This window comes from Oryctolagus cuniculus, chromosome 16, assembly GCF_051225735.1.
Source record: "Oryctolagus cuniculus isolate XC-2025 breed Fujian yellow rabbit chromosome 16, ASM5122573v1, whole genome shotgun sequence".
NCBI classification, from domain to species: domain Eukaryota; kingdom Metazoa; phylum Chordata; class Mammalia; order Lagomorpha; family Leporidae; genus Oryctolagus; species Oryctolagus cuniculus.
The window spans coordinates 38,486,762-38,630,940 of NC_142882.1; the positions used below are offsets into that span (position 1 = coordinate 38,486,762).

General features: G+C 42.5%; 3 protein-coding genes, 1 long non-coding RNA gene and 1 pseudogene across 16 annotated transcripts; 2 read left to right on the plus strand and 3 right to left on the minus strand.

The window, feature by feature from the left end:
• Positions 1–5,508: 5,508 nt before the first annotated feature.
• LOC100338099 (uncharacterized) lies at positions 5,509–57,652 on the minus strand. Of its 11 annotated transcripts, none has more exons than XM_051834392.3 (6): positions 57,488–57,627; positions 26,924–27,045; positions 12,387–12,483; positions 10,191–10,317; positions 9,894–9,986; positions 5,509–7,881 (listed from the first exon to the last, which is right to left on the minus strand). In XM_051834392.3, exons 4-6 carry the CDS (start codon positions 10,309–10,311, stop codon positions 6,206–6,208), a joined length of 1,890 nt encoding a protein of 629 aa, XP_051690352.1. In that variant the 5' UTR covers positions 10,312–10,317; positions 12,387–12,483; positions 26,924–27,045; positions 57,488–57,627; the 3' UTR covers positions 5,509–6,205. The 11 variants fall into 11 exon arrangements, with proteins under 11 accessions (XP_051690352.1, XP_051690353.1, XP_051690351.1 ...); XM_051834393.3 differs by lacking the exon at positions 12,387–12,483 and adding an exon at positions 14,683–14,791; XM_051834391.3 differs by having other exon boundaries at positions 26,924–27,050.
• A 44-nt stretch (positions 57,653–57,696) lies between these two features.
• On the plus strand, positions 57,697–89,407 carry LOC138845843 (uncharacterized). Of its 3 annotated transcripts, none has more exons than XR_016222352.1 (5): positions 57,697–57,910; positions 85,693–85,767; positions 87,176–87,217; positions 87,759–87,914; positions 88,005–89,407. It is a non-coding gene; the product is annotated as an uncharacterized LOC138845843 (long non-coding RNA). The 3 variants fall into 3 exon arrangements; XR_011383030.2 differs by lacking the exon at positions 88,005–89,407 and adding an exon at positions 60,102–60,289 and having other exon boundaries at positions 57,719–57,910; positions 87,759–87,895; XR_011383031.2 differs by lacking the exons at positions 87,176–87,217; positions 88,005–89,407 and having other exon boundaries at positions 57,774–57,910; positions 87,759–87,897.
• Positions 89,408–91,778: 2,371 nt separating this feature from the next.
• Positions 91,779–94,226, minus strand: LOC149121682 (histo-blood group ABO system transferase 2-like). Its single transcript, XM_089315609.1, has 3 exons — positions 94,174–94,226; positions 93,833–93,967; positions 91,779–92,609 (listed from the first exon to the last, which is right to left on the minus strand). The coding sequence occupies exons 1-3, from the start codon at positions 94,224–94,226 to the stop codon at positions 91,919–91,921; spliced, it is 879 nt and encodes a 292-aa protein (XP_089171735.1). The 3' UTR covers positions 91,779–91,918.
• A 689-nt stretch (positions 94,227–94,915) lies between these two features.
• Positions 94,916–103,773, minus strand: LOC100337847 (uncharacterized). The gene is made up of 4 exons (XM_008275426.5): positions 103,656–103,773; positions 97,457–97,523; positions 96,831–96,887; positions 94,916–95,507 (listed from the first exon to the last, which is right to left on the minus strand). The coding sequence occupies exons 1-4, from the start codon at positions 103,678–103,680 to the stop codon at positions 95,057–95,059; spliced, it is 600 nt and encodes a 199-aa protein (XP_008273648.2). The 5' UTR covers positions 103,681–103,773; the 3' UTR covers positions 94,916–95,056.
• Positions 103,774–111,436: 7,663 nt separating this feature from the next.
• LOC149121683 (kinetochore protein Spc24 pseudogene) lies at positions 111,437–112,301 on the plus strand (annotated as a pseudogene).
• The last annotated feature ends 31,878 nt before the right edge of the window (positions 112,302–144,179 follow it).

The following is a 144,179-nucleotide window of genomic DNA, read 5'->3' on the forward strand; positions in this document are numbered from 1 at the left end:
CTCATACATGCTCCTATCTCAGCTCAGTTATTTTTTTTTATTTGAAAACAAAACTAAGATGACAATACCCTCAAGCAGTTCATAGCACAATGTACTCAGATCATCACAGATGATAAAAGCCCATTCAGAAAACCCGAAGTCATTTCAGAATAGGGGAGGACAGTGCTCTAGGTCAGCAACCTCACAACAATCATTGAGCAAGAGATTACAGAAACATCAGTCAACAAGCTGACTAGTATCTAACCCAGCAGAACACAGGATTTAGAGACATTAATCCCCAAAACAAAAATTCAGTGAAATTAGGGGATTCCTGACAATAACTCCCTGTAACACTAATGATTATTTATGAATAACAATATACCAATGAGCTTAAGAGGAAAGTAATTTGTTGAGGCATTAGTGATAAAAACTATTAGAATAGGAAAAAAAAAAATCTCATCTAGATTTAATAGAAATGGCTCCGAAAAGCTCAACATACAGCCCATTTTTAAACAGTGTTGACATTAAGGATTCTCATGTATTAATACTTAGGCTTGCATCAGGAAGCTGTCTGATTAATTACATTTTTAAAGATTTATTTTATTTATTTGAAAGACAGAATTACAGAGAGGGAGAGAGAGAGAGAGGTCTTCCATCCGCTGGTTCACTCCCCAGATGGCTCCAACAGCCCGAGCTGCGCCAATCTGAAGCCAGGAGCCAGGAGCTTCTTCCAGGTCTCCCATGTGGGTGCAGGGGCCCAAGGACTTGGGCCATGTTCTACTGCTTTCCCCTTTTCTAAGAGTGGCTTTTAAAAGTGCATAAGGATATAGCATTGGGGCACCAGGTAAGCTACTATGACTCCAGAATACCATATGGGTGCGGATTCAGGTTCTGCCTACTCCACTTCCAATCAACAACCCCTAATGCACCTAATAAAGCAGCACAAGGCCCAGGTCCTTGCAAATCCTTGGCCTCTGTACCCAACTGGGAAACCTGGATTGTGTTCCATGTTCCTGCCTTCAGACTGGCCCAACCCTAGCCATTGCAGTCATTTGGGGAGTGAACTAGCACATGGAAAAATTCCTGTGTGGCTCTCCCTTTCAAATAAATAACACTTTAATTTTTAAAAAGAAGTACATTAAGTGATAGATACGTTAATCTGCCTGACTTGGTAATTTCAGACTGTACATTCACTAATTAAAATTTGCCTATCAGTTAATGCAACTATTTGTCAGTTTAAAAATGCAAAGAATGGAGCAGGCATTGCGGTGTAATGGGTTGAGCCACTGATTGGAATACCTGCATCCCGTATTTCATTGCCCGTTTTAAATTCCACTATTCTGCACTTCCAATCAACTTCTTGCTAATGGTCCCAGAAAGAAGTGTCTGATGGCCAATAGAGTTGGATGCCTATCAGTCTGTGAGAGATTTTGATGGTGTTTCTGATTCCTTGCTTGAGCCTGGCCTTAACTTAGCTGTTGTGGGCATTTGAGAAGTGATACATTGAATGAAAAATCTTTCACTCACTTACCTTTCAAAGAAATGTTTTTAAAAGTTTTAAGTTCAAAGATACAGAAAGGTTAAAAGTAAAAAGATAAAAAAGATGTATAAAATATAAGAAAGATGCCTATAATGGCTGGCCATTATTAACGATTGACAGAATAGAATTTAAACAAAAGATGGTAACGGAGGGCCGGGACCGTGGCTCACTTGGCTAATCCTCCGCCTGTGGCGCCAGCACCCCGGGTTCTAGTCCCGGTTGCTCCTCTTCCAGTCCAGCTCTCTGTTGTGGCCTGGGAGGGAAGTGGATGATGGCCCAAGTGCTTGGGTCCCTGCACCCACATGGGAGACTGGGAGGAAGCACCCGGCTCCTGGCTTCGGATCAGCGCAGTGCCGGCCGTAGCAGCCATTAGGGGAGTGAACCAATGGAAGGAACAACTTTCTGTCTCTCACTATCTACATAACTCTACCTGTCAAATAAAAAAAAATGTTAACAGAGATAAATAGGGAGGTATTATAGTAAGGAAATGTCAATTGGTCAACATGTTTTATTTTATATATGTGTGTGTGTGTGTGTATATATATATGTGCATGTGTGTAAAACACATGAAAGACAAAGAAATGAGTAGATTGCTCAACAACAGTACATGAAGATGCTAATATCCAACTTAAGATAGACATAACAGCTTTAAAAATACCGAAAAGGATACAGATTTGAACATTAGACAACAAATTGATAAATATCACACCACTGAAGAAAGAATATGCACTTGATTCAAGTGTACACAAACTATACAGAGAAGACAATTTTCTAGTTTATGAGCTTGTTTGGATAAACTGAAAAGAATGGAAACCAAATACAGTTACTTTTTTTCTGATCACAATGGGTTACTACTGAAAATAAGAGGTGAGCGAGTGGCCTTATAGTTAAGATGCTGCTTGGTAGGTTCACATATTATTTTAGGAAAACTGACGGTCTGGCTCTATTCCCATTCCTGCTTCCTGCTAATGTGTATCTTGGAAGGAAGCAGGTAATGAATCAAACAGCTGGGTCTATGCAACCCATAGGAGATATTGGGTTGAGTTCATGGCTTCTAGTTTTTGCTTGCCCAGTCCTGGATGCTGTGGTTATTTGGGGAGCAAACTACCTGAGGGGTAATCTTTTTCTCCCTCTCTGGTTATCAGATAAAGAAAAAATACACATGGTTTTTGAAAGCTAAAAATCAAACCAAAAATTAAGAATTTAAAAATATTGTCGGGGGCTGACGCTGTGGCATACAAGGTTTAGCCTCTTCCTGCAGTGCCAGCATACTATATGGATGCCAGTTCAAGTCCCAGCTGCTCTGCTTCTGATCCAGCTCCCTGCCAAGGTACATGGGAAAACAGTGGAAGAAGGCCCAAGTTTTTTGACCCTGTACACACATGGGAGACTCAGAAGAAGCTCCTGGCTTCAGTCTGGCCCAACCCTAATTGTTGCAGCCATTTGGGGAATGAATTCATGGATTGAAACTCTATCTCCCTCCCTCCCTCTTCTCGCTCCATAGTTATTTCAAATAAAAAATCTTTAAAAAATTACAGAAAACAAGCAGCACACTTGCAAATAACCACTGGCTCACAGAACAAATCACAAGAGAAACTAGAAAATAGTCTTATGAAATTGAAACTGAAAACACAAGAACCCATGTATTTAAAATGAGTTACATGGAAATTAAGAGCTAAATATCTATGCTTTGAACAGAAGAAATATTTAAAATCAATAAACTATTCTCCTAGATTAGGAATGTGGAAAAATCTGGTTAAAACTATTGCTAAAACAAACCTAACAAAGGATCTGAGTGCAGAAGGATAAATGATGCTCTGGTGTTCTTTATATGCTACTGGAAAACTTGAAGCTGGGATGGTGTCATGTGGAAAGTGACCTCTTATCCAATAGTATGCCCTGATTCTGTACCCAGCCTCTACTCTCAGGGTCTTTCATGGGTCCCATTTTACTCTACTAACAAATGCAACTGATGCTGATGCAAGTTATACTGTCCTTGGAGTGCATGTAATCTCTGCTCTGAGCCCACAAAAGGGCCTACCATCATCACCAACTTGCTCTTGTCTGCACATCTTTTCTCATGCCTGCTTGGGTTTCTGGGTACCATGCTGCAGCTGCAGAGTGAAGCTGAATTTTAGTTGCTGGGAGTAACTCAGGTCAGAGAAAAACAGTGCTATGCACCCCTCAACACACAACTTTGACATCAGCAAAATCATCTCTAAATATGGAAATAACACATGGAATCAACAGAAGCTGAATCCATGATGGGTAAGGAAAGCAAGGAAGATGGAACTCCAGTCCTCTCAAGAGCAGAACAGTAATGATCAATCACTTTTTCACCCCAACAGTGTTTCCTTAATTATCTAGGGTGCACATGTTCCCAGGAATTAAAACTTTTCTGGATTATATTACAGAATAGGCTCAAACTCTGGAGACAATGTGGGAGGTTGATCTATGCCCTCACACAATAAAGTGGATAATGTCATCTCCAGGCAATCCTTTATCTTACTGAACTACTCCTGAGATTTGCAGAACTAGGAACTGTAACCCAGGGGGCTATGCTCTAGCTTGTATTCCCTGTGAGCATGAACAGTTACATCCAAATGCAAAGCTCTTGTTCTCTCCATCACTAGTCCTTTTGAAGTCACTACTCCTGACTGCCTGAAGATGACTGCTTAGATCTTTTTTTTTTTTGGACAGGCAGAGTTAGACAATGAGAGAGACAGAGAGAAATGTCTTTTTTCTGTTGGTTCACCACCACCCCCCAATGGCTGCTACAGCCAGCGCAATGCGCCGATCTGAAGCCAGGATCCAGGTGCTTTCTCCTGGTCTCCCATGCAGGTGCAGGGCCCAAGCACCTGGGCTATCCTCCACTGTCTTTCTGGGCCACAGCAGAGAGCTGGACTGAAAGAGCAGCAACCAGGACAGAATCTCGCGCCCCAACCAGGACTAGAACCTGGGGTGCTGGCGCCCCAGGTGGAGGATTAGCCAAGTGAGCTGTGGCGAAGGCCTCTGCTTTGATCTTAACTATGACTATTTTGCCTTTATTTGGGTTACATTTTCAATATAATTATTTGCCTAATTAATCTCGGATTTGATTAGCAATTGGAAGATGCTCAAAGACAAGGGCTATGGGTGGAAGGAGGTAGAAAGGATGAGTTGCAGGGCTGTCCTCTTGCTGGGAAATAGAAAATGAGCAACTAGAGCCAGCTCATCCATCACTGCATTTGCAGCCCACTGATTAATGGCCAAGTCACATGCATAAAGTGTCCATCTCAAGCAGGTATGTGTTAAGATCTCAGATGATCTTAACAGAATCCAGAAAGGACTCTGCAAATAGTGTAGAGAAGTAAACACAACTTCAAATAAAACCTTGAGAGGGAAGAAAAACAAACAAGATTATGCTAAAATAATCATGAGGCTAAAGTAATACAAGAGTATTGCATTTATATACCAATTTTCACTCATGGAGTCCTCTTGCTACATTTCAGTGAAAGTTGTTCTCCTTAGGCAAGAAGGAATTTAAAGAGGGGTAGAAAAAGGGAATCAGGCCTTAATTTTAACAAGACTTAACAAGTAACAGATACACAAGTATGGGAAAGCTCCGGAGAGTTATAACTTAAGAATTGGGGTTGTCCTTTTATAAGATGGGTGTTGTGTGTGGGTGAACATCATGAATATCCAAACAGGAAATATGGAACAGGGCCGAATACTGCCCAATTTCATGCTCAAGAAAATCTCAGAACTGTGAAAGGCAGATTCATATATTAGAATTTAGGATAAAACATGGCATTTGGTACAGGTGTATTGTAGGCCAAGGCTGCGAACATGTTGGATGTTTCTAGTCAGCACAATCCAGTAGCTACACAGAAATGGTGGGATGTTGGCAATGTGAGGTGGCAGCATGGGTGCAGCTGACATTACTCAGTTCCTAGGGCTTACCTGCCTATAATATCTGCAAATATGTCAAAAAAACAGGAGTCAGAATGTGTCAGACAAATGCAATCAACCCAGGATTTAATAACAAACAGGGGCAACTCACTACAGAAAAAAACAGTCCAAGAAAGAAAATAAATATTGGCACAGAATCAATCTCAGGAAAACAGCATGGACTTTATGCCAACAGAAAAACTCAGCTCACATCCCATATTCACTCACTAAAGAGATTTCTGAGAATGTGGACAAATCAAGACCTACACAGAGGCAAGTCTATGATTCTTATGAAAATACAGGTCACTATTTGGCATAGCATTTTAGGTGACATGCTGTGGGTCAGCCCACTGGTTTATACTAGAATAATGTGGGGAATTAACCATGGGAAGATAATAAGATAACTACAACGAGTAGCTTTGCACATCTTGAATAACTCATACCCAGTCTTTGGCACAGAGGATTTACTTCATTCTATGAACTTCCTAATACATGCTGAAGTACGATTCTACCAAATGGTTTTCCCACATACATTCTCCCTGTGAATTTTCTTTTGATTTATGAAGAGGTGAGTTTTTTTTATCACAAGGCTCTTCCAAGTTAAATTGTTAAGGTTGTTCCTCTGTGGAAATTCTGATGTATTTTTAGGTATTACTTCTGGCAAGTTTTCTACATTATATTATATCATTTCCTCTCCTGTATGAATTCTCTGATGTTTTAGTATTGCATGATATAGCTAAGAAAGGGTTTTCCACACTAACAATATTTGTAAGATTTCTTCCTTGTGTGAATTCTCTGATGTCTTATGAGGTGTGACCTTTGGCAAAAGGCTCTCCCACAATCATTACATTCATAAGGTTTCTCCCCTGTGTGAATTCTCTGATGGATAATAAAGTATGATTTTCGGGCAAAGGCTCTCCCACATTCTTTACACTTATAAGGTTTCTCACCTGTGTGAATTCTCTGATGTGTTCTGAAATATGATTTCTGGCAAAAAGCTTTTCCACATTCATTACATTTATAAGGTTTCTCCCCTGTGTGAATTCTCAGATGTGTTTTGAGGAATGATTTATCACAAAAGGCTTTCTCACACTCATTACATTTAAAGGGTTTCTCACCTGTGTGAATTCGCTGATGTGTAATGAGAACGGACTTCCGGCAAAAGGTTTTCCCACACTCATTACATTTATAACGTTTCTCCCCTTTATGCATTCTCTGACATGATTTGAAGATTGATTTATCACAAAAGGCTTTCCCACACTCATTACATTTATAAGGTTTCTCACCTGTGTGAACTTTCTGATGCCTAAAGAGGACTGATTTATAGCAAAATGCTTTTCCACACTCAATACATTCATAAATTTTCTCCCCTGTATGAATTCTCTGATGTGTAATGAGATGTGACTTCCTGCAAAAGCCTTTTTCACATTCATCACATTTATAAGGTTTCTCCCCTGTGTGAATTTTCTGATGCCTAATGAGGGCTGATTTATAACAAAATGCTTTTCGACACTCAATACATTCATAAATTTTCTCCCCTGTGTGAATTCTCTGATGTGTAATGAGATGTGACTTCCAGCAAAAGCCTTTTCCACACTCATCACATTCATAAGGTTTCTCCCTTGCATGAATTCTCTGATGTGTTATGAGATATGACTTCTGGCAAAAAGCCTTTACACATTCATAGAATTTCTCACTTATGTCATTTCTATGATTACTAGTGAGGTCAGATTCATTGCACACATAGTGTTTTCCCCTTATATGAGTTCTCTGATGAATGGTGAGGCAGGATTTACAGCTGCAAGATTTCCCAAAAGGTTTACACACATAGCCTTTGTTCCCTGTATATGTTCTTTGGTTTACCAAAAGATCTGATTTGTATATGAGAGTTTTCTCATACTCAGTAGATTCATATGGCTTCTCTCTTATGTGGTTTTGTTGATATTTACTTAGGTAGGAATTTTTATGGGAAGCTTTCTTTCCTATCTGAGTTGTGTTTTTGACAATGGCAATTGACTTATTACAGTTCTCTTCCATGCAAACCCTCTCAGATATAAAGCCTTTTCTATATCCACTGAGTTCAACTGGCTGCTGCACAGTCTGCATCTCATGACACTGATTAAGAGGCTCAGAGCACTGGAAAGAGTTCTCAGGTACATTAGGGGCATCAGATTTCCCTTCAACAACTTGAAACACATCAGGCCCACTAATGAGATGCACATTTTGAAATATGTTGCATGCTTCTGGTTTCATTCCTGAACGATTCACCTTTTTGATAATCAGCTTTGGAATATGACTTGAGCTTAAATTAAGTCTTTTTCTTAACTTGATTCTTTTGGGAGTTGATGTACTGTTGTTGGTGATGACATTTTGATTCAACTTTATATCTTGACTCTCCTGGTTGTTCCCAATCAGGTCATCATTTGGGGCAACTGAAATGAGAAAAACAATATCCATGAACCACTACAGTGTTTCTTCTGTAATATTCATGTAAAGACAATGGAGTACTTGATATCCCAGTGACATTTGATTTTAACATACCAGTAAATAATATTTATTAACTATGTGGTTTTACTCCTTAATACATTATAAATTATGCCAACAGATTTCACAATGTTCAATCATGATGTTTTACTACCTCCTCAAATGTTATGCTAAGTGTATCAGAATGGGATATGTGATCTCATGAGAGTCACAGTGTGAATCTTGGATACTCTGCATCCAATATACCTTTCTACTCATGTATTCTGGGAGGCAGCAGATGATTGCCCAAGTGCTTGGTCTCCTGTCACACATTTGAGAAACCTAGATGGAATCCCAGGGTTTTAACTTCATCCTGATTCAGCACTAACTGGTATAGGCATTTGGGGAATGGAAGTTAATAAAAATGTGTGTGGTGCCTCCATTTTCTCACTGTCACTCTGCCTTTCAAGATGAAAATATTCAAAATTTTAAAAAATGGTAAAACATTTAGTAAAAATATTTACCCATTGACTATCTGGAGTAAAACACTGAATTCTTTCCAACTGTTTGTGTTTGCTAACTTTTTCTCCGATTTTTCTTATAAAAACTGTGTTTTGTCTTTTTCTGCTGAACTTTCAGCCTTAAAGATCGAAAAGTTACATTGGATCATTTAGTTGTAGGAGCAGAAGAGGGACATACCACAGTTTAAGACAGGTTTTGAAACTAGTTATCTCATATGAAATCTTCCCAGGGGAATAGCATTGTAGATGTTTTCAAAAAGAAAAATTCCTTTTATCTCCACTCTGTGATGACAGCTTTCCACATATTTGTAAGGAAACCTGACATCTTCAGATTCTCAGAAACACCACAGGTACAGAAATGCCCTAATACACCACCCTAGGTATGTTCTCCCAACAAGATTAAGGGATTTTTTTCTGCAACCCAGGGAAAGTTCACCTTCTTTGAAAAGTTCTTTTCTAGCTATTCTCAGTACCATTGGCTTTCTCCTCTCAGTTCTTGGTATATACATTCCTGCTTAATAATTTGACTTAATAAAAGATTTTGATGTTTGGGATGAGATGTCTCAGATAATTGATTTTCCAAAGTTTCTCTTAACTTTTGTTATTCTTTAATGATAAAGAAAGAGAAGTAAGAATTCAAACTTCAAATTCCACTTACAAGCAAACCTGGGAGTTCAACATGAAGCAATGGGTTTACATGACCTTAGAAAACAGAATCTCATTATTCTTTTGGTGAGTCTAGGACCACCTACTTCCATATCCGTATGCTAGTTCCTGCTTAGATCCATGATTTCTGATGTCACAACACAGAGGCCTATTCCAGAACATCTCTTTATCATATTTTATTTATTTGAGTGATAGGGAATTATAAAGAGAAACAGAGCTCTTATCCACTGCTTCACTCCTCAACTGCTTGCAGCAGCATATCATTTTAATTATTTCAGAGTCAAAGACAGAGTGAGAGACAAAGAGGGAGCACCCAGTCATTGCTTCCGTCCTGGAATTCTTACAACAGCAAGCTCAGTGCCTGGCCCATACCAGAAGTGGGAACTCAATCTGGGCAACTAGGAAGAAACTAGTACTTATGAGCTTACCAATTAATATGTATTAAAGGAATTAATAAAGAAAAATGAAAAGCATTAAGGAAAACAGTATGAAAGTGGAGAGCAAAACAAATTAGAATCTAGAGAATGTACCTAATCTAGAAAAAAAGCCTAAGTAGAGGCGGAAAGAGATTACAATTGTTTTACATCAAACATATTCACCAGGAATAGAAGAGGCTGAGGGATAGATCTATGAGAGCCTTCCCTGGAGACTGTAAAATGCCAACATTTTGATGTATGAATCAGCACTCCTCAGGGCTCAGACTTGGAAAAAAAAAAAACCAGTGAGAAGAGTTCCTCCCAACATCTTCAAAACTCCCTCTGTCCCAGCCTACTGCCCAGTATGTACTGTCTGACCTGGCAGGCTCTGGTTTAGGTGTTCTTCTACCATCCATGGTTCTGGTCCTTGCTCCAACTTGAAGATCAAGTCAGGTTTGGTAATACAGTGCCCTATTAATGGGAAATAGCTTGGTTTAGGAGCTTTGCAGCAAAAGTGCTTATTTAAATATCTACGCTTTAGGGAGATATTCCAGTTTTTCAAGGATTTTAAATTCTATACCTACCCAAAGTTAAAGCTTATAAATACAGTGTTCATTTATTTGTCAGATGGAAATAAAACATAACAACTGGGTATCTCAGAGGAGTGTCACTTACTCAAGAACAGCAGATTGCTGTAGGTTTCCAGCATCACATTCCTGTACAGGGTTTTCTGAGCATTGGTGAGGAATTTCCACTCCTCCCAGGTGAAGTCCACAGCCAGGTCTTCAAATGACATCAACACCTGTGACAGAGCATATCAGCTGTATCATAAAACAAAAAGACTTGGTGTACATTCTAGTATGCATATCTCATAGCTATTTACATAAGGTGCAGCTAATTTTGTAATCTATATTGGCATCAGAAAGCAAAATCACAATGAAAATATTTTCCTCTATATTAATTATATAATTTCAAAACCACTACAAAAGTTTCCACTATTAGTCTGGAACTAGTCATTCTCCTAATGATTCTGAAATGAGCCTAGAGTATAATCTGTAGACCAAAGTATAAATGAAAGACTGAATCAAAATGTTATGTGAACTACAGGAGAAAAATGTTGAATATTGATGGGGGAAGCAAAGAATTTTTGAAACTATACTTTTCTGGATTACTAAGTTTCAGTTCACTGAAACACCAAAGTAGTTAGATCTTCTACATAAATGTGTTCCCATTAACATTAATCCAACACAACTAAGATACTAAAAGCACAAAAAATACAGTCCAGGTAATGGGGCTACAAATTTCATCACCTTACACAATAAATAGAAGTAGAAAAAGAGGAGAAAGAAAGTGACAGAAAAAGAGACAATGAATTCGACTTCATATTTGAAGTCTGAGTAGTCAAATATGTGGTGATGTCCAAATGACAACTGGACATTGTATATAAAACTTGGGAGAAGATTCAGGCTGCAGCACTTTACTGAAATTTGATCCCATTATAATGAATGAAAGGCTTAAAATGAAGTGAGAATACAGAAAGCATAAAATGGAGGAAAACAGAATCTGGGGAAGAAACACTCACTGATAGAGAAAAAGGATGAAATATTAGTGGTATGGGGCAACAGAGAATGAACTCTTAAAAGTTCTTCTATGCTCGGGTCAGCGCTGTGGCTCAATAGGCTAATCCTCCGCCTTGTGGCGCCGGCACACCAGGTTCTAGTCCTGGTCGGGGCACCGGATTCTGTCCCAGTTGCCCCTGTTCCAGGCCAGCTCTCTGCTATGGCCCGGGAGTGCAGTGGAGGATGGCCCAAGTCCTTGAGCCCTGCACCCCATGGGAGACCAGGAAAAGCACCTGGCTCCTGGCTTCAGATCAGTGTGATGCGCCGGCCATGGCGGCCACTGGAGGGTGAACCAACGGCAAAGGAAGACCTTTCTCTCTGTCTCTCTCTCTCACTGTCCACTCTGCCTGTCCAAAAAAAAAAAAAAAAAAATACCACACACCAGTTCTTCTATGCTCAGTAGTAAGAAATGTATTAATGAGTATATATAATGAAAAACTGTTATATCAAAAGAAACATTTTGATTCTATTTCTCATAAATATTAGAAAACACCTTGGTATGTTTCAGATTTGTGGCTCTATGAAAACTTTTACATGATCTGTGGACTAGAGAACAAAACAAAATATTCCATTTGTAAAACATTCTCTATAGATTTCTGTGGATTCTTTCTTAATGTGATAAATTTTATATAATATATACACACACACACACATATATATATATGTATATGTATATATAATATATCTTAGTGTGGTGGTGGCAAGAGGCATGGAGTCACCACACAGACCCTAGGAGTCTGGTGAAAGCAGGCCAGAGGTGAGTAGCCTGCATACTTGTTTATTTCAGTTGGTACAGCAGCCAATCTGGCCAAGGGGTGGTCTATGCCCTAACCAATCACAGCCTGTTGCCAGGCAGGCTCTGTTGCCAGCGGCCATCTTGGCATGGCCTTCTTATTCCACCACATCTCCCCCTTTATGTTTATTTTTGAACAACGGGAGGCATGATTCTTGGCCATACCATTGTTGACCCCTTTTCCATGTGGTCTCCGTACGGGGCTGTGCCTGTCTTAGGTTGTCCCCCAGGGGATTTTACCCATCGTTGACTAACCAGCACTCAAAATGGAAGACCACAGGAGTGCTTACTCAGATGGGGGTAGGAATGAGGAACAATGGTAATCAGAAATGGCATGACTACACATAGGCTGTAGGCTGTTTGAGTGGCTGAGCAGAGCTAGTTGGGTATAAAACAGTAGCAGAGGTGGCTATGGGCAGTTTCTTAGGGTAGCATGTTAGGACAGGTATGTCTGCTAACAAGGTAGGCTCTCAGTCTTGTTCAGCTGGTTCGGGTTGGCTGTCAGTTGCAGGCTCGATGTTTCTGGCTGGTACCCAAATGGGCTGTCCCGCATTCTCTGGAAAGACACAAGCATATCCACGACCCTTGGTTAGCAGAGGGTGTGGTCCCTTCCATTCTCCTGTCAGTGGGTCTTTCCACCTAACCATAGGGGCTGGGGTCTGGGATGGAAAGGATTGCCAGTGTTTGTAAGCTGGGCTGATCCTTTGGGAATCAAAAGAAAATTGATAGTGAAAAGGACCTCAGTCAAAGCAAACTGTGGGTCTAGGGGCATATGATTGTTTTTCTGTCTTTGTAAGAGATCTTTAATTGTCCTATGAGTTCTCTCAGTGATTGCCTGTCCCTGTGGGTTGTATGGGATACCTGTGGCAGACTGTATGTTCCAGGATTTCAGGAAGGAATTCAATTCCTGTGATGTATATGCTGGCCTGTTATCAGTTTTTATGGTCCAGGGGACACCAAGGACTAGCATGGCTGACTTAACCGCCTTTATCACATTACTAGCCTTTTCTCCAGATTGGGTCATTGCAAATACAGCCCCCCCCCTTTTCTTAATTTGACCAGTAGAGTTATAGATAGTAAGAGAGAGAGAGACAGAGAGAAAGGTCTTCCTTCCGTTGCTTCACTCCCTTCATGGCCGCTATGGCCGGCACTGCGCCGATCCATAGCCAGGAGCCAAGTGCTTCCTCCTGGTCTCCCACGTGGGTACAGGGCCCAAGCACTTGGGCCATCCTCCGCTGCCCTCCCGGGCCACAGCAGAGAGTTGGACTGGAAGAGGAGCAACTGGGACTAGTACCTGGTGCCCCAACTGGGACTAGAACCTGGTGTGCCGGCATCGTAGGTGGAGGATTAGCCTAATGAGCCACAGCGCCGGGCACAAATACAGCCTTTGAATAAGTATCTACCACCACATGGACAAACTTAAGTTTACCAAAGGAGTTAATGTGGGTGACACCCACTTGCCAGAGCTTATTAGGAGCAAGGCCTCACGGGTTCACTCCTGCTTGTTGCAGTGGCCCTAACAGGGCGAGGGGTGGACAATTCTTGCAAGAGTACACTAGGTGTTTGCATTGGCTCATTGTTAGCTGCGGGAAAAGCAATTTTATGTTGCTTGATGACATATGAAATTTATGATATAGAATACGGGCTTATTCTAGGTGTTCAATGGAAGCCGTGTTGCAGGAGACAAGACGATCAACCTTTTTGTTGCCTTGGAAAATAAAGCCAGGTAACCCAGTATGTGATCTTATGTGTACCAATTATTTAGCACTATATATGAGAGCTATTAATTCAAAGAAACTTATAAAATGATTGTATTTCCATACAATTTATATGTACAAGAATGAAGGAATCTCCTGATAAGAACTATAAACTAAAGGAATATAAAAATAACATACAAAGGTTATAATATAGTAGTGGTCATTTACTATAGCAGTTAGGATGTCCAAGTCCCACATTAGCGTGCCTAGGCTTGAAGCTTTGGTTCCTCTCTCAACCTTCTGCTGATGGGAGACCTTGGGAACTGGTGATGATGGGTCAAGTGGCTGCATTCTTGCCATTGAATTGTAAACTCAAGATTCTGGCTCCAGGCTTCTTCCTAGCCCAGATGCAGCCACAATAGGTACTGAGAAAGTAAACTAGTGTTTGGGAACTCTTTTTGCCTGCCAAATACATAAATAATTAAAAAAAGGACATCAAAAAGTCCAAGAAAAATGGAATTAGAATGTAAAGTTTTTGTAACAATTTTTTAAATTTATGCAGTTTTTCCATGAAGTTCAAATGACCACTTCTATGCACTTAATGGCAACCATAAGTATGTAAATAATTATAAGTCAAATAATGTTTACCTTATGGGCTTATTTAAGGGAACGAGGGAATAAAGAATTTACAGAACATTTTAGTTATGGCTTATACCAGTTAGGGTTGACAAGTTTGTCTACTGTAGTTCTTACAGAAAAATAAAACAAGAAGTAATTTGAGAATCAAGACCAGCCATATTGGACTCTACGATAATATTAAAATGAAGGTTGTGGCTATGACGGCTATTGCTGAATCCTATACAAGGATTACTCTGGCAGTAAATAAATTCTTTCAGTTTGAATGAAGTATATCTAATAATACATATTTTCAATAACAAAGAAACAACATAACTAGACAAAGTCATATGTATCAAAGTTCTCACTCCTAGCTGGAGTCATAAATATATAAATTTAAGTATACTTTTTACAATTCTACTTTCAAAAACATCCAAATTCACCTAAGTGCTGGAATACTGAGCTATCAAGTGTCCAGGTTAGGTGACAGGAAGTATGCCAATGGAGCAGCAGAGGCACGGTGGGGGCATGCTTACGAGAGTCTTGATCTAACTGCAAAACAGATAACAGAGAAGGAAGGGCTTAGAAAGCAAAAGACAGGAGCTACTGTGATGCATAATCAAGGCCTCAGCAGATTGTGTCTCATCTAAGAATTAGAGCTACTCCAAATGTTTTCTCCCATTATGGCTAGATCGTCATGAAGTGCTGCTTCCATCCTTCCTACTCTGATTTCTTCTTTCAAAAGGGAATCATAAAAAGGAAGTCTGTTCTGATTATTTCCACTCATGCTTGACTCATGCACACAGAGGAAAGGCAGAGCAGGTAACTTACTGCTTAGGCTATGGGTCTGTGCTTCAAGAGCAATAATATGGACATCATGAAAATTCCTGGTATGATTCAGAGATCCTGAATTTGAGTGCAAAATGATGGACAGATGAGACCTTAGTATTGTGTCTCTGACGATGGGATGAACTTAAGATCCATGTGGAACAAGAGAAATTCAGTATGCGGTGACCACTGCCCAGTCATCTTTCATACTGTTTCTGGGGGTAGGGTCAGAAACATGTTCAAGGAAGTGAAAACTAAATTTTCCAAACTTCATAGAAATTAGAATTCAACTGATCAAGGAATCTTGGGCTGCAAATAAGAATCTGTCCAGGAAAGATTGAATGCTTACTAAAGAAAGGTCACTGACCGTAAGATTTTGAACCACTTGGGGACCCTACCTGTGCAATTTCACTTTGGTAAAAAGAATTGAAATCCATGAATAATCTTTTCATTATATGCACCTGATGTGACCTTTATAATATTTCTATAGCATGCATCTTCTAAGCCACCTGTATATATGGATTACAATAATTTTGCACAAAAATAAACTTATTTCAACTTTTCACAATCTTTTTCAAGTACCCTCATATGTGGAACTGGAGTTTCAGAAGAAAAGGAAAATGAATAAAACACAAAATGTAGGTTTTAAAAATTTTTTTTGACAGGCAGGCAGAGTGGACAGTGAGAGAGAGAGACAGAGAGAAAGGTCTTCCTTTGCCGTTGGTTCACCCTCCAATGGCTGCCGTGGCCGGCACGATGCAGCCGGTGCGCTGCACCGATCTGAAGGCAGGAGCCAGGTGCCTCCTCCTGGTCTCCCATGGGGTGCAGGGCCCAAGCACTTGGGCCATCCTCCACTGCACTCCCGGGCCACAGCAGAGAGCTGGCCTGGAAGCGGGGCAACCGGGACAGAATCCGGCTCCCCAACGGGGACTAGAACCCGGTGTGTCGGCGCCGCAAGGCGGAGGATTAGCCTATTGAGCCACGGCACCGGCCACAAAATGTAGTTTTAGAAGTGGCTATAAGCGGCCCAATTTTGTGAAAGATCTCAGTTTATATATTTAAGAAGCACAATGACTCCCTAGGCAATACATTCAGAAAACTACTCTAGGCAAATCACAAACTGGAGTAATCCAAAGAAACGACTTTGAGAATAATGCTACAACATTGGAAAGACTGAGTTGCAATCATACATGAATGGCAGCTGACGGCTCATAAACAATGGTTAAGACATCTTCAATGTACTGAATGAAAACATTTTTCCTGGTGAAACTGTTCTAATGATGAAATGAGGGTCAGACATTAGGCTGAGTTAAACTGTTACTTGGGAAGCTCACATCCCATATCAGAAAGCCTGCCTCTGTTCCTGATTTTGCTTCATACTAACACACCCTCATCATCCTCCCTCCTGGAGGCAGACGATGGCTTAAATATGGGAGACCTAGATTGAGTTCCACACTCCTGGCTACGGCTTGGCCTGGGCCCTGTTGTGGACATTTGGGGAGTGAAATAGCAGATGGAGTATTTCTTTGAAATTCTTTTTTAAAAAATTATTTTTATTTATTTGAAAGAGTTACAGAGAGTGCATCCCAGCATGCTTCCATCCACTGGTTCACTCCCCAGATGGCCAGAGTGGCCAGAGTTGGGCTGATCCAAAGACAGAATCCAAGAGCTTCCTTTGGGTCTTCCATATGGCTACAGAAGTTAAGCACCTGAGCCATCTTCTGCTGTTTTCCCAGGCACATTAGCAGGAAGCTAGATAGGAAGAGCAGCCAGGACTCAAACTGGTGCCCATATGGAATGCCAGCACTGCAGTCAGCAGCTTAACCAGTTATGCCACAGCACCAGCTCAAATTTTGTCATATATAGTATATGAAACAATATACTACAGCTCCATTTATATTGATACATTATTCATATTGTAATTTATTAAAGCAATTAATAACAAATTGAAGAATATGATAACCACATCAACTGAAAAAATAATGCAACAAAATCGTGTATTTCTTTACCTGGGATGTCAACAATATTATAGAATGGGCAACTGGTACAACAGACTTATTTCTTCGAAAATTCAAAAACAAGATGTTGGCAGCTTTGGCTTTTCCTTAAGTATTTTTCAGTGAGAACATGGTTAACTTCCCACCATGACTTCAAATGGCTTTTTCTGTGTATTTCTCTTATAAAGACACCTGCTGGCCGGCGCCACGGCTCACTAGGCTAATCCTCTGCCTTGTGGCGCCGGCACACTGGGTTCTAGTCCCCGTCGGGGAGCCGGATTCTGTCCCGGTTGCCCCGCTTCCAGGCCAGCTCTCTGCTATGGCCAGGGAGTGCAGTGGAGGATGGCCCAAGTGCTTGGGCCCTGCACCCCATGGGAGACCAGGAGGAGGCACCTGGCTCCTGCCATCAGATCAGCGCAGTGCACTGGCCGCAGCGCGTCAGCCACGGCAGCTATTGGAGGGTGAAACAACGGCAAAGAAAGACCTTTCTCTCTCTCTCTCTCTCTCACTGTCCACTCTGCCTGTAAAAAAACAAAAAAACAAAAAAACAAAAAAAAAAACCAAACAAACAAAAAAAGACACCTGCCGAATTGGATTAAGGCCTATATCCACAGGATTTCACATAACTTTAATTACTCATTAGAACATTAGATGGTCCTTATCTCCAAATACAGGCACTTGGGGTTTAGTGTCCACATCCATGAGGGAATGGAATTTAGTCTATGAAAAAGAGCTAAACAGTCAACAGGATTCACAATGCAACATTTAAACTATTTTATGGGTGCATGCTTTTATCCTTGTGCTTCTGGTATCAGTTAAAAAGCCTGAAAGCAGGAGCACCTGGGCTTGATGCCCCGCTCTGGCTCTTGACTCTAGCTCTAGCTTCCTGTCTGGTGAATGCTGGTAGGCAGTGGGAATGGCTCAAGAGCTGAATTGAGCCAGTTCTTGATTTCAGACAGGCACAGTCCTAGTCATTACAGGCATATGGGGAGTAAGCCAGTGTATGGAAGTCCTCTCTCTATATCTGTAGCCCAATAAATAAATGGATAATTTTTAAAGAAATCATTAAAAGTATTTAAAAATCCAAAAAGAATGCAGTAAATGAGAAACAGGAGATCGGATGAAACAAACAGAAGACAAATGGCTAAATGGCAGACATAATTTTAAACGCATTATCAATTATTTAAATGTAACTGGTCTAATAATTGAGGCAGAAATGGCTATATTTGATTAAAGACTAAAATGTTATAGTATTCTATGACTGCTACAGCTGATCTACAAAGACAAACCACATTGAAAGTGAAAGGACAGAGATAGATATATTGTGCAGAGTTTGGCATACAGCCTAAAAGACACTTGCATCCCATACTGAAGTATCAATGGTTTGGCACCCAGACCTGGTTACCTGCTCCACTTTCTTGCTACTATAAACCCTACAAACTAGAAGTGATGATGTAAGTAATTGACTTCCTGGCTCCTAGCTTCAGCCAACCCTACTCCCAGATATTGCAGTTATTTGGAAAGTAAATCAGTAAATAGTACTCCTGTTTCACTGTCTCTACCTCTCAAATAATTTTATGATATATTTATATAAACATTAATCATTAAAAATCTCAAATGAATATTTAGCAGCAAGCGAAATGATCTTCAAAAAATATGATCATAGATTTTTCTTCATAAAAATGTCAGTGATAATAGTTATAAATGTTAGTATACCTAAAAGCAAATCCTTAAAGGATATGAAATAAAATCAATGATACTGAACAATAAACTTAAAAAAAAAAAACCCCACATAATGTTAGACAAGACACCTTTTATAGTAATTTCTTAAACAAACTGACAAATGTCAAATATTATGAAGGACAGTATCTTTTTTTAAAGAGTATTTATTTGAAAGGGAAAGTTAAAGACAGGTAGAGAGACAGAGATCTTCCATCTTCTGGTTCACTCCCCAAATGACTGCAATGGATAGGGTCAGGCCAGGGAGCCAGAAGCTCATCTAGGTCTCCCATACAGGTAGCAGAGATCTAAGCATGTGGGCCATCTTCCACTGCTATCTCAGAGGCACATTAGCAGGGAGCTAGATCAAAAGTAGAGAAGTACCTGAAATACAATGTATTGGAGTCAAACAGACATCTTGAGAAGCAATGATTGTTTATAGCCCTTGTCTCTTTTGTTGAAGAATAGTGCTTTTTTTCTGTTTATATTATTTGTTGAATTCTTTTACTTGGGTAGTGTTAACTATCAGTCATTAAGTGTACTAAAAAAAGATCATTGTAAAAATTAAGAGTAGAAATCCGAGAGGGAGGGGCAAGAAGGGTTGGAGCATGGGCAGGGAAGTGTCACTGTTTTCCTAAAATGGTATAAAGGAAATATATGAAACTTGTATAATTTCAATAAAACAAATACAAAAAAAAGAATAAACGAGAGAATTTGTAACATCAGATTGACAATAACTTATCTGATATAGCTTTTATATTGTACAGGCAACAAAATAAAATAGAAGAATTATATAAAATTAAAATCTTTTGTATATCAAAAGACACTGTAAACAGAGTGAAAAGGAAACCTGTTTGCTTCTTGAGAGAAAATATTTGGAAATTATTTGATATGAGGTCAATATCAAGATTATAATGTAAATAAATATGAAAATCTAAAAACTCAAAAGCAATAGAAACAGATTTAAAAATGAACAAAGAATTAAACACTTTGAGGGGCTGGCACTGTGGTATAGCAGGTAAAGCTGCCACCTGCGGTGCTGGCATCCCATATGGGTACTAGTTTAAGTCCTGGCTGCTCCACTTCCAGTCCAGCTCTCTGCTATGGTCTGGGAGCTGTAGAGGATGACCCAAGTCCTTGGGCCCCTGCACCCACATTGAAGACCTGGAAGAGGCTCCTGGCTCCTGGCTCCAGATTGGCGTAGCTCTGGCTGTTGCAGCCATTTGGGGAGTGAACCAGTGGATGGAAGACCTCTCTCTCTCTCACTCACCTCTCTCTTTCTGCCTCTCAAATAAATAAATATTTTTTAAAAAAGTACACAGTTGTAAAAAATGCCCATAAAAAAAAAAGAATTAAATACTTTGCTTTAAAGATTTATTTATTTGAGAAGGCAGAAAGAAAGAGGGAGAGAGGGATGGATCTTCCACATGCTTATTCACTCCCCAAATGGCCACAATATCCAGGACTGGGCCAGACTGAAGCCAGGAACCAGGAGCCTCTTCTAGGTCTCCCACATGAGTGCAGGGGCCCAAGCACCTGGACCATCCTCCACTTCTTTCCCATGGACATTACCAGGGAGCTAAATCAAAAGTGGAACAGCTGGGACTCAAACTGAAGCCCATATGGGCTATGGCTTTAACCTGCTGAGTCAAAATGCCAGCCCCAATTAAAGACATTTTTACAGGACCTGACACTGTGGCACCGTGGCTTAAAATGCTGCTTGGCATGGGGGCATCCCAGGAATCCCATACTGGAATATAGTTTGAGCCCTAGCTATTCAGCTTCTGACTTGTCTTCCCGATAATGTGCCTGGAAAGGCAGAATATTGCTGAAATACTTAAGTTTCTGCCAGCCATGTGGGAGACCAAGATGGACTTGCTGGCCATTGTTTTATGCCTCATTTATATTTCTCTGTCACAGTTATTTGGGGAGTGAGTCAGCAGATCCCTTTCTGTTTCTCTGTTGCTCTTTCAAATACATAAGTAAATCTGTAAAACAGACATTTCCACAAAGATATACAAATGGCTGAGTAGTGCATGAAAAGAAGTGTGACAACCACAATGGAATACCATTTACATTCACTGCAGTGTCCTTTATGAAAAAAATAAAAACAAACGCTGGCAAGGCTGGGGAAACAAACACTGAAACACTACTGCTGTCATTTTTTAAGTAATGCATCCAATATGGAAATACAGTACTGACAGGCTACATCTGGTGATAGCCCTGTCATGGCAAAGTCCAGAGGTACCACAGTTCATGATGTGGCATGAGACAAGCACCATGTAAGTGTTTCTTTGGTCTCTCTGGTTTCTTTTAAAGCCACCACTATTCAGCCATTTCTGAGGGAATCACCTAGATAGCCTCACCCAAACCTACTCACCTCCCTTAAACCCCACCTCTGAACACCATGGTTAGATTAACTTTACATTCTCATAATATTTCAAAATGGGAATTATCCACAACCAGTGATACTGAAATCATATCACCATTCAATGGGGGTATTATTAAATTTTAAAAAGAAAAACAGTGATGAATACCTAACCATGAATGAATCTTGAAGACACAATGTTCCACAAAATAAGCCAATAACCAAAAGGCACATATATTGTGGTTCCACTTACATGAAGTTGCTAGAGTAAAGAAATACACAGAGATAGAAAGTGGAGCAGTGCCTGGCAGGGTTTAGGGTAGAGGATAGGAATTTTGCATTTGATGCACAGAAAGCTGCACCTGAGGGACAGTAAGGAACTCTCTAGATGGGTGGTAGTGATAGGTGCAAAGTAACACAAATCTGCTTAATGACACAGAAATACACACATCAAAACGTCCAATGCTGGGGTTGGCATTGTGGCAGAGTGGGTAAAACCCCTGCCTGTGATGCCAGCAATCCATATGCACACTGGTTCGAGACCTAGCTGTTCTACTTCTGATGCAGTTCCTTGCTAGCATGCCTGGGAAAGCAGTGGAAGATGGCCCAAGTTGTTGGGCCCCTATACCCATTGGGAGACACAGAAGAAGCTCCAAGCTTCAGTCTGTCCCAGCTTTGGCCAATGTGGCCATCTGAGGAATAAACCAGTGGATGGAAGATATCTATCCCTGTCTCTCTCTGTAAACTCTGCCTTTAAAATAAATAAATATTTTAAAATAGTCCAGTGTTATGTTTATTATACCTCTTTCAAACATCTATTAACCAGAGTCCTCATCAACAATCACTGCTATGATTGATGAATGTATCTTTGTCGTTACTCATTTAAGTGAATATACAAAATAACATAATACAGCAATTAAAGGACTGAAAACTTAAGTTGCCTTTGGGTAAAAACATACTATTTCTTTTTAGTATAAGCTACACATAGAATCGTATACATATACATTGGCAGAAGGTATAAATTATTTACTTTTATTTGATAGACCCAGAAGAGAGACAGAGAGAGTAACAGAGAAGGACAGAGACACAGAGACAGAACTTACTCATGGCTCAAATTGGCCAGGGTTGATTCAGGCTGAATCTAGCCTCCTAAAATTCAATATGGGTCCCCCATATGGGTGTCAGGGACCCATGCACTTGAGCAATCACCTGCTGTCTCCTAGAACATGCACTTGCAGGAATCAGGAAATGGAAGCAAAGTCAGGACTCAAACCCACACCCTCCAAATGGATTCAGATAAGGCAAGTGGAACATATTTCAAAGTTGTTAGAGATTTATTTTCATTTTATTACAAAGGCAGAGAAATGGATAGAGAGGACAGAGAAAGAGATAGAGATTTTTCAAATTGTATTTTATTCCCCAAATTCCCACTTCGGCCAGAGCTGGGCCAGGTCAAAGTCAGGAGCTTGAAACTCAATTAGGTGCCCCATGTGAGTGCCATGGATTGAAGAACGTTAGCCATCATCTGCTACGTCTCAGGATTCACATTAGCAGGAAGATGGATGACAAGCACAATGTGAAGAAATGAAATCAGGCACTTTGATACAGCATGTGGGCATCCCAAGTGACAACTTTAGCTTTTTCTGCCAAATGCTTAAGACAGGTAAAAATTGTTCAAGTTGTCTTTTATTTTATGTATATCTAAATGATTTCTCCTACTGGCTGTTATGTGCCACCACATCCCAGGAGGGATCAAAGTTAATACACTATTTCAAATTTTTGAAAGGAGTGACATTTTTAACATAAAAAGGATCTGTACTTTAAATGAACAATAGATTCTCTTTTTACACACTGCATGTAGGTATTAGGATAAAGACAAAATAAGGAAACAAAGTATCACGATTTGTTTCATTTTATTTTATTTTATTTTATTTTATTTTATTTTATTTTATTTTTTGACAGGCAGAGTGGACAGTGAGAGAGAGAGACAGAGAAAGGTCTTCCTTTGCCGTTGGTTCACCCTCCAATGGCCGCCACGGCTGGTGCGCTGCCGCCGGCGCACCGCGCTGATCCGATGGCAGGAGCCAGGTACTTATCCTGGTCTCCCATGGGGTGCAGGGCCCAAGCACTCGGGCCATCCTCCACTGCACTCCCTGGCCACAGCAGAGAGCTGGCCTGGAAGAGGGGCAACCGGGACAGAATCCGGCGCCCCAACTGGGACTAGAACCTGGTGTGCCGGCACCGCAAGACGGAGGATTAGCCTAGTGAGCCGCGGTGCTGGCCAAGATTTGATACTAGATGAAATTAAGAGATGAATGAGGAGGACTAAAGGAAATCATCTCATTTTGGTAATGTAACTTTATCCAAGCATAAGGGAAGAATAAAAGTTGTGGTTTTTATTTTAGACTTATTGAGCTTGAGAAGACATTTGCAGGGGCATAAAGAAGCATTGAATGGGAAGTAGAAACTGTGGTCTAAATGCTGTAGAACAGGCCAGAACTGAAAGACACAAGAGTGTCAGACCACAGAGGGCCAGATTTGTCAAAAATTGCAAGCTGGGTTGAATCAGAAAGCATATGGAATACTGGATAAGTGATATTAAGGAGAAGAATGGAAGAATGTAGAATTCAAGGAGAAAGACAAGAAATCATAGGTAAGTTAGGGAGAGCAACAGCATTTTCAGGAGACAATCATGTACAGTTGTTTCAAATATGGTGAAGAAAAAATTAAAAGAAAGGTAGGCATTTAGCCTAGTATTTATCATGTCAGTCAGGATATCCTAATCCTACATCAGTGTGCCTCAGTTAGATCACCATCTCTGGCTCTTCATTCCAGCCATGTTGGAAGACAGTACAGATGATCCAAGCAATTGGGTTTCTGCCACTCATGTGGGAAGCTAGGACTACATTCTTGTTTCTTGGCTTTACCCTTGTCTGCTAAATATATTTGAGGATCAATCAGTGGGTAAGAGCTCTACCCTTTTTCTCATTTAGTCTCTTTTCATGCGTCCTTGTACCTCTAAAATCAGTAACTTTTTAAAATAGCCAAAAATGCAAATAAAGCAAAGGTTAGAGAATACTCAGTGGCCTTGATCACACTTTGTTATTGGCAGATGAATAACAGAATTAACATTAACTCGTGAAGCTGAAGTAAAAATGAAAAATGGAATCATTTGTCTAAGACTGTAACTTTGAATGTCTGCAGCACAACCTGTATCTACAGACTGGCAGTGAGAATTGTTTGGAGAGTTTTCAAGAACCTGCCATACACACGTTCTCACAGACTTACCCTTAAGGGTAAAGCTAAAAACTTGCCACAGGACTAAAAATCCCATTAAGCTGATGCCATCTTACTAGTTAAAGTGATCATTTTAAGTGTGTAACAGATCATACTGATAGGAGTAAAAGTCAAAGGGATCACATAAATAAGATCAACTGTTTGCTAATAACAATAGATAGAACTAAAAAGGAGAGAAGGATCCAACATGGGAAGCAGGCCCCACAGCCAACTCATAGAATGACAAAGGCACTTAATAGCAGTCTGGCCTCAGAATCAGCCCTTAAGGCATCTGGATCTGGCTAAGAAGCCCATAAGAGCATTTCAGGCATGGGAAGCAAAGACACTGTGGCAAAAAATGACTTACATGAAGGATCTCTGTGAGTGAGATCCTAGTGAAAACAGGCCATCAAAGAAGGGCATACCTATCTCTGAAGGGAGAAGAGAATTTCTACTTTGTTAATGGCCCTGTCTAAATACTTGGCAGAGTTTGTGGAATCAAAAAAGGCTTCCCATACCCCTGGCAGCTCAAGACAAGAGCCTCGGGTGATCACTGACATCATAAATAAGAGTGTCAATTGTTGGGGCTGGCACTGTGGTTAAAGCCAGCAGCAGATTAAAGCCCTGGCCTGAAGTGGCAGCATCCCATATGGGTGCCTGGTTCTAGTCCTGTGTACTCTTCTTCTGATCCAGCTCTCTGCTATGGCCTGGGATAGCAGAAGATGGCCCAAGTCCTTGGGCCCCTATACCCACATGAGAGACCTGGAAGAAGCTCCTGGCTTTGGATTGGTGTAGCTCCGGCCATTGCGGCCATCTGGGGAGTGAACCTGAGGATGGAAGACCTCTCTCTGTCTCTATCTCTCTCTGTAATTCTGTCTTTCAAATAGTAAAATAAATCTTTGAGAAAAAAAAAAAAGAGTGTCAACTATGAAATCAACAACAGGAGTCACTGTACACTTGCTCCCCATGTAGGACCTCTGTCCTTAATAAGTTGTACTATGAGAATTAATGGTAAAACTTGTCTTCAAACACTATTTTATATTTTGTATGTCTGTGTGGGTGCAAACTGTTGAAATCTTTACTTACTATACATTTGGTCTTTTGTATATAATGATTATTAAAAATAAATCTTAATGGAGAATGGGATGGGAGAGGGAGTAGGAGGTGGGACGGGAGTGGGATTGGGGGGAGGGTATGGAAGGAAGAACTTCTAAATTCCTAAAGCTGTACCTATGAAATTTTATATTTATTAAATAAAACCTTTCTTAAAAAAATAAAAGAAACTGCCATAGATTCTGTCCTCCTCATATTCTTGGTCCAATTTATGAACCCAGTAAAACCACCCAGAAGCTACTAAGAACCACACTACTGCAGAAATTCCAAAGGAATAAAATAAAATAAGAAACTTGCTGGGCCTGGTGTTGTGGTGTAATGAGTAAAGCCATTGCCTTTAATGCTGGGATCTCATATGGACAGAGGTTCATGTCCTGCCTGCTCCACTTCCAATTCCACTCCCTGCTAAGGGCCTGGGAAAAGCAGCAGAAAATGTCCCAGGTGCTTGGGCCACTGATACTCATGTGGGAGATGTGTAAAATTCCTGTCTTCATCCTGGCCCAGCCCTAGCCATAGCAATCTTCTTAGCCATAGCAATCATCTGTAGAGTGAAGCAAACAAAATCCATCTCTCTGGGGCCAGCATTGTGGCATAGTGGATAAAGGGGCTGCCTACAGTGCTGGCATTCCATGAGGGAGCCGGTTTGAGTCCAGGCTGCTCCACTTCCAGCCTAGCTCTCTGCTATGGCCTGGAAAGCAGTGGAAGATGCCATAAGTCCTTGGGCCCCTGCACCTGCATGAGAAATTCGGAGGAAGCTCCTGGCTCCTGGTTTTGGATTGGCACAGATTCAGCCGTTGTGGCCAATTGGGGAGTGAACCAGTGGATGGAAGATCTCTCTGTTTCTCTCTCTCTCTTTCTGCCTCTCCTTTTCTCTCTGCGTAATTCTGAATTTCAAATAAATAAATAAATACTAAAAAAATCAATCTCTCTGTCTTTCCCTGTTTCTGTAACTTTCAAATAAATAAACAAATCATTAAAAACAGAAAAAACCTTACAAATTTGTTTTAGCACTGCATAACTCTTACTGCTGCAAAATAGTGAGTGTTTATTTTCAGGTTGGCACTAAACCATAATCTACTACATCATCTTTAGTTCCAATAAAACCTGTTTCAGACTTTATATCCCACAAAAATTTAGCAAATTCTAGATTCTAATCTGAATCATGTAACAAATATGTGTTTTGTTAAGACATCAGAAAGACAGAGACCGATATACATTTGCCTTAGACAGCTCTAATGTCTTATAATGATGGAATCTACCTTGTTTATCTATATTCTGATGTAGAATTATGATTACTTTTACTATTCCATTTTATTTCACAAACCCATATAAAGCCTCTAAAATTCAATGTACAACAATCCAAGAAATAAACGAACAACTTACTAGAGACATATTCATTTTCTTTGTTCTTAGATCATGTAGTGATCTCTAGAAGTATAACTGGAAGAGAAGGTGAACGGAGTGGGTCATGAGAAAACTGGTCTGGCTTCATCTCCCAGGTTCCACTGTGCTAAGCAAGAACATGACAGAAATGAATGCAGAATAATGGACAAATTAGCTGTAAAAACAGAAACAATCAGACTCCCTGTGGGGAGAAACAGTTCTTGAAATACCATTCGCAATTCTATTAACTGGTAGAGATTAAACACAACTTATTAAGTTAGTGAAACAGTTATTTGCTACTTGTTTTGTAAAAAATTGTTATTGCCAAAAAATTTCACAAATGTAAGTCTAAATTATTCCAATAAATATCTGTGTAACAGAAAGAATTATCATGCTGTCATTAAAATCTACACTAAATATTCTTTGGTGGTATCATTTTCCTATTAATATAGCTATATCACATAGGACTCCATATTAATATTTTTCACTAGAACATCTTTTGTCTTTTTATACCTGAAATTTCATAAAAAATAAATCTCACAACCAGAATTTTTTCCTCATGTTTATATAGGAAAAATATAAAAATATAATATGTATTTACTGTACACCTTTCCAGTAATTGCTCCAAATGACACATCTCCCAATATCCAAGCCTTCATACTGTCTTTACCACAATAACCCTTGACTTTGTCATTTCACTTACTTTAGTCCACGGGATATCAGTAAATATGACACCTACATAATTTGAAAAGCATTTGCCTAATGGAGTTTCTCTTAGTGGAAAGCTACCTTGTGAAGAAGTCTGGACTTCTCTGTGGGGAGGCACAGGGCCTAGGCAAGAACCAGAGCAATCCACTGGACATGGGAAGCATGAATGTTTTAGTGAGGCATATTAAGTTGTGATTTAGACATAACATTAACCACATCTCTTATCAGTGCTTAGTTTGTGTCCTGGCTATTCCACACTTCCAATACAACTTCTAGCAATGCGCCTGCAAGGCAGTAAATAATGGCCCAAGTAGTTGGGTTTCTACCACCAACATGGGAGACCCAAATGGAATTCCTGTATCCTGGGTTCACTGTGGAACACCCATATAACACAACTCTACTCAGAAATCTGGGTGGTACATTAAATGCATATTTCTATTTGAAAACTTAAAATAATGGAAATGGGACACAGGATGGTATTGGTGTGGTATAGGGAAAAGATGTAAATATGCGAAGCATAGAGGATACTTAGGCTGTGAAACTATTCTCCAGGATAATATAATGTGGATTTATGACACTGAGTTTATCTACAGGAAATTATAAAGTCTATAAATTAAATGTAGGAATGGCAGGGAATTCAGGAATTACATACAGAATGTAATGAAAGCAGCTACACTATATTGTGAATGTACAAAAAAACCTCATTGAAGGTGTAAAAATGGTGCTGATTTAATTGTGAAAGTGAGTGAAGTCTGGCAAACTAAGGCAACAGCACTGTGTTCTTGTTCAAGAAGTAATTTCCCACCACACATGTGGCTTCACAATATTCATCTGTCTATGTGGTGTGTCCTAAGGTGGAACAAGTAAGTTGAGGGAGACAGATTTGTCACTGTCAGAGGGGACTTTAGATAAGCAAGGGAAGCACCCAGATAGATAAATATATTACCGGATCAGAAATGAAGACATCAGCATGAACATACATTTAGTTGAATATAAATGCATAATGTTACATATAGTCACATCTGTAAACCCATGGCCTTCACAGGCTACTACATTTTCACATTTGACATCTACTTGCTGTCAATCTAAGAGCCTGAAAATGCAGAAACTCCTGTATGAAGGGGCACAAACAGCTAGATGGATTTTCTGGTGAGCTGACTCCGTACCTTGGAGTCATCTCATGTGTTAGCATCAAACCAAGTGAGATGCAAGGGACTCATAACTGAGAAAGACACTGATATTGCTCAGAAAAATCTCAAGGGTAGAGAATCTCAGGGACCAAGGAAAAAGGCTAGAGATATCTTTTATATACAGAAGAGGCAGAGAACGGCACTAATGAAGAGTTTGCAACAGTTCTTAGATGTGCAAGCCAATTACAAATACAAGTATACACAGAGCTAATAAGCAGAATGACACAAGACCAACTTCAAGATATAAAAGCCACAATGTCCGAAATGAGTAATTTCTGGAATAGCAGTTGTGTAGATGAGACATTTCAGAAAAGATGAGTGAACATAAAAACACAACAATATAAACCAAAAAAAAATTTGGGGAGAAGACAAGACTGGAAAGGCTGGAAGGAGCAATAGTCCTTTATGTTTAGTGTCTCTAAGAAGGCCAAGTGGGTGCCTGGGGAAATTATGAACCAATTTCTAAAATCTGATGAAAACTGTAAATTCACAGACTCAAAGAGCTCACTGCACTCTAAGCATAGGATAGAAAAAAAAATTATGCCAAGACAGATCATAATTAAACTACATAAACTCACAGAAACAAAGTTAAAGTCTGAAAAGCAATGGAGAAGAACAAGATACAATAATATTTATAGAGGATCAATTAGAAGGATAACAGCAGACATGTTGTTGGTATGAATACAACTGTACGACCCTGGGAAACCTCCTTCAACTATTCAATGAAAACAGTGTTCCTATAGTATTGTTTACATGGGCAAATATCTCTCAAAACAAAAAATAGGATGTTCATATTAAGTGCTTATTGTGAACAAAACATATTAATTTGGTATGATGATAACAGAGTGACAAACAGATATAAGAGAATTTGCTGGGAAAAAAATATTCCATTACTTTTGAAAGGAAAGCTGAAAAAAATTCCCCAATATCTTGAAACAAGCAAAAACCAAGACACTTTAGAAAGTAATCTTAGGGGCTGGCTTTGTGGTAGAGCAGATAAAGCTGCCACCTGCAATGCTGGCATATCATATGGGCAGTGGTTCATGTCTTGGCTGCTCCACTTCCAATCCAGCTCCCTGCTTAGGATCTAGGAAAAGCAGATGATGGTCCAAGTGTTTGGGCCCCTGTTACCCACATGGTAGATCTGGATAAAGCTCCTGGCTCCTGGCCAGCCCTGGCCATTGCAGCTAACAGCAGAGTTAACCAGCAGCTGAAGATCTCTCTTTCCCTCTCTGTTACTCTTTCAAATAAAAATAAATAAATCTTTACCAAAAAAAAGAAACTATTAAAGAAATAATCCTAACACCAAAGGCTGTATTTTAGAAATTTATAAAATCAAAGGTTAATTTGCATTCAGTAAATTGTATAAAAATAGAGAATCTGGTGAAAAATAATTATATCTAAATTTTCAGTAAAAGAAAAAAAAACCTCAATGAATTTAAAGCAAGATTATTATATACACTAGAATAATTTTACGAGAAAGTATATGTAGAGCTACAGTTTGGAAAATTTCAGTGAATGATACTTTTGGAGCCTAAAAATCAAAACAAGTGGAGCTGGGACTGTGGCGTAGTGAAGGAAGCTGCTGCCTGCAGTGCTGGCATTCCATATGGGCACTGGTTGCAGTCCTGGCTGCTCCACTTCTGATCCAATTAGCTGCTATGGCCTGGGAAAGCAAACAGAAGATGCCTAAGTCCTTGGGGTCCCGCACCCGTGTGGGAAACCCAGGGGAAGTTCCTGGATCCTGGCTTTGGATTGGTCAGATCTGGACATTGTAGCCATTTAGAGAGTGAACCAGTGGATGGAAGACCTCTCTCTCTCTCTCTCTCCCTCTCTCCCTCTCCCTGCCCCCGCCTCCGCCTCTAACTGCATTTCAAGTAAATAATAAAAAAATAAATAAAATCAAGAAAGTTTAAAAATGTGTGACTTTGAAAGTGTAAAAGATAAAATTTACCTTGGACAGAACAGAGACACAGTATACATGAGTGTGGCTAGCACAAATTACAGAATTTTGAGTGACCTGATGACATCACACTGAAAAATAAAAAATCAAGGAAGATGGCCACAGGTTCACAGTACTAGCACTCACTTAAACCAGTAAACTCAAATGTAAAACCAAAAACAAAAAGGGATGTTCATGATATAAAATATATTGCTAATACTGTAAGTAACACGAACTTGATAGGAGTAATAGAGTAACAAGAAGATATAAAGGTAATTGGCGAAAAAGTGACCATTACAATTAAGTTTAAAATTATTTTTTAACAATGAATTTTCTTAGAGCATGAAAAAATCATTCCATTTTACACATTACAGGAAATAGCAGTAAGTATCTAGAAATAAATGATAGAAAATTTCCTACACTAATGATAAAAATTCAGGAAAGGTAAAAACATATTACCTGGAAAGGGAGAATGAATACCCTGGCCTAACAACACTCTGAAAAACCGTATACAAGAAACTTACCAGGAGAACTTATAAAAATTTGAGCAACCTGATGATCTCACAATGAAAATGCAAAGCAAGACTGCCACAGGTTCATAATATCACCACTGGCTTACTAGAATGTTAGTGATATACAAGGGTTATATTAATAGATTCAAAGACAAAACCAAAATAAAAAGTGATTCACATGTTATAAAATAGGATGTGTTGTGATTACTAGAAGAATAAATGAATATCTTCAAAGTGCCAGGATTAGCTTACACTAGATAGTGATGATACACAAAGGTGGAAGGCACACAAACAAAACAATAAGGAGATACAAATACTATGAAATATATACTTTGGTTACTGAAAAAATAAGTGATTTATTAAAAGCAACAGTGGAGTGACAAGCCAGTGTCAAACAAGGTGCTGAAAACCAGTTAATTACAATTACATTAAAAATGTAAAACAAATAAAATATTTTCCAAGAAACATAAATCAAAGATAAATTATGAAATCAAGGATATGTTTTAAAAGCAAATAAATTAGTAATTAAATATGACAAGAGATGAGTAATTTGGATGGAGCAGTACTTGTATGAAAAGAAGATATAAGAGAAATTACTGAAAAGTAGGGCACTAGAAATACACTGAAAAAAGAAAAAAAAAATCCAGGGAAGGTAAACTAATGATCTATGACTTATCACAATAATTTAAAAGGATAGATGTCTGTATCTAGAACCATTCTATTGAAACTTCCACAGTGGTAGGATCTGCATAGACTAGGGTACTGAAGATACATGCAGGTGACAGTTATAAACTCATACACAAAAAATTTAGGATGCACATGTTATCAAATCAAATATGTTGTGATAAAAAATGAATAATCATAAAGCAATAGTAAGGCAACAAGTAGATATAAAGAAATTTGTTAGAAACTATACCACTACAATTACCTTATAAAGGAAGACGAATGAAAAAATTCTATGAAGTATAAATCAAAGAGCAAACCAGTTAGCAGAAAAACCTTAAGCGAGTATCTGGAACTTTTACAATGAAATTTTATAAACTGATGGTTAAAAATGTAGTCTAATAATAATTCAGGTGAATTAATTCAGGTAAGTTAAAAATGTTACATGGAATGTGTGAATGATTGGACAGGTCTACGGTGTCTGAAAATATATGTACACGGTGGTTGTCAGCACAATTTAAAGTTGCAGGAGTTCTTGACCTCAAAGTGAAAACTCAATCCATTTGGCCACAGGTTTACCATGGTAGGATTAGCTTAATTAGACCACGATATTAAAAAAGACACACGTACAGGTAATCATAATCTCAAAGACAAGATGAAATTTTTTTTTTACAAAAAAATGGTTGTTTTTGAAACAAAAGATACTGTGGTAATTGGAATAGAAATGAGCAACTTAGTGGGGGAAATAATAGGCCAGACAGACAGACACAAGGAAAGTGGGTGAAAAACAGATTACAACACATTAAAAATGTAAATTAAAAAAAAAAACAAAAACTGAGGAAATCTTAAATTACAGATCATACCACTTATCAACCTTCAACTACTTTAACCATCAAAATTAAATGTAAATTTAGGGACTGGTGTTGTGGCATGGTTGGTAAAACTGTGACTGAGAAGCTGGGATCCCAAACGAGTGCATGTTTCAAGACCCTGCTGCTCCATATCCAATCCAGCTCCCTATTAATGTGCCTCTGAAAGCACTGGAGGATAGTTCAAGTACTCCATCCCCTGAACACAGCTCTTTATTAATATGCCATAAAAGCAGTGGAGGATGACTAAAGTGCTTGGGTCCCGAATCCATTTGAAAGACTGGAAGAAGCTCTTGACTCTTGGCTTAGAACTGGCCCAGCCCAGGCCATTGCAGCCATTTGGTGAGTGAACCACTGGATGGAAAATCTTTCTGTCTCTTTTTCAGACTTTCAAATAAATAAATGTCTTTTTTAAAAAGGTAAATTTAGAGTCCCACATAAATTCATAAAAGGTACAAAACATATTACCTGGACATGGTGAATGATTACACTGGCCTAAGTTGGCTTTGAGAAATTGTGTACTTGAAGACTGCCAGGACAACTTACAGAATTTTGAGGAAGCTGATAGCTTCACAATGTAAAAGCCAACCAAGATGCCCTCAGTTTCACAACGCAAATAATTGCTCCAACTGAGATATACAGGTATAAAGTAAAAGACAAAAAAATGCATGTGGTTACAAATATTATGAAATGAAATACAATATACTGTCAATAATGTGAGATGAATAATTTGTTACAAATGATGCCAATATAACAGCAGATAAAAGGAAAATTGTCAAAAAATAGTCCAATAAACTTACTTTAAAAAAGGAATTTTCCAGGAAATGTAAATTACAAATAAACAGAATTAAACCAAATATGTCAACTTTTAAATTCAGAAGTAAATTTACAGTCACATAGGAATTCAGAAATGAATAAAAAAGTTATCTTGAAATGGTGAATGATTAGACTGGCCCCAAACTGTATACATGAAGATTTCTGCAGTAAACACAAACATTCGAGGGTGCTGGTTACTTTTCAAAAAAAAGCCATGCAAAAATGACCAGTGCAAGCATTCAAATATTCAGAAGTGCTAATTATATATTCAAAGACAACAATAAAAAATAAAGGTTGCAAATGTTATGAAATAAAACACAGTAATCACTCTGTAGGGGCCATAACCAGATGTAAGGAAACATGCCATTTTTTGTGGCATCAAATTTAAAATGAAAAAGTAGGCTTACACTTAGTATGTCCTTTGTAAATTTTATTTTCTAATAGATATCTTTTATTTTACAAAATATCAACACTTTGTCCATCACCGCAGACAGTTTGACAAGCACTGGTCTAGCACTTGTCTAGAATGCAACATTACAGAATTATATTTACATGGTACAGAGTATAAAAATTTCATTATGGGCTCTACTCTTAAGAATGACAAGTTCATTTGTGCTGAATTTGTGCTGAAATGACAAGTTCATTCTTAAGAGTAGAGCCCATAAACTTTCTAGTTATACCCAAATTTTATTTATCAGTGAGCTTTAAGATATGCACAATACTCATTTAATTTTATATTTTCTTGTCTGTATTCAGTTATTACATTTTTCTGGGTTCTAAAGAGAGGAATTTGTATCAGCAAGTATAATTTCCTTTACTTACTAACCTGATGGTAGATGTTAATCACATCTACAAAATACTTCCACAGCAACATCAACAGCATTGTTTGACCAAACAGCTCAGTTTAGCAGCCTAGCTAAGTTGTCAATTGGAATTAAAATCTAGAACAGGATGCACAGTCCCTGGGTCATGGACACTCTTCTCTCTGATTTCCAATAGCTTCTAATTATAGGATTTAAAACTAAAATTACTTAAAGACTATGAGGTAAAATTAGGCTACATGATAAGATGATGAGAGGACAGTATTTAAGACACACAAAAATACATATAAACATTCCTAACAGAATTAAGGGTCATAATAACTACAGCTGTCATTGCTACAACTGGTCACTTCACAGTAGTATTTGTAACTACCTGCTTTCACTGCCTATTTCATGTTCCATTGGCCTCAGTAGGGATCGCAGCTGGTCATTCTTTTATCTTATGGGGAGACCCAAACCTTCATTTCTGGATATTGTAAAGAACAACATATCACTACACAGTTACTTGCCACCATGTGAGTTACACCAGATGAGTAATACCTGAACAAAGCATTGTAAATCTTTTTAAAATTCAAAGGAGAATGAGAGATAAACTCTACCAAGGTTCAAGGCTTTCATAAGTCAGTGTGCCAAGATCCAGTGAGCCAACACATGCTGGGATAGCTTCCTATAATAAAATACTCCTAGTTGGAATATTTACCAGTTGCTAAGGAAAGTTGATGACTGGTAAGCACGGTCTAATTCAAGAGGCCACATATTTTGTACTTTTCCAACCCATTTACATAGCGATAAGGAGGTCTGCCAGCATTAAAATGGACCCAAATACAATTCTGCAGCAATTATGTACTGAGGGATAAGAACTACAACTTGGATTATAAAATCAGTACGAGGAGTACAAAAAATTCATGTTGAAAAAAACTGGCCTTGACAAGAGAATAATCCAGAAGCCTTAGGGGTTCTCAGGCAAGAATATATTATCTAGAGCAATTAAATACATACCATTTGATAATAAGCTCTCTGCATGATACTGGATCCTAATACAGATGACTATGTGGCAAAGATGCATTCTGTCAGATCTACTACTGGATTTGCTTATTAGAGTGGCAATAATGTGTGACCTCTATACTGATTATTTTTTTTTAATATTTATTTATAGTTATAAGGCAGAATTATAGAGAGAAAGAAGCAGAGAGAGGGGTCTTTCAACTGCTGGTTCTCTACCCAGATGGTCTCAGCAGCTGGAGCTGCACCAATCTGAAGCCAGGAGCTTCTTCTAGGATTCCCATACAGGTGCAGGGGTCCAAAGGACCTGGGTCATCTTCTGTTTTCCCAGTCCATAGCAGAGAGCTAGATTGGAAATGGAGTAGCCGGGACCCAAACCAGTGCCCATATGGGATGCCAGCACTGCAGGCAGCGGCTTTACCCACTATGCCACAGTGCTAGCCCCTATACTGATTATTAACACTCACTAGATAGCAGCTACCAAGGCAGAGACAGTAAGCAAGATGACTGAATGACTTGGGCAGATGTCTTCAACAAGCCTGTCATCACTCATCCCACTTACTATACAATAGATACACAGATACACAGATAACAGTGACCATGGTGACAGGAAAGTGAGCATAGACTCATTAAACACAGATCCATTGACATGGACTACCACTCAAAGCTGAGCCAGGTGTTGCCACTTCTTTTAGCAATCTGACATCCAAAAGTACTGATTTACTCTCTTTCTTGAGGTGACCATCAAATACAATTGATGAAAACTTGATTAACTTTACTGGAATCAAAATAGATTCTAAATGTTTGCCTCTCCTCACTGCAGGTCTCCAATCATCACTAGTTGGGGAGTTAATGAGTTTTGATTCCCAGACATGGGATTGTATATACAATTTCCTAGGAATAAGAAACTCACTGTATGGCAAAGTAAATGAAGCAGGTAGCTAAATAATAATGAAATACACTGTTTCTAGCACATGCAGCACCACCCAGAATTTGCATCCTAATAGAACAGTAACAACATGAATTCAGATGGCACGCTGATGTGAGACTGAAAGGTGGCATCATCATGTGGGCCATTCCACATACCTCAAATAAATGGTCTTACGTGGTACTGAGGCCTCACTTTGTAGAAGGCATGGATCCAAAATGTAAGAATGGATGAAAGAGTAACTGCTCGACATCACTGCTACTTGATGTCTTTGCTCTTAGTCTTTAGAATTTTAGTTTCTGTGGTTGAGAAGTTCTTATTAACAATGAAGGAATGCTTCTGCAGGGAAGAATGTTCATTTCACTTTAAAGTACAGCTGCTGCCAAGTAGCTTGAAAGACCAACTTGGCAATGAAAGGAGACTTCATCCTCAAAAGCACTGAAGGACTCTGACCATCTAACAGGGGCAGGGGAATTTTTTTTTCTGGCAAGGGCCATCGGGATATTTATAATATCATACACAGGGCACACAAAATTATTAACTTAAAATTTAGCTGACTATTGATTTATGGAATTTTGTGTCCTGCTGTAGTTACCATGGAAGGCAGACCAAATGATTTCATGGGTGTTATGCAGGTAACAGGCTAATTATTCCCCCTATCCAATGTTAGAAATACTAACATTATAAGCATTATAAGAGCAAAAATGTGTACGTTTGGTGCTATGGTTGTGCACTGGGATGGCTCTTGCTTCCCTGATATCCAGTTGTAATGTTATGTGTACCAATATAGCATCTACTTCTTTATAAACTTTGTCAAAAAGTTCCTGGAAAATTAAATATTAGTCTATTTTGTCCAAATATTTGAAATTCATGTGCAGTTTCTATAAAATGTATCTTCATGAACTACAGCTGAAAATTCCTAATGTATCAAATTAAATTTAGTGGTGAGTTTTCATCGTTTTAATGGCTACTATAAATTATAATAGATTCATCTATACCAATCATATTTTATTGCACTGACAGACTAACATAGGAGTTGGAAATGTTTTCTGATAATATTCTTAGATTTGTAGGTCATATGATTTCTATTACAACTTATCAAACATGCTGGGTTAGTACAAAAACAAGTATGCACAGGGCCGGCGCCATGGCGCACTAGGTCAATCCTCCGGCTGCAGCACCGGCATCCCATATGGGCGCTGGGTTCTAGTCCTGGTTGCTCCTCTTCCAGTCCAGCTCTCTGTTGTGGCCTGGGATAGCAGTGGAGGATGGCCCAAGTGTTTGGGCCCCTGCACCTGTATAGGAGACCAGGAAGAAACTCCTGGATCCTGGCTTCGGATCGGCGTAGCTCTGGCCGTTGCGGCCATTTGGAGAGTGAACCAATGGAAGGAAGATCTTTCTGTCTCTCTCTCTCTCTGTAAACTCTACCTGTCAAATAAATGAATAAAAAAATCTAAAAAAAACCCAAACAAACAAAAAACAAGTATATACAAAATACAAATGAGCTGGCATGGCAGTATTTATCCCAACTGACATTAGACAATATGAATAGAATCACCTTAATACTTTAAAGTCAATCATGCACAGAGAATACCAAAGAATACTGAAGAATGAATCACTTTTTTGGAGATTTACATTGTATTCCAAATTACTATTTACCAACATGAGTTGTTTATGTGTACATTAAAAGTGGTAACAATTCATTTAATACATGTTTATTAAATGCTATATATTGGTTAGATTCTATGGTTACCACTGCAAACATCATCTTAAATGATTCTGAAGGACGATTCTAAACAATCTCACAGCTTATACTACTATAAGGGAGATGACCACGAATTTACAGTTCAATAACAGGTTATATGTTCTCTCCATAGAAATATCTAATAAAATACAATTTAAGCTAGACCATGGATCAATAAAAGATGGCTTTTAAGTAACAAAAGTTAGTTACAAAGAAGAATAATATTACTTGGCCAAAGTGAAGGACATATTACATAAAAACAAAGAAGATGGGTTAAGACTCTACAAATAAAGGAAGGGTAGTACTCTCTGAGACACTAATGGTTGGTTTATTTGAAGATGGAAGTGATTAGAAGTATTATGTTATAATCCAAATCTCAAAAGTTACATGGTGGGGCCTGCATTGTGGAGTAGCAGGTAAGGCTGTTGCTTGTGATGTTGTCATCGCATATGGGTACCAGCTCATGCCCTGGGAAAAGCAGAAGATGGCCTACGGGCTTGGGCCCCTGTCACCCACATGGCAGATCCAGATGATGCTCCTGGTAATGGCCTTGCCCAGCACTGGCTACTGCAGCCATATGGGAAGTGAACCAGGAGATGGAATGTCTCTGATTTTCCTCTCCTTCTCTCTCTCCCTCTCTCTTTGTAAATCTTTCAAAATAAATAAATCTTTAAAAAGAGTTATATGAGGAACAGTACAAATTCCAAGATATTTAAGAAGTAAAACAAATGGAATATTGCTGTTTTGTGGAAGTTATAAGGGAGAACTAAGTAGTAAGTTCAAAGATTCTAGTTTGTAAAGCAAGCTCAATGAGAACCAACTCACTAATGGTAATAAAAAAGAACTTGATGTCAGTTCAAATATTTAAGCTTAAGTAATTAAAAAAGTTCCTAGAAAATGAAATGAAAAATTAGTCTATTTTATCCAAATATTTGAAATTCAGGTGCAGTTTCTACAAAATACATTTTCATGAACTACAGCTGAAAATCCCTAATGTATCAAATTAAAAGGACACATCTGAGCAGAAGCCCGGGTTGGATACACACATTTGGTGTAGAGAGTTGAAGCCACAGGAACCAATGAATTGAATAGGATTTTCATTCCAGCCTTCAAGAAATCCAAACAGTTAATTATTTGGAGGAAGAATATTATCTTGACAAAGAGACCCAGAATAAGCAGCCAATGATAAAGGATGGATTCATGAAGCTAAGGGAAAAAGAGTTTCAAAAAGAAATATTTAACAGTGTCTGTGTCAAAGAAAACTGGATTAGGGAAGTTCCCTTAGCTCAAACAGGCACCAGAAGATGAGTGGAGGATCAGAAGCAATTTATTAATGTCAACAGGCCCAGTGGAACGACATCCCAAGACTGGGCAGCCAATCTAGGTTTCTTATGGGTTCATCAACATCAAGCCGAAGTTACTACAGCATTGGCAGGTTTGACTGTGGCCTGCTTGACTTAGAACCACCCATGAGGAACCTGAGACCACATGAACAGAGAACTGGAAGAGGGGTTTACAGAAAAACGAGATTAGGACACCTGCCCAGATATACCAACACCTATGAGGAACAGAGATTGGACACCTGCCCAGACACGTCAACACCTATGGGGAACTGAAGCAAGGATTACAGAAAATAGAGATTAGGACATCTGCCCTCTTTAGGGGTCTTATTTTTCTCCCTTGTCTCTGGTCCCAGCCTAACTTCCTCTTCTTCGTATGTTATTAAGTGTCCCAGTATGATACCAATGAATAATGTTCACAGCATGCCATGAGTTCAATAGTGATTATAACAATTATTTCAGATGGTAAACTGAACATATGTCAGATTGCATTGGATTGATTTGTGTGCGGGTATTACAATTAATGGAGACATTGAGAATAGTCAAGTCTTATGATATTTAGCTCTAAACAAGAAGAAAGAAATAACCTTGGGGTGGAAGGATTTGTTAAGTAGAAAAATTTGTTCATATGCTTATTTTGTTATGTTTTTAGTGTCAATTTGTTTAATATTGTAAAAAACCAGCAAAGGAGGTCTTCTAGTTTCAGCTTAGAAAACAGAGAATGGAAAAACATTACTTCCACTCTTGTGATAGCAACAGAAACAGTAAGATATTTCTGGACAAATAACAGATTCTCAATTTAAAAACATAAAACATTAATTAGCTAATTGTTAATTGACAAGTAAATGCTTTAATGCATGTAATAATCATGGAACGGTTATATAGCAAGCTAATTACAACTCCCCTTGAATCCAATAGGAGATGAAGTTACAAAGAAAAGAATCAATCCAAAGTTCAATGCAAAACAGACTCTCCCCTACCTCCATCCCCCAACAGAGAGATAGGAGGTAAGCTGATATAGATGTTGCCAGGTCCTGGTAAAATTTCAACATCCAACAAAGCTCAATTAATTTCAGAGTATAGTGTGATCTAGTAAGATATCACAGTCAGAAATGGCCCAGGAAAAAACCAGAATTAATTCCTCCTTACAAGATATTCTTCAGGGGTTTCCTGAGAATCCTGAAGTAAAGGACTATGTCAACTGTGGAAAAAAATATAAAGCCCTGCCTCAATACTTGTCCCCTATTCCTCTTATAAAACAGAAATCTAAAACACTTGGGGAGGTAAAACAGAATGTAAAGCTTTGGGCAAACAGGTGAAATCAGACTGTATCATGGAGGACATACTAGAAAACAAAGTAAAGAAGCTGGGTTTAGAGCTTTATCCAGGTACAGGGCAGGATCAGTGAGATGCAATTCCATCAGGATCATTGAGAAGGCCCCACCCACATGATCAGGGATTCAGTCAGTGTCAGCCTAAGACAAAAGTAATCAAAACACAGTGAATACGTTCTATGCCCTAAACCTAACCACCAGCTAAAGAATAAAATGATTAACACCAAATTTTCACCTGCAGAGGAAAATGATTGTAGAGGGACATGCTAAGGCACAGTGCAAAACGAAAGACTTACATCTGGGATTGAATGGATACTGGAGAAGACTCTCGAAAACAGATCCCACCTCTTACCACAAAGTAATACTATAAGAATGTACAAGTTGTGAGTTTTGAAGGTAGTTACAGGAAGAAGAAATAAAAAAAAAAACAAAAAAAAAAAAAACTACTTTTACTTTAGAGTAGATCAATTCAACTTCCAAAAATAAAGGTTTAACACAGAGAAAGGAAACCAATTCTACTCACATCAAGTTATTTATCTCAATCTCTCTACTGCTTTGCTTTCCATAGTAAAACTGTAAGACATGCAAAGAACTAAGAGAAGAAACCAACCAAGAACAGGAACAGACATGGACATGATACAGCATTTAAAATAATTTTAATTAATATGTCAAAATTCTGTTTTGCAAAAGATGGATAATATGCATGATCCACTAAGTCCTTAAGCAGACATAAAGAAAGCATCCAAAGAATCCAACAGAAAAGCTAGATGTGGAACACATTTAATACAGATTAAGATCGCCATTCAAAGACTAAATCAGTAGATTTTACACCACAGAGTAAAATACCACTGAACCTACTTGGTCAGACTGAAAATACGCAAACTGGAACACAAGAAAATTGTGAGGAAAACATGAACTAATAAAATAGCTTCCAACAAGCTAGGTATAAAATTAAGTGGATAAAAAATATAGAATTTTAAAACCAGAAACAGAAGATAAAAGGAGAGAAAAAAATATTTGTTGAATATCTTTTCCAAAATAATTTACAGAAAATTCTAGGAACATGTAAAGGGCAATAAAGCAAAAAACAGAATGTATTAAGATGACCAGTTACTAGATTAATATCAAAGTCAATTATATTTTAATATGCTGTCAATGAATACACACTAAGTTGCAGATACCACCTTTATGTCTGAGAAAACTCAACATTGTTAAAATGTCAATTCTCCCCAAACTGAACTAATTTACAGAACCAACACAACTCCAATTCAAACTACGCACATGTATGATTGTGAGTATAAGTATGTGTGTGTGGGGGGGTGGGTTAATAGGATGATTCTGAAACTGATATGGAAAAAACCCAAAACTCAAAGGAAAAGAAAAAAACTAATTTGTAAGTCATGTTGAATGTGGGGAAGTACATTTGATACTTGAAAGTGTAAATTTCCAGGGCAGGTGCAGTGACACAGCATGTTAAACTGTGGCCTGCAACTACAGTGTCCCATATGGACATGGGTTCGAGTTCCAGCTGCTCCACTTCCAATACAGCTACCTGCTAATGCACCTGGGAAACAGCAGAAGATGGCCCAAGTCCTTGGGTCCCTGTACTCACATGGGAGACTCAGAAGAAGCTCCTAAGTCCTGGCTTTGGCCTGGCCTAGCATGGAATGTTGTGGACATTTAGGGAGTAAACTAGTGGATAGAAGATCTCTGTCTCTCCTATTCTCTCTTTAACTCTTTCAAATAAAAAATTAAGTGCAAATTTCCTGAGAATATAGGAGTAATTGTGTTGTTCTCCATGGCTTAATAAATATTAGCATACTTAATCTTCTTTCAGACACTTACCTTAGAATTTCTAATTCTCAATTCTAGAGGCTGGGAAGTATAAGAAAAAGGCACCAGCTGGTTCTGTGTTTTGTGACAGCTCATCCTCTACCTCACAGAAGGAACTTTATGTATCCTCCTTTGGTGGGAGGGACAAGCAGCTTTCACTAAGGTTTTCTCTTAAGGGTACTAATCCTATTCATGACATCAGAATCTCAGCACCAAATTATCCTATAAAGACACAGCCTTTCCATATTGTCACACTAGGTATTAAGTTCCAACCTAACATTGAAGGCATACCTGTGTGCAGACCATCAGCAAAGAATAAAGTAAAACCTGAAGAACTACACTGCCTGAAGATAACGAAGTATGGAGTAAGACTGAGTTCCAATGTATAAGATCAGAAATTCTGATACCATTTTCACTATACTGCATCAAAGCTCTCAGTTCTATCAAGGTGACCCTCTGAATGTGTAATATTATTTACAAAACTGTAATTGTGTCCATGAGGGTATCAATTTTTAAAAATCATGCTTGTAAAGTATCATAAAATTATTTTTTAGGGACCAGTGTTGTGGCACAGTGTGTTAGGCCACAGCCTGTAACGCTGGCATCCCGAACTGGTGTTTCAGTTTGCATCCTGACTGCTCCACTTCTGTTCCTTCTCCGTGCTAACGTGCTTGTGAAAGCAGTGTGAAATGTTCCAAGTATTCAGGGCACTGCCACCCACATATGGAGTTCCTGGCTCCTGGCTTCACTGCAGTCATCTGGAGAGTGAACCAGTAACAGAAGATCTTTTCTGTTACTCTTTGAAGTAAAGAAAACATACCCTTAAGATGATTTTTGGAGAGTGATTCAGCAGATGGAAGATCTCTCTCTCTGTTTCTATAACTCTGCTTTTCAAATGAATAAATAAATCTTTAAAAAATGATTTTAAGCATGTTTTAGTTAAGCAATTTTAACTTAATATCATTCTTTTCCTGATTTCATTAATTTACTGTCTTTTCAAATTATCTCTATTGTTAGATACACAGTATAAAAAACCATTTTAAAATAGATATTTACTAAAGATATTAAAATCTCAGAGACTGGAGTACACTGTCAGGATTGCTTCCTAGGAAAAGAATGAAATACATCATTATCATTTATTGCTACACTTTGAGAGTGAAATATAACAAGATGAGAAAAGAATCCCTGAAAACCAGGGACTGAAATTGAGTACTTCATGCTCAGATTTTCCCATATGTATTATGAAAAGAGAAAATAGTTAAAGAAAAAATATTTTGGTCTATGTCTACAAAATAGCATATCAGGATATTACATTTTAATGTGAGCTGATGTTTTAAATATTAATTGGAATTAAAATGAGGTTTTAAATATTGCTAGAAGAAATACAATTCAGACATTTCAAAAATGTACAATTTATATCAATACAATGACATGATGGATGAGAAAAAAGTGAGGAAGTCCTCTTTAGTTCCTGTTGTCCTCTCTATTTGAAGGAAAAGTATTTTCAGATTTAAGAACAGAAAATGAATCCTGGGTTCTCAATAATGAAGCCCACAAACCTTGATAGTACTATGTGAGGAGATAGTTTGTCCTCCTGACTATATTAACTATGTCCTTAGTTACTGAGAGGACCTGAAAATATGAATGCCAACCAGTATCAGGTTCTTTAGAGCTATTTTGCAAATTAAAGAGGCTTAGTATCTGAATAACAAAACTAAAGTTCTAGAACTAGTTTACATTCCTTCAATCTCAACTGAATTATTCTATTTAGTTCTCCATGGGATGGTCATTATAAATAAGGCAATAATGCACTGACTTACAAAAATTTCCTCAAGGCAGTTTTGCATGTACATAACATTTTCCATGCTAATTAGTTGAGAAAGCCAGGTTAATTATTATTATTTTTAATTATTTATTTGAAAGGCAGAGTTACAGAGAGGCAGATACACACACACACACACACATATAGAGAGAGAAAGAGAGAGAGTGAGCGAGCGAGCTCTTCCATCTGATCATTCACTCCACAAACAGCTGCAATGGCTGGAGCTGTGTGATCCGAAGCCAGGTGTTAGGAGCAGCTTCCTGGTCTCCCATGTGGGTGCAGGGGCCCAAAGACTTGGGCCATCTTCTACTGCTTTTCCAGGCCATAGCAGAGAACTAGATCAGAAGTGAATCAGCCAGGACACGAACCGGTTCCCATATGGGTTGCTGGCACTGCAGGCGACAACCTCACCTGCTACGCCACAGCGACTACCCCAAGGGTAATAATTATTACGATGAAAAATTTTTCCTGCAACTATCACAGAATACTGGATTATTCCTTGGAGATCTATGACTCAATTCAAATGAAACCTTCTAGTAAATTTCAGGAAGAAGTGAATATATGGGAAGAATAGTGAGGAATGGATAGGATTAAGGGAGACCTTAAAACCAGACATTGGGTGTGGCACATACTAAAGCAGAAGAAAGAATTTTAACAGCAGGAACAAGGTTCCAAGCAATTCCTGCCCATGGCACTTTTATAGATAATAAGAGTGGTTCACAGGCCATCTCAACACACCTGCCCTACCAGGTGCCTGGGACAGGGAAGCAGGTAATGCTGCAAGGGAAAACACAGCTCTCCATCAATAAAGCAGGGAAAGTGCACTCTACTAGGGTTGATACCTAACAAACAGATGTCACTGAGCAGAAGAACAGGAATAAAATACGGAGTTGTGTGACTGATATTGTAACATCTAAAAAAGCTGATTTAGTTTTTTGTTTGCTTTGGTTTGTATTTCTATATCTAGTGATTTTCAGTGATCACACAGCAAGAGCTGTACATAAAACCAAAGCCTGAGATCACTGTAGATGAGAAAAATCACTGGAATATGCAGTGTGATTAATATTTCTGAGCTTTTGTTTATTCACTTAATAAAGTTTTCAGAAAGAAAAGTAATCTGTACTTGTTTTTCATAAGAGGTAGGTATATAAGAGAAAAAATATATAAAGACCTGGATTTTGTCAATGTGTAGGGGCCTGTCCAATTAAAATACAAATGAAAATAGACCTTTTTGGTACTCATCTCTGAAACTTGGAAAATCTGAGAATGTCAGAACTCTTCCAACTATTAACTTTCACATTTTGAGTAAAACCAATGATGTTCCAATTTGCACTTGACATGTACAGGAGATGGTGATTATCTCTCTTTTATTTAATGAATATAAATTTCCAAAGTACAGCTTATGGATTACAATGGCTCCCCCCCCCCCCATAACTTACCTCCCCTTTCCCTCTCCCTCTCCCCTTCCATTCACATCAAGACTCATTTTCAATCATCTTTATACAGAAGATCAATTTAGCATATATTAAGTAAAGATGTCAACAGTTTGTACCCACACAGAACATAAAGTGTAAAATACTGTTTGAGTACTAGTTATAGCATTAATTCACAATGTACAGTACATTTAGGACAGAGATCCTACATGAGGAGTAGTGCACAGTGACTCCTGTTGTTAACAATTTGACACTCTTGTTTGTGGCGTCAGTAATCTCCCTAGGCTCTTGTCATGAGTTGCCAAGGCTATGGAGTCCTTTTGAATTCGCCGACTCTGATATTATTTACACAAGGTCATAGTCAAAGTGGAAGTTCTCTCCTGCCTTCAGAGAAAGGTACCTCCTTCTTTGATGACCTGTTCTTTCCACTGGGATCTCCCTCAAGGGGTCTTTCATTTAGGTGTTTTTTTTTTTTTTTTTTTTCCCCAGAGTGTCTTGGCTTTCCATGCCTGAAATACTCTCATGGGCTCTTCAGCCAGATCTGAATGCCTTAAGGGCTGATTGTGAGGCCAGAGTGCTGTTTAGGACATCTGCCATTCTATGAGTCTGCTGTGTATCCCGCTTCCCATGTTGGATCATTCTCTCCTTTTTATTCTGTCAGTTAGTATTTGCAAACAGTAGTCTTGTTTATGTGATCCCTTTGACTCTTAGACCTATCATTATGATCAATTGTGAACAGAAACTGATTGCTTGAACTAGTGAGATGGCATTGGTACATGCCACCTTGATGGGATTAAATTGGAATCCCTTGGCACGTTTCTAACTCTACCATTTGGGGCAAGTCCTATTGAGCATGTCCCAAACTGTACATCTCCCTCTCTTATTCCCACTCTTATATTTAACAGGGATCACTTTTCAGTTAAATTTCAACACTTAAGAATAATTGTGTATTAATTAGAGTTCAACCAATAGTATTAAATAGAACAAAAAAATACTAAAAGGGATAAAGTATTAAGTTGTTCATAAACACTCAGGACAAGGGCTACTCAAGTCACCATTTCTAATAGTGTCCATTTCACTTCAACAGGTTTCCTTTTTGGTGCTAGGTTAGTTGTCACCGATCAGGGAGAACATATATTTGTCCCTCTGGGACTGGCTTATTTCACCCAGCATGATGTTTTCCAGATTCCTCCATTTTGTTGCAAATGACTGGATTTTGCTGTTTTTTTTTCACTGCTGTATAGTATTCTCTAGAGTACATGTCCCATAATTTCTTTATCGAGTCTACTGTTGATGGGCAATTAGGTTGATTCCAGGTCTTAGCTATTGTGAATTGAGCTGCAATAAACATTAAGGTGCAGACCGCTTTTTTGTTTGCCAATTTAATTTTCTTTGGGTAAATTCCAAGGAGTGGGATGGCTGGGTTGTATGGTAGGGTTATACATGACCTGGGATAACCTTTCTCATAGCAACAAAAAAATCAAATGCAACTGCTTCTATACTTACAATGTTTCCTAATACTCTCTATTTCAATGCCTATGAAATGGTTTCCCTTGTAATGAAAATAAGCTTTTAACTTAGTGGCTATAATTCATGCTTAAACTGCTGGGCATTTACTTTGGACAAAAGAAACAAAAGTGAAAAAAAAACTGTTAAGTAGAATTTTTAGTAAAAACATGCAACAAATAATAGCACTTTTATTACTTAACCGAAGTCTTTCTAGAGTTTTCCCATTTAGATTTTAGCATATTGCTACATACTAGATACTCATATAATTAGTTAGAATTAGAAGAAATTGCCATGCATTATAGACTTTAAGAAGTTATGAGAGGCAATTCCCCTTCCTCAACCTGCTTACTATTAATAGAAAGTGTTATTGCTTTCATCTCAGTAGCATCTAATACTCAAATACTTAGTGATAAAAAATCATACACTATAAAAACAAGGCTTATTGTACCTTTGCATGCCACACTGTGATGGACTAATAGATTGCCAAGATAATGAAAAAATGACTGATTTTAGAAGATTCCTGTATGGCATGGGAAGCCATGACACGGTGGCAAAAAACAATCTAAATGAAAGATCCTGGTGAACGAGACCCCAGCAGAAGGAACAGGCCATCAAGGAGGGAGGCGCCTTTTTCTGAAGGGAGGAAGGAACCTCCACTGTGATACGGCCTTGACTAAGCAAGTTCAGAGTTGATGAACTGAAGGGGCTTCCATAGCCTAGAAAGCTCATAGCAAGAGTCTCGGGTGATTGCTGATGTCATAAATAAGAGTGCCAATTGTTAAATCAACAATGGGAGTCACTGAGTACAGGCTTCCCATGTAGGATCTCTGTCCTTAATGTGTTTTATTATGAAACTTAAAAACAACACTACTAGTCGAACAATGCCCTATACCTTGTGTGGTTGTGTGAGTGCAGCCTGTTGAAATCCTTGCTTAGTGTGTACTAAGTTGATTTTCTGTATATGAAGGTGATTGAAAATGAAACTCGATGAAGGGCGAGATGGGCGAGGGAGTGGGAGAGGGGAGGTCCGCAGGAGGGAGGGAGGTTAGGGGGGGAGCCACAACAACACAAAAGTTGTACTTTGTACATTCACATTTATTAAATAAAAAAAAAAGAACTTATGGGGGGGGGGAAGCCATTGTAATTGATAAACTGTACTTTGGAAATTTATATTTATTAAATAAAAGTTAAAAAAAAGATTCCTGTATGTTGTAAGTAGCAGCTAGTTACCATTGTTCATTATAAAAGAATATCTGTGTTTTAATTCCTAGTTGTTGCTCTATTTCACATTATAAACACCTCCCAATGAATTCATTTATAATAATTTTTTAATATTTATTCATTTATTTGAAAGGCATAGTTGTTACAGAGAGGCACAGGTAGAGAGAGAGAAAAAAAGAAAGAGAGAGAGAGAAAGGTCTTCCATCTGCTGGTTCACTCCCCAGATGGCTGCAATGGCTGAAGCTGTGCCAATCTGAAGCCAGGAGTCAGGCCCTTCCTCAGAATCTCCCACATGGGTGCAGGGGGGCCAAGGACTTGAACCATCTTCTGCTTTCCCAGGCCACAGCAGAGCTGGATGGGAAGTGCAAAGGCTGGGACTTGAATTGGCGCCTGCCCCGCAGGCAGCAGCTTTAACCCACTACACCACTTTCTTTTTTAAAGATTTATTTATTAGAAAGAGAGTGGTAGAGAGAGAGGAGGGGAAAGCATAAGACGGAGAGGGAGTGGGAGAGTGAGTTTCCATCCACTGGTTCAATCCCTAGATGGCTGCAATGCCCAAGGCTGGGCCAGGTGGAAGCCAGGAGGCTGAAGCTTCTTCTGGGTCTCTGACGGGGAAGCAGAATGTTAAGCACTTGGGGCATCTGCCACTGCTTTGCCCAGGCTATTAGGGAGCTGGATTAGAAATGAAATAGCCAGGATAGGAACTGGTACCGACATGGGATGCCTGGTTTGCAAGAGGTGCCTTTACACACCATGCCACAATGCTAGCCTATACCTTTAACTCAGCTTTTTAAAGATTTATTATTTATTAAAAGGCAATGACAGGATCCACTGGTTCACTCCCCAAATGATCATAACAGCCAAGGTGGAGCCAGGCTGAAGTTAGAGGAGCCGAAATCACCATCATGGTCCCCTTTAATGGTGGCAGAGGAACAACCACTTGAGCCATCTTTTGCTACCTTCCCAGGGGATCATTACAGTTTTTAGAAGCAGTGACATCACCTCATGTCAGCCTGCTGATGATCTGCATGCTTTATACACTGATCCATCCCTGGTGAGAAATGAAAACTGTCAGGTTCAGCACTTCTCCCTTATACACATAGCCTCCATTTCAAAAAAAACCTACAGTGGGTTAGTTGACACCAACTGTCTTCTCTGTTTCTCTAAGCACAATATAAAAGAAGGCTATCCTGGAAATCATTCTAAATTCATACTGGTATCTTTATGGTACAGATATTATTTTTACGATAAGATATTATGCTTTTCTCTATCTAGCATATTCATTAGGACATTTTTCCATCGTGCCCCCAAAAATACAATAATACCATCAAATTAAAATTCTATATGCTGTAGTCTGGATTTATCCATTCAGTTGTCAAACAACTAGTGAGAAACCATCATAAGATAATTTGCTAAGTTCCCATGTGGGAGACTGGGAAAGCTCCTGGCTCCTAGCTTCAGCTTGGCATAGCATACTCACTGTAGCCATTTGGGGAATGAAACAATGAATGGAAGATCTCTTAATCTCTCTGTAACTCTTTTAAAAGAATAAATCTTAAAAAATACAGAAAGAAAACAGATTTCACTCACTTAATAGGTACAATTCCAAAAAGACAACTATACTTCCCTCAGTCCTGGCCCCCTGTATCAATTTTTTGCAAAGACACAATTTTAATCCACTCTACACTCAGGCTTAATTTACCACTAATAAAATTCAATAACTAAAAAGTAGGAAGACCATAGTTCTACAGGAGCATAAACCAGGGCTAAACATGGCAATCAATTCCCAAAATGTCCATTTCATTCCTATATATTTTTGTATTTTATATTAACTGCCACGTATCAGGGAAAATATTTTTTCTTTTTGAGACTGGCTTATTCCACTAAGCATAACGGTTTCCAGCTGCATCCATTTTTGTTATAAAAGACAGGATTTCATTCATTTTTATGGCTGCATAGTCTCCCATGGTGTGTGTGTGTGTGCGTGTGTGCATATATATCACCGTTTTCTTATCTAATCATTAGTTGAGGGAAATCTGGACTGATTCCATATCTTAGCTATTGTGAATTAAGTTGCAATAAACATGGGAATACAAATAACTCTTTTATATACTGACTTCATTTTGTTTGGGTAAATCCCCAAGAGTGGGATGGCCAGATCATAGGGTATATCTATTTTCAGATCTCTGAGGAACCCCCATACTATCTTCCATAATAGCTGTACTAGTTTATTTTCCCACCAACAGTGTATTAGGGTACCTCCTTTTTTCCCACATCCCCATTAGCATTTACTGTTTTATTTTATTTTTTGGATGACTGCCATTCTAACTGGGGTGAGCTGAAACCTCACTGTGGTTTTTACTTGCTTTATCCTAATGGCTAGTGATCCTGAGCATTTTTTTAAAGATTTATTTTTATTTATTTGAAAGACCGAGTTACAGGCAGAAGTAGACAAAGAGAGAGAGGTCTTCCATATGCTGGTTCACTCCCCAAATGGCCTCAACAGCCGGAGCTGAGCTGATCCTAAGCCAGGAGCCAGGAGCCTCTTCCAGGTCTCCCATAAGTGCAGGTGCCCAACGATTTGGGCCAGCCTCTGCTGCTTTCCTAGGCACATTAACAGGTAGCTGGATCAGAAATGGAGCAGTCAGAACTAGAACTGGTGCCCATATAGGATGCTGGTGCTGCAGGTCAGGGCCTTAACACATTACGTCACTGCACCCAGTCCATGAGCATTTTTTCATGCATCTGTTGGCCATTTGTACTTATAGCTTTCTAATTACCCTTTTAGTATCAACCTTTCTGAACATTACATATATGTACCTTCTTTTATTTACATCTTATTATATGGCTTATATAAATATCACTTACTTTTTAACGTTGTATATTTATATATAACATAAATGTAACACATTTTCTTGTCATATTTACCCTTGTACATTTTGTATGATTTGTTGATATTGTGAAGGGAATTATTTTCTCTGACATATTTTGAAAAGAATATGTAAGTTGTTAAAAAAAAAAAAGCATTATTTCTGGGGCCGGTGCTATGGTGCAGCAGTAAAGGCACCACCTGCAGTGCTGGCATCCCATATGGGCGACAGTTCAAGTCCTGGTTGCTCCACTTCCATTCCAGCTCTCTACTATGGCCTAGGAAAGCAGAAGATGGCCCAGGTCCCTGGGTCCTTGTACCCACGTGGGAGACCTGGAAGAAGCTCATGGGCTCCTGGCTTCAGGTGGGTGCAGCTCCGGCCAATGTGGCCAACTGGGGAGTGAACCAGGGGATGGAAGACCTCTCTCTCTGCCTCTCTTTCTCTGTGTAACTCTGACTTTCAAATAAGTAAATCTTAAAAAAAAAAAAAAGCATTATTTCTTGTATCAATCTTGATCTAAATTATTAGTTCATATTTTTGATGCTGAATTATCTTGGAATTTTAAGGCATATTTTCTCTATCTCCTCTATTCCTTTCTTTATACCTCTTTGTTCTTTTTAAAATTTATATTGCTAATTGAATGTCTGACTGCATTGTTTGAAATGAGCTTCCTTTTGTTATTTTCTTTCAGTGAGAAAGCTACTGATTATTTTATAAGCATATATGGTATATGAATTCCATTTTGAGGCTATATGCTTTATTAAATTAAAAACACTTTCTTCTATTATGAATGTTTGAGAACTTAAAGAAATGTGTTCAAAGTCGGGCCAGTGTTGTGGTCCAGAAGGTTAAATCACCACTTACAATGCCAGCATCTCTTACTGGAGAACAGCTTGAGTCCCAGTTGTTCTGATTCTGATCTAGCTCCCTGATAATGCAGCTGGGACAGCAGTGAAAGATGATCCAAGTACTTGGGCCCTTGCAATCCATGTGAGAGTCTTAGATGGAGTTCCTGGCTCCTTGCTTCTGCCTGGCCCAGCCCTGGCTGTTGTAGCCATTTGTGGAGTAAACCAGTGAATGAAGATTGGAAGATGTCTCTCCCTCTCTTTCTCTGTCTTTCAAATAAATAAATAAATCCTTTTTAACAGATACAGCCAAAGTATACCTTACCTTCTATTAAAGTGATTATTTCCCCTTTACTTGGTAATTTTGCATATTTCATTTCTAATGTTGAATATTTATTCACAGTAAAACCTTAGTTGCTCATTGTGTACTGTTCTAAGACTTTGGGGAGTATATCTGCATTTATGACTTTCACATCTATTTTAAATAAGTTGACCTATACTTGTCCTTTGTAGTGGCATCCTTGTTTGTTTTTTTAAAAGATTTATTTATTTGAAAGTCAGAGTTACACAGAGAGAAGAAGAGGCAGAGAGAGAGGTCTTCCATCCACTAGTTCACTCCCTAGTTAGCCACAACAGCCAGAGCTGCACCAATCTGAAGCCAGGAGCCAGGAGCTTCATCCGGGTCTCCCACACAAGGGCAGGGACACAAGGACTTGGGCCATATTGTACTGCTTTCCCAACCCATAGCAAAGAGTTGGATTGGAAGTGGAGCAGCCGGGTCTTGAACTGGCACCCATATGGGATGCCGGCACTGCAGGTGGTGGCTTTACCTGCTACACCACAGCACTGGCCCCTCTTTGTTTTAATTGCATACGTGGAAAAAAGAATTTCTTAAAAGGATGTATAAAATGAGTGGATAAGTTGATGGAGGAATGGGTGGATGGACACAGACAATGGAAAAGAGATGGAAAAAACTCATGTCTATATGAATGGAGGGACGTAAGAAAAGAGAGGGACATTGTATGTAAGAATAAAATGGAGAAATAGAGGGATTAGGTAGCTAGATGAATGGGGAGACTGAATGGATGTATACACAGAATGCCTGGGGAAAAAGACAAAGAAGTGAATGGATGATATAATTGCACATTCTTTCTTATGCTCTATCTTATCTAACAAAAACTCAATGTAAATTTGGAATGACACAGGGGCCTGAGTAGCGCAGATGGTCAAAGCCCTGGCCTGAAGCGCTAGTATCCCATATGGGTGCTGGTTCTAGTCCCAGCTGCTCCTCTTCCAATCTAGCTCTCTGCTATGGCCTGGGAAAGCTGTGGAGGATGGCCCAAGTCCTTGGGCCCCTGCACCCACGTAGGAGACCCGAAAGAAGCTCCTGGCTCCCAGCTTTGGATTGGCGCAGCTCTGGCCCTTGCAGCCATCTGGGGAGTGAACCAGCAGATGGAAGACCTCTCTGTCTCTACCTCTCTCTGTAACTCTTTCAAATAAATAAAATAAATCTTTTTCAAAAAATTTGAATAACACAATGTTTCTCTCTAAAAATATAAGTAAACTTCACATTTGACAAAAACAGTCTACAAAATGCAGATTGGCCCTGCCTCAGGTCAGCAGGCTCTTAATACACTCAAAATACTGATCTATGATAATGATAAAATCCTTCAAACCATGATCAGTGATAATTCTTATATTGAAAATAATCTTGAAATAATAATCTTGAAAATATCTTATATTGAAAATAATCTTGCTGATTAATTAGCATTCTTTCTTTCCTTACAGCAGCAAAACAATCAATGATATGTAAATAATTCCATATATACTACTATTCAGAGAAAATGTTATAATTTAGAATGTTGATACATTTACACTGTGAAATAAAATTATAAATAGCAATGATTATTATAGTAAGTAATCTACTTGATTCTATAAAGTTAAGATTTTTATACATTATTTTTCCTTAACAATCACATATTGGCAAGGGAAATTCAGAATCTGAGACCACATTATCTGCGTTTATGCAATCATACTGAGTCAGAATTGAAACTTGGTATTGTTTAATTGTTCAGCCTCATTTAGAGAGTTGTCTCCCCTATGTTTAGCATTCTTGGTAGTATCCGGACAGACCCTGAGTCCAGTTTTTGCAAACTATTTCCTAACTGTGTGGACCTGATGTAGTTATGTACCCACTAGGAATTTACTACCTCCTGCCTCTTCATACCCACTGGGTCCCATGTAAACATTCATTTTTTGTTTAATGAAATACCAAGTTACAAATGAAGAAATCTGGCCAAGTAGAACAAAAATGAGCTCTGAAGTCATTCAGCATATGATTCAAAATCACATATTGGATAAAAATTATTGGATAAAATTGTTATATGCTATTCAAAATATTAATTTTCCTGAGTCACACCTTCTTTGACAATACCATGAGACTGATATTTCCTATAAAGGGCTAGGTACCAAAGACAAGATTAATTTACTGTGGCTATTTTCATGTTAGGTGGCGAGAATACATTTGTTCCATTTGCCCTAGGTTTTAAATCACAAGCTGAGAATCTTTCTATGGAAGGCCAGATAGAACATATTTCAGTACTGCATACAATCTTTGTTGCAACTATGTAAGTCTAGTGTTGTGGCATGAGACAACCATAAACAACAGGTAGAGAAATGGGCATGGCTGTGTTCCAACTGCCTGCAGGTCATACTGACAATCTGTATTCTAAAGCACAACACTTGGTGCCATTAGCTGGAAATCATTGGATTCAACATTCCTTATTTTATCAATTATCCTTATAAAATGATTATTTGGGCTTTAATATACATCTTATCATTAGAAATAGAATCATAATTTGTACAAATAATTTTGTATATGCAAAATGTGGCTCCATTTCAGCCTGTGGCAGATGATGGTCTGCATTTTAAACATGTCTGAGCAGTGAGGATCATATATAGATCTTTCAACAGCTTCAATAGGGCAAGGTGGTGTCTTCTGGAACTGCACTAAACTGCCTGCCTCTCCTGCTCTTATTCTTCTGTGCTGCTACCTCATCTTCCTTGTCCCTGTGCTGAATATGGATTCTGTTTTAATGCTCCTCTTTTCCTGTCTTTATCCAACTGGTAGTGTTCATTCCAACATTTCTCTTCTGACATTGCCTAGACTGTCTCTCTTGTCAGTGTGTCCAGGACTTATAACACCTTCATAAACATCTGTGCTCTGAACAGTATTTTTTCCACTTATAAATGGGGCACCACCACTTCTGGGATTAAAAAAAAATCTCTGTTGGATCCTCATTCCACTTAGAGTAACTGAATTCCACAGCTGTACAGATGAGGCTCTGTGAGATTTAGCTACACCAATACTCTTAAATCTTGAAAGAGTGTGTTGTTTCACAACTCCAAAACACAAATATGCCCTTTCATCTACTTTGTTTTACACACCTGTCCCTGCTGGTCTACCTTCCTGAGACACCCTTTTCTTACGTAGACACTTGGCATAATTCCACCATCCTCTAAAATCTGTTATCTGTTATATTCCTGAGTTTTCCTCATAAAACCCCCCTCTCCACACTATACAAATAAGCAATGACATACAGATAACTAAATTAACATTTTGATAAGTAAAACTTAGTATTACTAGAAGAAAATATCTTTACCTCCTTGTTAAGAAAATACTTAAGACACAACAAAGCACAATTTGAAAAAAAAAATGGAGAAATAGAACTATAATAATATTAAGACTGCATATTCATGTTAAGTTACTATAAAGACAATGAAAATGAAAGCCTAAAACTAGAAGATACTTGCAACACATTTACTGGTAAAATATTAATATACATAACATACAAAGGAATATTAACACTGTAAGACAAAGGTAACCAATTTAGAGACAGAGACTGACACAGTACATGAAAAACAAGACCTAACGCACTGTTACCTCCAAAAATATTTTAAACATAAAGACACATGGACGAGATGATTTGACATCATGTTTGTCAAAGGATAATAAAGTATTAAAAAGGATAAAAAAGTACAAATAGTTGATGCCAACTTCTCCAATACTGAAAAAGAGGAAAAGCTAAGCAGAATTCCCCTTTAGTAGACATGATATAAAGCATACCAATAAAACAAAATCAAAAACAGGACTTGGTCATCTCTGGGTGCAGAGGCAGATGAGATCAGGAAGACACTTGAACTTACCAAGGTTCATTGATCCACCTGGGTGGTCAGTCCATGGGTGTTTGTATTCCTATTTCAACTTAGCCGAAGACAAAGATTTCAAGAATTCTCTTTTTTTTTTTTCCAGACACTGTCATCCCATCTACTCATGTTTAATCCAAGAAAATAAAATACTTCTTCACAAATCATGGAATTAATTCCTAACGTGGTCAGCTAAGAGCAATCAGAGGGTAGTAAGATCCACAAAGGATGTGAAAGGGGACCAGCTCGGTGAAGACACCTGCTTCATCCCCTCCATTTCTTGTGAAATTTAATTCCCGTCATCAGAAATTAAAAGGAGGGTCCTCTAAGGGGTCGTTAGGTCTCCCCTCAAGAATGGATGGGAGCATCCATTAACGGGTTATTTGGCTTGGTGTCTCCTGCACGCTCTTTCTGAGGGCGTTTGTTAAGCCCCGAACATGTTAAGCTTCAGGACTCTGCCAGCTAGAATTTACTACCTCTCAACTTTAGACCATAACTTGGATCTAAAATAAAACGGTTTTATTTCCAATATACTCAGTCCTGTGTTATTAGGCAGACTAAACACTCTTCATCTCTAGGAAAAGCTATGCTGCGAGGTCCAGGGACAGAAAACTCAGGGGATTCGGGTAATGACAGGAGAGACCGAGATCCCCGCATGAACCCTGCACATGCACTGCCGGTTCTCCTTAATGATTCTCCGGTCCTCACCGCATAACGGGGGAGACACGGGCTGCGGGCACGGGGCTGTCCAGAGGGGGCTCCGGGACCGAGCCGAAGTCGCTGCTTGCAGGGATGGGATGGGACGACTAGGGTCTACACACCTCGTGGACTGGTGGGGATCCAGCGAGGAGCTACCTCAGCAGGGAACCGGGTCTGTAAATTCCAGGGCTAACCTGGGAGGTCCGGCGCTCACTACAGTCATTTCCAGCGGATTCCCACCAGCCACACACACTCACCATTTCCTGGCTTCCAAATGGTCCCGATGTCCTCCTCGCCAGGTCCTGCGGTGAGGAAAGGCCTCAGAAACCGGAGCCGGAGCCACTGATTGCCTTGTCCCGCAGTTAGCCAAGTCAATCTGCAACAATGGCGGCTCCCCGAACGGTAATCCCGCGAGATTACGTATCGTTGCGTCCAGCGTGCCTGCTAATTGGACAGTTTCCACAGCTGCTGCGTACGTAACAAATGACGCAGCAGATCGCCATCCTTTCTGTCCCAAGAGGGCGAATTGGAATTGTACTGGGTGAACGGAGAGTAAGGGGAGAGGTTTGAGATCAGGGGCGCTCCCCTTCATGTTGGCCGCAGCTCTTGAAGTCGTTGGTTCGCGCGACCGAGTTCCTGCTGGCAAATGGTGACGGCGAGCTTGCGGTAACCCGCTGCGGGTGGGTGTTAACCACTGTCCATTCATTGGCTTCTGGACTTTATTATTTCTTCATGGTCTCTAATTTTCTGTTAGATCATTTGTATGTTTTTAAATTCTGTTTTGATTGTTGTCTGTTTACAGATACTGCAGACATAAATCAATCCTCTTTTGGTTCATTTTTCTTTTAGACATGCGCTTCCTATCCTGCCTTTTGTAGTTTCATATCATTCTCTGTTTTTGTGGTACTTAGTCATTCTGAGATTTTTTACAATGTTGTGTTTTGGCTTGAATTATGTTGGATTATTTTTACATGTAATAATGTGACTTACATATATTGTTGGTTAAAAGTAGTTCCTTAAACCTTGTGTTGCCCGCTTGTTTCCACGACTACACCTCCCAGTGCAATGCTGGAGACAGGTAGAGCGAAGCAGTTCTGTATTACTTGTGTTATTTGTTGTAAGTTTATTTTAGACAATCTCGATCAGATAAAGGTACTATTTTTAAATGTTCTGTTTTTTTAATGGCTCCATGCTGTAATTTATTAAATCTTTTAAGCATTTAATCTAAATAATCACGTTGATTTTTTCACCTATATGAATGATTTAAATGGTTTACTTGAGAACAATAGCCATTCTTACATTTTCTATCTCACTTGTTAATGCACTGTGTTTCCATGTATAGTTTGATGCATAAAATAATGTTTTGCTTACAACATTTGTAATTCTGCCTATGAAAAACATGCTCTTTAATTCATGTCCTGTTAAAGTCACAAAATTGACATAATCTGGCTTCACGAAAGAAATTTTAATAATGTGCTCCAATTTATTTTCCCAGTTCATTACCACTCTGGGTGACTGTGGGAAACTTACATATTTTTTCTTTCTAACATAGAGTGTCCTATAAATCTGGACCTGAAATTTTGCATGTGAAAATTGTTTATTGATTCATTGGTTGGATTTTTTTTTCAGAAATTGATTCAACATTTTTAGTTTATATAGCAGTTTTTCTACTTTATGTTATATGTGTATTTTGGTAACATGGTTTTCAAGGTGTGGTGAATTTTTTATCTATAGTCAAATTTTTATTCCTATATATTTCAGAAAATCCTCTTGGCATCTTATTAAAGTCTATAAACTCTTAAAAATGGTTCTCTCAATTCACAAATGGTCATTTATGATTTATTATTATTAGTTTTCCCTTTCATTTCCTTGATCACTCTCACAAGTGGTTTATTAACTTTGCTACTATTTTAAACCCCTTTTTAATCATTTCTGTAATATGTTTGCTATTACACACATTTCATTGGTGTCTGCTGATAACTGTTTTCTTGTCTTTAGTTATTTTAGGGTTTTTTTTTTCCCCTTTTTTAATTCTTGAGAAGGAATCTGAGATGGTTGATTGCCAGTCTTCTATTCTAAGGTGTTCACTAAAGGTTCTAAGATTTCTCTATGCACTCATTTTTCTGGCATCCCCTGTATTCCCTCCTGTGTTTTCCAAACCTTATACTTGCAGATCCTCTCTGTCTCCCAGTATGGCTACCCTCATATTCCTGCAGTCATCCCAGGCTTCTTGTCTCCATTCTTGTTCCTAAAACCCATGTGATCTCTCAGTTATCAACATCCCATACAACTGTGATGCATGGTTGCCTTGAATGTTCTCATTTTTAAATTCTCTTTCTGTAATCCACAACAGCTCTCAAAAGTGTCTTCTCTGTGCCTGCAGCATGTGTTGCATGAGTCTCGATGCATCCGTTGTGTCCACAGAACTCTGTTCCTTGAGTGTCTGTCCCTTGCCTGCTTCCCATGCCAGTGTCCGTGTGTCTCTAGCACATCTGTTCAGCATGTAGGATGATCCATCACATATCTGCATCACTTGTTCATGCAGTCAGTTTGTCAAGACTCCTGTGTCTCCAGCTGTTTCCTACAGAGTGACTTCACTTGTGCCCTGGAAGACTTCATTCCTTGTGTTTCCAGCTCATGGTAGGCTTTGATTGCCACTCTGCCATTTGCCTGAAACCATGGTTTCATTTAAGTCCCTTTATCCCATTGACTTGTAGTCTTCCTTTTGTCTCTGGTACCCCTATGGCTCCAGGTCTTGCCCTTTTGTTTGTGTCCTATGCCCAGTCTCATGCATATTAACCCCTCATATCACCTAAAGGGCATTCACTTATGATGACAATTACCACTGAGAGACATCTTGATTTGGCACAGGCTCTACTATGGCAGCCTGGAGACTTTGTCTTCCCAGTGGATATTGAAGCCTCAGTCATCTGAGAGACTGGCTTTTGCAAATCTCAGCACAAAGGATGTGGAGACTGAGACACCAGAACATGCCACAGGCCCCTGGATTCCACTGAGTGGGCTTTGCCTTTTGAGTGATTACAGGTGACAGGTGTAAGGTGTGTGGTCTCTGCTTACTGACCCTTTCCCCCATCCTGGCTATAGAGTCTGGTACTTAATGGCTTTTGGGAGGAGGTGGAGGGAATGGTGAGGAAATCACCTGGTCAGATATGTGGGGCAGACACCTTTCCTAGGAAACTGTGGTTTGTGATGAAGTAGGGTGGTAGGGAGGAAGACAAGCCAAAAGAGTACCTTGGGGTGTGGGAGGTTAACAGGGGAAAGTCAGGAGGGATGCTTCTGTGTGATTTATGTTGTGGTAGACAGGACCAGAGGAGAGAATGTTTTGGGAACAGGAGGTGTGTGTGTCAGCACTACTCTTTTCCCTCTTTTAAAAATAATTATTTTACAGTTATCACCTGTAGTTCACTGAGTTTCTGCCATCACTGTTGCATAGTAAATCAGATCTATTTGGGATGTTCTGACTGGTGGATGTTATAGTGTCAGCATGCAGGCATGTTCCCAGAAGCTGGAAATAGCAGATACCATGTCATGAAATCCGCTGACGCACAGTTAGATGCTGGCAAGTGTGCAGTGGCAAGGAGGTCACTGGCACGCTATTGGGCCAACAGATGACCAAGGCCAACAGCACTGGGTTAAAGTAACTAAGTCTGGGCGGTTGAAAGTAGATGATGGTTGAAAGTAATTGAAAAATCAGTGAATGTCAAAAAGCTACTTTAAAGGCCTTAGGAAAACACAGAATTTGGAACATGTGCATGTAGTGTATGGGTCTATGACCCAGGCCTGCACACAGCATCTTGGCATTTGGTCATTCACTTTAGGCCTCAAAAGCTGCCTCTGCCCCCTTGAAGTTACAAAACACAAAAGCCATGGTTGTCTGTTTTTTAGGTTTCAAAAAACAATTTAATTGAGTAATACTCTGCATGCCATAAAACTGACATGTTTTAAGTCTGTAGTTTTCTGAGTTTTGTCAAATGTATCGTGGATCTGCCAGTACAGCTGTAATATAGCAAAACACATCAGCCTACAACTGCTCATTTTCAAAATATTTGATTATTTTTAATCCACTTATTCATTGAAGAGCATCTCCCATGCAGTAGTTCACTTCCCAAAAGCCCACAGCTCCCCCAACCTGGAGCTGAAGCTGGGAGCTGGGAACTCAATCCAGGTCATGGGTGGCAGAGACTGAGTACCTGAGCCATCACCACTGTCTCCAAAGGTCTGCATTGGCAGGAAGGTGGAGTCAGGAGCCAGGGCCAGGGATTGAACTCATACACTCTGACTTAGGACTTGGGTGTTTTATCTGCAAGGCCAAACACTGCCTCCACAGAATGGCTCCTCATGCCCATCTGCACAGGCCCCTGCTCCTGGCCCTGGCAGCCTCTGGACTTCTTTCTGGTACTAGTTTTGCCTTTTTTAGAACTTCATGGAAATGGAATCAAGTGGTGCATGACCTTTTGCATGTGGCTCTTGTCACAAGGATTCATCCACCCATGTTGCATGTGTCCTGAGAGCACTCCTGCGTAAGGTTCTGTTGTGTGCATGTGTCACTGCTCATGAGTTCAGCAAGGAGTGGACAGTTGGGCTCTTCCTAGTTTTTAGCTATTATGAATAAAGCTGCTATAAATGTTTGAACACAAGTCTTTTGGAGATTTTTTTTTTTTACTTATTAAATGTCTCGAGTGGGGTTGCTGGGTTTTATATTAAGTATATATTTACCTTTAGAAGGTGCTGCCATACCACTGGTATGTTGTGTTCCATTTTTTATTTCTACTAACAATAAGTAGAGTTTTAGTAACTTCACATCCACATCAACACTTGATATTATCTGCCACTTTAGCCTTTGTAGAGTGAATGTGTAATGGAAGCTCATTTTGGTTTAATTTACATTTCCTTGCTAGCCAGTGATATACAGCATCTTCCATGTGCTTATTAGCCATTGTATATCTTATGGTTCCGGAGTCTCATACCCAAGGATTTGGTAGCTGGTATCCTTAGAGATCCTGAAGTACAAGCTTCCCCCTGTCTTACAGTGGTGAAGGGACTTGCCTGGATTATGAAAGGAAATCCTGAGGTTCCCCAGGGGTTTTTGAGGGTATCTACACATCTCTACAATGTTTTGTACATCTTTAATATTTCCAAAAATATTAAAGTTTTCAAAAAAGATTTATACTTGATTGAATGCATCCCACAACAATGAGGTTATATCTCCAAAACATTCTGAACTCCCAGCGAGCCTGGGTTGTGAAAGGGCATGGCCATCAGGATTACTTGTGTGCTGTTGGCCACACAATAGGTATGGCAGGACTTGTGACCTGGAGTTTATAAGAAGTTTATGAACTGGAGTAGCTACAGAGACACAGCTGGGATGTAGACACAGTTAGGATGTTTGTACTGCCCTGTTTTCTTGAAGATACTTGATTAGATATGAACTTTTAGAGTGGTTACAGCTAAGCCATAGTGCTTACAGCTTCTGATGTAGTGACAGAGGTGGCAGGGGAGGAGTTGTTTGAGAGTGCCCTGAAAGGGAAGGTATTCTGGCATCACTTTGACTTCATCGAATGAGTACTTGTGGCCGACTGCACGCCAGGCATGGCTCTGATGTGATAAAGACAGAAAAAATCACATCAGTGAGTGCCAAGATGGTAAAAGTCGGTGTATGTTGTATGTGTGTGGGTGTGTGTGCACAGCCTTCCATTAACGGTCAGGCAGAGCAGCAGAACCAACTGTGCACACACACAATATTAGTGTTTAACACATCATGCCCTGGTGAGATTTTCCAGCTCAGTGGGGACTGTAAGTTGCAGGTGCTTTGAATAAGGACTGCAAAGTAGATATTAGATATCAATGGTAGAGTTGAAACAAAGTGTTACTGTTTCTTTTTAAAAATATTTATTTTATTTATTTTAAAGGAAGAGTTAGAAAGAGAGAAGGGACACAAAAATCTTCTATCTTCTGGTTCACTTCTCCAATTGCCACAAAAGTCAGGGCAGGGCGAGGCAAAAGCCAGGAGCCTCTAACTCCATTTGGGTCTCCCACATGGGTGGCAGGGATCCAAGCACTTTGGCCATCTTCCACTGCTTTACAAGTCATATTAAAGTAGCTGGACTGGAAGTGGAGTGGCCAGGACTTGAATGGTATTCATTTGGGATGCTGGAATTGCAAGTGGTGGTTTAACCCACTGTGGCACAATGCTGGCCCTCAAAGTGTAAGTGTTCTGTGACCATATGTTTCTATTTCTGTGTGTACATCACTGCTGTCACCTTTTGTGTCACAATGCAGGAAGGAAATAGAAGCCACTGGCCTCACTGCTGTGCATTATAGATGAACAGAAATGGTCTCACTGGTTCAGCCTATGGGCCATGATGCTATACATTTGAGCAATTTATATTCAAATCAGAGTGTTTAACCCATTTCACTCAGAGGAGTTGGTTTGTTTTTTTTTTTTTAAGATTTATGAATTTATTTGACAGGCAGAATTAAAGAGGGAAGACAACATACATACATACAGAGAGAGTGAGAGAGAGATCTATTGATCTTTTTTCTACTGGTTCACTCCCCCAAAGGCTGCAATGGTCAGCACTGGTCCAGGTAAAAGCCAGGAGCCTGGAACTCCATCTGGCTCTCCCATGTGGGTGGCAGGGACCTAAACACTTGGGCCATTTTCTACTCTTTTCCCAGGCACATTAGCAGGGAGCTGGATTGGAAGTGGAGCAGAGGAGGCAAGACCTAAACTAGTGCCCAAAAGGGATGTTGATGCTACATGTGATAGCTTAACCCAGGGTACCACACTTCTGGCTCCCAGGAGTTGGGTTTAAAAAAATCACCAGAGGCAATTTCTGGTGCAATGGTTAAGACATCGCTTAGGACACCTCTGTCGCATATTTGAGTGTTTGGGTTCAAGTCCAGGCTCCACTCGAGATTCTGATGGCTCAAGTGTTTGGGTCCCTGCCATGAATGTGGAAGATCAAAATTAAGTTATCCTCTTCTGGCCTTGGCCTGACCCATTCCTGACTAGTGTAGGAATTTAGGGAGTGAACCAGCAAGTGGGAATGCCCTCTCTCTTAAAAAAGAACTCCACTGATAGAGTGCGTGAGCCCCCAGGGACTGTCTCTTAGCCTTTGCCATACATTCTCAGTCCTCGTTCCTCCCTATGCCACTGTCCTCTGCAGTCAGCCTGGTGCCCTACTGATGGCCCATCACTGTCGCTTTCTTCAGGAGGTAACCATACTACCTAACAGAGCCTGCCTCAAGGTTGCTGGGTACAAACTTCAGAGCAACCATGTGTGGTTCCATTCATTCCAAGTTCATGGACCTTTTGCACATCAGGCACCATGCAGGCCCCTGGCCTGGCAGAATATGTAGTCTCAGCTTTGTTTTCTAGGTTCTCTTGATGAGAAGTCCTAATTGCCCTGGAAATTTCAGTTGTGTGAAAGCTGGGATGGTTGCACAGTTATCTTGGACCACAATAGCAGTAATGTACCTGCTTAGTAAGCATTTTAGAATAGCCACAGAATTTTAACTTTTCCTACAAGATACAAATAGCTTTATTCTCTTGGTTGTCTCCTGACTTTGTAATAGAGCTTTAACCCCAACAGACTAAGAGCATAGCACAAATTAGAGCAGTTGGCTCAGAGGATGGGAAATTAGTTGAGTTGAAAATGAAGATACAAAGGTGGCATCTTGGATTGCCTTTTACTTGTATGGCCTTGGAAAATAACAAAACTTATGTGAGCCCTAGTATCCGCCACCCACCTGTGACACCTGGGCCGTGGCTGGAGTTGTTTTCTCCCCTACAGGCTCCTTTAAGCTAGGGATGCTGTCTCCTCTGCAGGGTCCCACAGACTGGGGTCACTATCTCCCCTTCAGGTTCCCATAGTTCTGGCATCTCTTACATCTCTGTTATGTGCTGTGGCTTCTCCTCATGATCCTTAGTTTCATGTTCCAGATGGGTGGGTGCTGCCAGAGGTCACAGTGATTTTCAGCCAAAAATCTTGGAAAGGAAATGAACAGGCTCCATACCATTTGGTGGCTTCTCGTCTGCCTCCACCCTATTTCTCAGGGCTCTCAGGCCCTGTGCACCAACTGTGGTCCCCACATGGACCCTTTCTCATGCAAAGCAGCCTGGTTTGTGTGTTTTAGCCCAGAGACCTTTGTGTGTAAAGTGATCCTGCATGTGCAGGCTTGGGGCTCATATCAGTCCCAACCCCTACCTGCTTACCTTCTCCTTGGCTCCTTCCCCTGGAAGGTTCAGCGTAGTCCTAAGTTTGAATGGAGCAGAATATGAAACCCAGGTCTAAAGTCAAGAGTGGCATCCCTTCCTCACCCCTTCTCTGGAGAGCCCATGGCTAAGGACCCCTTTCAGGAAGCCAGCCCAGTTAGTGTCAGACAATTGCTTTGCTGTGCTCTCTGCTGGGGAGGGAGGTGGGAGATGCTGAAGCCTTGCCTTCATTGGATGCTTTCTATGTAAATCAGCTTTCATTACTTAAAATAGTTGAGAGGAGCTGCTTGGAAGGGAGAGGATTATTTTGATTCATAATTTGGAGGTTCGTGGTTCAAGACCAAGTGGCGTCTGGAGGAGGCTGACAGTGGTGGTATGGAAGGATGATCCTGTGGTGAGCCAGGAAGCGGGGCCACAGGAGCAGCTATTCGTGTACTCTGTCTGTGGCCTTCCCCTATGAAGCTATCATGATTCCACCATGGGACTCCAGTCTAGCCACCTAGTCCCATCCAGTTATTTCCCAGATGCCCCACCTCCAGCTGCCATAGTTGGATCAAGCCTACAACCCAGTCTTATCAGCTATTGGCGTTAATCCACTGTTAGCATAAGATTGTGGAGATCAAGCATCTTCATGAGTTTGGAGTTCCAAGTCCTTTTCAATCCATAACACTTTCCAAATGTCAGGGCTTCCCAGCAGTTACCACATGAAGTAGATATTGTTCAGGGGTGTTTGAAGATGTGGGAGGGAATGCTGATGCTTGTGTCTGACATGCTTGCTGTACCAGTGGCTCTCATGCAAGCCTGGCTGGGGAAAATGGACAGGGACTGCAGGATATACTGTATAGGGTCAGGGAAGATGCCCAGCTGGTTCTGGTACACTCTTGGCCCTCTCCTGGCTCCTCTCTTCCCTTCCTCATCAGTGTACTACATGGATTTCAGGAAAATGAAAGCTCAGGGACTAAGGATGATGGACTTGGGGGTGGGCATTGTGAATGGAGGCCAGGCCATGACATCTCTAGTGTAAGCAGGATAGGGCACAAGGTCATCCACTGCTTTCAAATGCACCTGAGCCTTGTTTGCATCATCACCCTCTCTTGCATAAGAGATCTCTGCTACACACAAAGCCCGGCTCTGCTTGGGGCCTCTGGGCTGCTGTGGGGGAGGTGGAAGGGAGAGTGTCTTGCCCAATTAGCATTCACTTTCCCACTCCCCCATAGCTTGCAGATGCTTTTCATCCTCAATAAAAGTCAGGATGTAAAGCATCTCTACAAAGTGGAGTTCACTGTCATCTTCCATTCCTCTAGAACAGCAATACTGGTGAAGCCCACACTGGAGGCTAAGTATTCCTACTGATGTATCCTGAGAACAGTGCTCCCTGAATGCTTTCCTTGTGGACCTTTTTTTTTTTTAAGATTTGTTTTATTTATTTGAAAGGCAGATTCACAGAAAGAGAGAAAGAGGAGAGAGAGAGAGAGAGAGAGGTCTTCCATCTATTAGTTCACACCCCAAATGGCCACAATGACCAAGTCTGAACCATACTGAAGCCAGGAGATTCTTCAAAGTTTCCCACAGGCATGCAGGGGCCCCAGGCATGTAGGCCATCTTCTGCTGGTTTTCTGAATGCATTAGCAGGGAGCTGGCTCATTAATGGGGCAGCTGGGGCTTGAACTGGTGCCATTATGGGATGTTGGTTCTCCTGGCAGTGGCTTAACCAGCTGTGCCACAATGCTGGCCCCAGACTTGGGGTTTTCACATGAAACTTGCAGAGCATCCAGAGTTGCACATGCTCGTGGACAGCAGGTCACATTTCCATACTGGTCAGCAGTCATTCCAAACATTTGATTGTTTGCCTGGTGATCTTCTAGGCTGGGCATTTTTAGTTTCTCTCTCTCTCTCTCTTTTTTCTTTTTAAATGTGCTACTGAGACTGTCTTTGCAGAACCAACTTAGGGAAATGAAGTGGATGTGTTGCAACTGCTGGAATAGAAGGGGATGTGAGGAGCTGTGCTCAGGGAAGCTTTGCTCCCTCCTACAAGTGAGTTTCTAGAGGCCAGAGCACATGCCATGTGCACATCACAGGATGCCAGTCCTACCTTCCTGCTGTAACCTCCCCTCCGCCAAGTGCCTTTGTCTTTGGTCACTATTTCTCAGGTACCTGAGAATTCCAGTGTTTTCTAACATTGAGAGTCCTCAGCTTCTAGGGCTGCAGTTCCTGTGGCAGGCACGGCCAGATTCTCAGGATATCAGGGGCAGCATTTCAGCTGGCAGCCTGGGTCATGAGCCCCTCCTTCTTGCACAGAACTATTTCCTCTTTCCTCACAAATCGCACCTGGATGTATACTGTGTGGTACACATTTCACACAGGACCAAGAACTGTGTCTCCCATCACCATCCTGTTGCACATCTCAGGTACATGCCAGGACGGCTTTGTGTGCCACTTCCCATTCTTTGTGGAGAACATGCAACTCTGACAGTTTTGTTCTTCTTGTTGTTTTCTTTATTAATTAACATGTTGTTTTCTTTATTAATTAACATGTTTCTTTGAGATTTTTTGTGGTCAGCATAAAAAAAATTTCAGCATTTATGATGGGATGATAATAGAGAAAGGCATCAAAAAGCAGGATGTTGAACTATTTCATATTTTCCTTAGTTTAAAAAGTTTCAAAAATAAAGTGTTCATTGAGAGGTTAAAACTAGAGAAACCAAAAAACCCTCAGGCTTTCCCTGAGAGAGCAGTTGTTACTTCTTCCTATATCTTTGTAAACACACAGTTGATCTGAATAACACAACACTTACTTCTCATCTCCTTTATAGCAGTTATTTTTTTTTCTTTCATAAGTTTTGTGTGTGCACTTAACTGGTTTAATAAATAAGCCTGTGAGGCCAGCACTGTGGCATAGTAGGTAAAGCTGCCACCTACAGTGCCAGAATCCAATATGGGCACCAGTTCGTATCCCGACTGCTCCACTTCCAATCCAGCTCTCTGCTATGACCTGGGGAAGTCGTTGGACCCCTGCACCTGCATGGGAGACTGGATGAAGCCCCTGGCTCCTGGCTTCAGATCTGCCGAGTTCCAGCTGTTGCAGCCATTTGGGAAGTGAACCAGCAGATGAAAGATTGATATTTTCTCTCTCTCTCTCTCTCTGCCTCTCTCTAACTCTGCCTTTCAAATAGATAAATCAATCTTATAAGCAAGTAAATAAATAAATAAATAAAAATAAGCTTATATTTTCTGCCTCCTGAGGCAGAGTTATTTGGGGGGGGGGGGGTAAAAGAAGTGTTTCTCATTCATTTGCCTGTCCTCAAGGGTTGCCTACTTTAGGAGAGAAGCAATTATTTGCAAGTTAAATCTTGTAGGAAAGATTGCCCAGAATACTGTGCAGGACCACAAGAAGCAGCTGAGGCTGAGTAGAGATGCTTTAGGTCTGAGTTGGTCGAACTGGCCCTGTTTTGGCCTCTGAGTATGCTTCATCTGATCAGGGATAGGATATAGGGGATCCATAAGTTCCTTTTGCTTGCTTTGCATGACCAAAATGCTAGCATCAAAAATGACTCCTGAGAGTAACTTTCTTGGAAACTTTTTTCTTCCTCTTCCCCCAAACTCCACTTTGGTCTTAAATTCTTTTTATAAAAAGAATTAACCTTGCGCTGGCAATGTGGCTCACTTGGTTAATCCTCTGCCTGCAGTGCTGGCATCCCACATGGCTGCTCCTCTTCCAGTACAGCTCTCTGCTGTGGCCTGGGAAGGCAGTGGAGGATGGCCCAAGTGCTTGGCCCCTGCACCCGCATGGGTCTCAGAGCAGTGCAGTGCTGGCCATGGTGGCCATTTGAGGGATGAACAAATGGAGGGAGACTTTTCTCTCTGTCTCTCTCACTAACTCTATACCCACGTATATTTACATGTATAACTTAAAGGGTTACAAAGCAAACGAAGCCTGTGTGCAATCATGCCATTCCTGATAACCTTTATTCCTCATTCCTACCCCTATCTTAGCAAGCAATCCTGTGGTTTCTCGATTTGAGCACTAGTTAGTCAATGACGGGTAAGATCCCCTGGGGGACAACCTAAGACAGGCACAGCTGCATACGGAGACCACATGGAAACAGGGTCAACAATGGTATGGCTGAGAATCATGCCTCCCATTGCTCAAAAATAAACGAAAAGGGGGAAATGTGGTGGAATGAGAAGGCCATGCCAAGATGGCCACTGGCAAGCGAGCATCAGTTACTCAGGAATGGCTTTGAATACCACATGGCAAAGGAGCCTGCCTGGCAACAGGCTGTGATTGGATGGCTTTGAAACCCACATGGCAAACAGAGCCTGCCTGGCAACAGGCTGTGATTGGATGGCTTTGGAAACTGCCTGGCAACAGGCTGTGATTGGTTGGGGCATAGACCGCCCCTTGGCTGGTCTTGGCTATATAAGCTGTCTTACTAACTGAAATAAAAGTCTGCGGGCTGCTTGCCTCAAGCCTGCTTTTACCCGACTCCCGGGGTCTGTGTGGTGACTCCGCGCCTCTTGCTCCCACCACACTCCTCTCAGAAACGAATCCACTACAACATTGTTGAGAAATCAACTGCAACAGCCTCTCCTGCTGTGCCCTGGTCACCTGATCACTGTCAAGCCTCCTGGCTCCATACCCCGTATTGTGACTCAGAGGTCACCAGTATCCTGACTGTGGGACCACCATCTCCTTGCTTTTGTTTCAGTTTTGCCAGCAGTGTATAACTCCCAAATCACATACAGTACAGTCTATTTTGCCAATGGTTTTGACCTTTTCTGGTGTTATACTGTGTGATTTTCTGGCCTAATGATTTTGCCAAATTCCTTGGTGTTCTGGATGGGTGAGTCATTCCTTTCTGTTGGCCTGCAGTTCTCTCCTGTGTGAATCCATGGCAGTTGATCAACTCTCCATTGACAAGCATTTGGATTAGTCCAGGCATACCTTGAATGTCTCCTGTAGCACGTGTGTCTTTGATTTTCTTAGGTAATAACAGGGAAACACATTGTTCTGGGTTATCCATAAGCATGCATGTCTTCCACAGCTGTGCTTTAGCTTGGTTTTGTTTTATCCTAATTTGTGATGATACCTACTCTTCTCCTGGCCTTGCTGTATTCCCAGAAGGAGGAGGGTCCATTATTGCTCTTTGAACCAAGCCTGCAAGTCATAGTGAAATTTTGAGCTGGCCCTAAAAGGCTTCTGGAAACATTTGACACTGTCATTTATGCTTTCTGTTACTCTCTGTAAAGTCAAGTGTGTGATGAGTCAAGTTGCCATCTAAACATGTGTGAACTTTTTTTTTTTTTTTTTTTTTGGACAGGCAGAGTGAACAGTGAGAGAGAGAGAGACAGAGAGAAAGGTCTCCCTTTACTCTTGGTTCACCCTCCAATGGCCACTGCGGTTGGCATGCTATAGCTGGCGCACCGCGCTGATCCGAAGGCAGGAGCCAGGTGCTTCTCCTGGTCTCCCATGTGGGTGCAGGGCCCAAGGACTTGGGCCATCCTCCACTGTACTCCTGGGCCACAGCAGAGAGCTGGACTGGAAGAGAGGCAACCGGGACAGAATCCGGCACCCCGACCAGGACTAGAACCTGGTGTGCTGGTGCCACAGGTGGAGGATGAGCCTATTGAGCCGCGGTGCCGGCCACATGTGTGAACTTTCTTGATAAAGCTACCCTTGGGGAGATGATTGGGTGTGATTTTTCTACTATCTTTCAGAAATGTCCTTTCCTCTTAGATTGGCTTGCTGTAAATGGAGCAAAGGAAGAAGAGATGGGGCAGGAGAGTGGAGCATGCATAAGGGCACCCTGAATTGTGGTGCCTGTGCTCTGCAGGCATTTGTCTTCCAGGCAGCATCTCAGGGTTCCAAGAAGAACATCAGCCTCTTTCCCGGCTACTGACCCAAACTGAGATTTCTGGATCCTGGAATGAAACTGGCCTGAGTCAAGAGGGAAGGGCTGGGCCAGCGCTGTGGATGGCAGGTTAAGCCACATCCTGCAGCACTAGTATCCCATATGGGTGCTGGTTCATGTTACAGATGCTCCACTTCTGATCTAGCTCCCTGTGAATGTGCTTGGGAAACAGCAGAAGATGCACCCACATGGAGAACTGGAGGAAGCTACTGGCTCCTGACTTCAGTCTGGCCCAGCCCTGGCTGTTACCAGCATCCCATATGAGCGCCGGTTCAAGACCTGGCTGCTCCACTTCCTATCCAGCTCTCTGCTATGGCCTGGGAAAGCAGTAGAAGATTGCCCAAGCCCTCAGGCCTCTGCACCCATGTAGGAGACCCAGAAGAAGCTCCTGGCTCCTGGCTTCAGATGAGTGCAGCTCCATTTCACTGGGAAGTGAACCAGTGGATTGAAGACCTTTCTCTCTCTGTGTAACTCTGACTTCTGACTTTCAAGCAAAATAAATAAATCTAAAAAAAAAAAAAACCACAAAAAGGTGCTTTAGAGTGGTTTGAAATGATTATTTGTTTACCTCAGAAGTGTTTGGGTTGCCTCCCTGCTCTCTTATGTAGGTGATAAATTTGCTATATGAAACTTGATTTACATTCTACAGGTTGAAGTCAGATTCAAGCTTTTGGGCAATTTCTACTTTTGAGCTTTTGCCTATTTCTAATTTTTACACACAGTTCTAGTGAAAGTTGCATCTTTTCTCATCTCTTATCTTTGAGTAAAATGGAGGCAGGCAAATAGGTGAGTGTTGGAAATCTCAATCAAATTGGCAGACACTTATGGTTTCTGGAGACACTCACATTGTGCTTTTTGCTCTAAGGTTCTGTGTGCTGTCTGAATATTACGTACACAAGGATTTTCCTGGAGTTCAGTCTTTAACAGTCATTGTACCTTAGCCCAATCAAGTTTAAGCTTAATTGTAAACATGAGCCATAAATAAAGTGTCTTTTTGGCAGAGAAATTGCTTTTCCCTTTGCAGTTTAATTGAAAATGTCTCTGTTGACTACCACACCTTTATGCCCATCTCTATAACAGATTTGAATAACAGCAGGGATTGTGTATCCACTCCATTCCTAAGTTCAGGAAACAGTTTCCCTTCAGTAACAAAGGTGAATGGTTGCCACTGGCTGCAAATTTTACATGACCTTTATGCAGTAAAGGATCAAGCAGGTGTGTTCCACTTGCAGCATGGCAGGAAATTTTGTGCAGTCTGAGTGAGCCAAACTCCTGCACATTTTGAGTGCATCATCATCTATGTAGTGTCAGAGGTTAAAGAGCACCAGTCCAGATGGGAGAAGAATAAATCTCCTGAGTTGACTTTTCCAGGATGCTCACTGCCCAGCCTTGCGCCCTAATTATCTCCAGGTCCAAGTCAGTTTCATCATCTTTGGTTTTAGCATGTCTATGAATTCACTTCCTGCCTGCCTATGGGTTAGTCTCAGTGTAGCCCATTAGTTCAACGACACTCTCCCCTGCTTCTTCTTGGCTCAGTTGCAACATCATGGGCTGGCATCTGAGTCCTTTTTGAGGAGTGAACCAGTGGATGGAAGGACTCTTTTCTTTCTGTGTGTTTCTCCCCTCCCTCTCTGACTCTGCCTTTCAAATAAATAAGTAAATTTAAAATAGAAAAATAATAACAAAAGGTGCTCTTTCTAAATCTCTGTGTATACCCTGACACTGACTGGCTGCCTTCTTGTTTAGCACTTCCTGTGGACCCACACATAAGAAAAAGGCATGATGAAGGCCAGAGAGGCTTTCTGAGTTCTGTCACTCTAAGCCTGCTTGATTTCTTCAGAAACACGACTCCTCTCTATTTAACAAGCTTCTAAAACCTTCTAGTGTTCTGACCCCTGCCTGCTTCAGTCATCTCTTGACCTCCACGCCTCCCCACTCTGACTTGGACCCAGGTCTCCCCTTTATCTTCTACCTTCTCTTCCTCTCCAGCACTTGTACACTCGGTCCTCTGCTTAGAATATCCCTCATACTCCTCTCAACCCCAAGCTTCCACTGCTACCACACTTAAGATAGCTCAGAAGTGTCTCTTCCTCCTGAAAGCTGTTCTTGATGCTTCCTCATCTCTAGGAAGGAGAGGCACTCACCCTTGGCCTTCCTGTATTGTCCAGCCTTGTGAAGTATCCCATCAGACAGAACTCAGTGAACCCTAGTACATGCCAAAAGCTACAAGAGGTGTTGCAAGTACAGTGGTGAGCAGATGGAACAATGGCCATGCCTTTGTGGAGTTTACAATCTAGCAAAAGATAGTCCCTATGCAAACATAGATTCACCATGACAGAAACCAGAATTCCAGGACTTAATGCAGACACTTCAGTTTTCACATGTATAGCTCTGCCCCTAGATTGCAGTGTCTCCTATGGTAGCTACAGGCCATGAGTGTCAAGTGCCACATGTTAAAATAATGGATGTTTTGCACCCATACAGTACACAAAGTACTAGTAGAAAGTTTCACTGTGTTTGACTCTTTTCAGTTCTCTTATCTAAGGTCAGTAGCTAATAACTGTCTGTGCTACCCCCAGTGCCTACCTGGTAACCTGCCCTGGAACTGTGCTCCAAAGAAGCCCTTGGAATAAATGGAAGGTGTGAAGGTACTTCACATGTGGAGGGGCTTCATCCAGGTCTCCCACATGGGTGGAACAGGCCCAGGCACTTGGGCCATCATTGGCTGCCCCCACCCAGGCATGTTAGCAAGGGATTGGAAGTGTAGCAGCTGAGATATGAACTAGGGCCCATGTGGGATGCCAGTGTGGCAGATGGCAGCTTAACACACTACACCACAATGGTGGTTCCTGGCTTGCAGTATCTGAAACCAGATGCTGTGCTATGTGCAAAGGCTGAGCAGGAGCAGATTCAGAATGCAGAATTGGATGCTAATTTTTTCAAGTGTGTTTTTCAGTAAAGGTCCTTCACCTGGCATGGGGAGCTAAAACAGGAGCTCTAAAGGGCCCATTGGATATATTTCTGCTTTTGAGAGCTGCACACACACACAAAGGCTCTAATGGGTGTATAAGATGTGCATGGGACAGTTGTGCACACACAAGAGCTCAGGAGCTCAGATGGGTACATAGGGTGTGTGTGAGAGAAAGCTGTGCCCATACACAAAAGCTCTAATGGGTACATAGGATGTGCATGAAAGCTGTGCACATACAGGGGCTCTAATGGGCGTGTTGGACGGGTCTATTTATGAGAGCTAAAAACACCAACATGCAGGCAACAACACTTCAGGAACCTGGTTTCTGACTTAGCCCTGAGCAAAGATCCAGTCTGCTTGGGCAGAGCTGGCCCAGCCTGGGAATCAGGGCCTGTGTGACCAGGTGCTATGTGCTGACTGGTGAATTGAGGTGGAAAAATGATGACTTAGTGAGAGAGGCTTCAGCTATGATTTTTATGGTGATTGACTGTTTACAGTTCACCTTTCAAATTCCAAAGGAAGATCAGGAACAGTTTAACAATGACCAACAGGGAATGTCCACATCAACTTTGTAAACTGGCTATCTGGTGTCAGTACTTAGCTCCCCTTTTTTACAGAATTGTAGAAAATAATCCTTTTTAAAAACAGAATATTAGTTTTGGACTCACAGCAAAATTGGACTGAAAGTAGAGATCACTCTGCAGAAGGTTTGGAGAAATGTGTAGTGAATGACACCATTCTCTTTGTATGGTGACCTTCTATTAAGTTTAAAATTGTCAGGACTGATGCATCTGTTTCTAATGTCCAGTAAAATAACCATTGTTGCTTTGGACATAGGACCCTGGATGCTGCCACCGAGTACTGCTTTGAGAAGTGATTGAAAAGGCTGCAAGTCCAGAGCCCATTTATGGAGATTGCCATGCTCTGTGACAAGGGATAGGCAGTTGGGGCGCTTTATGATCAGAGCTCACAGTAGCTGCTGGAGTCAGGTGTCTGTGATGGGTTCTTCCTTTGCATTTCTTCAGGTAACCATTATAGCCACCTTGCAGGTGTGTCACCTCCCAGTTCACCAGTGCAAGTGAGCACCCCTTGTTCTTATATGTTGATTAATTGGGTTGGAAGGAAATTGTGCTTCAGTGCCATTGTGAAGACAGAGCTGTCATGATGTCTCTAGGCTTGATAGGTCCTGAACAAATACTGTTTATTAATGCTGCATACTCCTGTGAACTAGGTGTTTTATTGTGATTATAAAGAAAACATTTGCTGAATGCACAGTTTTGGAACCTGTGGAGAGCCCCTTGGCTGTCGCATCCCATGGTGACATAGGCAGCCAGAGGAAGACTGGGGTCCCCTGAGAGCTAATTAATCCCTTCTGAGGGCACCCCCACTGACCTCATGGTCACCCTCCAGGCCTCGCTTCTTCAAGGTCCAACCACTTAACTTTACCTTGTGGTCCAGGTTTCCAGCGTGAACCTTTGAGGGAACAGAATATAGCCGGGGTCTATAATTATTTGCTAACTATTAAATTTCTAGGTGTATCTGTTTAATCATTCAGTCTTGGAAGGAGGTGTTGTGACAGCCAGTTTCCTGAAGAGAACTTAGGAAGGACTAACCATATGTCTTGGGAAGATGTTGGGTTTGGAAAGGATTGGCGCATGTTTTCCATCACAGTTACTGAACAGGTTCTTTTTTTTTTTTCTTTTTCTTTTTTTTTTTTTTTTGACAGGCAGAGTGGACAGTGAGAGAGACAGGGAGAAATGTCTTCCTTTTGCCGTTGGTTCACCCTCCAATGGCCACCGCGGCCAGCACACCGCGCTGATCTGAAGGCAGGAGCCAGGTGCTTCTCCTGGTCTCCCATGGGGTGCAGGGCCCAAGGACTTGGGCCATCCTCCACTGCACTCCCGGGCCACAGCAGAGAGCTGGCCTGGAAGAGGGGCAACCAGAACAGAATCCAGCACCCTGACTGGGACTAGAACCTGGTATGCCAGCGCTGCTAGGCGGAGGATTAGCCTAGTGAGCCGCCACAGGTTATTATTGTGTGGTATTTTCAAGGCCACAGTGGGTTTGCCTCCCACTGAGCTGTGTGCTTCTGGCCAGGGCAGGTTTGGTCCTGCAAGGAGACTGTCGCTGGACACCTGCTGGTTCCTGTGCTTACTGGTGGGTGGAGGTACTCACTGTTTCAGTATGGTTTCCCACCAAAGGGGAAGAGATACAGACACAGAGGCTGGCCTGGCAGGCCTTGCTCATACCCAGGAAGGACCAGGAGTTGATAGGGGCAGTGGTCAGGCCCACTCACTTCACTACAGTAGGCCACAGGCAGCAACAGCCTGAGATGCCTCAGGCAGCCCATGTGCTTCAGATGCACAGGCACAGAGAGGAGCTGGTCTTCAGCCCCTGCCAACAGCACCACTGCTCAGTCCATGCCACACTGCAGCTTTGTCCCAAGGGCTTTGCGCAGTCTAGCGGGGGTCTTCAGAATGGCCCTCAAATGGCTGCTCTGTGGTGGCAGTGGTCTAAGAACAAACACAAACATTTCAGTTAATATGTTCTTTATGTCTTAGACTTTGGATGTTGCCTGGATGATTTTTTACAAAATGAAGAAATCTGTGAAAGCAATAAACATCTCTGGGCTAGGTAGGTACACACCCCTTCCCCGGGAGTTTCTGTGTGAAACACCTCACACGTGGGGTCTTAAGGCCATAATACTGATCACCTAACAAATCAGTGAGCCAGGCTGTAATCATGGGGGCGAGCTGGGAGGTTGTCTCACAGGGGTGTTTTGTTTACCCACTGCCTGACTCAGTGATGGGAGTTCATCCTCTGTCCTCCCACCATGTTGCAATCCTGTTGTCTAGGGTGTAGCCCCACACAGATTTGCTTGTCCTCCTAGCTGCTGAGGACATCAGCTGATTCTGACTCCTTCCAGTTTCTTCTCTTCCTCTCCCCTTCCCTAGTGTGGAAAGAAAATAAAACACACACAAGTGTGTCGCTCCCCCTCTTCGCGGAGGAACGACACAGGACCCTGCGCTGTTCTTTTGTCTGCTCGGCCCTCCCCGGGTTTGCTGCTGGTTCTTCCCGGGTTGGCTACCGGTGCCCCCTGCCACTTTCCCCACTTCTGCGGGGGAGTGGCACACCGCCGGCCGGCTCTCTCGGGGGCTGCTCAGATGTTATTCGGATGTTCCCTTTAGATGTTCCCCTTAGATGTTCCCCGTGCATAGTGTCTCTCTTCTCCTTTATAGTCCTCTTCCACCAATCCCAACTCTGCTACCCACACGCCGAGTACGCTGCTCTCCTCCAATCAGGAGCAGGATCAGCTCCTGCAGGTTATTGGTCGAACTGGAGGCACCTGTATAGCAGTTGTTTACTCCTCTCCCAGCACCATATTGTGGGAGAGCAGATGCATAGATAAGTCTTAATTCCAGTAACAGTCTAGTCCGAGTTGCTCCCCACACAAGTGTAATCAGCTAGTCAACGTGATATTTACTCTAGACTTATATGCACAGAAATCCTCAATGCAACCTTTGGCTTCAAGAAGACAGGCTACCTGTGCATGGCCGGTCTGCCCCTGCAGGGCCCTGCGAGTGGTGGAGGATACTTTCAAATCATTACAGGGAGAGCTTCAGAAACGTCTTGGAAAAGGGAGGTTACAAAGTAAGTTTATTTTGGTGCAAAAAATTATGTGGAAATCTACACCTTTTTTTTTCATAACTGAGCCTTTTGAATCTCACTTGTATAATTTTACTGAAAAACAGGAAAATGGCAGACCAGGGGACAAGAAGATGTTAGGAATCCCAGAGAGATTGAAACTGAGCTGATGGGTGGCAGAAGAAGAAGTGCCAGTACCTAGGAGAGACCCCCCCACCCCCACCACCAACCAAAGTGCAGGGCTTGAATGCCTGAGGGTGGCCTAGGGACTGCTCCTATGGAAGTAGTGAGACCCCTTGATGTCCTGACCAGGTCCTTTCTCCCGCTGTTCATGGAGGCGGTGATTGGAGCAGGTCAGGGAATGTCTTAGGTGGTTGTGATGTCAGGAGGACTGTGGAATAGTTTGGAAGTTCTCATTGCCCTGACCTCTTCTCAGAAAAGTATAGGCAAAACACACTCAGGTGCCTCTCTTGACCCTCTCCAGTGAGGGAATGCGGGCCACAGAAATGAAGACTCCAGCAGTAAACTCTGACTGCAAGATGCTGTTAGGGTGGAGCATTCCCATGTGTGTTTAGGCAATGGTGTAACACAAGAGATGTTCACACGCGGTGGCTTTGAAGCCACACAGTGCCACTGACTGAAGTGGAAATGAGAGATACATGCCATGCTTCAATATTGTTAGCTGCCTATTCCTCCTATGTTGATCTCAAGTTTCACCCCCAGTTCCAACCAGAAATTGACAACAGGAATCTAAAATTTACATGGAAAAGGGTCCTCTACCTCTGGTCCCTTCCTGGGTGAAATGGGGACACCACGGTTTTAGTTTGTACACTTCTGTGTTTCTTGTGCTTCCCACACATGAAGCCTTCCTCCTAGGTATCAGATGTTTGTAGAAACAGTCCTCCTGACATGGCCCTTCTGGTCTGCCTGCTGGGTCAGGGCTCAGTGGCCTGCTCCTTAGGAGGTCACTGGAGTATGCTTGGCATGCTGTGACTATGCATGCTCTAGATGTCAGGAAGTCACTAAGAAGTGGGCACTCAGTTTTGTGGACAGAGACACCAGGTTCTTACCATGTCACATAGACTTTACAAGGGGTATTATATATATTATAGAAAAGGGATATTTTATCTTCTGGTCAGAAATAAAAATTAAAAAAGTGTGACCACTGCCATGAGAGCAGGGACTTGCATGATTCCTGCATCCAGCTCAGTGGCCAGCGCTGCAGCTTTTACGCAAACAAGTGTTCCAAGGGAGGCAGTGTGCAGTGTGCAGGGCCAGCCTTTCTGAGAGTGACAGCACTTCTGTGTGATTTGCCTTTGTGGCCTGTGCTGCTGAGGGCATGCCACAAACCTTGTTCCTCCTCCTACCCCAAGATGATACCCTCAGATACAAACCCAGGGATGCTGTTTCTCTGCTTAAAACTCGGTGGTGGTTTTTTGTTGTCCACATTGAAGTGGTGGTGCTGAGTTCCATGCCAGAACCTGGGAAAGATGAGGAAGGGCTCTGGAGGCTATAAAGTGGTAGAACAATTGGGATTAACTGCATGCAGGTGAGCAGGTTTGTATTACAATAGAACTGTCCAGAGATCAGTATGTAAACAGTTCATCAGAGGAAATGTTCTTGACGTCCAGTTAATTTGCCAAGGACATGGCCACTGCCTCCCTTGCTCATCCGATCCTAGGTCCCAGGTCAGTAAGCCGCAGAAGCTGGAGGAGGTCCAGGCACCTGCCTACTTGGGCTGAGGCCCCTCATGGCCTGTTGTACTCTTCGTTGGAAAATCTTGCTGCTTCTCAGCATGCGGAATTTGAGAAGCAAATTCCTTGTTCAGCCACAGGTCTGGGATTTTCACACAGCTTTTTGGCACCCAGGCTCTGTGCTTTCTGAGGCACCTCATATCCAGCAGACTGCCCATTCACCTGACCCTGGAGGGGTCTCCTCTTTTTATCATCTTTTGCCCATATATCATATTGTGTCATATTTGAGTTATTATAAGATCATGAACCTGACCTTGTTTAAAAGCCATTGTACTAATCTGGATAGATGATAAGCATGAGTGTGGCACCCACACCTAGACTCCTGTGTGGTCCTTCCAAGCCAGCACAGGATGGGCATGTATGTAGCAGGTGCCCAGTAAATACTTGGTTGTATTGCCTGTTTCTGCTCTAAGCTCTTGGACTGTCTTCTCCGTGTAGAGGAGGCAGACCTAGAATTTTAGTTATTGCAGTGTATATATGGCAGAACATTGGTTTGCTGTGGGAAGAATTATGTTGACAGAGAACTTAAAGTGCTGCAGAGAGGAGGCCACCTGTGTTCTCAACATTGCCCTTTTACCTGTTCAATCATTTCAGAGTTGCCTCGATAACCCCAGCAGTGCTGGTGTCTGGAGAGGGGACCTTGTGAGGTCATTAGCTCCAGATGAGATCATGAGAATGGGGCCCCTGATGGCATTAGCACCCTGGAAAGTATTCAGTATTCTCTGGCTTTTTAGGACTGAGGGTGCCATCCCCTGTGCTAAAGCAGTGGCTCTGAACTTCAGAGCAGATCAGAATCCCCCTTCTGTGGGTCTTTTTTTAAAAAAGTTTTATTTAGGGCCGGCGCCGTGGCTCAATAGGCTAATCCTCCACCTTGCGGCGCCGGCACACCGGGTTCTAGTCCCGGTTGGGGCGCCGGATTCTGTCCCGGTTGCCCCTCTTCCAGGCCAGCTCTCTGCTATGGCCAGGGAGTGCAGTGGAGGATGGCCCAGGTGCTTGGGCCCTGCACCCCATGGGAGACCAGGAAAAGCACCTGGCTCCTGCCAGGATCAGCGCAGTGCGCCGGCTGCAGCGGCGGCCATTGGAGGGTGAACCAACGGCAAAGGAAGACCTTTCTCTCTCTGTCTCTCTCTCTCACTGTCCACTCTGCCTGTAAAAAAAAAAAAAAAAAAAAAAAAGTTTTATTTATTTGAAAGAGTTATGGGAGAGGGGAATGAGAGGTCTTGGTTCACTCCCCAAATGGCCACAGTGGCTGGAGCTGGGCTGATCTGAAGCCAGGAAACAGGAGCTTTTTCTAGGTCTCCCACATGGGTGCAGAGGCACAAGTACTTGGGCCATTATCCGTTGCTTTCCCAGGTGCATTAGCAGGGAGGTAGATTGGAAGTGGAGCAGCTGGAACTCAAACCGGTGCACATATGGGATGCTGGCACTGCAGATGGCAGCGTTACCCACTAGGCCACAATGCGGCCCCCATGTGGGTCTTGTTGAATAAAGCACAGACTGTTGGACTCCACCTGAGTCCTTTGTTCTGCAGGTTAGAGTACCTACTGATCAAGTTCTCAGGTGATGGAACTGCTCTGTGGGATTAGCACCTTAGAGATCCCCCTCCCACTTTAAATATTGGATGGGGCCAGAAAGGTATCAGGATGTCTCACGTATATACAAAGCACAATTTTCTTTACACAATTAAAAATATGTTTCCTCCCAATTTTCAAAAATACAGTGATGCTGCCAAATGTTTTTTAGGACATTTTCTGTGCAAGTTTGCAAAAGCAGTGAAAATGATTTGTTCAAGGGGCCAGCATTGTGGCCTGGTGGTTTAAGCTACCACCTGTGACACCAGCATCCTCTGTGGTCACTGGTTCATTTTCCTGCTGCTCTCCTTCTGATCCATCTCCCCTCTAATGGAAGAGCAGTGGAAAATGACTTAACCATATGGGACTCTGCCACGCATGTGGTAGATGAAGCTCCTGGCTCTTGACTTCACCTCAGCGCAGTACTGGCCATTGCAGCCATCTGGGGAGTGAACCAGCAGATAGAACTCTCACTCTTGCTCTCACTCTTTGTCTTGCCCTCTCTCTCTGTAACTTTCAATTAAATAAATATTTAAGAAAGAAAATTATTCATTGAGAATGTTTTTGCAATGTGTTTCCCACTCATGGTAGACCACCATCTGCCCTCTTATTTATTTTAAAATTCTTATTAGCCTGAAATTTGCCAGATTCTGTCTGAGCCCAAAGCTTTTATTTTCCCCCATCATGGAAAGGTAAAGGTTACATTTTCATATCAGTAGGAAGAAAAACCCATCCCTATAAAAAGGAAACAACACGACATTCATTTTCACTTCTCTAGAGACTGTGTCTTTAGTGCTCTCACCAAGCGTGATGTCATTACAGCACTCATCCCTGCACTCAGCACAGATTGTCACATCCTTGAAAGGAAAAGTACAAAGAAAGAAATGATTTATTTTCAGACCTTTACTATCTTCCACCAGAAATGGAAATTCTCAGTTTTGTTTCTTTACTGTTTGCAATGCTAACCAGCAAATGGTGTGCTTAAATGTGCTTAAAATTAATGCATAGAACTGTTTATTTTTTTAGATTTTTTTTATTTGAAAGGCAGAGTTAGGGACACACACACAGAGTTAGGGACACACACACACATGGATGGAGGGAGGGAGGTAGAGAGGGAGCAAGAGAGAGCCATCTTCCATCCTCTGACACACACACACACATACACAGATGGAGGGAGGGAGGGAGGGAGAGAGGGAGAGGGAGAGCAAGAGAGCAAGAGAGCGATTTTCCATCCTCTGGTTTTTGGTTCACTCTCCCAAATGGCCACAACAGCTGCAGCAAGGCCAGGCCAAAGCCAGGAATCAGGAGCTTCAGCTGGGTCTCCCAGATGGGTAACAGGGGCCCATGCTCTTGGATCAGCTTCTGCTTTCCAGGTGCATTAACAGAGAGCTGTATCAGCAGTGGTGCAGCCAGGACATGAGCTAGCAGTCATGTGGGATGTCAGCATCACAGGCAGCTTCTTAACCTACTGTGTCATAATTTTGGCCCTGAGAATTGCTTCTGTTATACATGTTGTATAGTTAGAACAGGGCGGTTCAAGAGAAATGCTTGCAATAGTTTAAGAAGTGAAATCTTGGGGCATTGTTCTGCAGCAGGGTAAGCTGCTTTGGATGCCTGTGTCCTGTATCAGAGTGTCTGTGTTTGCATTCTGATTCTACTTCCAATACAGCTTCCTGATAATGTGCACTCTAGAGGCAGAAGTGATGGCTCAAATACTTAGGTCCCTGCTGCTTGTATGGAAGACCCATATGGTGTTCTGGCCTCCCAGCTTCAGCCTGGCCCAGCCCTGGCTATTGTAGGCATTTGGAGAATGAGCCTGCAGATGGAATCAATCAAAATCAGTTGATCATCTCTCTCTCTCTCCTGCTTTTCCTTTTTTTCCTTTTATTTATTTATTGGACAGATAGAGTTGGACAGTGAAAGAGAGAGAAAGGTCTTCCTTCCGTTGGTTCACCCCCCAAATGGCCACTGCACCGATCCAAAGCCAGGAGCCAGGAGCTTCTTCTGGGTCTCCCATGCAGTTGCAGGGGCCCAAGCACTTGGGCCATCATCCACTGCCCTCCCAGGCCACAGCAGAGAGCTGGACTGGAAGAGGAGCAACCGGGACTAGAACCTGGTGCCCATATAGGATGCTGGTGCTGCAGGCAGAGGATTAACCAAGTGAGCCACAGCACCGGCCCCTTCTCCTGCCTTTCCTTTCAAATAAGTAAATATAAATAAAACAAAAAAGGAAATTTTATTGTGCATTAAGAGGTAATATCTCTGGTAGGATTTTTTTTCAACATGAGAAAATAACTGAATCATGGTTGGGTGTTTGGTAGAGTGTTTAAGGCACAGCTTGGGATACCTTCATCCTCTATCAGAGTGCCTGGGATCAAATCCTCTCTGTGCACCCAATTCCAACTTCCTGCTAATGCAGACTCTGAGAGGCAGCAAGTGAAGATCCCCCATGTAGGAGACCCAGATTGAATTCCTGTCTCCTGGCTTCTGCCTGGCCCCTCAGGTGTTGTGGGCATTTGGGAAGTAAACCAGCAGATGAGAAAGCTGTTTTGTCTGTGTCTCTCTGGCTTTCGAATAAAAGTACCTAAATCATAATAATCATCCTTGGTGTTTGGCAATCTTATGAGGTAGTTCAGTGCTATCCCTACTTTAAAGATTTGATAACTGAGCCCTGGTGAGGCTCAGAGTCCCTGATAGCTTTGCCTCCAGTGTGGGAGGGCCCACCTGCAACTTCCACATCATGGGGTCTGGAATATACAAGCCTGTGCTCATTACTGATGTGGAGAGGTGCACAGTGATGTCAAGGCAGCCACTGCCCCCAATTTGAAAAGCTATCTGTGAATGCAGGACAGGGCCTGGACATTATGCCTGGCGCATCACTCAGCAGCCTGTGGCTGTGCCACTTTCAGTGCCTCAACAATCATTGCAAGTCCAAGTTGTGCATTCCTTTCCACAGGAGGAAAGGGACAGGGACCATGACTTGCAAGCACCTGTGGTGTCATAGGTACAGTACCTCAGGGACATTTCATTTCATTTGCTACGCATGATAGTTGTGCAGGACTCAGGGCATACACATTAAATAACTTATCAGGACCTTAGCTGGTGGGGTCAGAGTTGGGATTCACACATGGGCTTAAAGCTGCAAACCCATGTTGCTTCCACTGTGACATTTACAGGAACAAAGGCCTTTCATCAACTCCTTGGGGAGGAAAGACTGAGCGCAATGGAAGACAGTACAGGGAAGAGTGCTCCTAAAGGGAAATGCACCACTGTTGTGGCCAGCTGGCAGCCCAGGGCCTTGGTCTGCTCCTCTTCAAACAAGGAGATGCAACCAGGCCCATCACACAGAGCCTGCATTAGTGAAATGGATAGATGTGAAGGTGGTGTTTGGTGCTGTTAGGTTATGGTAGCTGTTGCTAAGTTCTGGGCCATAACAGCTTTAAGGACACGTGCACTGCTATAGTTGTGGCTTTGGCTCCATGGAGTTAGAATTGTCTATCCTGTTTCCCTGGCAAAGATCAGAGACAGAAAAATCTTATTTGAGTTTAATTAGCAGTCAGCAGGTCTGCTTTCCCAGGAGGATTTAATGCCTCACAACCAGAAGCCCAGGCCAACAAGATGTGACTGAGAGCTGAATTCTCCTCTTTAGTATTTTGTTACTATTTTTGACCACGTGTGTCCCTTCTCATGTTTTCAAAGCCTTGCTTGTGCTTCCCCCAAGCATTTGAAACACATTTTGTTTCCATGAGGCTAAGATTCTCAGGTCCACTTCCTGTGCAGGAGTAAGAGTTACACCTGCCTGCTTAGAGGCTTGAGAGGCAGTTGCTAAGGCACTGCAGCAGCTCCAGTGAGCTTGTCTGACTAACAATGAGAGCCTCACTTTCAGAAAGCCCATGAATTTCCTTGGCAGTAGTGCAGGATAAAGGGGAAAATAAGACAGTTCTGAAGCGTTATATGTGTGGAATTAAACAGGTTCTAGGCTCAGCACATTTCGAGTTCTTTCCTGTCACAGATGGATGGGAGAATCTCGAAAGGCTCAACTTGGGGTTGTGAATGATGAAAGCCGGGATAGCCATAGCCATGACTGAGGTGCAGAGCAGCCCTGATGGGTTTCATTGTCTGCACCCTGATTGGGGGCACGGTGACTTCACCCGACTTTCTGTGAAAGAAGACAAGTTGCAGGTGAAGGTAGAGACAGCAGGTGTTCAGGGTTCTAGTGACAGGTTGATAATGGGAGGGGAAAGCCAGGAGGGAAGGATTTTTAGAGTGAGTGAGCCTGGGGCCTGTTTCTAGGCTCCAGAGGAAGAGCTGACCTGGAAGAGGCTGATGTGAGCTGGAAAGACTGTACTGTGTCTCTTTCTCTGCTGCAGGTCCTGTGCTTGGCGAAGAGGCCTCTGAAGGGAGCATCAGGGAACAAAGATAAATGCAACACCTGGCTTCCTGGTGTATGTACCCCTTTACTTGAGAGTTTTCAGATGCTTATTAATCATCTTGTAAAATCTAATTCAGGAGCTGAGATTGTGGCATAGTGGGTTAAGTTGCCACCTGAAATGCGGGCATCCCATATGGACACGAGTTTGAGGCCCAGCTGCTCTGCTTCTGATCCAGCTCCCAGCTGGTGTGCCTGGGAAAGTGGTGGAGGATATCCCAAGTGCTTGAGCCCATACACCCACATGGTTCTGGGCTCCTGACACATCCCTAGGAGTTGGAGCCATAGGGGTAATGATCTAGTGAATGGAGGGTCTTTCTCTGTCTTTCCATCTTTTCCTGTAACTCTGCTTTCAAATAAACAGATCTTTTTAACTTGGAAAAACACATCCAGACCAGATTCCAGGTTCTGATGTACAAAGTCATTGGACATAGTACTTTGTTGTTACCGCAACCTTGCACTCACAAAACATCAGTGGAGTCACCTGGGCCTTCTTAGAAATGGGGATTGCCCTAAACTGACTGAGCTGGAGTTGAATGAGTAAAAAGCAGGCATTTTAAAGCTTTAGAAGCTTTGCTGGGAGCAGGGATTCTCAAAGTGTGGTCCCCAGGCCAGCAACACCCAATGGGTCTTGTGTGTAATGAGAGCACAGCAGAGGCAGAATGAGGATCACATGGCGAGCTCAGAAGCAGGGCAGGAACATTCTGGTCATCTGCCACCTGGTGGCTTCACCATGGGGCTCCACCCTAACTGAAATCCAACCCAATCACATTCTAACACTCTAGCCTCAGATGCCATAACTTGATTAAGTTCCATCATTAATCTTTTAATCTGTGATTCTGGAGATCAATGCCTTAATGCATGGACTCCTAGGGTCCCCTAAACTATGATCCATCCATAGCAGCAGCTCATGAATTTTTAAGATCAGTTGGTCAATTTTTACAAAAATAAGAAACAAACAAATCCCACATGGATTTTCATTGTAATTGAATAGGATCTGTGCATTTATTTAGGGCTTTCTTGACCCTATTGAGCCTCTGAATACATGACATGGAATATCTCTCCTTTCCTGCACAGTATCCTTAATTTCTCTCAACCAGCTTTTGACATTTTCAGTGTGCAAGTCCTGCTCTTTCCATGGGGAAATGTATTGCTAAGTATGCTGTGCCTTTTAGAGACTTTGTGGTGGGAATTCTTCTCTCCGGTTCACTCACACATTGATCATGACCCATGCAGAGAAGTGGAATTAGTTTCATCTATTGATTTTCTATCCTGTGACCTTGCAGAACTCACTTACTAGCTTATGTGGGCTTTTGCTGATGACTCCCTAGGATATTCTATATAGAGCATTGTATTTTCTGTAAATAAAGGTAATTTTCATTTTTCCTATCTAATATGTAACTTTGTTCTTTTTTTCTTTTCAGTTCTTTCTTTTTGTGTTTCCAACTTTTGTGCTGGAGCTTGAGGTATTTGTCATTGTTGTTTAGTTGGATTTGCTTTTTGGCCACATTTTTGATAGCATTTGGAGATGCATATACATTTACAAGAAGTTTTCTCCATGGACATAAGATGCTGTATTTGTAATGAAATTTCCCTATGCATCTTTAGTAGCAGTTTTTTGTCATCCAGTCCATTTTGCCTGATATTAATATAGCTCCTGCAGCTTTCATGATTAGTTTGCATGGTCTCTTTTTTTCGATCATTTTACTTCTTTCTTTTTTAAAAATAGTTTTCATCATTTTACTTTCAACATATTTGTGACTATGATCCAGAAGAACTTCTCTTATAAATAGCATAAAATTAGATCTTGTTTTATGTACACTCTGTCAGCATCTGTTTCTTGATGAATGTACTTAACCCGTTTACATTTGGTATAATTATTCTTGTGATTGGATATATGACTGCCAGTTTGCTGTTTCCTATATGTCTGAGGTATTTTGGTTCCTGTTTTCATCATTCGTTTTCTACTTTTGTATTAAGTAGATATTACTCAATCTTTTTCTGCAGAGGCTGTCACCCCAGAACACCTGCATAGCACCTCTGCCTTGGGGTACTCAGGCACCCCAGGAGCTTCTCCTGTAAGCCAGAACCAGGCAGCTGTGCAAGACTTTCAATGTCCCAGGGACTACCCTCCAACCATGGCCACAGCACCGATCACTCTGTGTAAGGTCAAGCCCAGTGCCCACTGTATGCTTTGTTTACCAAGGCCCTTCCCTTGCTTTCTTAACACCCCTGACCTTTCCACATACTCAGAGGCACTTGGGATCATCTGTAACAAGTGACCTGTCCCTAAGACCTTGTCTACATTCAAGGAACCAAACTCTACCAAGGATCACACAGGCTGGGTTTGAGAAGGTCATCCAGACCTTCTGGACTTCAGTGTCCTCACTTACATAGGAAGAGGGTGAAAGTCTGGCCTCATGAATGCATAAAAGGAGACACACCCAGGGGAGGATGTGCTCCGTGTGTGCAGTTTCCTCAGTGCCTCCCCATGGTCTGGGCTCAGTGTGGGTAAGGTAAGCCACACCTTATTCCACCAGATGCATAACAGAGCATGGGCCCTCTCTCAAGACCTGCTTGCTTATATGTAACGGGGTGACCATGGCTACTCCACACAGATGAGAAGATGGTCCCAGGGAGGGCTGAAGAGCTGCCCCGCAGGTCTCAGAGTAGTGTCCTGGCTGGTTGTCTCATGTCACTTTTGTGTCCCTGTGGGAGAAGCACAAGAACCATCGGGGGTGAGGACCACCCTAGTGTCTGCAGCATCCAAGAAGACCTCAGCCCAGGGTTGACTGAGGCCTGGGCTTCAGGATGGTGGGAGACAACACACCTACTTACCAGAGTCACCACTGTCAAGGAAATGAGATCACCTCCTGAGGACCACTCAACTGAGCACCTTCCTCAGACAAGACCTACCTAAGATGAGATCACCTCCTGAGGAACACTGAACTGAGCCCCTTCTTCAGACAAGACCTATGTAAGGCCCTGTAGGCTGCTTATTCCACCCCCTCACCATGTGCATACCTGCAGTTACACCAACACCACCCAGCAGCTACCCAGGGCAGGCCTGTGGCAGCCAGTGCCCCGGCTGGGAGGGCACATTGGGTCAAATCAGTGGGGTAAGATCTGACCACTGTTTTGTCCAGGCTGGTATCCTTGGACAAGTCCTTATGTCTCTCAGGGCCTTCTCTGTCTCCCCTCTGCTCCCAGGGGATGTCCTCAGGTGTGTAGACCACAAACACCTGTGTGACTTGTGAACCCTGGGGCTTGTGTCACCTGCAGTTTATGCACAACCTAGAGATGGAAGGACTCCAAGAACCACTGGGGCAAAGAATGGGCTCCGCTGCCCCCACCCTGGGTCCTCACATGTGATCCAGGGAAAACCACTTTCCCTCTTGAGGCCCCTCCTTGCACCATGGGAATGTTGAGATGTAGAGTTTCAGGGAGACCCCTGTGGCAGTACCTTCCTGCACTCTCGTCGCATCCAGAATCAGTCCAGGGCCTCTGGGTCTGAGAGGGGCAGCCAAAGCCAGGGTCCCCAGTGATCACTCCTGTGGCATGCAAGTCCTGCGACACCTTCCCCTCCTGGTGGTCTTGACTAAGCTTCTGGCTCCTAAGGAACAACTTGGCAAAAGTTCTGTGGTTTCCTCTCCCTCCCTCCCTGTCTCCTCTCTCCCCTTCTTTTACAAAAACAGGCTGGGATATTATGAACTACCAATGGGCAGGCCCCAGTGGGAGGAAGCAGAGTCCCAGTCAAAGTTCAGAAAGGCACCAAGGCCCTCAACCCAGTCTGCAGCTTGCCAGTGACAGGGCAGTGGGCCCAAAGGCAGTCGGACCCTGTTGAGCCACAGCTCAGAGTGTGGCCATAGGCCTCCTGGGGCGTTAGGACAGAATCCCGACTAATCTGGGGCTGGGTTCCAGTCCATAGGCTCTTTGGCATCAGAAATGTCTGGCCAGCAGCAACAAGTCAGGCCCAGGCCCTGGGGTCATCCCTGCCCCCTGCCCCACCACCAAGCTCTCAGCAGCCATGTCCCCCCATGCTCCCGGCCACATTCACCTTGGCCCCAGTCAGCTCCAGGACTTGGACAGGCCTGGTTGATCCTATACTTCTGGGTGCAGCATCAGTGTCTACTTAGGAACACCCTTTCTCCCCTCCTGGCGATCCCCCAGCCCTACCTGTGGCCGTGGCCTCATCTTCCCTCTAGAGCCTTGTCTTTCTCTGGGTTTGCTTTGGAGCCTTCATATCTCCAGACTAAGCACGCCCCTGATGGCCATTTCAGGGGTGCACCCAGGCCCAGCAAGGTCCCCAGGACGTGTCTGGGGCACAGGTGCTGACTACAAGGTTGAGAGCCTCTGGGAGCCCCTCTGTACTTTGAGCAGCATACACTGTAGACACAGATGCTATGGATAGATCATGTTCTATGAGAACAGAGACAGGCTGATCCTAGGGGCTCTTCCCTGCCTCCCGTGGCTCCATTGTGCACTGGGGCACCACTGCCCTCTTGTGGCCATCACCAACCCTGCAGCTCCAGGCAAGAATTCCAGAAACCACAGCACTCCCTTGGTTTGGGGGTTTCCAAGGCAGTGGGACTACCACTGGCCACTCTGTTGAAGGTGGGATTTTAGATTCACCAAGGGAACTTGGATGTGTCCCAACAGAGGACTGGCTAGGGTCCTTTTATCATTGGCCAAGCTGAGCTGGAAACCCTGAAACCACGTGGTTCAATGATCAAGGTGTTGGGGAAAGATTTGCCATGTGACTGCTCAAGGTGCAGCTAAGGCACAGACCAACAATGGACATGCCTTCTGTAATCACAGCCAGCCAGAGATCTTTCCAGATCGGCACATAAAAGGACTCGCTTCACTCCTTATTTTCTTCCCCAGCCGTTCAGAACAACATCATATGCATGAGCTCCATGAGTTAGCCAGGTCATTTCCAGTCTCCTGATCTTATGAGGAAAGCTGTGGTGAGGAGCAATGGACAGGCAAGCAGACTCGGGGTGTCTCCATGGGTCATGCGCCCTGCAGCTGCCTGCAGAGTTAGGGAAAAAACATTAGTGATTTTGACAGAATTAAAACACCAGCAGCCTCTGTGGGAAGGTGTAGAGGTTCCTGTCACTTAGGAATAAAGGCCCTCAGTTCTGCACAGCTCAGCACGCGTTTCCCAAACTCTTCCTTCAACAGTTTACAGGACAATGAGCATACATTCATGTGTTTAAAGCTATATACACAATACAGACCCACCATACACACTACACACAACACACAGTGTACATGCATGCACAGTAGACCCACTACAAACATACTACACTTACAACACAATAGAGGCGTGATGTACAATACACACTACACATTCCACAAGAATGAACTTCAAATTGATCACAGAACTAAACATAAAACATAAAATCATACAATTCTTAGAAGACCACAGGAGAAGCTAGCTGACATTGACAATGAGGTTTTTAAAAGATTTATTTATTTGAAAGGAAGAATTACAGAGGGAGAGGATGAGGGAGAGCAAAATCTTCCATCTGCTAGTTCATTTTCCAAATGGTCACAATGGCTAGGGCTGGGCCAGGCAAAAGCAAGGAGCCAAGAGCTTCATCCAGGTCTCCCACGTGGGTGGCAGGGACCTAAGTACTTGTGCCATATTCCAGTGCTTTCCCAGATACATTAGCAGGGAGCTGGTTCAGAAGTGGAGCAGCTGGGACTAGAACCAGTACCCAGTGAGCCACAGTGCCAGCCCCAGCCATGACTTTTTAAACATATCCAAAATACCCATGAAAGAGGGCACAGCTCAATTGCAGACCTTTTGTCAGGAAGATGGAGACTGGCCTCATCCCAGACATAGGGTGCAGGTCACACTTGGCAGAAGCTTCTAGTGGTAGCCACAGAGGTACCGACTGGGGCTTTGTGTGTCCGTGTGCATGTCTGTTTATATCTCTGTATGTGTTTGTGTGCATGTCTGTGTGTCATTGTGCATGTGTCTGTGTGCAAGTCTCTGGGTAGGGACAGAGGCTGGGCCTGCCTGGGCAGCTCAGTTTCAGCAGTCTCTTCACAGGGAAATGAAGTGGAGTCACTGCACCCTTTTCTCCCAAACTGCTTCTGGGACAGGGTGGCCCAGGGAAGGAGCACAGACTGCCAGGCCCTCATCCTCCTCAAGCTCCTCATGGATTCCGAATTTTCTGGCGGTTCTTGGGCACAGTTACAAACCTCAGCTTCTTCAAGACTGGGTGCCAGTCCAGCAGCCAGTCACCCCACAGGTACTCAGGGGACAGCACCTTGGTGGGCTTGTGGTGCAAAAGGTACTTGTTCAGGTGACTCTCGTCGTGCCACACAGCTTCGATGCCTTTGGCCTTGTCAACCATCATGGCCTGGTGACAGGCGCTGGTGAGCTGCTGCACCTCAGCCACTGAGCCCCCAAAGAAGGCCCCAATGTAGTAAAAGTCACCCTCATCCCAGGGGATGTATGCCTGGGACCTCCGTCGCCTCTCGTAGGTGAAGGCCTTGCGGTTGGCTGTGTAGAAGGCAGGGTGCAGGGTGCCAAACAGAGGGGAGAGGATCTCCACACCCACGTGGTCCCAGAATTTCATGTCCACATCAGAACACACCAGGTAGTCCAACTCGTGGCGGAAGCGCTGCTCTGAGAAATTGCTGATCATCTCCATGCGGTGCATGGACACGTCCTGCCAGCGTGCATAGCTGCGCACGGAGAGGACCACCAGCTGCCGGCCCTCCTTGAGCAGCACATGGGGCACGTCGGCTGGCCGGTCAGTGAAGACATAGTAGGTGACATGGTGTCCCACCATGAAGTGCTGCTCTGCCGTCTCCAGGAACGCCTTCAGGAAGACCATGTATCTACAAGGGGGCAGAAAGCAAGGCCATGGAGCCTTGGTCAGCACCCCACCCCAGGTGGCCACAGGATACTTGGGCACTCAGAAACACAGGATCTCCTGAGGCTGCAAGCAGCAGAGGCACCACACTCTCCTGCCCTGTCTCAGGTGTGTTCATGGCTGTGCCTCGCTTAACCCTCTCTTCCCTGAGGGCAGGGGAGCTGAGGTACAGTGGGGCTACATGGTAGCCCAGACAGTAAGGGGTGGGGCTTGAGCTTCCCTGGCAGACCCATTGTGGAACCTACAGGCTCACCTGGGTGAAGCTCAGCCCATGGAACTCCTTCTCGCACCTGGCAGAGCTGGTTGGGACCTGTGAGGACCCCACCACTCACCCCCTGCTCCTCAGGGTCTGGATCCCAGTGTTACACCCTGGTGCTCTGTCCCCTAGAGGCTTGAAGGAGACCTGCTGCCAAGGTCCTCTGTAAACCACTGAGGAGTCTCCACTAAGTACACCCACCGTGGCAGGGGCCAGGTCTCAAACCATGGAAAGGAGACAGGAGGTAGGCATCCAAGGAAGAAGAGACAGGTAAGGCTTAGGCCATAAACCTCACCTTTAGTCCAAGAGCAAAAGCTTCCAGGCTCAATTTGTGTGCCCTCCCACCCTCCCCCCGCTGCCCCGAGCCCAGGATGTGTTCACCTGCTTTGGATGGCTGGTCTCTCCCGGAGGTCTCCAGAGCTTTGCTCCACAGCCATGGGGATGGGGCTTCCCCATCAACTGGCAAGTGTGCTATGCTCCCACCCCCAACCCTGAGTGGAAGTTTCCGGAACAGCCACCATGACTTTCACCTGAGCCTGTCACACCCCTGGCTCATCAATGAAGTCTTCAATGGGGAGGCAGATGCTGCAGTTAATTAAGGAACACCCACATACCCCATGGGATGACACTGTGCAGCAGGAGCCAGGTCTGAGGTCAGATTCCTCCCCCACGTGGCTCTGCACAGCAGTCACCATCCCTGCTCTCTGTGGCTCCATGAGGCCCAGCTGGTTGCCTGTGGGCTCTCATCAGCTCACATGAAGCTGGTTAGACCCAGAGTCCCAGGGCCTGAGCCATGAAGCTGTCTGCATCATTCTGCAACTGAGCCCAAAGGAGAGCCCCCAGCTCTGTGGGCATCAGTGCACAGTGTCCACAAGAGCAAACAGACCTCTCCTTCTTCCCCTACTGAGTGCTCGGCCACCCCACCTACTCACTTCTTGACGGCAAATACAGTCAGTCCGACAGTCAAGTTCTGTAGCCAGAACTGCTCGTTCAGGAGGTCGATGTTGAAGGTCCCCTCCCAGATGATGGGAGCCAGCCAGGGGGTCACAGTGAGGGCATCACTCCTCCTGCACAGGGAGAGAGCCACACAGCAATGTGTGAGCTGACAGCTGGGTGACCCATCCCAAGACCCTCTACTCAGCCTCCACCTCCCAGTATCCCCCAAGGCTATCCCCCTTCCAGAGGGTCTCAGCAGGCAAACCCAGACCCCTGCCAGGCAACTTGTGACTGGCTCAGACCATGCTGCCTCCACAGGGAAGGGAGGTTTGCTCACCGAGGGCAGGAGCCCCCTCCCCACTGTAGGGAAGACCCCACCAAGCTGTGCATGTCCCTTATTGGATAAAGGGATAGAAGACAGGGAAGCCAGGCTAAGGAAATAAGAGGGACAGGGAGCAGCATGGGGGCCTCCAGATTTAGGCCTCAGAACCTATGAGAATTGCTCCCCTGATATCCAGACACCATGTCCTGCTCTGGCATCTCTGGGACAGCACTCGTCCGTTGTGAAATATCAGTCAAATCACTCACGAGGGAGTCAGCACCATTGGCTGGGGATACAGCATCCTGCAAGAAATTAAAAAAAAAAAAGCTTCTGTCATGAGGGTTCATGAAATTACATAGGACATGGGCTGTGGGTGGAGTGCAGGGCAAACAGCCCCACACAGGCTGCCCTGGGCCCACTCGGTCTGTAATCTGGAGACCCCGAGGAAGGAAACTCAGAGGTGCCAATTCAGCATTTGTAAACTGGGGAGAGCAACTAGGCAACCTTGGGGGGTTGGAAGGAACCTAAGAGGTCTGTGTGGCTCACTTTGGTAAGGAGGAAGCTAAACATGGCCTTGTGTGTGAATAGCCATCAGAGACACAGCTCATCGGCCTGCTCTGCCCCACGCCATGTGGCTCCCTGAGCTCTGGCTTCCTATCTGAGAAATGGGAGACCAGCACCCAGCTCCCTCAGCTGTCAGGATCTGCTCTGACAGTGGTGTGGATCATGGATATGATAACCCATGAGCAGTGGCACTGTCCTCACATAGAGCATGCAGAGCGCAGGAGAGACAGGGCCTCTTCTAAAGGCAGCTGTGCCTGCACATACAGGGGCTTCAGTTGTGGGTCAAGCTGCTACCAAAGAACTCCCATGGGACCCATTGAGGATGCCAGAGAGTTCACAGCTCTGTGGAGGAAGGAAGTGTAAGGGGGTGCCTGGGGCTGGCATAGGGATACAGAGGGAGTATCTCACAAACACAAATATATACATGGGGAGTGGCCAGTGAGGCCAACACTGCTGACAGTTTCAGCCCTGACAAAGGCCCCATCCCAGGCACTGGCCTGAGCCTCCAGCACACAAGGCTGGTGACCACCACCTGGAGAAGCCAAATGACATGTGCTGCCACATGGTCTCCCCAACTGCAAGATGAGGGCAAAGTCAGAGCACAGATGTGGGGAAGGAGCCACCCATTTCCATGGATGGCAGGCAGGAAGGGGCTGCCCAGCATCCACAGTCTCTGTCCATACTCCAGGGCTGAGGGCAAAAGTGCAGTGTGGGAAGACTGAATGAGGCTGTGATACCTGGACAAGGTGACAACTTGCCAGCCGTCAGGGTCTCTAACAGCAACACTGTAGGATGAAACACAGCAGATGAGGTTGGTACCAGGAGCAGAAGGCAGTGTACAGAATCCGGGGGTTCATGGGGGACAGTGGTAGCTGGGACACCTGCCTGGTGCTGACTGTGCCCTTGGTGTCATTGTCCCATCAAACACTGCAGTTTGCTCTTGACTGAGCTGCTCAGCTCCCCTCCCTACCCCCGGTTCTCCAGATGCTTCTAGGCTGGTGGGCAGGTGGGAGTTTCAGAATGTGCCCCCTCCCTTCAGGTGGGGTTCAAGTCACTGGCCTTGTAGAGGACAAGATGCAAGGGAAATGCGACAGAAGTGATGCTGGCAGCTTCTGAAGCCAGGATCTGAAAGGCGGCATGGTCTCTGACCCCTGGGAGATGCCAATCTTGTACCCGAGGCCACATAGAGAGTCCTGGGTGAGTGTCTCCAGCAGCAACCACTGGGAGTGTGCAGACATTTCAAGAGAACCCTGGCCCTGGCCACTGTCTGCCTGTGATCACCTGAGAGACCCCATGGAGAGTTGCCCAGCTGAGCCCAGGCAGTCTAGGAGCCTGGGGAGCAAGCAGGCAAGGACCACAGTGGTTTCCAGCATGCAAGGGGTGGTGGCTCCACTGCACTGGAGAATGGAGGCAAGAAGGAGATTGTGGAAACTGAGAGCAGGTGGGAGACAAGAGTGGTCATGGTAGAGGTGCAACACAGACCAAGGCCTGGAGTAAGGGTCACGTGGCACACAGAGGCATGACAGCAGCCACCCTGGGCTGTGGTGGGAAGGATGGGCTAGAGAGGCCCTACAGACCAAACCACACATGGCCTCCTCTCCCGTGTTCCAGAAACATCACTCTTGCTTCTGTGACAGCTGAGAGGTGAGGAGGGAGAGCAGGGAGATGAGTATGCAGCTGACGCAGAGATGAGTGCGGTTGAGGCAGAGAGGAGTCATTATGGGGGGCAGGAACTGAGGCAGCACTGTCAGGCCCTAGGCATGAGCAGGTGCAGGGTGAGCATGAGGGAAGCCTCAAGGCCAGCTGCCACATGCCTACTGCAGGTGGAGGTGGAAGACCATGAAGAGGAGGGATAGAGGTGGGGGTGGGGCTACTCAAGGAAGCCTGAAATCAGGGCTGCAGTACACATGGGAGGTTGGGGCTACAGCAAGACATGTGAGTGCAGCAGTGCCCTGGGACCCTTCAAAGCCCTAGAGGCAGCCGTGACTGTTTTGGACAGAGCATTGAAAGGAGAAGGGGAGGTGACTCAGGTGGGGCCAGGGAAATCCATGGAGCAGCAGCCAGGCCCTGAGGCCAGCGCAGCTTACCCATCTTGCACCCACACTCACCTGTGACCAGCTCTCACGCCTGCCGGCATCAGGTGTCTGGAGCTCAGGAACCCGTAGCTGTGGGAAGGAAGCACCAGCGAGTGGTGCAGAATGCAGAGCCCAAACCCACTGTCCTCCCCTTCCTGAACAGAGCACAGGCTGCAAGCTCATAGCAAAGCCCAGGTGGCCTACTCTGTTCCAGACCAAAAGGTGAGCTGAAGGGAGGACCCTGGGAATAGGGGGTGTGTGGGTTCCAGTGGCAGCTGCAGAGTCCCCGTCCCCCCCCAGGATCTTTGCAGCCGGAGACCACCTAAAGGAATGTTTCCTGTCAGTGTCCACAGATGCCCCTGTAGAGCTGGCCATGACCTCTTTCTGGGGTTCTAGGACCTTCTGTCTGGGTAGTGCTCACAGCTTGGCCCTGGGACCTGACTTCCCCACTTCTGACCCCAGATCCCTTTTATGGATGGTGGGTGCGAGTGCATTCCTCTGGAGAGGCTTCAGTTAGGGAGCAAGGGAAGGGTGAGGTCGAGCTTGTTTAGTGTCACAAGGTCCCTCCCCACTATGCCGTGCTGGGAGTGGGGACCCCATTGGGGTCTAAGGCTGTTCTTCCCCAAGCTGCTCAGCCACAGCACCCACACATTTCTTACCCAAAGAAGGCCAAGATGAGAATTGTCAGAAGGACCACTGAGTGCAGTGGGTAGCATTTTGGTTTTCCTGGAGAGCAATGGTGGAAAGTCTGGTTATTCCTTCTGTCACCTTCCCCACCACACACCTGCCTTTCCTGTGATTCATCACAGATTCCCATACTCCTCTCTGATGGCAGGTGGTGCTTCCTGCCCAACCCAGCTCCTCTCTGCTCCCCCTACACACTCTGCCACAGGGGAAGCCCTTTGTCTCCCACAGCTCATTGCCCAGCTGCCCCCCTCACCTCTTGGTCCCTGCATTGAGCACTCCCTTCTCATGGCTTGTCCTTTAAGGTGACAGGTTCGTGAGGCCACGCTTTCAACAGTCAACTGTTCTAAAAGGCTTCTCTCTCCAGGTCACTGCCCATGTTCCTTTCAACTGACCCATCTGTTACTTATCTTAAGTTGCCTGCTCTATTCACCCCCACATTTCTAAATCCTATGACCACAGAGCCATCGAGTCTCATGAAACAGAATGTGGGAGGTGGAAGATGAAGATCACATGTCTGTTTGCACTTTCTCCCTCTGTGTGGTTCTTTGATAGTTGGCTGTAGGGAAATCTGGGTGCAATTTTGGTTTTCAAAAAAACATAGTTTTACCTGCTATGCCACAATGCCAGCCCCTTGAGGTATAATTTATAAGCATTTTAGGGACACAGTTTGATGAGCCTTGAGCAATGCACGGCACCTGTAACCACCAGCCTGAACAAGCTACACATTTTTCATCACCCAGCATCTCCCCGCCCCCAGCCACTGGTCTACCCTCCTAGTACTGCAGGTGATTGGAACAATGCCATACACACTCCTCTGGCTGCACCCATGCAGCAGTGTTCTGAGGCTCATCCAGCAGTCGCCCCTATCTCTTGCTCACTCTGCATTGCTGGGTAATATTGCACCACTCATATGTCACAGAATGGCTCATTCTTTCTCCTATAGCAGTGTTCTGAGACTCATCCATGCAGTCACCAGTGTCCCTTGCTCATTCTGCATTGCCAAGTAGTATTACAACATTCATATGTCACTGTGTGACTCGTTCTTTATTGTTTCTGTTTTTCCTGCTGTGGCTACCACAAAGCCTCTATAAACATTTGTGTGTTTCCGTTTCTCTTGATTGATCACCTAGGAGTGAAAAGGATGTGTCCACTGTGAAATATGTGTTTGACTTGGTAAAAACAGCCCAAGTCATTCCCTGCATGGTGAAGTCTCCCCAGCAGCACTGCATGAGGACTGCAGCTGCCCCACACTCTGGCCAGTACCAGTGAAGGGGCCTCGCTGTGCCTGAGGACCTGCCAGGCACCATGTTCCCAGGCACTTAGTGGTCACTTTCCCTTACTCATGAAGTACCTGTTTAAACATTTTGCTCATTTTAAATGCATTATTTCTTGGGGCTGGCGCTGTGGCACAGTGGGTAAAGCCACCACCTGTAGTGCCAACATCTCATATGGGTGCCAGTTCAAGCCCCAGCTGCTCCACTTTTGATCCAGCTCTGTGCTATGGCCTGGGAAAGCAGTAGAAGATGGCCCAGGTCCTTAGGCCTCTGCACCCACATGGGAGACCAGGAAGAGGCTCCTGGCTACTGGCTTTGGATCGGTGCAGCTCCAGCTATTGCAGCCAGTTGGGGAGTGAACCAGCAGATGGAAGATTCTCTCTCTCTCTCTGTAATTCTGGGTTTCAAATAAATAAATAAATCTTTTAAAATGCATTTTTTTTATTATTCATATGTACTGATTTGAGTATCCTTGGCCAGACACAAATAGTTCCTCTCCATCTCTAGTTTGTCTGATCACTTTGACATTTTTCCCTTTTTTTTTTTTTCAAAGAGAAGGTTTAATTTTGATAAAGCCTGATTTATCATTTTTATGGCTTCAGCTTTTTGGTAACATCTCATAAATTTTTGCCCACTCAAAGCTCATGAATATTTCCTCCTAAAATTAATTTAATGATATAGCATGAAAGGTTGAGGGACTTTTAAAAATGGACATTCAGGAGCTTGCACTGTGGTGCAATAGGTTAATCCTCCTCCTGCAGTGCCAGCATCCCATACAGGCGCCAGTTCTAGTCCCAGCTGCTCCACTTCCAATCTAGCTCTCTGCTGTGGCTGGGGAAAGCAGAAAAAGATGGCCTAAGCCCTTGGGCTCCTGCACCCACGTGGGAGATCTAGAAGGAGCTCCTGGCTCCTGAATTCAGATCTGCTCAGCGCCGGCCATTTGGGCCATTTGAGGAGTGAACCAGTGGATAGAAGACTTTTGTCTCTCTCTTTCCTTCTCTTTGTAACTCTACCTCTCAAATAAATAAATAAATCTTTAAAACAAAAACAAAAATTTAAAAATGGAAATTCAATAATTTTATCTGAGTGTGAAAAAACTTCCCATTCCCCATCATAGTACCCTGGCATCATAGTACCCTCATTGAAATTAGCTGTGTCTGTGTCTGGATGTGTCTACTCCTCGGCTGCACAGCTTACCATGGCTACCGTAATACCAACCTGTCTGTATTTCTGTAGCTGTGAAAGTTGGAAGCCCCCCAACTTGGTTTTCCTTGTTCTTTAAAATTTTTTTATTTTATTTTATGGAAAAGCAGAGAGACAGAAAGAGATTTTTATATCTGCTGGTTCACTCCCCAGATGACTGCAACAGCTTGGACTAGTTCAGGCTGAAACCAGGAACCCAGAACCCTCATCTGTGGCTCCTACATGGGAAACAAGGCACACAAGTACTTGAATCATCGTATGCTGCCTACCGGGGTATACACGAACAGGAAGCTGGAATGAGTTGTCAAGCTGAAACTCAAGCCAGGAAATTCTAACACAGTTTGTCTATTATGGGACATTTACATTTTCATAAAATATTTAGATTGTTGGTCAATTTTTTAAAGATTTATTTATTTGAAAGTCAGAGTTACACAGAGAGAGAAGGAGAGGCAGAGAGAGAGAGAGAGAAAGGTTTTCCATCTGCTGATTCACTTCCCAAATGGCCGCAATGGCTGGAGCTGCGCCAATCCGAAGCCAGGAACCAGGAGCTTCTGGGTCTCCCACGCGGGTGCAGGGGCCCAAGCATTTGGGTCATCTTCTATTGCTTTCCCAGGCCACAGCAGGGATCTGGATCAGAAGTGGAGCAGCTGGGATTCAAACCGGTGCCCATATGGGATGCTGGCACTGCAGGTGGCAGCTTTACCCACTATGTCACAGTGCTGGCCCCCTGTTTGTCAGTTTTAACAAAAATCGCTTCTTGATTTTTGGTTGAGGCTATATAAATGCCAGAGTGCAAGTTGGGAAGAAGTGAAAATTAAGCAATATGAAGTCTTCCAACCATGACCATAGTGTATCTGCCCATTTACTTATGTCTTCCTTAATATAGAGACATTAAGAATCTCAGCATTTTGTAGTTTTCATTACATAGGCATTGCTTCTAATTTGGTAAATGTTTAAGTATTTCATGTTTTTGGATGTTAAGTGGTATTTTTTGTTACTTCCTTGCCAATTGATTGTTGCAAGTATTACAAAAATATAATTGGTTTATGTACTGGCTTTGTATCCTGGGACCTTGTTAATCTGATTTAGTTGTTGGGATTATAATAATATAAGGGTATAATATGCTTGTCAACTGTAGCACAGAGGAGGAAATGAAGCTATACTGTGCAGAGCAATGTCCCCAGACAATAACTTGAATATACAGGAAGATAGCAATAGCAAATAAATGGTAAATTTGCAGTTTTTAACAAAATGTTTTGAGGACTGCAATTGTGGCTCAGTGGGTTAATCTGCCATTTTCAAACCTGGAATTCCATATTAGAGTGCTGGTTTCAGTCCTGTCCTGGCTGGTCTGCTTCCAACCCAGCACCCTGTTAATGTGCTTAGGAAAGTCATAAGGGGATGACCCAAGTACCTGTGATCCTGCCACCTATGTGAGAGATCCACATGAAATTCCAGGCTTATGGTTTCAGAATGGCATATCCCCAGCCATTGCAGTCATTTGGGGAGTGAGCCAGCAGATGGAAGACCTCTTTCCATGTGTCTTCCTCTCTCTTTTTGTCATTGTGCCTTTCAAATGAATTACATCTTTAAACACTTGAAGCATTTTTCTCCCTATTTGACCCCATTTAATAAAAATTAGATTATATAAAAATTAATAATTTCAACACAGGATGATCAGATTTATAATAACATAGATTAACACATATAAAAATAATATCACAAACCACCTACAGAAGAATGGAAATTGAACAGTATTGTAATAATTATGTGTTCATTACTAAAGTTAGTATTCATTTGAAGCAGAACTTGATAAATCTGAAGTAGATCATGTAAAGAAAATTTTATGTACTGAAAAAGCAAAGGAATTAAATAATACATTAGGAATACCACAATAAAAAAGAAGGCAGGCAAGGATGAACAAAAGAAAGAGACATGAAATGTGTAGAAGACAGATTGCTGAATTACAGATGAGAATCCAACCACAGCAAGATTAACACTGAACGTGGTGTATTAAATGCTCTGATCAAAAGGGACAGGTTATCTGACTGGATTTTGTTTTAAAGCCTCAAATATACAGACAACACACCTTAGAAACAAACCAATAGGCCCAAAGCAAGAAGATGGTAAAACTCTCATCCTGACAAAAATAATCCAAAAGCTCTGGGCATAGAAAGTCAATGGCCCCAGAACACACAGACTTAAATATACACATGTGTAACAACCCATCACCAAAATACAAGAAACTAAAAGTGACAGAACTGAATGGAGAAATAGTCAGCTTGATGATAAGCAGCAGGAAAATTCAAATCCTACCCCACTCTCAATAGTGGACAGAATAATTAGAAAGTGAGCAGACACTCAGGACTTGATGCTACCATAACCCAAGCAGACCAATCTGCATCTCCACAGCACACATTCTCCTCAAGCGTCCCTAGAACATTCTCCGTGGTACACCAAATGCTGTGAGATTCAACTGAGTTCATGCAAGGATAAAATTACAAGTAACAAAGGAAACCTGGGAAATCTACCAATAGGTACAACTTAAGCAACGTATTTCTAGATGAACAGTTGGTGAATGAAAATAAAAATACAACAGATCTAAATGTATGTGATGCAGCTACAGCTGTGTTTAGAGGAAAATTTGTAGCTCTAGGCCTAGATTAGAAAAGTCTCAAACTAATACTTTCATTGTAAGTAACTACCAAAAAATGAAAAGCCCAAAAGTGACCAGGAAAATTAATAACAGAATAGATACCAATGAATCAGAAAAAAGAACATCAGAGAAATCAAATGTCAATTCTTTGAAAAGACAAAAATTTTATCTATATGGGGGGAGCAAATGACTAAAATCAGGAATGAAAAAGAGACACCAATACCAACTTTACAGAAATTAAGGAAATATTTTTGCCAACAACTTAAGAGGAAATGGAGATTAAAAAAAAAAAGACACAAGAAACTTTTAGAAGAAAGCATAATACTAAACTTTTGTGACACTGAATTAAGCAAAAATTTCTTCAATAAAAGAAAAACTGATAAATTAGAACTAATCACAATTTTAAAGCCTGATGTAAAAACATCAGTAAGGTACTGTGCCGCACTCAGGCAGTGCCTGCAGGGCAACCCTACCCGGCCCCTGCCTCCCCACAGGTCCCTCCTGGTTCCAGCCCTCCCCAGTGTCGCCACGCACTGCCCAAAGGAACCGCAGCCCAGCCTCTCCGTCACAGAGAGCTCACTTGGGCCACACCTGGCCCTGCGCCCTGAGCTGGACCTAGGGAGAGGGGGTTCCCCGCGCTCAGCGTGCCCAGGGCTCCTCTGGATCAGCGCGGGGCACCGGCGTGCGCCAGACGCAGCAGATACCTGGTGGCCTGTTCCAGGCCTGAGAGCCCGCTTCCAACGCCCCCGTCGTCGGGGCGGTCAGCAATGGTTCCAGTTGCGGGAAGGACAGATGAGCCGAGTGTGGGCGAGGAGAGGACAACCACCCCGACCAGGGCCCGGGATGCCAGAGCGCAACCACGCGCTCCGCCCAAAGGGTCTCACAGGCACCGGTCAGACCCGCTCCCCGGCCGCTCTGCACAGGCCTATCCCAAGGCCTGCGAGTCTTGGTGCTCACCCGTCCAGCCTTAGGGCCCGTCCCGATTTCCCATCCATGGCCGCGCCCAACCCTCACCAGAGACCCGGGAGCCACACTCACCAGGAAGAGTGCACAGCTCGGCCATCTTTCCGCGTTGATCTCAGCACAGCCAGGCCGCTTGCCCCTCTGCCACCTTCCCGGCTGGGCCGCACGGGGGCAGGGTGGTGCCTCAGGGAACACAGAGGCGCCCCCTCCTGGCTCAGTGCACCCCCTGCCCACATTCCCCGAGGCCAGACCCGAAGAGGGGACAGGGGACACTGAGCTGGAAAGGGCCTCCTAGAGGGAGTGCAAAAAGGATCCATCTGCCCCTTGCAGCCCCCCCGCCCCCCGGCTTCCCTCGGGCCCGCCCCTGGCCCCTGTCCTGGGCAGTACACCTACACCTGTCCCCTGACGCCCCGCTCCCTCTCCCCTGAGGAGGGAGAACTGTACACCTTGCCTCCCAGGGAGGAGAACTGGATCCCCCTTGCCCTAAAGCTTCTGAGACCTGAGGCCCTGTCGTCTGCACCAACAAAACAGCAGCTCCAGACAGTGCCGCACCTCTAGGTTCACTTTCATGCCCCGCACACGCTGCCCCGTACTGGCCCAGCACATCCTACTCGATGCAGAGCTCCTCTCCTTGAAGCCTCCTGGGACCCAGCTTCTAGCACAGGGGGCCCAGAGGAGCGCCCCCCCCCCCCATGAGAACGTGATGAGCATCACTCTGCCCTGCCGGCCTTGAGCTCTCCAGTCTGGGCAGAAATCCAAGCCTCCTCCAGGCTCCAGAATCCCATGATAAATGAACAGATGCCAGGGAGTCGAGGGAGTTGGAATGGGGAGTGACTGCTTGATGAGCACAGGGTTTTCAATGGAGATGGGGAAAATGTTTGGAATTAGACAGAGAGGAGGGTGTGCCTCATGTGCAGGCAGTTGGCGCCCAGGAATTGTGTGATTTCAAGTTTTATAAAAATAAACTTTTTATGATATAAAATATAGGTAACCATATGCATGAAAATAAAAAAAAATTGGGGCCGGTGCTGTGGCGTAGTGAGTCAAGCACTGCCTGTAGCGCTGGCATCACATATGGGCGCCGGTTCGAGTCCCAGATGCTCCAATTCTGACCCAGCTCTCTGCTATGGCTTGGGAAAGCAATAGAAGATGGACCAAGTCCTTAGGCCCCTGCACCCATGTGGGAGACCCGGAAGAAGCTCCTGGCTCCTGGCTTCGGATTAGCACAGCTCTGGCCATTGTGGCCAATTGGAGAGTAAAACAGTGGATGGAAGTCTTCTCTCCCTCTCTGCCTCTCCTTCTCTCTGTGTAACTTTCAAATAAATAAATAAATCTTAAAAAAGGAAAATAAAAATATTCATAAAATAGAAAGGATACCCTTGCATGTAGGGGCTGGTCCTGTCACTGCAGTTGATGCCACAGTGGATTCCAGCTGTGGGTCTGGTCCTTGCTCAGGGGCGCTACCAGGACTGGTTCTGTTAGGATTAGGAGGGGGAGTGAAGCTGGTTCTTTCTGAAGCTTGCATTGGTGCTGTCTCTGGAGATAGAATCACAGCCACTATGCCACTGGGTTTGGACCTGGTACTAGAGGTGTTGCCCACTCCCAGGAGGGAGCTGCCATTCTCTGAAAGTTTCTGGCTGGTCTAGTTTGGAGCGTGTCCTTCTTTGGCACTGGGACTGAGCTGTTACATTGCCATGAGAAGCTCTGCAGATGCTCGGGGTCTGACTGCACTGGAGCCACAGCTGCTGTGGAGTAGCTGCTTCTCTACTACCTGGGATCTCTTGGAGTTCTACAGACACTGCTGGGACCAGCATGGAGGAGGCCCAGGGCTGGGGACAAAGCCACTCCCAGACTGCAGTGGCTGGAGGGTTGAGTCGGCTCACGCCTCTGCATCCTGGGCAGCCTCTGCTCTGTGACGGAAGTGCTATGCAGCCCCACAGTGGTCCTGGGTGCCAGCACCAGAGATACACTCAGTGCCCTTCGACTGCAAAATTTCAAGTGACTACAAAGTTACAGCTCATTCAATGTAATAAATAAACGAAGATATAAAACATCAAATAGGAAAAAATAAAAATCATAGAAATATCATTGCAGAGAGGGTAAGGACAGCTCTGCCCTGGGTTGGCACTGGACACAACTCCAGAGCTGGTGCTAAAGCACTTCCAAAGCTGGCTCCAGCTCCACAGGCTGGTGGCTAAATAGAGTGGTGACTAAATTGCAGTAGGATAGCTTTTTTCCAAAATAAGTAATAAATTCTAAAAAACTACACAGTTGAGAAATGCTAGTCTAATCTGGCATTAAATGTTCAGTTAAACTGATGTCCAAGCCCTGAACCATGTCCAACCAGACACAATTATAAATGTGTGTTCTGATGTCTCCTTTTCCATCAGTGTTCATGTAAGTTAATCTCTCAGGATCTGATTTTCCTTGGGAACAAGTCTCTAGATCTTCAAAGCAATATTCAAGATCCAGCCAGTCTTCCCTAAAAGACATTGCCAAAAATTCCCTCTCCCAACTATGCTGCAGCACTCCCATCTGCCTAATGAAAGCTGTTTTAGTGAGGAATGAGTAGAGGAACTCACGTAAAAGCTCACGTTCAGGACAAAGCAACTACCTCTCTGCCTCTCACAACACAAAGATCCTTTCCATATTGGTTAAATGAAATGCTAAGAAAGATCTCCAAAGGTTAATACAGCAACGATGAAGCAGGATTAGACTATGACAAATGGCATATTAGTGGTTATGGTGCAGCATACATATAACTCAGCACTCTAAGACCTTAAGAAAAATAGGAAAGAAGCAATCTCCTCAAATTACAGCATAATGTAAACCTTTTATTCATAAAGAGACAACTTAGTTTAGATGTGCCTTAGTCTCACTTAGAAAATGCCAATCCTTTGAACATTATCTTTCAGGACATTTTAAAGTGAATCTCTCAAAGCATCATCCTACAAGTCAAGTTAAATCATGGTAATGTTAGTTTGTTCCCTTTTACAAATAAGAGATGATGGAACACATTTCTAATTTCATTGTTGATTTTTAGTGTAGATAACAAGAGAAAAGTAAGATAATCAATTTTGTCACTTCATTAGTGCCTTCCTTTTTTAGTATGAGCTTACATTGCCTTGCCACCAGTATACTAAGGAACCATTATACAAAACAAACTGCTCTATGCATATTTCTTTCCCTCAGAGCAAGCTCAAAAGTGTAAACCTACCATCAGAGGAAGTGAATTCACTCTAAAACATCACCTTTAAAAATTCCCTTAAACATTTTTATAAAAAGTATTAACAACAGTGGCTTATTAGTAATTGAAAGACACAAGAAATAGGAAGTAAACACAATAAAATAAATTATTTGTAATCAGATCACCAAAAACTCCATTTATTTTTATTTAATCCATGGCAATGAGTCTTTCCTTGTTAATTAAAATGGCCTTGCTAGTTTTGACAGCATCATCTCTAGACTCAATGGACATACTCCTGACAACAGCATGGGAATCAATGTTAATCATGTGTATGACGGCACACTTCCTCTCATTCTCTGAAAGAGCCAGGGCTGTGCTTATGCACATGTGCACCAAGCTGGGTGCCTTGGCTGAAGCAAACACTTAAGGGCACACTGATCTTTTTCAAGGAATCAAGCCTGGAATGGGAATGGCTGCTACATATGTCTGCAAGCAGCTGATTTGCCAAAAACAGTAAAGGAACAAAACAAGAAATTAAAAATCCACCATGGCCTTTAGCAGCTATTCTTTTTATGGTAAGTACCTGAAACAGTAAAGTAGAAGGTACTATGATATGTCATTGAGTGTTATGTTTTATAAGAAATAGAGGCAAATTTTACAACTTTATCTTCATTATTTTGATAACTAAAACCTTGAAAATTTTGATGAGATTCAAAATGAGTAAATGAAGGCACAAATGTCTGACACTCCGTATATAAGAATGCCAAACTATAAGGAGTGGAAATTAAACAGTTTCACCATAATATTAACAAGAAATAAGCAAGAGTTAAGCTGACTGCAAGAGATCTGCATGGACTTGATAGGAACCAGCCATGCCCCCCCACCACCTTCCTCTGGACCTTATCGGCCTTAGATGACCACCAAAGTGTATATAAACTGCAGACTGAAGAGGCCCAGTGAGACTCTCTGAGCAGATTCTCCTGAGAGCAGCAGAGTGAAAGCTCTGAATTGGCCCACTGCATTCAGACCTTCCCACAAAGTTCTTCCAGCCAGCACTGTGCCTGCCTGATGCTGAGGCTCTGAGCTCACCAGACGCCAAGACTCCACCTGCCTGACTTGAGACTCTGCCAGCCTGGCCCTTCCAGACCTGTGTTTTCCAGCTCAGAGGCACCACCCATGCAGCCAATGTGAAAATCCACTTTCTGTGGCTAAGACACTTCCCGAGGAGCACTGGAGGTACCTTAAAAACCTTGGGTGCTTGGTTTACCCAGTGTGTTGTTCTATACAAATTAAAACACGTGACTTCCCTACTACATGATAGAAGCCTTATTAAAACCAACACTGCCTCTCTGCTGCTACTGCACTTGCAGCACAAACTAAAAGCTACATTTGATAATTGTGATGAATTGTTGGTGACATTGCCAGGTCTTAGTGTCATCAGACCATCATATCCTGACAAACATGGAATATGACCAAGGCTATTAAAACTTATGCTTTGAAACTTTTAAACAACATTTTGAAGAATCTGCTGAAAAGTAACAGGACTTACACAAGAGGACCTGGGGCCATCAATTTCAAAGATCAAGACAATGTAAGTCAGTAGCTTTCAAATAAATTTCAGCAAGAAAAAAAAAAAACACTTTTCCAAACAAAATCTTACACCTCAAATGCAACAGATAAATGGTAAGGATTCTTACTGTAGTTACATCTCAGCAGAACTGAGTAGCTGTAGAACATGTTAAAAACCCCTGATTCAAGGCAAACCAAGAGTGTCTGTTCTCTATAAAAGATGAACTATATTGGAAACAAAACAAAAATGTGATCATTCCATCTTACACCACCACCTTCTCTAACTAAAAGATAAACCTCAAAAAACAAAACAAGAAAAACACAATAAAACAGGAGAGCTCCAGTTACCCACATGGCTCTCCAGTGTGTGCGATGATGAAATGACAGATACTTGTAAGGACCCGAGAGGCACGTAAGCTAAAACGAAACACAATGGTGGAATTAACTGCTCTCCCAGTGAAATGCCTTAGCATGAAAGATAATTCTTTAAATGGTGCATTTAACACAAGTGATAATACAAAATTCTGCACTCAATACTTAGTGTATACTCCACCTTCTTACCTCTGGCAAGATGTTCTGCCTTAGCACTCAGTTGCATTCTTTTCCTTTTCTTTCTGTTAATTAGGCTTTAATTCTGAGGACCATATGAGGGTGGAATGTATCACCTTTTAAAAACTAAGCACAAAGTCCGTATAGGATTTGCTTAAGTTGATGGCCAAATGTTAAGATGTTATTGTTCATATCATTTATAATCTTGCTACAATCCACTTAACAAAGTTTGGTTAGATTTCAGGGAAAATTATCTTCCAGATTAGTTTTTTTCCCTTTGGAAAGGGGGAGGAATAGGAAACAAATTTACTGCAATTATTAATATGTATGGTGCAAACTTTCATGCAAACAAGATGTGCCAGCAGTGTGATAATTTAAACATCTATATACAAAAAAAGAAGTATGCACAAACTTCCTGCTGCTTAGAACTCTGTGGCTCCTAGGACCCAGTTTCCTTTACAGGTTTTCAAACAAAATAGAAAAAGAAATTAAATTGTGCCTGAAATGGATCTTCTTGTTCTTCAGAATTAGCCATCTGGTTCCCGTGTCTTGTAGAATACAGGCACTGGACCCTTGGTGTAGCTTCTGCTCCACTTTCTATCCCAGGAATGGACTGGTCTCATTCCTCAGCCCTCACCTTAAATTGGTCACACACAGGGTCCCTGACAGTTGACGGAAGGCTGTGTTCAGGATTGCTGGGTGAGCTCAAGGGATGCTGGGAGGACTCTGTTATCTTCCCCTTTGTAGTCTGAGGTTTTTTAGCCCTGAGTAAAGAGGTCATTTCTCTTTATAAGCACAAAGCATTTTTTGTTCCTTTCACTAGTTTTCTATTGATGGTAAAAGAATGTATGCATGGCTGGTGCCACGGCTCAATAGGCTAATCCTCCGCCTAGTGGCGCCGGCACCCCGAGTTCTAGTCCCAGTCGGATTCTGTCCCAGTTGCCCCTCTTCCAGGCCAGCTTTCTGCTGTGGCCCGGGAGTGCAGTGGAGGATGGCCCAAGTCCTTGGGCCCTGCACCCGTATGGGAAACCAGGAGAAGCACCTGGCTCCTGCCTTCGGATCAGCGCGGTGCACTGGCCACAGCGCGCCGGCCACAGCACGCCGGCCACAGTGGCCTTTGGAGGGTGAACCAACGGTAAAAGGAAGACCTTTCTCCCTGTCTCTATCTTTCTCTCTCTCTCTCTCTCACTGTCCACTCTGCCTGTCAAAAAAAAAAATATATATGCAGAGGCCAGTGCTGTGGTGTAGTGGGCTAGGCCTCCATATGTGGTGCTGCCATCCTATTTGAGTCCTGGCTCCTCTTCTTCTAGTCCAGCTCCCTGCTGTTGGCCTGGGAAAGCAGTAGAAAATGGCCCAAGTACTTGTGCCCATGCATCTGTGTGGGAGACCTAGAAGAAGCACCTGGGTACTGGCTATGGATCAGCCCAGCTCCAGTCATTGGCCTTTTGAGGAGTGAACCAGTGGATGAAAGACCTCTCTCTCTTTCTCTCTGCCTATACCTCTGCCTTTCTTTTTTTCCTTTCTTCCTAGTATGGATTGAAATTAAATTAAATCAATGCAATTTAATGAGTTTATTTAGTCTTAGAATGCTTAGAAATTTTGTCTGATTATACAAGAATTGGGCATACATGTCTTTTATAATAATTTTTACATAACAATTATGGAAGAAATTTTGGTCATATATTTTCAACAAATGAGTCATAACAAAAATGTACACATTGAATCATTCATAATTTAATTTTTGTTCCACCTCTTGTGGAATTTGTATATCTATATTTGGTTTTCACTAAAACTGAGGCTCTCTTGTTTTTTTTAATGATTTATTTACTTAAAAATCAAAATGTTTAAGAGAGTGGGGAGACAGTCGTTTCTGCTGGTTCACCCCCTGAAATACCTCCAACAGCGGGGGATGTGCCAGGTGGAAGCCAGGAGCCAGAAACTCCATTCAGGTCTCTTGAGTGGGTGGGAGAAATCCAAGAATTTGGGATTGTTTGCTGTCTTTCACGTTCAGTTGCAGAAAACTGCATCGGAGAAGTGGTGTGTCTTGGACTTAAACCAAGCACTCTTGTAAAGGATACTGGTGTCCCAAGCAGGAGCTTAACCCACTGCACCACCATGCCCACCCCATGAGGATCACATTTTCTTAATGCACAGCTTCATACATCCAGGATTATAAACTTAGTTTTTTCTATAGCTTGCTTTATTTGAATTTTTTTGTTCCCTATCTTTTATGTGACAGAATAGATTTCTCACTTGTTTTTTCTTTGTATTTTTGGTTTGTTTTTCTAGTTTTTTTCCAAACTGTAATCCTCTTTAATTATTATATTCATTAAATTGGTTGTTAAAAACAAAATATAGTAAATATATGCTTTACACATTTATTACATTGTAAGTTCAAGCCTGATATACTTTAATACTAATGTTGCTCTGATTGCAAGTTTACACTAATATCTATTTCTTACAACTCATTTATATTTTCAATATTTTAATTTTTCTTATCTGTTAAAGATATTTCTCTGCATCGATTTTTGTCTTCTATTTCTTCCCTATCCACTACCATAAAAATTATTTTTAATATTCATTAATTGTAAAACGAGGCTCTCTCAAATTCATTCTGTTCCTTCCCTTTATCATGTTCACAATTTTAACCTGTTGACATTTATATTTTCCTTCCTTAAGTTGAACAATATTTTAGAAGTCCTATAAGAGATTTAAACCTAGTTCTTCATACAACCTTATATTAAAAAAACTTTATTGGGGCCGGTGCTGTGGCACAGCAGGTTAATGCCCTGGCCTGAAGTGCCAGCATCCCATATGGGCACGTGTCTCCTCATGGCGGCCTTCCGCGACGTCCAGGAGGTGAGTCAGGGGCTGCTGAGCCTGCTGGGCGCCAACCGTGCGGAGTCTCAGCAACTCGGCTGCTGGGGCCTCAGGAACAGCTGGTGGAGCAGCTGCTGGAGACGCAGGACAGCGGCGAGCCTCAGCTCCGAGAGATCCTGGCCTCCGAGGGGGAGGTGGCGCGGAGCCTGCTGGACGCCAGGGAGCCGGCACACCGTGTCGGCGCCGAGCTGCAGCAGCTGGACGCCGAGCTGCAGCGGGCGGTGGCGGAGACGTGGGGCTGCAGGCCGGCCTGCTCCAGCTCAGCCAGGAGCTGCAGGAGCTCAAGGAGACGGAGGCAGAGCTGGAGAGACAGGCCAGGGAGGTGGATGGTCACCATCCCGGCGGCCGGGATGTACGTGGCGCAGCTCTACCGCCGCAGTAGTGAGATCGAGTGGGACTGTGAGCGTGAGCTGGGGGCCATCAAAGGCATCCACCACGGCCCCAGTGTGGCGCAGCCCATCCACCTGGATGGCATGTAGCTCTCCAAGAAGTTCGTCAGCGATCACCTCTGGAACCTGGAGGACACCTCCTGGTAGCCGGCGGCGGGGCCCCCACAGACCCGAGTCTCACTGCTGTGTCCTGCCCTCGCTGCCCTGGCCAGGGGACCCGGAGCCGGTGGGGCCGCACCGCCCGCGGCCTCACTCCGTGGAGTTCCCAGCTCCATGCTGGGTGCAGGGTCCCCCCACCCCACTTCTACCCCAGCCATACACAGGTCCCGGCTGCCGCGGGAGCTGGCCAGACAGGGCAGGTTGTCCAGGCGGCCAGGAGTGACCAGGGTGTCCAGGCTTCCGGGATAAGGCCTTGATCCTTGGAGGCTGTGGGCGCGCTGATTATGGGATGTGGGTGCCGAGGCTGCCGGAAAAGACAGGCTGGGGAACAGGACGGCGCTCAGAGAGGCTGGGCCTGGCTTCAGACTGGTGCAGCTCCCACCGTTGCAGACGTCTGGGGAGTGAACCAGCGGATGGAAGACCTTTCTCTCTCTGTCTCTACCTCTTTCTATAACTCTTTCAAATAAATAAAATAAATCTTTAAAAAAATGAGTATATGTTTTAAAATTGTGAACTGACACATAAAATTATGTCAATATGGCACCATGTTGTTTTCCTATTAAAATATGCGTTATGTAATGTTCAAATCAGGGTAAACATCAGTCTTCTCAACTACTTATCATTTCATCATTTTCTTATGTTGAAAACATTCAAAACCCTTTCTTCTAATTCTTTTTAGAAAAACACATTATCATGATCCATAGTCACCCTACTCTATCATGCAGTACAACACCAGAACTTCTTACTCCTAACTGTAACTTAGCACCTGTTAAGCAGCCTTTCCCCATCCGTTTCTCACCCCTACTCTCCCCAGCCACTGGTAACCATCACCGCACTCTCAGTGTCAATGAGAACAACTTTGTTAGATCCCATGTGTGGGTGAGATCCTGTCACATATGTATTTCTGGGCTTGGCATGGTTCTCATATGATAAGGAGTCTCACTTCCTTCTGTATGGTTGTAAATGATAGAAGCCTACATTTTACTGAATAAGTTTCCATTGTGTACCACATTTTCTTTTCCATTCATCATTTGACAGACACTTAGACTTGTTTCATTTTTTGCATATTGTGAAGGTATACTGATTTAATTTCCTTTAGATAAGTAATCAGGAATGGGACTTCTAGACAATATGACATTTCTACTTTCAGTATTGAGAAACTGATATATTCTTTCCCATAATGTTTTTACTAATTTATGTTTCAGTTAAAATGTGCACGTTTAATTTTTTTTCCATATTCTTGTCAGCACTTGTTATCTTTGTCTTCCTGGTAGCAGCCAATATAATTGGAATGAGGTGGCATCTCATTGTAATTTTGATTTCCATTTCCCTAAGTATTTGTGCAATTGAACATTTTTGCATGTACTGGTCATTTGTATGTCTTCATTGGAATAATTTCTAAATGCATCTACTTTCCAATTTATAGAATGATTTTTTTTTTAAGGAGAGACATCTTGTCTGCTAGCTCACTCTTTTTTAAAAAGATTTATTTTATTTATTTGAAACTCAGAGTTAGAGAGAGAGAGAGAGAGGTCTTCCATCCACTGGTTCACCCCCATAAATGGCCACAACCGATGGAGCTGGGCCGATCTGAAGCCAGGAGCCAGGAGCTTCTTCCAAGTGTCCCATGCCGGTGCAGGGGCCCAAGAAATTGGGCTATCCTCCACTGTTTTCCCAGGCAATAGCAGAGAGCTGGATCAGAAGTGGAGCAGCTGGGACCTAAACCAGTTCCCATATGGGATGCCGGCACTGCAGGCGGTGACTTCACCCACTACGCCACAATGCTGGCCCCAAGTAGAATGATTTGTTATTTTTCTACTGAGTTACTTATATATTCTGATTATAGGCTGATTCTCAGGTAAAAGGTTTGCAAATATTTTCTGCCACTATGTAGAGTCTCTTTTCACTCTATTTTTTCTTTGCCATGTAAAGATTTTTAGTGTGGTGAATCCCATTTGTCTAGATCTGTTTTTAGTTCCTAAGTTTTTTGTGTCTGAAAAAAACCACCTTGCCAGTGTTTTCTTCCAGGAGTTCATAGTTTATTTTCTTACATTTAGATTTTTAGCAATTATCAGGGGGTTTTGTACACACTGAGAGATAATATCCAGTTGATTTTTGTGAGAATATATGTACAATTTTTTTCAATACCCTCTTTAAAACTTTTTTTCTACTGAAAATGTTTTTGTAGCTGAAGATTATATGGAATACAAAGCTGATCCTGAGCCTCTGAAAGAAAATGAGGGTAAAATTTTCATTCTAACAATGGATAGTGCTAGAAAATTGAGTACCATACTTGTGTAAAGTGTAGTACTCTTGTTTTCAGTTGATATCAATAGGATACCTGATAACATGCAAATTCCTTGCTATAATAGTGATGGTTTCTATTTGTTTCCCAACTTATTTTTGACATCCAATATTAGTTAATATGGAACTACTATTTCAGCACAGTATGTTTATCCTAATATTGCACAGTATTGCGTTGTTAAACTATAACTTAAGATTTCATTTATTGTGCTTAAAATGAAAAGTAAAGGATTTTTGATGAGTTATTTGATATGTACAATAAATACTGACAAATAATATTCAATTGTATAGGTATCAAATACATGATTACTGTTAAATGAATAAAGACTTATCAGGAAATATTACATTGTTGGTGCATAATTGGTAATTTTCCCGACACATTTACTTTTTTTTTTTTTTTTTTTTTGACAGGCAGAGTGGACAGTGAGACAGAGAGACAGAGAGAAAGGTCTTCCTTTGCCGTTGGTTCACCCTCCAATGGCCGCCGCGGCTGGCGCGCTGCGGCCGGTGCACCGCGCTGATCTGATGGCAGGAGCCAGGTGCTTATCCTGGTCTCCCTTGGGGTGCAGGGCCCAAGCACTTGGGCCATCCTCCACTGCACTCCCTGGCCACAGCAGAGAGCTGGCCCAGAAGAGGGGCAACCAGGACAGAATCCGGCGCCCCGACTGGGACTAGAACCCGGTGTGCCGGTGCCGCTAGGCAGAGGATTAGCCTAGTGAGCCGCTGCGCCGGCCCACATTTACTTTCTATATGTACATGTGTGTATGAGTGTTTTCCCAAAAGTTCATGAAAGTATATAATATAGAGATAATGCAAATTTTCCATAAATTTTTGAAACTCCCTCATATATAAGCAGAGATTATAACTATCCAGGTTGTATATAAATTTTACTGTATTTCTGAATTTATATATGTATATGAAGTATATGAAAAATCTCTTATTTCTTAAGTAGAATTCAAGCTTTCTTGTTTTTAATGATTCATTTATTTTTATTTGAATGGCAGAGTTACACAGAGAGGCGAGACAGACTGAGATATCCCATCCACTGGTTCACTCCCCAAATGGCTACAATGGCTGGAGCTGGGCCAGGCCAAAGCCAGGACCCAAGAGATTCATCTGGGTCGCCCATATGGGTGGCAGAGGCCCATGAACTTGGGCCATCTTCCACTGCTTTCCCAGGCAGTTAGCAGGGAGCAGGATTGGAAGTGGAGCAGTCAGAGCTCCAACCAGTGTCCATATGAATGCCAGCACTGCAGGCAGCTCCTTAACCCCCTGCATCACGCTGCGGACCTCTCAAGTTTTCTTAACTTGTGTATATGTGTCAGAACCTTTCTCTAATTCATTTAATTTAAAACATGTTTTTTTTTAAATTTTAATATATTTAATTATTCATTTCACATATAGATTTTCATACATAATTACTCCTTTAAATTTAAATATTTTATTCAATTTAAAAATGCTTATTTAAATTAGACTTTAAAATATATTGTATATTAGTAACACTGAACAAATTAAACATTGTGGCTAATAAAGTAAGGCTATTTTTATATTTTGATGATAAAATATAGTAAGAATGCTTTCTGAGGCCTATAAAGTACTGCAAAATTTGACATTTTAGAAAGTGAGTACACTCATCAAACTCCACTCACTGCTTTAATATAGGCTTAAGTGACTGCATTGATAATTCTAACAGAACTAGATTTAGGAATAAGAGCATTAATACTTGCTAATGGACAAAAACAAAGGAATAGATTACATAAAAGAGTTAAAAATAAAGTCATATTTTAATTTAGAATGTATTTGCAACTGTATTAACAGAGATACTTTATACTTCAGAATACTTACTTCCTGCAAAATTGTCTTACTAAGAAATCCAAGCACTGAACAAATCAATCAATATAGTATTTTTGTGTAAACACTTTTTGAGTGACCTTGGTATTTATCATTTTGTGCATTAGTTCTCAACTTAAAACTCAGATATTTTGACACTTAAATAGCTTTAATTTTTCAAGTGAAACTATAATTGAATACTAATATATGAACAGCAAAAAGAGCTGAACTGAGAAGTCTAATGTGCCAGCTCTCATCGGCCTCTCCCTCTCTTAGATGTAGTTTCTGGGGCCGGTGCTGTGGCATAGTGGGTAAAGCCGTCACCTGCAGTGCCAGCATCCCCTGTGGGCGCCAGTTCAAATCCTGGCTGCTTCATTTCCATTCCAGCTCTGGGATATGGCCTTGGAAAGCAGTGGAAGATGGTTCAAGTCCTTGGGCCACGGCACCCATGTGGGAGATCCAGAGGAAGCTCCTGGCTCCAGATTGACGCAGCTCCGGCTGTTGCAGCTGTCTGGGGAGTGAACCAGCAGATGGAAGACCTGTCTCTCTCTCTCTCTGCCTCTCCTTCTCCCTGTGTAACTCTGACTTTCAATTAAATAAATAAATCTTTTTTAAAAAATGTAGTTTCTGAGCCACTTCTCAGGAATGCTAAGTTTTGCACATCTATTTGGAACCCTTCAACTCTGTGACAGTTTTTGTACCTTTCTTCCTGAGAGTACAGTTTGGACATTGATAGAGTGCTTTTCAATCTTGTAAATAGATGGTGTTCAACTATTGCTGTTTCCTGTTTTCAGTGAAGTCTCCTGGTCGTGAAAAACTGCTCTTATCAGGGTAGTTGTGAGTTACTTCAAATAAAGACAGACTCTCATGTTGGGATTTCCAGGGAAGAACTATTCTGATTAGGTAGTCAGCTCTTTATTAATGTTGCTGCACAACTGTCTCCTCTGGTGGCCGCTCAGCTGCTCAATTTGCCTGGAGTATGCACTAGTTGGTTTTCGATAGAATTTGAGTGCCCCTTAAATGAAAGGCTTGGGACTAGGATTTTTCTTTTCTTTTTTTTTTTTTTTTTGGATTTTGGAATATTTGTAGATTTCATAATGTGAAATCTTGGCAATGGGACTCAAATCTAAACATGAAATGCATATATACATGGCCTGAAGATAATTTTATACAATATTTTTACTGTGCCTGCATTTTGACCATAATGCCTTACAGGAGGTCAGATATGAAATTTTCTTCTTATGGTGAGCACTGAACAAGTTTTGGACTTTGAAGCTTTTGGGTTCTGGTTTTGATTTAGGTAAGTCCAGTCTTATGTAGGAGGGGAGAGGAAGATCTGAATAGAAAAGTATTCAATATTCCAAATCTCACTACCAAAACCCAGCCACTTTTTCAAAAGAATTTTGGGCGCCTTTAAATAATTTCCAGATTTCTGAAGAGGTAGATACTGACAGTTTTTGATAGACTTCTCAATGCATTTAAAGAGTAAAGGATTTTTCAGAAATTTTTGATTTATCATTCCTAGTGATTCCATCTCTCCCTCATTTTTAACAATTCATTCATTCTTTTTTTTTTTTTTTTTTTTTTTTTGGACAGGCAGAGTGGACAGTGAGAGAGAGAGACAGAAAGGTCTTCCTTTGCCATTGGTTCACCCTCCAATGGCCGCCGCGGCTGGCGTGCTGCGGCCAGCGCACTGCTGATCCGATGGAAGGAGCCAGGAAGGAGCCAGGTACTTATCCTGGTCTCCCATGGGGTACAGGGCCCAAGCACTTGGGCCATCCTCCACTGCCTTCCCGGGCCACAGCAGAGAGCTGGCCTGGAAGAGGGGCAACCGGGACAGAATCCGGCGCCCTGACCGGGACTAGAACCAGGTGTGCTGGCGCTGCAAGGTGGAGGATTAGCCTAGTGAGCCGCAGCGCCGGCCTAACAATTCATTCTCTACTTCATTATTTTGCATCATTGTAACCTATTTCCTTAATTTCTTCTGTCATTTTGTTTTTATTCTTTTCCTTTATATTTATGTTATTATTTTTATCTTGGCTCAGGGACATTTTTAAGGTCATTAGTAACACTTAGAATGAAGAAGTTATTTGAAATGTGTACTCTTGGATAATGAATTTTAGGTAAGAAAGCCCAATAACTCCATTATGTGTTGTGTGTGTGTGTGTGTATGCTGAGACCTGACATTTCCCACTACATATTACTTTTTTTTTTAAACAGGCAGAGTTAGACAGTGAGAGAGAGAGAGAGAGAGACAGAAAAGTCTTCCTTCTGTTGGTTCACTCCCCAAATGGGCACTATGGCTGGCGCGCTGTGCCAATCTGAAGCCAGGAGCCAGGTGCTTCTTCCTGGTCTCCCATGCAGGTACAGGGCCCAAGTGCTTGGGCCATCCTCCACTGCCTTCCCGGGCCACAGCAGAGAGCTGGACTGGAAGAGGAGCAACTGGGACAGAATCCGGCACCCCAACTGGGACTAGAACCTGGGGTGCCAGCACTGCAGGCAGAGGATTAGCCAAGTGAGCCATGGCACCAACCTACATGTTACTTTGAGACATGTTTCTCTAGTAATGGGAAATATTTGAAGTGATATTAACTGAAAAATGTGAGTGTTTTGAACTAAAATATTAGTATGTTTCAGGTTCATCCAGAATGACTGTTTATTGACTTTGTGATGTCATTATGGTAACATGCATCATTATTTCTTAAACATAAAAAATGAAAAACATTTCATTTATGACCTATCATTTGGTAGTACATCCTAATCTCAGAAATATGTGAAAAATATACATCATAGACTAGAAATATATTTAGGGTGTATTGAAATGTCATGAAACTTTAAATAACAATTATGTAAAATTTATGGAAATTTTAAAGGTCAGAGTTTGAAAGTGGAATATTTTTACCCTTGCCCTGATTTTGGCTATAACTGGTTTTAGCAATCCATTTTCTATTGTTTACTGGAATTTATATATAATTCTTTTGTAAATCTATCTCAACAAAACTCTCAGACTTTTCTCTATTCAATTTTTCAGTTAATTGCATGCCTGTTCTTTACACTCAAAATCTTTCAGCAGTCAAAACTGATCCATCTGAACTCTTGTTTTTATTCTCACTGTCAGTATGCAAAAGAAGGATTCTCAACTATGTTCCTGTATTGGCTGGGACTCAGAGCAAGTAAGAAGGAAAAATAAGAGATTCAGGAAGCTGAAGTTACATGCTATGTAGGTAAAAGATTCTGGGAGAGCCTCTAGCAAAGCAGAACATTTCGTGTGTAAAGTGACTGAGATCATAAGCAAACCAGAATCTTTTCCACAGTATAACAGATTCAGTACCATCATGATCAATATGGTGAGATTTAAAAGTACTTATTTTCTGGGGGGTCTGCATGTTAATGCATCCTGACAAGTTGCTTAACATTAACATATTTTATAGAATTCATCAGTTTCTTTTGGTTTTAATAAATCTCTTTTTCAGTTCTATGGAAGAGGGAATAAATATTCTGCTATAAGTGAAAAGGAAATTTATTTAATAATGAAAATTAAAAATATTCAGAAATTGGTGGAATGTTGTCAATTATTACGTGTTTCATTTTAAGTGACACTAATACATCTTCTATATTTTGTTTTGCTTAAAATGTCTGCACATTATATTGGCCCCAATATAAGTTATTTTTTTGCTAGGAAATACTTAGTTTTCCTTTCTTAAATATGCAAATTTTATATTTTTAGAAAGAAGTATATTTGTTTACCATACTAATGCCTTTCCTACAACTTTGCAGATTACTATATTCCTTTGTAGTTACTCATTTTTTTACCAAAAAGTTTACTGTAATTTCTTTAATATTAATAATAGCATTGAAAAATTGATAATTTCTTCTCTAATTTTAATGATAAGATGACATACGTCAACTGCTTTTCCTGAAGACAAACATCGACAGCCCATTTTCTTCTGGGAATGCTTCCATTTGGGTTGACAAATGGTTTTAAAAGAAGCAAAACTGGGGCCAGCACTGTGGCATAGCAGGTAAAGCCAGCACCTGCAGTGCTGGCATCCCATATGGGCATCAGTTTGAGTCCGGGCTACCCCACTTCTGATCCAGCTCTCTGCTATGGCCTGGAAAGCAGTGGAAGATGACCCAAGTCCTTGGGCCCCTGCACCTGTGTGGGAGACCCAGAAGAAGCTCCATCTGCGCAGCTCTGGCTATTGCAGCCAACTGGGGAGTGAACCAGCTGATGGAAGACCTCTCTCTGTCTCTCACTGTCTTCCTCTCCTTCTCTCTGTGTAACTCTGACTTTCAAATAAATAAATAAATCTTTAAAAAAAGAAACAAAACTAGGTATCTTTTTACATGACAAAATGAATGACAATTGTTGTTATACAGAATTTTTCTCAACAGTGAGAGTTACACTTCTCCATTCATTCATACATAGTTGGTGTAACCTATAGTCTGAGTAAAAAAAGGGGGGGCAGGATTATTTTTCTATACTTATGTCACAAACATGTTCAACATAGCTAATAAAATATGGAAAAAACAGCTATTGTTGAGGCAATGTATTCATTTCTTCAGCCATCTGATTAAACTAGTTTAAGTTATATATAGTCTACATTAGTATGCTAAATTTGAAGCTATCTGCATCTCATAATAAAAACAACGTACTGAGGAGGGAATTCAGCGTAGAAGTAAGCTGCTGATTTGGATGTCCTCATCCTGTATCAGAGTGCCTGTGTTCAAGTTCCATGTATGTTCTTGATTCTGGCTCCCTGCTATTGGGTGTCCTGGGAATAAACAGACGATGGTCCAGATGACTGGGTTTCTTCCACTCATGCGGGACACCCAGATTTAATTTCTGGATCACTCTGTTGTTCTGGCCAGCCCCAGCTGTTCTTGGCATCTGAGGAGTAAATCAGTATACAGGAGGTTTCTGTCTCTGTCTCTGTATCTCTCCCTTTCAAATAAATAAAATAAATTTTAAACATATATTTCTAGTAAATATATACCAATGTATGCTATGTCTTATTGTACTCTTGGAATCTAAATGCAGTTACTCTTAAAACTTTTGCTGTGCTATTGGGTTTTATAGCTCTGCATAATACTAAAGAATTGAAACTATCTTGCTTACAATTTACAGGATTAAATATGGCAGCTAGGCAGCAGCCATATATTATATGGCTCTTGGAAAAGCATATATGTCTATATAACAGCAGATATGTTAGTCATGTAAAGTGAATTATGGTGCTTACCTTGCTGAAAATCAATAAATGCTAATGAGGATTGATTTTTTAAATGAAAAAAGTTGTACATTTATTTTTAATGTAAGGACAAAGTATTTCTTTTTGTATTAAGTCAGTAGTGAGACAAATGAGACTATTGGTGAACATAAAAATTCGAGATTAAGGGACAGCACTGTTGCGTAGTAGGCTAAGCATTTGCCTGCAGTACCGGCATCCCATATGGGCACCGGTTCAAGTCTCGACTGCTCCTCTTCCTTTATTTTTTTAAAAGATTTTTATTTATTTATTTGAAAGAGTTACACAGAGAGAGGAGAAGCAGAGAGAGAAAGAGAGGTAGAGACAGAGAGAGAGGAATTCCATCCAATTGTTCACTCCCCAATTGCCGCACCGGCTGAGCTGTGCCGATCTGAAGTCAGGAGACAGGAGCTTCTTCTGGGCCTCCCACATGAATGCAGAGGCCCATCTTCTACTGCTTTCCCAGACCATAGCAGAGCGCTGGATCAGAAGTGGAGCACCAGGTATTGAACCCATATGGGATGCCAGTGCTTCAGGCCAGGGCGTTAACCCACTGCACCACAGCGCCTGCCCCACAACTGCTCCTCTTCCAATCCAGCGCTCTACTATGGTCTGGGAAAGCAGTGGAGGATGGACCAAGTCCTTGGGCCCCTGCACACACAGGAAGACCTGGAAGAAGCTCCAGGCTCCTGGCTTTGGATGGGCCCAGCTCTGGTCATTGCAGGCATTTGGAAGACATCTCTCTCTGTCTCTCCCTTTGTAACTATACCTCTCAAATAAATAAATAAAAACTTTAAAAAACTTGAAATTATACTCCTTAGTGTCAATTTGCATCTAATGGCTTACTACCTAGTTTATTTCTGTATTTTATTTCAATGTTACTAACAATAAAACCTATTTCTTAATGGCTTATTGTCTGCTAGACAATGTTCTTAAGATGATGCATAGGTTAATTTAGTTAATTTTCATGAAAGCCTTGTGACATAGATTATGCTAATACCCTTGCATTATATGTGAGAAAACTTTTTAACAAGGAATCAAAAAAATCTTGATCTATACCGGGATTATGAATGGTAATAATGTTTTAATGACCCACTTTAAAAGTAGTGATGATCTTGAATTAAATTAATTACAAAATATAACTGAAATAAAGTTTTCCCTTTTTTTGAGGTGGATTACTAACAGATTCTTTTTCCATAGTATTTACTTGAAAAACAGAATGACAGGAAGGGAGATATATATATACACACACACACACACACACATACATACACAGAGAGAGAGAGAGCGAGAGAGAGAGAGCTTCCATCATAGTTTCACTCCCCCAAAATGGCTGCAACAACCAGGGCTGGGCCTATCTGAAGCCAGGATACATGGACTGAAGCTGAGTGTCCCCCACAGGTGTCAGGAATCAAGCATTTGAGCCATCGTCTGCCTTCTCAGCTGCTTTAGCAGGAAGCTGGATCACAAGTGGAGTAGCAACACTCAAGCTGGCACTGTGATACAGGATGCTGGCATGGCAAGCAGTGGCATCACCTGCTGCACCACAATGTAAGCCCCACTAACAGATGCTTTTAAAAAAACATTTTATTCTGTTGGGCCCAGCACTGTGGCCTAGTAGATCAAGGCTCTGCCTCTAGTGTCAGGATCCCATATGGGCACCAGTTCAAGTCCTGGCTGCTCTACTTCTGATCCACCACTCTGCTGGTGGCTGGGGAAAGCAGTAGAAGATGGCCCAAATACTTGGGTCCCTTCACCCACGTGGGAGATCCAGCAGAAGCTCCGGCTTTGGATGGGCCCTGCTCCAGCCATTGCAGCCATTGAACCAGCAGCTGGAAGATCTTTCTCTCTGTCTTTCCCTCTCTCTGTAACTCTGCCTCTCAAATAAATAAATCTTTTTAAAAAGTTTTATTCTATTTATTTGAAAAGCAGGATTACAAGAGAGAGGGAAGGAGGAAGAGATCAATCATCCATCTATTGGTGGACTCCTCAAGTGGCTGCAATAGCTGAGGCAGGGCCAGGCGGGAGTCAGGAGCCAGGAACTTGATGATCTGGGTCACCCACAGGGGTGGAAGTGGCCCAAGTAATTGAGACATCGTCCACTGCTTTCCCAGAGACATTACTAGTGAGCTGGAATGTCAGTGGAGCAGCTGGGACTTGCAGGTTGTGTCTCACCACACTGCACAACACTGGCCTCATTTTTTAGAGATTTATTTATTTGAATGGAGAGTGACAGGGAGAGACAGACGGAGTAAGAACTCCAACAGATTCTTAATCATTTTCAGGGCTCAATTTAGAGAAAATTCTTTGCAGTTTGGGGCTGGCATTGTGGTTTACATTTGTGTACATGAACTCCATTCATTTTATATGAAAATGTTAAAATAATTATACAGAATAAAAAATACTTCATTATTTTACAAAAATATATTTCAATGCAAATTACTACCATGAGATATTAGTGCCTCTGATATCTTCATATCAGTATCTGATAAACCAAATTTAATTTCATTATTAATATTACTTTAGTAATTTTGTTTATAGTGGTTTAAATATTCGGTTTTGCCCAAATAAACTCATTCAGTTTGTCAGAAAAGGATCAACCACAAATTAAAAGAAGCATCAGCTGGCGCCGCGGCTCACTAGGCTAATCCTCCGCCTTGCGGCGCCGGCACACCAGGTTCTAGTCCCGGTCAGGGCGCCGGATTCTGTCCCGGTTGCCCCCCTTCCAGGCCAGCTCTCTGCTGTGGCCAGGGAGTGCAGTGGAGGATGGCCCAAGTGCTTGGGCCCTGCACCCCATGGGAGACCAGGAGAAGCACCTGGCTCCTGCCATCCGATCAGCACAGTGCGCCGGCGGCGGCCACTGGAGGGTGAACCAATGGCAAAGGAAGATCTTTCTCTCTCTCTCTCACTGTCCACTCTGCCTGTCAAAAAAAAAAAAAAAAAAAAAAAAAAGCATCAATCCTATCTAAAATGTGATATTAGAAAATATGTCATACAGTACTGTTGTTTAAGTCTTGTGTTTTGGCGAATTTTCAGTTGAGTCATTTAAATAGAGCCCCTGCTTTCATAATTTCTCTAGTTCAGTTTTACATGAGCACACATAGGTAACCTGCATTAAAACAAGGATGTGTACAAACTTAATGATTTTGAATTTGGTTCATATTTACTAAAAGTATGAATGCAATGTCCAGCGTTGTTAAGAAAACAGGTCTGGATAAAACTAAGCTTACGTCACAGGTGAATGCATTAATTGTTCCAAAATGGGCCCCTCAGACATAGGTAGAATGTCTTGCACAAGCAGACTGCAAGCTGTGGCTGGAAAGCTTGTTTTCACCTGCTGACATCTCCCCCACTATAGCTTCCTGTTTACTATGTGTGAGCCTCTGGTTTTAACCATAGCTTCAAGTCAGTTGCAACCTTCCACACACAGCTAGCAGAGGAGGGGACTGTCTCCACAAGACCCCTGCCATCTCCATGGGAGGCTCAAAGCCAATCAACACACAGTATGTGAAACCCCTGTGCAATGGACAGCCCAAAGGATGACCCAATGACAAAACCGTGATTGATGCCTTAAAAGCCCTAGGCAGTTCCTTAAAACCTGGGTCCAGTTAGTGCACTTTGTCTAGTCTCCTCTCAGCCTCAGGCGCCCTGCACTCGTGACCCAGCGTCTCTGCGTCTCTGCGTGGCAAAGGCCCCACCGCCTCGCCTCTGCAGAGCTGGGGGACTGAGAGGCTGAGACCAAGAGCCGAGCGGCTACCTAGCGCTTCATGATTCCGCCTCTGAGCATGACCCCGACTGGTCAGCGGTTGCCGTAAAGGGCAGGGGAGCCCAGGCAGCACTGGAAGGCAGCTTCTGGCCGCCGCTGATGCAGCATTCAGGAAGACCTTTTCTTTCTGCAGTGCTTTCTAAAACCAGTTCTTGGAGAGGAGGCGCTTGGGAGCAGCGGTTGGAATACAAGTGTAGTCCAGCATTCGCCTGCCTCCTGCGCGCTGAGGCAGGGCTCCTGAATGTCCCTGGGTGCAGCAGGCCGTGCCGGTGAGTCGGGGCGAGGCGCGGAGGGCGGGGCTCTTGAATAGGCTCTTCCAGCCTGGCCTCGCCCCCCTGTTGCTGCTGTTTTGGGCGGGCCTCAGACTTGGAGAACAATTGAGCGTGGAGCTAGAGGGGAGGGAGCAGAGGCCAGGAGCTCACCGATTACAGATCCACCTGCGTGTGAGCCTAGCCACTGCCCCTCCTCCCTCCCACCCCTTCTCTCACTCTCCCCACTTGTCGCATCCCCCAACCTTCTTCCCTTCTGCTGGGAGAGAAAAAGGGTCCACCCAGCCACGACCTGGTACTGGCCACCCCCTTCGAAGTTCCTATATTGCCTGGACCTTCGCTGCTGCCTGGGGTTGGAGAGAACCTTGCTGAGAGGCCCTCTGTTTCCAGCATGCAGGGCACAATAAGGTCCTGCCCTAAACTTCCTTTCTCAGTATAGGCAGAAAAAAAAGTTGGGAGATTATGAAAAGTGACTCTTAGAGCACAGGGCTTTTTGAGGAACCAAACCACACTAAGTGAATTGTGGAACCGCAGCCTGGCCTGGGACCAGACTCGCGTCAGCCAAGAAGTCTGTTCTGCTGTGTCTCCCCTCAGGACTGCGGAGAGGGCAATGGGCTCCTCAGTTCCCAAGGGCAGGGCAGAGGCCAGGAGCAGACCGCCCTCTCCTGAGCCAGTCATCTGTTTCAGAGCAGAAATAGGGGTTGAGTTCAGCAACTTGCAAGGAAGGCAGGGCAGATGCTTGGTGCATCATTGAAGTGCATGATTTCACTGCTGCAACCTGGATCAGAACAACTGGATCAGTCTTTGCAGTGGTTGAAAACAGCTGAACCGAAAATACAACCCACGGCTTACAGTTGTGCTTTTGCCTTTTGATGTTTTTCGTTAGAATGCTTTCTGTGCAGGGGTTCAAGTCCAGCAGCTACAGGTGTCAGAATGAAACAGTAGTCTTGTTATTAAAATCCTCCCCTATCTTCACAGAGAAGGAAAACACACGGAAAAGGAAACTTCCTCAAAGGCAAGAAGTTGCAATGAGAAATTACTAAGAAAATAATAGGTCAATTAGCCGCGCTATTTCATCTCTGCCTCCTTCAGTTCCTGAACTTCAACTTCTGCCTCCCTTTTGGAGTCTGAAGTGAGATCAAGAGTGCAAGGTGGAGGCAGGGCACCAGGATGCCCATGGGTGCAGCCTGCCTTGCGGGTGGGTCTGGGGCGAGGTGTGGAGGGTGAGTGACAGGAAGAGAGAGAGAGAGAGAGAGAATGAGAGTATTCTATTCATTGGTTAACTCCTAAAATGCCTGAAACAGCCAGGGTTAAACTAGGCTGAAGCCAGGAGCCCAAAACTCCAATCAGGATGGCAGGGACCCAGGTACTTGGGATATCATCTGTTGTCTCCCACACATTGGTGGGAAGATGAGTCAAAAGCACAGCATAAACAGTACTTGAACCACCGCTCCAGTTATGGCTGTGAGCATCCCAAGCAGCAGCTTAACCTGTTGCACCACAACTCCTACCCCAGGTGACATTTTTATATGGTAAAATTTTACATGGTAACATATGAAATACTCTGAAAGGCCCTGTGACAAAGAAACTTGTCCAAATGTGATTAACACACCATTTTGCAAATTCTCCCTCCTTTTACACCAAGGTTCTTTCTCAGAGCATCTGCTACCATATTGTAGATTGGGTTACAGGAAAAATAACTTAGGAATGTCTCCTTAATGCAAAGCAGAATAAAATAAAATCAAAACAAACAAAAAATGAACTCCAGAAAGTTCATTGGTTTTTACTATGCAGTGAATGTTTCTGTCTCTCCCATATTCCTGTAATGGTGTTTAAATCCCCAATGTGATGATATTGGGAGGTGGAGACCTGAGGAAGCAATTAAGTTATTGGAATGTAGCCTAATGGGGATTGGTGCCCAAGTAGGAAAAAGATGAGAGATGCTTTCTCTGTTGTTTGCCACACACGGAAAGAAGACAGCCATCTATGAACCATTTGCAAGCCCTCACCAGACACCGAACCTGCCAACACTCAGATCTTGGTCTCCTGAGCCTCTAGAAGTATGAAAAATAAATGTTGATATTTAAGCCACTCATTCCATAGCAATTTATCCAGCAGCCCAAACTAAGACAGCTTACAAGAACTATTCTTACTGGCTAGAGTTTGGGTGCTAGAGCATACGTGGATTCAGGTATAGCTTAGATCCAGCATACACTCAAATCGGAACTGTACCACTACAAGTCCTTTAACTCAAAACCACTTCAATGCCGAGCCTCAGTATTCTCATCTGAAAATGGAGTTAGTAATGAGTATCAAATTCACAGTGGGAGGTTCTGGTCCTACACAAAATGACTTATCCCAGAAGGTAGCACACAGAGGTGATGAAGGACAATGTTAATAATAAGAAGCACTATTTATCATACATACAATGATAAACCACTTTTCTTCAACAGCTGATTATCTCCATTCCTCCTTTTCCATTCCCATTAAATTAACTGGAATTTTTAAAAATCATCTTTCAATTAGTTAACTAACAAGTAACACCACATTTCTTATTATCACTACAATTTTGGAATTATAATTAAACTATATAATAGAAAAATCAGATGATTTGTTCAAATTACACTCAGTACTGATTTTTTTTACATTTCTGAAGTTTAAAATTTTTTCTTTAATATCAAAACACCTCTTAATTATATTTTCATGTCAGCCTCTGAAAATAAAATGAGAAAATCCAGTCAAGATCCCTTAGATTTGGGACCTACAGAACTATGAACTAACAAACTGGTGCTGTAATGGAGTGTAATGATTTGTGTAGCCATAAGAGACTGATACAGTATATTAATATTTTCAGTCCCTTTTTAGAGAGAGGGAATGTGCACACAGCAGTCAGGTTAAACATCCTTGGTCTCAAGTTAGTAGGTGTTCAAGCCAACACTTGAATCTTCACAGTCTGCATCATGTTACATAGGGTTCACCATGTGCTAATCTAAATTATCTCAATAATTTTACAAAGAAAATATGATCACTATTTCTAGTTAGCAGCTGAGGAAACCATAGGGAAGAATATCTATGTGCTTTGCTCAAGATTTAGGGGGCAGTAAGGGATGGGAGTCAGGAGCCAGGATCTGAATCCCAAGCTGACTCCAGAAGCCATTTCAGAGCCAATATATAACAATGCCTGCTTGGAGTCATAGAATAGCAAAAGCCCTAAACAGCACTCTAGCCTCAGAATCAACCCTTAAGACATTTGGATCTGGCTAAAAAGCCCATGAGAGTGTTTTAGGCATAGAAAGCCAAGAAACTCTGGCAAAAACAAAACAAAAACAAAACAGAACAAACAAACACAGACCCTAAATGAAAGATCTCTGTAAGTGAGATTCTAGCAGAAAGAATGGGCCATTAAAGAAGGAGGTACCTTTCTCTGAAGGGAGGAGAGAACTTCCACTTTGATTATGGCTTGTCTAAAGAAGATCGGAGTTGGTGAACTCAAAAGGCTTCCTTAGCCTTGGAAGCTTATGACAAGAGCCTCGGGTGATTACTGACATCATAAATAAGAGTGTCAATTGTTAACAACAAGAGTCACTGTGCACCTGCCCCCCATGTAGGCCCTCTGCCCTTAATGTGTTGTACTATGAGAATTAATGGTAAAACTACTACTCAAACAGTACTCTATACTTTGTGTGTCTTTGTGGGTGCAGTCTGTTGAAATCTTTACTTAGTATATACTAAGTTGATCTTCTGTATATAAAGGTAATTGAAAATGAATCTTGATGAAGAATGGGATGGGAGAGGGAGTGGGAGATGGGATGGTTGTGGGTAGGAGGGAGGTTATGGGGGAAAGCTGCTATAATCCAAAACTTGTACTTTGGAAATTCATATTTATTAAATAAAAGTTGAAAAGAAAAAAATTAGCAATGCCTGCTTGGAAAAGGGGTTCAACTTGTTTTATTTAAATTGTCCATTTAAGTGGCTATAGTTGTAATCATCAGTTCTTTAGTATAAGCTGCATTAGCTCTGACCTTGACTCATCATTTTAGGATATAAATTGCTGGAATGTAGAGTTCCAAGCTTATTTTTACATTCTCTTAAATGTTTGTGGGACTCAGCATTTTAAAAAATTTCTACCCCAAACCACCAATATTTAATGTCATTCTTCACACCTCTGATCATGCTGTCATCCCCTCAAAACTCTAACAAATCCAACAACCTGGATTATTGTCTCCCTTTCACATCTACCCAAATTATTTCAGTACCACAGAGTTATTTCTTAGAATTGCCAACACTTTTATTCTCACTTAATATTTTCATTTGTATTAGTTTTTCTAGAGAATTGTAAATGGATTTTTAGTTAGGTAACTACATACCTTAGACAGAGCCCTGAATGACATATTTGAAATTTCTTCTATCTCCCTGGAACACTGAGTAAAATTAATTTTAAGATTACAAATTTTAGGCCAGCGCCGGGGCTCAATAGGCTAATCCTCCGCCTGTGGTGCCGGCACCCCGGGTTCTAGTCCCAGTCGGGGCACTGGATTCTGTCCCAGTGGCCCCTCTTCCAGGCCAGCCCTCTGCTATGGCCCGGGAGTGCAGTGGAGGATGGCCCAAGTGCTTGGGCCCTGCACCCCATGGGAGACCAGGAGAAGCACCTGGCTCCTGCCATCGGATCAGCGCGGTGTGCTGGCCGCGGCGGCCATTGGAGGGAGAACCAATGGCAAAGGAAGACCTTTCTCTCTGTCTCTCTCTCTCTCACTGTCCACTCTGCCTGTCAAAATAAATAAATAAAAGATTACAAATGTTATACCAAATGCCCGGTTCCCAGTTCTTCGCTGCTTGAGACCCTGGTGGATGCTGTTTCCAAAAAAGTGCATATTCATAAAGACTGCACCTTGGCCTTCAGACTCTAGCCCTGTTAAGGCAAATTCTTCGTATTTCTAATTTTTTCCCAGTGTATTTCAGTCATCTGTTTTTAGGTTCCTTGCATATTTTTGAATAATTGATGCATACACACCAATAAAGTTTGAAAGTCCATGAGGTGTGCAGGGAAATAAGTTTCCCTCCAAATGATGTTCTTTCCCTACACAAGGTTGCCTCTCCAGGCCAACTGGTGATAGCTTGTAGCTAATGCTTGTAATACACACGCACACACACACACACAAACACACACAAACACACACGTGTGTGTGTGCATGTATACATGTACATATAGTGTATATGTATGTTCATATTTTTAAAAAGGTTACTATGTTGTATAAAAATTCTGCATTTTTAACAAAAATTATGCATTTCCAAATTCATCAATGGCTAAATTTTCCATAATAAAATCTGTTTTGATAGATGTTTAAGCCACTTCCAATATTTTGCCACTGCAAGCAAGATTGTAGTAAATACATATTTTATACATATGTACAGAATAAAAAGATTTGGACTGCTTGAATGGCAGCACTGGTCGAAGCTAGTACATTAAAAATTATGACATATACCACCTAAGTGTCACTCATAAAAGATGAATCCATCCCTTCATACTACATCAGAGAGCTCTTCACTCTACCACCTTGCTAATACAATCTTTTAACGTATTTAATCTCATCCATCTCGTAGATAAAAATGGCATTTCATGATTTTGAATATCTATTATTTTGACAGGGCTTGAGCAATTTCTTATATATTTCTAAATAATACATATAATTACTTTTGTGAATTGATACTTTGTATCTTTTACTCTTTTTACTACTGAATTGCTGATCTTTTTCTTATTGATTGGTGAGCGCTCAGTATATTTTTAAATTATCTCACTGTGTATCATAATTGTATCAAAAATTTACCTGCTTATTTTTTGTCCTTTAACACAGCTTATAGCTGTTTTAATTATACTGTGATAAATTTACATTTTCCTTTTGGGGTTTTCTCCTCTCTTGGAAGCCCCCCTCCATGCTACTCTTGATGGAGGCCTTTGACTCTAACAAATCTAAATAAATCTCAAAAAAAATTTAAATTTGGTTAAAAATTTTTAGGATCTCTTGGTTCTTTTTGCTAAGATAGGCTTTCACTATTATGAGATTATACACACATTCTCTCACAATGTCTTACAGTACTTTCATGACCATCATGTTTTCATGTATATTTATAATTTATATCCAATTCTCTGTAACTCTTTCAAATAAATAAATCTTTAAAAAACATGAAGCTAAATGAAATATTTAAAAAATTTAAGCTATCATATGCTAACATAAATTAATATCAAAAATTGAGAGTAAATGATATTCTCGAGTGTTTAAATACCAAAATAGTGTGCAATTTAAAGAGAAAAATCTATCAATAAAATCATTTATTTCTTGTGTAATCACTTTCATATATATATACATGTGTGGAATACACTTTAAGATAAGGCATTTGTCAGATATAAATTAAAATGTTTCAGGGGCCGGCGCTGTGGCTCAGCAGGTTAACGCCCTGGCCTGAAGAGCCAGCATCCCATATGGGCGCCAGTTCTAGTCCTGGCTGTTCCTCTTCCGATCCAGCTCTCTGCTGTGGCCTGGGAAAGCAGTACAAGATGGCCCAAGTCTTTGGGCCCCTGCACCCAAGTGGGAGACCCGGGAAGAAGCTCCTGGCTCCTGGCTTTGGATTGGCACAGTTATAGCCATTGTGGCCAATTGGGGAATGAACCATCGGATGGAAGACCTCTCTCTCTCTCTCTCTCTCCCTCTCTCTCTCTCTCTCCATCTCCTCTCTCTGTGTAACTCTGACTTTCAAGTAAATAAACCTTTAAAAATGTTTTATTTCTTCAGCTATGGGGAGAATAACATCTAATTTTGTCTAACATTATTATAGATGCTACAACTTCTGCCTGAAGGTAAAATAGCCTAGCATATTCTAATATGCATTATAATTTTAAATATTTTTATTTCATTGAAATGAAGTAAGATTTATGGTCAGGGTTGTGCTGCAGTTTGTGAAGTCACCACCTATAACCCAGGCATCCCATAATGGATGAGTCCTGGATACCCTTTTGATTCAACTTCTTAGTAATATACCTGGAAAGCAGCCAAGAATGGCCCAGGCACTTCGATCCCTGTCATCCATGTGGGAGACGCAAATAGAGTTCTGGGCTCCTAGCTTTGGCCTAGACCAGCCTTGACAATGTGACCATTTGGGAAGTGAATGAGTGAGTGGAAAAATCTCTGTCTTTCTCTCTCTCTATGTCATTTGGTCTTTTAAATGAATTAATAAATAAATATCTTTTAAAAATAAAAATGAAGGTTTCTTGCATTTCACATAATAAGTTGTAATTTGTTTTGTTATTATATTAATATACTACGAAGTATTTGATAGAGACTTTAAATTCTTATTTTCTCACAAATTGTAATAACTATATTAAAGCTGAGAAGACAAAAATTATGGTTTGTAATATGAAGATAAATGACAGATGTATTAACTAGTTTGATACAACCATTCCATATTATATATTTACATCAAATGTCACAGTATATCCCATAAATACATATTACATTTTTCAATTAAAATAATAGTAATATTAAAACTGTGGGGTTGATCTTGTGGTGAAATACTTGGATAAGATGGCTGTCGCTCCCCGTCTTCGTGGAGGAACGACACAGGACCCTGCGCTGTTCTTTTGTCTGCTCGGCCCTCCCCGGGTTTGCTGCTGGTTCTTCCCGGGTTGGCTACCGACCCTTCCACCTCCGTGGAAGGGCGGTTCCCCCTGCCAGCTTCCCCACTTCCGCGGGGGAGCGGCACACCGCCGGCCGGCTCTCTCGGGGGCTGCACAGTTTATTGGTTGAACTGGAGGCAGCTGTGTAGAAGCTGTTTCTCCCTTCTCAGCGCCATATTGTGGGAGAGCAGATGCATAGAATAAGTCTTAATTCCAGTAACTTAGTCTAGTCCGAGTTGCTCCCAGTTGCTCCCCAGATCCCCCTTTCTTTTTATTTTTGGTGTTGATACGCGCCTGTCTTCGGTACCCCGCGGCACACACTCTGCTCTGCTTGCTAGAGTTGCCCACAGGTGCTTACAAGCCCTACCAATAAGGCAAACCGAATCTGGGTCCTCTCTTCGCCATGCTGTGAGGAGGTTTTTAGGCGCTGCTGCGTGCCTGTGTTCGGTGCCCTGCAGCGCATGCTCTGCTCTGCTAGAACTGCCTGCAGGTGCTTACAAGTCCTATCAATCAGGCAAACCGAATCCAAGCCTTCTCATTGCCGTATTGTGGGGAGACTTATTGGTGTTGATTCGTGCCTATCTTCGGTGACCTGCAGCTCATACTCTGGTCGAGCTGCCTGCTGGTGCTTACCGCCTTACTAATCAGGCAGACCGAATCCAAGCCTTCTCATTGCGGTATTGTGGGGAGACTTATTGATGTTAATTCGTGCCTGTCTTCGGTGACCTGCGGCGCATAAGCTGCTAGCCGCCCACAGGTGCTCACCACCTCCATAATCAGGCAGACCGAATCCAAGCTCTCTCATTGCCATGTTGAGGGGAGGCCTTATTTTTCTCTATTTCTCTACCTCCGGGCATTCCTATCTCTCCCATTTTACTTCTATCTACCAGCATTCCTATTTCTCTCATTTTACTTCTAAACTTCTGTTTTTCTTATCCCTGCGGCTTCCCGGCGCCCGCCCCGAGGCTGCTTCTCGGCAGCTTCCCGGCTCTGAGCCGCTTCAGCCCGCGCTTCTCTCATCTGCGCGGCTTCCCGGCTTTGCGCGGCTTGGCTTCGTGCGCTCCACGGTCTCCACGCCCTTCGAGTCTGCAGCACGGCCTCGCACTAGCCCCACGTTCCCTATCTATTCACGCCCCGCGCGCTCTCTCTGCACGCGGTGGCTTCCGCGAGTCACAGAGCGTAGCTTACATTTCCGCCACCACCGGTATTCAATCTAAGTTCCCCGGGCTAACCTGGCGAATTCAACCTAGCTTACGCGTCTCCGCCTTATGGTTTGGCTTCCTGTCTTTTGCTCCCCGGGCTAATCTGACGGATTCCAACCTGGCCCACATTTCCGCCTCTGGTTTAACTTTTCGCCTTTTGCCCCCCAGGCTGACTTAAAGAATTCCAAACTGGCTTACGTTTCCGCCTCGGCCTGCCCCCCCCGCGGCTTCCATTTCCCTAACATTTTTCTCTACCCGGTATGTTTCCCTAAGTTTTCTTCCAACAATATTCCTCCCTCATTTCTCCTGGCTTCTCCCCACAGTCCGTATCCAAGTCTGTTTGTTCTAGCTTTCACTTTCGCTTTCGACCTTAGAGATTTCTCCCAGCTTCCCCCCGTAGTCCGTATCTGAGTCTATGCCTAGGCTTTCAATAGCTTCTTCCGGCACCTTTTTCGTCCGGCTTTTCCCTAGGCTGTATGCTAGTCTCTCTCTCCGATATTTTCCCACTTCTTCCCGTTTCTTCCCTCCTAGGTTTCCTATCTGAGTCACGGCACCATTATGTCGCTCCCCGTCTTCGTGGAGGAACGACACAGGACCCTGCGCTGTTCTTTTGTCTGCTCGGCCCTCCCCGGGTTTGCTGCTGGTTCTTCCCGGGTTGGCTACCGACCCTTCCACCTCCGTGGAAGGGCGGTTCCCCCTAGCCACTTTCCCCACTTCCACGGGGGAGCGGCACACCGCTGGCCAGCTCTCTCGGGGGCTGCACAGGTGTTCCTTCAGATAGATGTTCCTGGTGCATGTTGTCTCTCTCCTTAATAGTCCTCTTCCACCAATCCCAACTCTGCTACCCACACGCCGAGTACGCTGCTCTCCTCCAATCAGGAGCAGGTCCTACAGTTTATTGGTTGAACTGGAGGCAGCTGTGTAGAAGCTGTTTCTCCCTTCTCAGCGCCATATTGTGGGAGAGCAGATGCATAGAATAAGTCTTAATTCCAGTAACTTAGTCTAGTCCGAGTTGCTCCCAGTTGCTCCCCACAGATGGCATCCTATATTGGAGTGCCAGTTCAGATCTCAGCTTCTCTGCTTTAATACAGCTTCCTGCTAATGTGCCTGGGAAGGAAGCAGAAGACAGTCCAAATACTTGGGTCCCTGCCACTAATGTGGAAGATCATGATGACGTTCTCAGCTCTTGCCTACATACTAGCCCAGATCTGGATCTTGAAGCCATTTGGGGAGTGAACCAGCAGATTGAAGACCTATATCTTTCTCCTACCCTTCTCCCTCTCTCTTTCTCTTTCTGTCTCTCCTTTTATCACTTGTATCCCTCTCTGTTCCCCTGCCCTTGAAACAAAAAGGTAAATCATAAAAAAGCAAATTATAACATATTAACTTTGTTCTTTTGAGGGTAACCAAAACTAAAATAAAGATTCAAATCAAGTTATTACTTACAAGATATGATATTGGCCCATACAACCTGTACATTTATGGAGTACCATGTGATATTCTCAAGTATATAAACCATGCAATGTTGAATCAGTTTAAACGTAACTATCTCCTCAAACATTCATCAATTCTTTTTTTTTTTTTGACAGGCAGAGTGGACAGAGAGAGAGACAGAGAGAAAGGTCTTCCTTTGCCATTGGTTCACTCTCCAATGGCTGCCGCGGCCAGCTCGCGGCTGGTGCACTGCGCTGATCCGATGGCAGGAGCCAGGTGCTTCTCCTGGTCTCCCATGGGGTGCAGGGCCCAAGCACTTGGGCCATCCTCCACTGCACTCCCTGGCCACAGCAGAGAGCTGGCCTGGAAGACGGGCAACCGGGACAGAATCTGGCGCCCCAACCAGGACTAGAACCCGGTGTGCCGGCGCCACAAGGTGGAGGATTAGCCTAGTGAGCCACAGCACTGGCCCATCAATTCTTTATGGTGAAAATATTAAAGTCATTTCTTCTAATTTTTTCAAACATATAGTACATTATCATTATCTGTGATCACTCAAATATACAAGTGGACACCAGAACTTCTTACTCCTGTCTAAGATAATTTATTACTTGTTGATAACCTTTTCCCAAACTCCCCTATTTCTACTCTCCCCAGTCTTTGCTAACCACTGCTACACTCTCAAATTTATGAAATCAATTTTAATATTTTACATATTTGTGGGATTGTACAGTCTTTTTATTTTTTTAAACTTTTAAGAATATAAATTTGCAAAGTACAGAATATGGATTACAATGGCTTCCCCCCCATAACGTCCCTCCCACCCGCAACCCTCCCCTTTCATACTCCCTCTCCCCTTTCATTCACATCAAGATTCATTTTCAACTCTCTTTATATACAGAAGATCAGTTTAGCATACATTAAGTAAAGATTTCAACAGTTTGCTCCCACACAGAAACATAAAGTGAAAAATACTGTTTGAGTACTCGTTATAGCATTAAATCTCAATGTACAGCACACTAAGGACAAAGATCCTACATGAGGAGTAAGTGCACAGTGACTCCTGTTGTTGACTTAACAAATTGACACTCTTGTTTATGGCATCAGTAATCACCCTAGGCTCTTGTCATGAGCTGCCAAGGCTATGGGAGCCTTTTGAGTTCACTGACTCTGATAATTTTTAGACAAGGCCATGGTCAAAGTGGAAGTTCCTTCCTCCCTTCAGAGAAAGGTACCTCCTTCTTTGATGACCCGTTCTTTCCACTGGGATCTCACTCGCGGAGATCTTTCATTTAGGTTTTTTTTTTCCCCCAGAGTGTCGTGGCTTTCCATGCCTGAAATACTCTCATGGGCTTTTCAGCCGGATCCAAATGCCTTAAGGGCTGATTCTGAGGCCAGAGTGCTGCTTAGGACATCTGCCATTCTATGGGTCTGCTGTGTATCTCACTTCCCATGTTGGATCATTCTCTCCCTTTTTTTATTCTATCAGCTAGTATTTGCAGACACTATTCTTGTTTATGTGATCCCTTTGGTTCTTAGTCCTATCATTATGATCAATTGTGAACAGAAATTGATCACTGGGACTAGTGAGATGGCATTGGTACATGCCACCTCGATGGGATTGAATTCGAATCCCCTGGTATGTTTCTAACTACCGTTTGAGGTAAGTCAGCTTGAGCATGTCCCGAATTGCACATCTCTTCCCTCTCTTATTCCCACTCTTATATTTAACAGTGATCACTTTTCAGTTAAGTTTCAGCACTTAAGAAGAATTGTGGCTGGCGCCCTGGCTCACTAGGCTAATCCTCCGCCTTGCGGCGCCGGCACACTGGGTTCTAGTCCCAGTCAGGGCACCGGATTCTGTCCCGGTTGCCCCTCTTCCAGGCCAGCTCTCTGCTATGGCCCGGGAGTGCAGTGGAGGATGGCCCAAGTGCTTGGGCACTGCACCCCATGGGAGACCAGGAGAAGTACCTGGCTCCTGCCATCGGATCAGAGCAGTGTGCCGGCCGCAGCGCGCTGGCTGTGGCGGCCACTGGAGGGTGAACCAATGGCAAAAGGAAGACCTTTCTCTCTGTCTCTCTCTCTCACTGTCCACTCTGCCAGTTAAAAAAAAAAAAAAAAGAATTGTGTATTGATTACAGAATTCAACAAAAGTATTAAGTAGAACAAACAAACAAAATACTAAGAGGGATAACATATCAAGTTGCTCATCAACAGTCAGGGTGAGGGCTGATCAAGTCACCATTTCTCATAATATTCATTTTACTTTAACAGGTTTCCGTTTTGGTGTTCAGTTAGTTGTCACCTATCAAGGAGAATAAGTGGTATTTGTCCCTTTGGGATTGGCTTATTTCACTCAGCATAATGTTTTCCAAATTCCTAACAGGGATCACTTTTCAGTTAAAATTTAAACACCTAAGAATAATTGTGTGTTAATTACAGGGTTCAACCAACGGTACTAGAACAAAAAAAATACTAAAATGGATAAAGTATTACATTGTACATCAACCGTCAGGACAAGAGCTGATCAAGTCACTGTTTCTCATAGTGTCCATTTCATTTCAACAAGTTTCCCCTTTGGTGCTCAGTTAGTTGTCATCGATCAGGGAGAACTCATATGATATTTGTCCCTTTGGGACTGGCTTAATTCACTCAGCATGATGTTTTCCAAATTCCTCCATCTTGTTGCAAATGACCGGATTTCGTTGTTTTTGACTGCTGTATAGTATTCTATAGAGTACATGTCCCATAATTTCTTTATCCAGTCTACTGTTGATGGGCATTTGGGTTGGTTCCAGGTCTTAGCTATTGTGAATTGAGCTGCAATAAACATTAATGTGCAGACAGCTTGTTTGTTTGCCAATTTAACTTCCTTTGGGTAAATTCCAAGGAGTGGGATGGCTGGGTTGAATGGTAGGGTTGTATTCAGGTTCCTGAGGAATCTCCAAACTGACTTCCATAGTGGCTTAACCAATTTGCATTCCCACCAACAGTGGGTTAGTGTCCCTTTTTCCCCACATCCTCTCCAGCATCTATTGTTGGTAGATTTCTGAATGTGAGCCATTCTAACTGGGGTGAGGTGAAACCTCATTGTGGTTTTGATTTGCATTTCCCTGATTGCTAGTGATCTTGAACATTTTTTCATGTGTCTGTTGGCCATTTGGATTTCCTCATCTGAAAAATGTCTATTGAGGTCCTTGGCCCATCTCTTAAGTGGGTTGTTTGTTTTGATGTTGTGGAGTTTCTTGATTTCTTTGTAGATTCTGGTTATCAACCCTTTATCAGTTGCATAGTTTGCAAACATATTTTCCCATTCTGTCAGTTGTCTCTTTTGTACAGTCTTTTTCTTTGTCTTGTTTCACTTAAGTTAATATAGTTTGTTGCTGATGATCAGGTTTTATCCCTTTTACAGCTGACTACCACGACATTGTAATATGTATTTTCTTTATCTATCTGCCAGTTGATGGACACTTAGGCTGTTTCTGTTTGTTGGCTATTGTTATAATGAAATAAACATGAGACTGTATGTCTTCAACTTTTTTGAATGTGTACTCACTAGTGAGATAGATGGATCATCTGAGAGGTCTATATTTACTTATCTGAGAAACTTCCATACTGTTCTCCACGACAGTTGTACTAATTTATGTTGCTGCCAACAGTGTATAAGGGTTGCCTTTTCTACATGTTGTGGCCAGTATTCTTATAGTATTTGGAAAATCTTATCTTGACTTTTTTGCTTTATTTAATTATACTAGAGATTTTAATTCACTAGAATATCTTCAGTTTCCAAAGCTAAATTATAAAATATACATAAAAGGAACAATGATGGCAAAGTTGCAGTTGCCTTACTGTAGTTCAGTTAATATTTTTCTTAATAGTTACTTAGTGGTTTGTAATTTGATTTGTAAACTAATTTTTCATCTTTAATTAAATGGACAGTTTGAACTAAAAAGTTAGAAATTGTGTAGGAAAAAATCCTCTGAAACCTGGACTTTCACTTATCTAATCCTCAATAAACTTAAGATATTTTCTACTTCACTGAATTATCATATTTCTTGTATCATGAGAGATACATTCCTGAATATTTTTCTTAATAAAATAGAAAAAGAAACATGAATTTGAATTAAGTTATAATTCTATCACAAACATTTACTTTTTAGTGATGAATTTAAAGGATCAATTCCAGATGTAAATGGAGATGCTTAAATTAAAAATGTTCCAAAATACATATAGTCAAAATCAAAGAGACAGACTGGGTTTTCAATGGTAGCATAGGGAGGGAACTTATTGCTGTAGCCTAGGGGAGGATAGTTTTTAAAAAAGTGGAGAGACCATTGCTTGCTTCCTTTATCATTCAAAACTTGTTCTCAAAGTAAAAAGAAGTATATTATAGTAAAAATTAAAAGAAAAATAAGAAAGGAAATAGGAAGAAGAGTGGGAAGGAAGGAGGGGGGATGGGGTGAGAAGTGTCATGTTTTTAAAACTGTATGTATGAGATATATGAAATTTGTTCCATTTATATAAATAAAAAACTTTAAATTAATAGAAAAGTAGCCAATGAGGGGAGTGGAAAGAGTGCATTCTCAGGGGAGAGTTAGGGAGAAAACTGCAGTGGAAATTTTACAGTAGGAAGGTGGACCCATGGATCTATGTGGAGGGTGTGGACATGCAGCAGAAGTACAGAAACAACACAGGACCCCAGCAGCTGAGAGCCGGAGAGAATGCCAGCTTTGGAGAGTTAGGTGAGATCAGACTGCAGCAGCCTATGCCACTGGAGATATAGCTGGGGGAGAGCCTCATGTGAGTCCAGCCTGAAGCCCTGTGGGGGACAAGACACCTGCTAATGTAGCAGGAAAAAGGGGCATGTTTCTCCCTCCCAGTCCCTCCACACCCACAACAGTGCCTGGCAATCAGCTAAGGGCAGGCACCATCTTGGACATACATAACTGCTAGGCCAGTTGTGCAAGTGCCCAGCAACTGGCAGAGACAAGATGGATGCCATCCAGTCATTACATGTGGCAGTGGCTTGGGTCCATGTACCTGGAAACTGGGAGTGAGAAAGCATCACTGTGAAATTACAAGGGGATGTGACACGTGGCTCTCCTGTATGTATGTGATTCAGGGATTTTTCCAGAGGAAAAAAATCCGTGTTCTCCTACTTTGAGTCTGACTGAGAGGATAGACAAGAGGTTGGATACCCACATAGGACTGTGAGGTGCCCCCAGCAGCTCAACATATCACAAACTCTGGGGCTCAACTCCCATAGGCAGAGCACCCACAGGCAGCTGGCTCTGGGAACGTCTCTGCCTCTTGGTAGAAAGGACAGGCTAGTAGGGGGAAGTGGATCCTTGGCACCCCATGACTGTGGAAGCCTTGTGTGCTGAGACTATGGGAACTCTCCATGAGATGGTATAGGCTGTAGCTAGGTCTCTGGGCAATCACTGTGAGCAGTTCCATATGTTCAGAGCTCCCTGATTGTCTGGGTGGTTCACTGCAATGGATCCTGTGCTCACATTGAGGACTGCACAGATCCTTTGCTTGGTTCTTATGGCAGTATGGATGAGTATTGCATCAACTATGGGCCAAAATGTGGTCACTGATCACCTTGGAAGGCAGAAGGTGAGGGGTTGATTACACCAAAAGAGGTGATTAAATTTTCCTTTTTGATAAAAAAAAAAAGAGATCACCCATGCCCATCTTGGGTATCACCCTGGATACTCACCCCACATTGGAGCACTGATCAGAGTCCTTGGATAAACCCAGCACACACCTCTGGATATTCACTGAAAGAGCAGACATACCATTAAGCCACAGAGGTTTAGTTCAAAGATAAAAGTTATGAGGGAAAAAACCAACAAGTCTTTTCAGAAATGCCTAAAAATAAGTGCAGAAATTCAAGAAACAAGAATAAGGAAAATAACAACACATCAATATTAGAGTGAGAAGATAAAGAGATTGATTAAATGCCTAAAACAGAATTCAAAAGATTATCATTGGATTATTCAGAAACTATCAGGAGCAAATTCATGAATTAAAGAAATCTATACATGACATGAATGAAAATTTTTCAACATGAAATATTATAAAGAATTAAATAGATAAATAAAAAATTTTGTGGAAAGCCTTAGTAACTGGACTTGATGAGACAAAAGAAATGATACTCAAGATAGAAGACAATTCTATGGAACTTTTAAAAGACCAAAAATGAAGAAGAAATAAGAGAAATTAAAACAGTGTTGGAGATTTATAGGATAATTTCAAATGACCCAACATAAGTGTCTTAGGCATTACAGAAGGTGTGGAAAGAGAGAACAGATTAGAAGGCCTACTGAGTAAAATAATCACAAAAACTTCCCCAATTTGGAGAAAGGGATGTCCAAGTACAGGAAGCACATAGAACTCCTAACAGAAAGGATCAGAAAAGATCTTCACCACAACAAATTGTAGTCAAACTTTCCACCATAAAACATAAAGAAAAGATGTTAAAATGAACAAGAGAAATACCACATTACTTTCAGAGTATCTCCAAATAGATTCACAGCTGATTTCTCATCAGAAATGCTACAGGCTAGAAGTGAATACAGAGACACAGTTTAAGTCTTAGGAGGAAAAAAAACTGTCACCCTAGACTCCTGCACCTTGAAAAGCTCTCATTTTTGAATAAAGGTGAAATGAAGTCCTTCCATAACAAACAGAAATGGAAAGAATTTGCTATTACACATCCAGTCTTACAAAAGATGCTTAAGGATATGCTATTCACAGAAACACAGAAAGATACTCATTATTATTGAAAGAATGTGAAGGCAGGAAATCTAATAAAAGTGCAAAAGAAACCAAAGCAAACAATAGGAATATTCACAGAAAAATGTCAGGGCCCAGTCATTACATATCAATAGTAACCTTGAATGTAAATGGTCTAAACTCTTCAGTTAGAAGACATAGACTGGCTGAATGAATTAAAAAAAAAAAAAACAAGATCCATCTATTTGCTGCCTATAAGAAACACATCTCATCAACAAAGATACATACAGAATGAATGTGAAAGGATGGAAAAATATATTCCATGCTAACAGAAAGCAAAAAGGCAGATGTATCCATCTTAATACCAGACAAAATAAACTTAACACAAAAACTGTTAAAAGAGACAAAGAATGGTGCTATGTAATGATTAAAGGAAGTCACAGGAATATGTGACTATAATAAATGTATATGCACACAATTACAGGGCACTTGGCTATTTAAAACAAATATTAATGGATAAAGAAAGACATAGACACCGATACAATAGTAATGGAGGATTTCAACACACCACTTTCATTAATGGACAGATCAATCAGACAGAAAATCAACAAAGAAACAACAGAATAATTGAAACTATGGACCAAATGGACCTAACTGATATATACAGAACTTTTCCTCCCACAGTTGCAGAATACACATTCTTCTCATCAGTGCACAGAACTTCCTAAGGATAGACCATTTGCTAGGCTATAAAGCAAGTCTCAGCAAATTAAAAAAATCAAAATTATACCATGCATCTTCTCTATCCACATGAAATGAAGCTGCAGAAATCAACAACTAATTCTAAAACACATGCAAACACAGAGATTGAACAACATGCTCCCGAATGAACATTGTGTCATAAAAGAAATCAAAAGAGAAATTTTAAAAATCTGGAAATGAATGAGGGGGACAATATGACATTTCAAAAATTATGAACTACAGCAAAAGCAGTGTTAAGAGGAAAGTTTACAGCAATTTGTGCCTACATCAATAAACTCAAAGGGCACCAAATAAATCAGCTACCAATACATCTCAGGACCTATACATCTCAGGACCAAACCAAAGCCACAAATATTAGGATGAAAGGAATAATTAAAAATAGAGAAGAAATAAACATAATTGAAACCAAAAAATATGAAAGATCAGTAAAATAAAGTTGAGTTTTGGAAAAAAATGAACAAAATTCATACACCATTGGTCCAACTAAACAAAACAAGACCCAAATAAATAAAATCAGAGATGAAAAAGGAAATGTAACAATAGATATCATAGCAATAAAAAGAATAAACAGGAATTACTATAAACACTTGTATGCCAGCAAATTAGGAAATCGAAAAGAAATGGGTAGATTCCTGGATTCAGG

Excerpts from the sequence above, each read along its gene's own strand:
- LOC100338099 (XM_017337597.4), bottom strand. Across the intron at positions 9,987-10,190 it reads CAGCAATCTGCTGTTCTTGA|GGCACTGTATTACCAAACCT; the intron begins GTAAGTGACACT and ends TCCCATTAATAG. Across the intron at positions 7,882-9,893 it reads CCTAAACCAGAGCCTGCCAG|TTGCCCCAAATGATGACCTG; the intron begins GTCAGACAGTAC and ends TTCTCATTTCAG.
- LOC149121682 (XM_089315609.1), bottom strand. The coding sequence starts at position 94,226 with ATGCACAGCTTGGTGGGGTCTTCCCTACAGTGGGGAGGGGGCTCCTGC. Across the intron at positions 93,968-94,173 it reads GGAGGGGGCTCCTGCCCTCG|GAGGAGTGATGCCCTCACTG; the intron begins GTGAGCAAACCT and ends CTCCCTGTGCAG. Across the intron at positions 92,610-93,832 it reads ACTGTATTTGCCGTCAAGAA|ATACATGGTCTTCCTGAAGG; the intron begins GTGAGTAGGTGG and ends GCCCCCTTGTAG.
- LOC100337847 (XM_008275426.5), bottom strand. The coding sequence starts at position 103,680 with ATGGCCGAGCTGTGCACTCTTCCTG. Across the intron at positions 97,524-103,655 it reads CGAGCTGTGCACTCTTCCTG|GAAAACCAAAATGCTACCCA; the intron begins GTGAGTGTGGCT and ends ATTGCTCTCCAG. Across the intron at positions 95,508-96,830 it reads GGCGTGAGAGCTGGTCACAG|TGTTGCTGTTAGAGACCCTG; the intron begins GTGAGTGTGGGT and ends TTCATCCTACAG.